Source organism: Telmatherina bonti (genome assembly GCF_933228915.1).
Source record: "Telmatherina bonti genome assembly, chromosome: 14".
Taxonomy (NCBI): domain Eukaryota; kingdom Metazoa; phylum Chordata; class Actinopteri; order Atheriniformes; family Telmatherinidae; genus Telmatherina; species Telmatherina bonti.
The window spans coordinates 21179313-21320721 of record NC_136612.1 but is presented as its reverse complement, the minus strand read 5'-3'; the positions used below and the strand labels follow the sequence as shown (position 1 = coordinate 21320721).

General features: G+C 40.1%; 14 protein-coding genes across 22 annotated transcripts; 5 read left to right on the top strand and 9 right to left on the bottom strand.

The window, feature by feature from the left end:
- Nucleotides 1–3486: 3486 nt before the first annotated feature.
- On the bottom strand, nt 3487–4406 carry LOC306765497 (methionine-R-sulfoxide reductase B1-A-like). 2 transcript variants are annotated; one of them, XM_079252975.1, is made up of 4 exons: nt 4216–4406; nt 3988–4130; nt 3781–3895; nt 3487–3697 (listed from the first exon to the last, which is right to left on the bottom strand). In XM_079252975.1, the coding sequence occupies exons 1-4, from the start codon at nt 4292–4294 to the stop codon at nt 3666–3668; spliced, it is 369 nt and encodes a 122-aa protein (XP_079109101.1). In that variant the 5' UTR covers nt 4295–4406; the 3' UTR covers nt 3487–3665. The 2 variants fall into 2 exon arrangements, with proteins under 2 accessions (XP_079109101.1, XP_079109102.1); XM_079252976.1 differs by having other exon boundaries at nt 3487–3694.
- Nucleotides 4407–5258: 852 nt separating this feature from the next.
- Nucleotides 5259–7236, bottom strand: LOC306765498 (methionine-R-sulfoxide reductase B1-A-like). The gene is made up of 4 exons (XM_079252977.1): nt 7132–7236; nt 6464–6606; nt 6025–6139; nt 5259–5796 (listed from the first exon to the last, which is right to left on the bottom strand). The coding sequence occupies exons 1-4, from the start codon at nt 7184–7186 to the stop codon at nt 5777–5779; spliced, it is 333 nt and encodes a 110-aa protein (XP_079109103.1). The 5' UTR covers nt 7187–7236; the 3' UTR covers nt 5259–5776.
- Nucleotides 7237–24893: 17657 nt separating this feature from the next.
- On the top strand, nt 24894–31645 carry LOC306766003 (testis-expressed protein 2-like; the record flags this gene model as incomplete). The annotated part of the gene is made up of 11 exons (XM_079253577.1): nt 24894–26093; nt 27091–27291; nt 27653–27932; nt 28042–28223; nt 28739–28939; nt 29393–29492; nt 29866–29998; nt 30115–30252; nt 30733–30942; nt 31062–31182; nt 31278–31645. 11 exons carry the CDS (start codon nt 24894–24896, stop codon nt 31422–31424), a joined length of 2913 nt encoding a protein of 970 aa, XP_079109703.1. The 3' UTR covers nt 31425–31645.
- Nucleotides 31646–32010: 365 nt separating this feature from the next.
- On the bottom strand, nt 32011–35853 carry LOC306764937 (large ribosomal subunit protein uL3-like). Its single transcript, XM_079252241.1, has 10 exons — nt 35713–35853; nt 34963–35155; nt 34543–34711; nt 34313–34448; nt 33560–33746; nt 33269–33429; nt 33060–33161; nt 32515–32610; nt 32261–32380; nt 32011–32121 (listed from the first exon to the last, which is right to left on the bottom strand). The coding sequence occupies exons 1-10, from the start codon at nt 35713–35715 to the stop codon at nt 32062–32064; spliced, it is 1227 nt and encodes a 408-aa protein (XP_079108367.1). The 5' UTR covers nt 35716–35853; the 3' UTR covers nt 32011–32061.
- A 1146-nt stretch (nt 35854–36999) lies between these two features.
- ndufb10 (NADH:ubiquinone oxidoreductase subunit B10) lies at nt 37000–38967 on the top strand. Its single transcript, XM_079252404.1, has 4 exons — nt 37000–37217; nt 37512–37650; nt 38559–38698; nt 38807–38967. Exons 1-4 carry the CDS (start codon nt 37070–37072, stop codon nt 38893–38895), a joined length of 516 nt encoding a protein of 171 aa, XP_079108530.1. The 5' UTR covers nt 37000–37069; the 3' UTR covers nt 38896–38967.
- A 1001-nt stretch (nt 38968–39968) lies between these two features.
- rps2 (ribosomal protein S2) lies at nt 39969–42336 on the bottom strand. The gene is made up of 7 exons (XM_079253514.1): nt 42302–42336; nt 41894–42031; nt 41704–41793; nt 40940–41047; nt 40527–40860; nt 40176–40267; nt 39969–40093 (listed from the first exon to the last, which is right to left on the bottom strand). Exons 2-7 carry the CDS (start codon nt 42026–42028, stop codon nt 40010–40012), a joined length of 843 nt encoding a protein of 280 aa, XP_079109640.1. The 5' UTR covers nt 42029–42031; nt 42302–42336; the 3' UTR covers nt 39969–40009.
- Nucleotides 42337–42984: 648 nt separating this feature from the next.
- On the bottom strand, nt 42985–44951 carry rnf151 (ring finger protein 151; the record flags this gene model as incomplete). Its single annotated transcript, XM_079253055.1, has 4 exons — nt 42985–43452; nt 44301–44397; nt 44524–44693; nt 44925–44951. The coding sequence occupies 4 exons, from the start codon at nt 44949–44951 to the stop codon at nt 42985–42987; spliced, it is 762 nt and encodes a 253-aa protein (XP_079109181.1).
- Nucleotides 44952–45827: 876 nt separating this feature from the next.
- On the top strand, nt 45828–60461 carry tbl3 (transducin beta like 3). Its single transcript, XM_079252870.1, has 23 exons — nt 45828–45981; nt 46092–46143; nt 46379–46474; nt 46936–46983; nt 47114–47255; nt 47346–47430; nt 47587–47757; nt 47912–47987; nt 48080–48176; nt 48288–48508; nt 49445–49586; nt 52650–52708; nt 52905–53011; nt 53145–53280; nt 54499–54738; nt 54866–54936; nt 55307–55463; nt 55862–55920; nt 57070–57173; nt 57796–57867; nt 58381–58539; nt 59150–59243; nt 59709–60461. The coding sequence occupies exons 1-23, from the start codon at nt 45950–45952 to the stop codon at nt 60082–60084; spliced, it is 2796 nt and encodes a 931-aa protein (XP_079108996.1). The 5' UTR covers nt 45828–45949; the 3' UTR covers nt 60085–60461.
- A 436-nt stretch (nt 60462–60897) lies between these two features.
- On the bottom strand, nt 60898–68300 carry noxo1a (NADPH oxidase organizer 1a). The gene is made up of 7 exons (XM_079252276.1): nt 64928–68300; nt 64766–64838; nt 64498–64681; nt 62747–62937; nt 62547–62660; nt 62287–62404; nt 60898–62013 (listed from the first exon to the last, which is right to left on the bottom strand). Exons 1-7 carry the CDS (start codon nt 65006–65008, stop codon nt 61296–61298), a joined length of 1479 nt encoding a protein of 492 aa, XP_079108402.1. The 5' UTR covers nt 65009–68300; the 3' UTR covers nt 60898–61295.
- A 342-nt stretch (nt 68301–68642) lies between these two features.
- Nucleotides 68643–74263, bottom strand: gid4 (GID complex subunit 4 homolog). The gene is made up of 6 exons (XM_079252891.1): nt 73916–74263; nt 73345–73404; nt 70027–70134; nt 69786–69887; nt 69569–69699; nt 68643–69464 (listed from the first exon to the last, which is right to left on the bottom strand). The coding sequence occupies exons 1-6, from the start codon at nt 74138–74140 to the stop codon at nt 69401–69403; spliced, it is 690 nt and encodes a 229-aa protein (XP_079109017.1). The 5' UTR covers nt 74141–74263; the 3' UTR covers nt 68643–69400.
- Nucleotides 74264–74634: 371 nt separating this feature from the next.
- Nucleotides 74635–77937, bottom strand: drc3 (dynein regulatory complex subunit 3; the record flags this gene model as incomplete). Its single annotated transcript, XM_079253050.1, has 12 exons — nt 74635–74730; nt 74848–74979; nt 75259–75372; nt 75741–75779; nt 76022–76153; nt 76278–76473; nt 76533–76654; nt 76738–76857; nt 77031–77177; nt 77310–77476; nt 77587–77703; nt 77787–77937. The coding sequence occupies 12 exons, from the start codon at nt 77935–77937 to the stop codon at nt 74635–74637; spliced, it is 1533 nt and encodes a 510-aa protein (XP_079109176.1).
- Nucleotides 77938–78716: 779 nt separating this feature from the next.
- On the top strand, nt 78717–95971 carry tom1l2a (target of myb1 like 2 membrane trafficking protein a). 8 transcript variants are annotated; one of them, XM_079252549.1, is made up of 16 exons: nt 78717–78795; nt 82703–82787; nt 84282–84360; nt 85114–85263; nt 85833–85967; nt 86055–86198; nt 86288–86404; nt 87056–87189; nt 87816–87858; nt 88587–88758; nt 89271–89385; nt 89846–89921; nt 90722–90796; nt 93390–93449; nt 93962–93998; nt 94076–95971. In XM_079252549.1, exons 1-16 carry the CDS (start codon nt 78744–78746, stop codon nt 94210–94212), a joined length of 1611 nt encoding a protein of 536 aa, XP_079108675.1. In that variant the 5' UTR covers nt 78717–78743; the 3' UTR covers nt 94213–95971. The 8 variants fall into 8 exon arrangements, 7 of the variants coding, with proteins under 7 accessions (XP_079108675.1, XP_079108671.1, XP_079108677.1 ...); XM_079252545.1 differs by having other exon boundaries at nt 78727–78795; nt 87056–87219; XM_079252551.1 differs by lacking the exon at nt 90722–90796 and having other exon boundaries at nt 78727–78795.
- A 1838-nt stretch (nt 95972–97809) lies between these two features.
- srebf1 (sterol regulatory element binding transcription factor 1) lies at nt 97810–110673 on the top strand. The gene is made up of 19 exons (XM_079252351.1): nt 97810–98125; nt 100057–100602; nt 102010–102185; nt 102330–102470; nt 102558–102776; nt 102923–103037; nt 103202–103359; nt 103752–103968; nt 104077–104261; nt 104386–104647; nt 104890–105056; nt 105204–105372; nt 105494–105602; nt 105799–105908; nt 106628–106760; nt 106914–107079; nt 108100–108315; nt 108623–108734; nt 109115–110673. Exons 1-19 carry the CDS (start codon nt 98020–98022, stop codon nt 109333–109335), a joined length of 3528 nt encoding a protein of 1175 aa, XP_079108477.1. The 5' UTR covers nt 97810–98019; the 3' UTR covers nt 109336–110673.
- Nucleotides 110674–117518: 6845 nt separating this feature from the next.
- On the bottom strand, nt 117519–125297 carry rai1 (retinoic acid induced 1; the record flags this gene model as incomplete). Its single annotated transcript, XM_079253367.1, has 3 exons — nt 117519–117577; nt 118518–118611; nt 118806–125297. 3 exons carry the CDS (start codon nt 125295–125297, stop codon nt 117519–117521), a joined length of 6645 nt encoding a protein of 2214 aa, XP_079109493.1.
- Nucleotides 125298–141409: the final 16112 nt, after the last annotated feature.

Sequence of the window (141409 nt, the reverse complement as noted above, 5' to 3'; positions counted from 1 at the left end):
TTGTGAAACGTTGAAATGCCTTGTGAAATTTCTTTGCTTTCGGTTTATTGTGTTTTGAAGCTCTTCTCTAAGTATGACCCATGATTATATGCACTTCATGCACCCTCAATGCACCTAAAAACTGCACGAGTTTATGTTGTTGCTTGTCGCTCGGCCTTTTAGAGCTGAGGTCGTTTTCATTTTTCTTCTCATCAGCATCATCTCTTTTAAACATACCACTGTCTTGACTCTTGACAGAGTTACAACAATGCCAAAGCTGGACAGTCTGCAGAGCTTCCAGTGAGCGCTTTTTGATGCAGAGCGGAAATCACATTCCAGTGTCCTGTACAAAAGCTTTGTTTATTCATCCAGTCATTACACAAAGAGAGCCAAGCGTTTGGCCAGCATATGACCAGTGTGTCTGCAACATGTGGAGGGCAGCCCCCCCTCCATGTATAGATGGAGACATCTAATACATGCCGCTAGCTCACACACTGCAGATATTAGTCTGATGAAAGGAAATTTCTGTATTTTTGTAATAGTCACGCATTAAAGAGCTCTATTCCTCTTACAAAATGATCACAGCTTCTGTGGTAAGTGAATTGCTGCACAGCAGATGTTTCTGGAGAATACCACCTTGATTAACTTGGATATAAGATGATGGCGTGTGGACATGCAATGAGACACTATTCTTGTGGGTAAAAACAGAAGCAGGTGCAGTTCCTGTAAACATCCAAATCTAAGCAACAGACTCATATATGTTTCAATTAAAACAAGATGTCCTGTGCATGAGTCACTGGTACACACATGTTTAGTTAAACCTCGAGGCTTTGCCTGTGGGACCATGGAGGACTTTGGAGTAGCAGTGGTTTAACGTAATTAAGGATCCCATTTGCTTATGAGCAGGATGAGCCCCATAGGTCAGAGGAGGAGTGATTCTATCAGAGGATTACCACTTCCTCCTTCATGTTTGCTTCCTCTTGGCCATACAGCTGTGCTTAGATGCCAGCCAGAAAAAGCTGCTCTCGCAGATAGCAAATGCTAATTACAACCCTGTGTTTTGAGCAACTTCCTCTTCCTCTTTCTTCATCCTTCATTCTCACATCTGGTTTATCTTTTTTTAGTTCTCTGACTGTTGTTGAGGATGTCAGTCTTCCACTTTCAAACTGTCCCTCCCACTACCACAGTCGCCAGAGAGGAAAGTTTGGTCTGCATTTCAACTGGCTTCATTGCACAGAATACATTATAGCTCAGATTTCCAATCAGACACATGGAACTTATCACGTAATTATTAGAGGACTTGGGGAGAGGTCAGAGGCAAAATTAGTGATAGACAGTCTGAGGGATTTGACTGAATAAATCTGTGCTTGATAAAAACTAAGAACACAATAAACAAGCATCTTTCATGACTGCATATTTGCTCCAGGTGCTCCCTCTAGACTAAGAGTTTTGATCATTCCTTGCAGACAAAATCATCACATCACACATTACATGTGCAAAAGTACTATTCCCTTTTAATGTTTAAGCATTGCTCTCTATTAATGTTTTCACTTCCTTTCTTAATCCTTTGGCTGACACCAAGGCTTTCATCTCCCCCTCTGATCTCGCAGCCTTTGAAACGTACAGCTACACACCTGCTCATCCCAGGCACTTAAACTGCGTGAAAGCCGCTGAACGTGCCCCCACATCCTCCCTTTGTTTAAAATTCCAGCACTCCACCGACCAAGAGGCACTGCTTATTGAGATGTATAGAAAAGCTCTATGGTGAGGAAAAACACAAGATTCCCTCACATCTCTAACGGGGACTAAAGCAAGTTTAACTTAGAGGGGTTTTCCACAAACATTCCCATCTTCATCTTGAGCCAGGAAATTAAAACACAACTGCACAGCGCAGATATGCAGTCCATGTGGTCTCTCATCATTAGGGGTAATATTGTCAATGATAAACTATCATTATGAAATATAAAGGAAAGAGTAAATACACAGCAACACCCGCATACAGTGAAAATAAAATTAATTTTTTTTTTGTGTTGAGATTTTTTTAACCTGTTGTAAAGATGGATTTCTTTTGAATCAGCCTAAAGGTAATTTAATCAAAAAAGTAAATAAATGGACAGAGGAATACAGATCATGCTTTTGTGGAACTCACTACAAAGATCATGAATTATGTAAATGCATACAGCTCTAATAGAAATGTTTCATTCTGTTTCCTCAAACACAGATACTTTCATTTATAAATTTTGACATGGTGAAAAAAACACCAGCAGGTGGTGCAGTTATTAAATGTTCCCAGCTGTACATACTGGAGAACCCAACATCATGGTGTTAATAAAAGCTGTCTGCCTCAGTGCTCTGTGCCTCCTGAGGCTGCAGATGACTTTTTTTTATGAGTCTGATTGTAGGTTTGGAAATGTTATGGTGCTGCTGAATGAATTTGGAGTGAAGCAGAGGCTTCTCTGATCATACTGAATGACAGATATTCACTGAAAACTTTGAATTGCAAGAAACTTTAGAACAGTACTACATATCTCTAGTTTACAGATAAAGCACAAAGTGTCAATGCAACACTATCAGCTGGTGGAATCATGAAAATGCACTTTTGTGGTGTGGAAGGACACATGGCCTGGTCAAATAGTCAACAGAAACAATCTCCTCACTTGTTCTCAGCTTTTTTTTACTTATCATCATGTTAAACAAACACTATGTATCATATTAGTATATAAATATATAGTAGAAAACATTTAACTAAATATGCAAGAACAATGTTAACAGAGTTACTTTCAAATGCCAAACATTGTGAATTGAGAGTGGCCGTCAGTGGTCAAACGTCTTCCAGCCATAAGAATATTTTTAACTGAGAGTTGGTCCAAAATCCTCAGCTAGCTATGACTGCTCCACAAATAACAACTTCAAAATAGTTTGTATGAGTACTGTCTTCTTTTATGTTCATGGAAGGCATTATTTATCCCAAACAATGCTCCAGCATCTAAAGAAAAACTGATACAGCAGTTTTAAAGCTCAAAGGCCTCTCGCGTCTCACAGAATTGTTTGTCCAATCAGAGACACCCTGGTATTAATAGAAAATTGAAAAATGTTCTTGTTACAGGCTGTGCACACTCGCTTCACATTTCTTAGCCTTATTTATCGATGCCTATGACAGATACTTCAGCTGGAGAAACACTGTCAATCATCACAATGAAAGTTGCATCTTCAATTGTGGGACAGAATTTTCTTTACTTTTTCCCCTCATGAAGGTTGTCCCAGGGTTTTCTTTATTAAAGGAGATAATAAAGGAAGAAATGAAGTTCTTCGTCTTATGGTTTCTGCTTAGATACTTAGGTCATTAAATTTAGTTAAGAACCTTCCTACATAAGTAAAACAGAGAAGCATACAGACCCAAGGTTTACAACTGAACATATTCATTACATTTTTACCAGATATTGGTTCATATAAACTAAATAGCTATTCATCAACTTCTAACTCTGTGCATCAGAGACAAGTTAGACATTACAGGATATAATAGTCTTTATTCTCTGGGTTTTAAAAAAAAGTTTTCTTTTTAAGTTCTCTTTTTAAGCTGTCCTGCATGGCCACCATCCATCAGTGCCTGGGAGATCGATAAGGTTTTGTCCCAGAACACTTCATCCACTGTGGACACCCTGAGCAGCAGGAAACGGTTTTCACTTTCACAGCTCACTTTTCTGCTCTTTAACCTCTTCTGTGGAGAGAAAAAAGCTCAAAATAATGTATTACAAGTGATTTGATTCTGGTCTGAACAATGTAAATCAAAGATGGACTCACGTTTAGGTATAAAAGTAAGTGAGCTGCTGAAAATTCAGAAGCGTGAGAGTCCTTCTTTTGGTCCATCATACAAAAACTCATGACCCAATCCATTGCCACACTTTCCACAGCAAACCTGAGGAATATAAACCAGTCATTGAACAGAAAATAAATTCAAAACATTTGCAGTTTTACAAACTTATTAAGATATTAGCAGAAGTGGTCTACCTTTAAAGGCCCCCATGCCTCAGGGTATTTAGAGACACTATCCTCATGGATTGTCTCTGAGAAGGCAGGCCATGGAGAAGAGTGCTCAAACTTTGAAGTGCTGGAAAATAACTCATGGCCACAATCAGAACACACATATATCCCTGTGAACACAAAAAGCCATGTGGATTTGTAGTTTCTCAACTGTTTTACCCTTACATGTAAGCTACTTGCTATTATAACACTTACCAGGCTGGAAGTGATTTTTATAAACTTCACCGCCAGAAAAAGAGCAATAAGACATTTCCTCCATCCCAGATGTCTCCATTCCTTTGAACCCAAACTAGATTCACTACAAAGAGTTTTAGAAACGTTTGTGTACAAAGAGATATCCAGCTTCAACTGGTAGAAGCTAGCAAGCCCATATCAAGTGTCTACAGCTCGGCTGCACTTGTGCAATACCTGATTTAGTTGTCAGTGCCTCCACCTAGTGGTAGGAGACACACATTATATTTATATATATTATATATATATATTATATATATATATTATATATATATATATACATATATATATACATATACATATATATATATACATATACATATATATATATACATATACATATATATATATACATATATATATATATATACATACATATATATATATACATACATATATATATATATACATACATATATATATATATACATACATATATATATATATACATACATATATATATATATACATACATATATATATATATACATACATATATATATATATACATACATATATATATATATATACATATATATATATATATACATACATATATATATATATATATATATATATATATATATATATATATATATATATATATATATATATATATATATATATATATATATATATATATATATATGTATGTATGTATGTATGTATGTATGTATGTATGTATGTATGTGTGTGTGTGTGTGTGTGTGTGTGTGTGTGTGTGTGTGTGTGTTCATGTGTGTGTGTGTGCGTGTGTGTGTGTGTTGTACCATAGTTTAAATGCTCAGTAATTTTTTTTCTGCTAAAATGTGCAACTGAAAGAGCTGAATAGTTTGAAACGGTTGCTTCATTACATCCATGCAACTCAGAATAGTAATATACTGTTGTCTTAATCACCACATTTGTGATGATCAGTTCATGCAAGGTGAACTGGACTGATAAAGAATAAATTTTAGGAAACAGATTACAATCATCGGCTTATCAACAAAATACATAAAACTGGCAGGTATTATCTTAAATAAATTTATTTAATTTCTTTACAAACCAACTCCGCTATACATGAGCTTTTCAAAACTTGTGTATTGCATCAGTGTTTATTTGATAAAAATAGTTTGTGCAGTCATTCATTCTAGCATTTAGCACAATCAATCCATATTCTGTTAAAAAAAATAAAAAGCCATATTTTGAAATAATTCACCTTGTCTCTCACTGAGAAATGGCTTCAATGTTTTGACATGTCCGACTGCCTAATTAGATAATATGACAAATCACTATTTTGTAGTAAAATTGATGAGACATTAGTGATGTGATTCGTGAGGTAAAATTATTTGCTGGTTCTGCTACGATTGCATAATAAAAAGGTGCTGCCACTATAACTCCATTCTCGCTGTCTGGTGAGGCCACCATTCATCAGAGCCCTGGTAGTCCCAGACTGGGCTTTGTCCCAGAACACTTCATTCGCTGTCCACACCTTCAGCAGCTCAGAAACTTATAGCCCTGCCACACTTCCTTTTGACAGCTCACCTTACTGCCCATCAACCTTATCTGTGGAAAGAAGGACATGTAATTTATATTAAATGGGTCATTCTAAATTATATTCAAAAGTTTTAAACAAGTCTTTCAAAATCAGTTTCAAGTAGTAAAACTTAGAAATAACTAAGAAAAAAATTAAAACAGAACTTCACAGTGCACTGCTACAATCAAGATGCAAGTGTTTACTGGACAGATTTTATCTGCAAATTCCCAAAACTTGTATTTTAAACAGTTATGTACCTTTAGGGATGAACTTCAGTGAGCTGCTGAATATTCAGAAGCGAGACTGCCCTTTGGCTGGACCATCATTCACAAACTCATGGCCCAGTCCATTGCCACAATTCCCACACCGGACCTGGAACAAAGAAACATACATTGAGTACTGAAAAGAACCTTATTACAGGGTTAACTTCAGTATAACTGCTTAACAATTCACATGAACTTGTTTGAACTCCTTTCATCAAATCATAGAAACTGTACAGGCACATATGTGTAGTGTAGGCATTAAATAATATATTTCAAACTTCCTGTGATAATTTTGGAAAGACAAATAAAAGTGAAAAATGCGCGCGCGCGCACGCACACACACACACACACACACACACACACACACACACACACACACACACACACACACACACACACACAAACAAACAAACAAACAAACTCCCGAAGGTACCTTGTATGCCCCGGGTCTCTCTTTATGTTTAGACACACTGTTTTCATGGATGGTCTCTGTGAAAGCTGGCCAGGGAGATGAGTGCTCATACTTGGAGCGACTGGAGAACAGCTGGTGATCACACTTGGAGCATGCATAAATCCCTAAGAAGAAAAGCATTAAAGATGGATGTTAAAAAAAAAAAAAACCTCTTATTGAAGCTGACTATAATTACGTTTAAAACAACAGTAAAGTAATGTAAACAGGTCATTTTCTATTTTATAGTAAAGTTACAGTTTAAACTGTTGACTAGTGTAATTCTTTCAATCATTTACTTGTTTATTTTTTAATTTTGTGCAACTTCTCTATTGTAAAGCTAAAGCAGGTTTTGTAACAAACGTTGTGTAACCTGAACTGGTTACAAAAGTTTAACAGCAGTCAAGTTAAATCATAGTTTTATGTGACTGTGTTATAATGTTAAGTCTCTCTTACTCGGTTGTATACCTGACAGCGATAGCAGCGTACATTTTAATGCAACTGATACACTTTGAAGAAATTATTTTGCGTTTACATCGGATAAATTAGCAAACAGTGGCTAGCTAGCTAGGCATCCTAACTTCGGCCAAACAAACAGTATCAGAATTACTTTCTTTTGAAAGCACATTATTAATTTTTAAGTCTTGAGTTACCTGGTTTAAAGTGGTCTTTAAAGACCTCCCCGCCGAAAAATGAGCAAAACGACATTGTTTTTGGCGTTAAAGCGGACCAGAAACAGTAAACTACGTACTTCCGGTTTGAACTGAACTTTCAAAGGAAAATCACCAAACTTCAGAACATGTGTTGGCTGGGTCTATGGCTATCCAGTCTATGGTCGTTGTGCAATTTAATCGACTGCAACACGTCTGTCTCCCAGGTAACAGTAAAATGAATAAAACGTTTATTTGTAGTTTTATTGCAATCAGAAAAGTTTAGTTTTCCGACATCCAAATCCACACGTGTGCATACTTGATAGTTGTTGTTTTGTTTGTTTTTTAAGTCACTGTGGATTAAAGTAAACAATTTAAATTTATCCTCAACACTTTTAAAATGAATCTATTAAACAACAACAATAAAAAAACATTTCATCTTATGGCATCATTGAACTGACCGGGTCAGTAAACAAAGTTATAAATACAGACATGTCATATAAATAACTACTGTTGATCTGGTGCGAAATGCAAATTAAACTTGAATGATGTTTTGAAGTCCTCTGTGTTTCAATGCTCAGGCAGGAAGTATTCCTAGAATTAAAAGGCATCAAATTAGTTCAATTTTGCTTAAGACTGAAGAATTCAGGCACAGGATTTGCAAGTTTAAAATTCATTAAAATAAATAAGAAATTTATATAGTAAACTTCTTTGCTAACAATCTTTGCTTTATAAAGTGCAGGGGTAGGCAACTCCAGTCCTCGAGTGCCACAGTCCTGCAAATGTTAGGAGTTTCCCTGCTGCAACACAGCTCATTTAAATCAGTGGCTAATTAGCAGACTGGTGCAGAGTTTGATGTCAAAGTCTGCACCAGTCTGCTAATAAGGTCTGATGTATACCAGACCTTATCAGCAGGTCCGGCAAACAAAGGTTATAATATTGTTTTTTATCATTATTTCCTGCAGACTAAATGGACACTGACCAGTCTGTGCTGTTTCCCATTCAGGCTCTGCTCTCCTGTTTGTGATGTTCTCCAAAAATGGCTGGGTAAGCCTCATGTATGACGGCCTGGATGCTGTAGGAGTTGACCAGCAGGCATTTTGTACACTTACTATCTCCAGAGATGAAAGATTTGCCCAGTGTCATCCATGCTGATCTCAGCAGATAAACAGGTGAACAGCATGATGGCATAGCCACGTCACTCTCAGTGGGCCTATAAAAGCCATTCCCTTTCCATTAGAACCACCTTTAGTTTTATGGGGAGTGTAGTGGAGCATGAGTTTGTGGGGGTAGGGTTGTGTGTAAGGGGGAGTGTGTTAGGGCATGTAGGTGTGGGGGTGGAGGTTTTGGGGAGTGTGATAGTACATGATTGTGTGGGGGGTTGGGGTTGTGGATGAGGGAGTGGGTGGTGTGTGTGTGTGTGTGTGTGTGTGTGTGTGTGTGTGTGTGTGTGTGTGTGTGTGTGTGTGTGTGTGTGTGGGAAGGGGTAAGGGCTTGTGTGTGGATAATCTGGTGTTAAATGCATGGGAGATAGGGGTGTGTATATAGAGGAGTATTGAGATGCATGTGTATGGGGGGTAGTGGCCCGTGTGTAGGGGGGAGTGGGGGGGTGCATGTGTATGTAGGTGTATAGGGGGGTGAAGGGTCATGATTATGAAGGGGGTAGGACTTCAGTGAGAGAAGTGGGGAGTTGTGGTGGTTTGTTCTAGGGTAGGTAGAATGAGAAGGGGTGTTTTGTGATGGGCAGGGGGGTGAGTGGGATGTAGGGTTTTGGAGGTTGACTAAACTTTTGGCTGTGTATCTGTTAGAATGGGTGTCTATGTGTATAGATGTATGTGTGGGTCTGTAGGTGTGTCTGTGTGTAGATGTGTGTGTATACCAGGCTAATGGTGAGGGGGTGTGAATGTGTTGGTGTGTAAAGGAGGAGGGAATGCAACGTGTCTCTGGGTGGGGGCGTCTCCTAGGGGTGTGGGGGCGGTGGGCCCTTGGTCTGTCTCTCCTTCTCCCACCCCTCCTCTTCTTTGCCCCCCCAATTTTGCATGTGGTTCGTTGGTGCCTTCTGGGGCCGGTGGCGGCTCCTTTGTTGGTGTTGCTGAGGGCCCTGGTTGTTGGGGCAGCTGCCCTTGGCCTGTCCTGGCCTTCGGGGGCCCCGGGAATGGGGGACGTGCCTCGTGCCGCAGGTGGCTCATCTTCTTGAGGGAGGCGCGCTTCCCTCGGGACCTAAATCCCCGGACCCCCCTCCTTCCCTTCTTCCACCACATACAGGCAGGGCGTTGGGAGGTGGACACGTTGATCTGGATGGTGAGAGAGGCCATCAAGGTGGTCTCGATCGCTGCACCCAGCATCAGTTCACCTCCCAGTTTTAATTACACTTAGTCAACATAACACAAAAAACATTTTTTGGACATATTTTGGGGGGCGGGCCATGCAGTGTGCGGTGGGCGGGGCTGCTTTGGTGGTCCCGCTCCCAACATGATGTGGTTACTTCTTCCCAATTTTAATTGCAAACAACACGCACTTCACAATCATTCATAAGCTGGGAGGGAGGGGGTGACAATGGGGTCCTGCCACGCCCCTATTTCCGGGGCTGTGCCGGAGGAGTTTGGGCGGGGGAGTGGTGCTGTTCAGGGGGCCTGGGTCTGGGCTGGCCTGGCAGGGGTGGGACTGCTGCTGGCCCTGGGTGGTGCTGGATTGGCTGCATGTGTGAAGTGGTGGGGGGGCATTGACAGGGGTGGGGGGTAGTTGTGGGGCCCTGATCGGGGCCCTCCTATCCCCTGCTCCCCCGGGGGTATCTCACAGGGGACATGTTGGGAAAGAAAGGTGAGGGCGTGCATGAGCCAATGGATGAAGTGGTGAATGAATGTTAGGGTAGAGGGGGGGTGGGGGGATCAGGGTGAAAGAATTTAGGAAAGTGGGTGGCCGCTGGGATAGGAGGAAGGGGGGTGTATGCAGATGGGTGGGGGTGTGTATGTGGGGTTATGTTGGTGGTACGGGGAAGTGATGGGGTGGGTGTACAATGAGGACTGTGAATGTGGATAGAGGGGTGTAGGGAGGTATGTGTGTGTGTAGAGTGGGGTATGCGTGTATGGAAGAATGGGTGATTATAGAGGGAGCAGGGATGTGTGTGTGAGGGGGTGTGTGTGTATAAAGAACGGGGGTAGGAGAGTGTGAGTTTGAGCGTGTGTAAGAGAATGGGTGGATAGGGTGTGTTTAAGGAGGAAGTGTGGATGCGTGTGGGTAGGTGGGTGTGTGTGTGTGTGTGTGTGTGCACATGTGTGTGTGTGTGTGTGGGGGGGGGGGGTGCGTGGAGGGTCTTGGTGCTCGGGGAGCGCTGCTGGTGATGCGCTGGGGTGCGGCCTGGCTGCTGCTCGGTGGCGGTCTGGGGATCCCGGCCCTCCGTCGGTGTGGGCTGGGCCCTCTGCCTGCGGGGGTGGGGGGTTGCTTCTGGGCTCTTGGGGCCGTGGGGCCCGCGCTCTGTCTGCCCTGGGTGGCCGGTGCCCGGCGGGGCCGGTCCTCGCTGGTCCGGGCCTGCTGGGGCCTGTTCCTCCTGACTGCGGGGGACTCTGGCTGGGACCCCCCTCTGCCTCCTCCTGGGTCGGTGCATGGCTGGCTCCGGGGTGGGGCGGTTGGGGTCTGCGCCTGGGGATGGCTGCCGATGGCCCTGGTCTCGGGGGTACTCCTGGCGTGCCTCTTGCCTTTGTGTGGGAAGGGTCACACTGGCATGATCACCTTTTCCGGAACACGTTGTGGTGGAAAATACTCTGGTCTTGAGAAGTTGTAATACATCTAAGAGTCAACTGTCTTCTTACAATGAACATTTTATTATAAACTAATACAAGCACACGCTGGAGCTTGGAGAGAGAACTCTCTCCGCAGATGCTGAAGTAACACCCGATTATAAACCATGCTTAACTCCTCCTAGTTGCTGGGCAGACCATATGAAACAATCATTATCTCTTATTTAAGACTAAACTGAACTCACTAAGCATCAATCACTCACTATATTACTTTATTACCTTTAACCTCTAACCTTCAGACAACTGGTCAACCAAGCAGTTGACAAAAACAGATGCCCTGCAGGAAACTCTTCCTGTCTCAGACTTTGTCTGCACATTCCAGACAAGGATCATATAACTTAAAGAAAGCTTTGTGCATAGACACAAAACACAGCAGGATCACAGCAAATCAATGCATATATGTCTAATACTTAATTCAAACCAAACTCATAACAATTTTCCCCAACACTCTCCCTCCTCTTGGTCCTACAGGACCAACAATAAGAAGAGAAATTGTTATCAGAACGCAAAAATACATACAGAAGACAACATTCTCAAAACATCAGGAGCCTCATGCCTGTCAGGTTTTAAAAGAATCTTTCAGAAATTACAATAGTGAGGAGCCATTTGCTTCAGCTTCAAAATCTGAGTCTAACAATAAATGTAAGAAAAATGGAAACAAATCATTCCTCTTAGGGGGTGACAGAGGTGTAGTGAAGACACTGTCGGCGTTCTGGTGGGACTTGGCATATCACAGTTGCAGTGGAGCGCTTTTTTTTTCACCTCTCACTGATCTTGCTTGAGAGCGAAGGCTGGTCTTCAGGCGTGAGAGTAGACTATCTCACTTACCCACGCAACCACAGGGATTATTCTGCCCTTTGTTGGGTGGTGCGTTATTCTTCTGTAATTTCAGACTGAAGAGCTTCAGGAGGTTCAAGCAATCTGTAGTGCCAAGCAGCTCACTCTGCGACCTTTACCACTGTCTGGGTCGTCAGGAAAACCTGAAATGGCCTAAACCATCGATGTTGGTTCCAGCGCTGATGTTTAAAGCTTCTTATCAGGACAAAATCTCCCGGCTGAAGTGAATAGAGCTGCGTAGATGCTGATTCATGAAGGGCAGCTTTCAACTGTGTGCAAATGCCTGAAAAGGGTTCTTATGAGGTTAGGACAGTATGTTAAAACATTACTTTCACACAGAGCTGTGTCTGAACAGGCAGTCTTGGAAGGAACCATGCCCGCTTGGGTGAGGGTCCTGCAAAAAGAATAACAAAAAAGCCCATGTTTCCATGTTACGCATGCGCATGTACATCAGAACCAGAGAAAGTACTTTTGGTCCAAGGAAGACCTGAAAAGAGAGCCAGAAGGAAATTTCCCCGTCTGCAACCTGTGGGAGGAAAACATTCAGGAAAATGGCATCCAGAAAGTCATTCATAAGAGAGCGCCAAAACATGGACTTGTTTTCAGCTAAAGAGTAAGCTCAAGTAATGAGAACTGAGACGGGAGAGCTGCAGCCTCCACCATGTCACAGTCAGAGCAAACAGCATCAAAAGGAAAATCAAGTCAGGGTCAACTAGAGGTCGGTCAGGGGGCCAGGCCTGGGGGGTGCAGAGGATAGTCAGTTTCAGCTAAACAGTCATGGAGTAAAACATGAACAATACAAAGCAACAGTTAGGGCCACTCAGTTATCTGGTAGGTAATCATTCAAAGTAACCAAATTCATTTAATTACTTATTGCAAAGTTCCTATCAGGTAGTCTCATCTTAACCAACAACCAGAAAAAATCCTCTAGCACTGCATAGCAGGACATGTGTCAAACTGGACTCCCAGCAGTCTGACCAACACTTATCCATGCTGGAATTTCCTTTCTGATTTACTGCTCGTGTTGTTTATGTCATGTCTGCTAAATGACAGAAGCAGAACCACACTGAAGAATCTCTGCATATATTAAATAAAGCTCATTCAGAACTGTTGATTTAATCAGTAATGTAGTCTAGTTTAGTCTCATGGTTTACTCTGATTTGTCTCTCTTAGACTCCAACAGACCCATTCAGGAGCAACACACACAAAACTGAGATCATGATAAGACTGGCTTTCTATTCCAAATATATTGTGAACATAAGCATAAGCATAAAGCAACAAGATGTAAACCCATCTTTAACAGCTGGACTTCAGGTACTGAACAGCCAGAGACCTTCAGGTCATAATAAAGCTGTTTGTTTTCTATTTACATTTGAACTAAAGCAGCATTTAGAAACAAACTTCTAATACTGATGGTAAAGCTGTTTTCATCTACAACAACACGACGCACACATGTACGTGCACACACTCACAGCAGCACTTCTTCCTTAATGATTTTAATGCAAACGTGTGTAACAGAAAAGGCCAAGACTAACGGTTTAGCATAGTTAGCTTAACTTTGGAAGTATCAATACTGTTCAAATAATCTGCCTCATATTCATGTTATTTTGAGGACATACAGGGCTTAAATGACTTGTTTGTTATTTTTATTAAGCGTGTTAACTAAGAGACTGGTCTATTTACTGGCAGCCATCGCAAGAGTTGGTTCTACTCTTTAAACAAAAGTCATCTGATGTGTATTTTAACCGCTGAGCATATCTGCTTTAATTCAAAATAATGAATTCAGATTAGGGATAAAACACCAGCTGTCAGCAAATAAAACACGGAGATTGTTGTACTTGTGTTGCATTCACTGAAGTCGGGAAATTACAAACCTACCTTCTTATTTAATGTCATATAGCGGCTTATTTTTTCTCTTTTGACATCTATTCTGTCTCAAACATTAAAAACTTAGTATTCATCACTTTTTTTTTTTTTTTTTTATAAGGCACAGCGTGCCAGAAGTTGACTAGTCTGTATGAACTGTTCAGCTTCCCTGCAGCAGAGCAGAGATGTCTGTGTCATTGTTCAGTTGCAGAAGTCTGCAGGAGTGCAAAATTTTATGCATGCTCATAAATGTGGTATAAAGCTAAGCAGAAACAGTGAGTAAATGTTTGGTTGTAGGGCCTCATTCCTTGGCCTGGTCTTGTGGATAATCATTCAGCTCGTATCACTCGATCTGCTCAGGAGTCAGACGCGCCACAGCCACCATGCTCTCCTCCAATCAGCATACAATCAGAAATTCATGCCAGGAAGTGCCCGACACATGTTCATCAAAGCTTCCTGGTAGATAAATCAGATTCATATGTGTAATTAATTAAGAGTAACATGTAAAGGATCAGAAAGTAGGCAAAAGTTCAAGGAAGGAGATCCAGGTTTTCCACAGAGAACTGAGTGAACCCAACAGTCTTTCTGACAGAATCAGGGTGCAGCTTATTCCAGAAAACATCATCTGACTCTGTAGTCGGGGTGAGATTCGTGCTGCCTGCCGGCCACATTCGTTAGTCTTTTAGTTCCAGAAAATCCCACAACTGAAACACAGTCTGAGGACAAGGAGGATCCATCACCTCCAGAGGTCAAAGGTGAAAATCCAGCTCACATGTCCACCATAGGAGCCATATCCACACTGTTCACAGTCACAACCAACAGGGCTCTGCCAGACCCTCTGGTTCTGGGATCTCCGGGCCCCATCAGCAGCGGCCGGGTCCATGCAGCCACATCTGCATATCAGGTTCTGCTCCAGGACTCAGAGCTGACACAGAAGGGAGGTGGAATGATGCTGTAGGTTGTAGGGACCGTTTCTGCTCCAGTCTCCTGACTGACCACATGTGTGACACCCAGAACTCTGCAGTGACCCGGATCAAGAACTCACTCTCCCCCAGCCCCTCCTCTGAATCCCCTTCAGGCAAGATAGACATTTGAGGTCCCTGTGGACCAAGCTGCATGCTGACAAGGGTTTAGAAGGGAACGCTGCAATGTGTCCAACACCATACAGCAGACGAGCTTTTGAGACTGAACCATTTGGTCATGTGGTGTATTTTCTTCTCCAGTAAGGGGAAAATAAAGATCATAGCCTCATAATTATAATAGTTTTCTTCTGAATCCTGTGGCAAACATATTATGTGGACCATGTTCTGTGCTGTGAACATCCTGTAACTTGAATATTACATTGTAATTGTGTGTGTGAGACTATATTATCAGTGGATTCATAACTCAGTTCTCTCCTGGGAAAGCTGAACATGATCTTGCTAAGAAGATACACTTGTTCTGAGAACTTCTCCTCTCGCCGTTAGCTCACATTTAGCTAAAGTGAACTTATTGCAAGAGAAATTTACTCTAGCAAAGTTACGTTGGTTCACCATTCCTATTTTAAGGTCAAGAATTTTCTCTTTTTTCCCTAACATTATGCTTAGTTTCAGCATCCTTCAGCTGCATTATTTATTTCCAGTCTATCTAAATTTATTTAGACATGCTAGGTGTAAATTTATAATAGCAGTAGTAAAGGAATAAAAATCACCTTATGAATGTCTGAAAGGGAACAGACAGAAACCCAAGCTTATTGCCTACACAATGTACAGTAATTTAACATAGTAAGTTCCTAATACTATAAATCAAATCTCTCACATTTCAGATGTTTTCTTTCTCATTATGTTGTTGCTCTTTAAAATGTTCTCAGGTGATAATAAAGAATGCTTTTCCTTAGGAAAAGGTTCCACATTCATACAGGGAGTGGCTTTTATGCTCTTATAAAAGCTTTAGGAAGAAAAGCACAAGCAGCTATTTTACACAGAATTTATATGTTTGTTTCTGCCTAACATGCTATGACATCATCTCCTTCAGTGAGCAGAAGGCATTTAATGAACACACTCTTTTCCTCACTTCCCTCTCTCATACATTTTTTGTTGTTTGTTTTTTTTCTTTTTTTTTCTTACTGCAGTAAATTAGATTTTACACAAACAATTCACTTCAACAGTTGGATGAATGCATGTGAATGGGTCGTGCCCCCACGTTTGTCTACCCCCACACAAGCTTCTAGGCTCTCCTGCGAGAGTCCGGTGTGGCTTCACAAGACGTGGTTTTAATTCTCCACACAATCAGTCCAATCAAGTTTAACACAGGAAATTTTACACAACCACCCTAGTTTCCCCTCACATGAAGACAGAGATTTCAACTTCTTAATGGTGCTGTACATCAACCTCCTACTGCAAAGGAACTAGTTCTGTTTGCAGCGGATGTACACAGAGGGTCAATCCCACACCTTTGTAGAATTATCAGGCAAAATTCTCAATGTCTCCAGAAACCAGCCCACACAGTTTCTTCTCTGTTCCTCCTCACTCAAGATGGCTTTCCTCTCAATTTTCTAACTCAAGGTTGGCCTGGTCTTGCTTCTCGAGCTCACAGGACTTACTGACTAATTTACTGGTCTCGGTCTTGTAACTCACAAGATTTACTGGTCTGGTCTTGCTACGTCTAGCTCACAGCACTTACGACTTGGTCTTGTTACTCACGATTTTTAACTTAAACTTTAACCTAAACTTAACTTAAACTCACAGGATTTTATTTATGACGTCAACCTGATCTCGTCTTAAGTTATTCTCTTATCCCTTGAGTTATTCTTTCGATGAGGAGGTGAGGAGGAGAATCCCTGTCACAATGAGAATAATGAAGACAATTGACCACAAAACAGAAAAATATTGTGATTATTAATTAAGATATTGATTATTAATTTGTGATAAATTTCTAGTAATGTTTGACTCCAGTTTGAGTCTGAAAATTAATGTAAATTTAGAATAACACTTCTCACCATTGTCTTTTCACACTGGTTCAGAAGGAGTCCTGGCGTAGTCGACCACGGGTAGGAGAAAGACGTCCTGTCCTCTGAAATTCTCTAATTGAGGTTCTTAGGATGAATCTGTGGATTCAGGTGGCCAACCCGTCTAACCCCAACCTGGGCGGACTGACGCAGGATCCCGAGACGAGCCCCCAAAAACTGTGGTGGAAAATACTCTGGTCTTGAGAAGTTGTAATACATCTAAGAGTCAACTGTCTTCTTACAATGAACATTTTATTATAAACTAATACAAGCACACGCTGGAGCTTAGAGAGAGAACTCTCTCCGCAGATGCTGAAGTAACACCCGATTATAAACCATGCTTAACTCCTCCTAGTTGCTGGGCAGACCATATGAAACAATCATTATCTCTTATTTAAGACTAAACTGAACTCACTAAGCATCAATCACTCACTATATTACTTTATTACCTTTAACCTCTAACCTTCAGACAACTGGTCAACCAAGCAGTTGACAAAAACAGATGCCCTGCAGGAAACTCTTCCTGTCTCAGACTTTGTCTGCACATTCCAGACAAGGATCATATAACTTAAAGAAAGCTTTGTGCATAGACACAAAACACAGCAGGATCACAGCAAATCAATGCATATATGTCTAATACTTAATTCAAACCAAACTCATAACAATTTTCCCCAACAACGTTCCACTCTGCATGTTCTGCATGTGACACAGTCACCGAGTTGTCACGCAGTTTTATTCACTAACAGCAGCTAGTTTTCTCATTTCTGTTTGTTTCTAATTTATATTTAACTTTTTAGATTCATAGTTTAGTTACTATGATCTAAAGTTGGCTTGTATGTGTATGTATATGTGTTAATACTGGCAAGTGCGTATATGTTTGTACGTATGTATGTGTGTGCATAGAGGTGTGTGTATATGTATGTATGTGTATTTGTATATGTGTACATATGTATATATATGTGTATATATATATATATATATATATATATATATATATATATATATATGTGTGTATACGTGTGTGTATATGTATGTGTATGTATGCGTGTGTATGTGTGTGTATATGTATGTGTGTGCCTGTATGTGTGTATGTATACATCTGTAGGTTGTTTTCTTTCTTTTTGTTTTTGGGTTATTTTTTAGTTGTTTTTTTTCTCTCCCTTTTCTCTCCCTTTATCTCTTTCACTTTTCTTATGAGGTGTTTTTTCTCCTTTCTCTTTCTGTCTTTTGTCTGTCCTCTCTGGTCCAGCAGTACAAACTCTACAATTCAAACAACAATACAAAATAAATATAGAAATAAAATAAAAATTCAGAAAGTCAAGGGGATCATTATATCTATAAAGCTTCCCTTGGCAGAGAAAATTTGCTCAGCAGAACACAGCATCCAGACCGTCATTCTGCTTGCCTAAATGCTGGACAAGACAAAAAAAAAAAAAAAAAAAAAAAAAAATGAACCACCTTTAGTTCATTTGCTTTGGGATTTGTTTTCACTTGCAGATTTGCTCAGCACTTGGACAAGTGTTTAATATTTTGTAAATTTGTTTCCTAAAATGTACATTTGTTTTCCATTTTGCAAATGTGTTTCATAAAAATATGTTTTCAAAATATATTTTTCTTTAATGTAACTGACACTTTTCTGCCACCGTAGTTTGTCACTAAGTAATAAGAACAAAGCAAGAAAATAAAATTAAAGAGTGCTTGCCGTCAAATTTTAGCTCTCACTTGAGGCTTGTTTGATGTTTGTGATAAATGATGTCATGCTAAGAAGGATGTGTTGTCTGAACCAAACTTCCCATCCTGAACAGGACCCCTTGGTGGAAATGGGGCTCAAGTGGTGGAGCTGATGGGCAACCATGAATTATGCAGCTCATCAATCACACTGTCATTTTCCAATGTCCAATTAAACTTTTTTTTTTTTAAATATGCATTTTGTTAAAACAAAAAAAACAAAAAAAAGGCTAATTTAACACTTGGCTATTATCTCACTATTTAGACCTGAAATTTAGACCTGATATCGATCTGCTATAGATCTGATCAGATAAAAACCCACACTTGGAACAAATGTTTCTGGCTTAGTTTTGGTCTAGAGCAGGGATCTCCAACCCTGGTCCTCATGTACCAGTGTCCTGCAGGTTTTCCAACTGTTTATTTACTGCAGAGCTTTAACATGCTCACAGTTATGCAGACAATACACAACTTTGTTTGTCTTTTGTCACCAGACGACCACAGTCTGATAGACTTACTGTGTCAGTGTCTTGAGCAAATAAACACCTGGATGAGAGGGAATTCTCTACAATGAAAACAATACTGAAACTATTTTATTGGGAGCAAAGAGAAGAGGTACACACCTGAAACTTGTTGCTCTTAAAGTCACTGACCAATGAGAGACCAATGTTCAGAAAATATAAACCACAATCTGCATTCAACACAGGAATGAAATTAAACAGTCACCATACCCAACCTGTGACTCTCTGAAACTATTTTGCACATTATTAATAAAGCTTATAATAAAGGTGACCTCAAACTGTTAAGAAGCTAAAATCCAATAGACAGAAAGAAAGAGAAAATATCTTCTTCCAAAACTGCTGTCAGCAGCTCCCTCAAGGAGTTAATTGAAGAATTAATTTAAAAAGAAGAATCAGTTTTTCAGCATAGTAATAAACTATCTTTTCAACTTAAACAAGTCCCCAAAACCAAGTTCCTTAAATTGAAGCAATGGTCATTTTTTAAGGAAAACCTGAATGTGATATTGGAGGTTTTGAATAACTGAGATTAAACGCAATTATCAACAGATTGTTGTTTTCTTTGACAGGATGAAAAACATTTATCTCCATAAAATCTTTTTCTTCTGTTGAATTTCCCTATGGGGATTAATAAAGTATTTTTTATTCATTTCATTTAATCTTGCACAAATGATTTGGCTTTTTCAAACGCACAAGTGAAGAGAACAGTGTTTTTCTGAGGTTTTCCAACAGGAGGCAGCAGACACGTGTCAGTGATGACAGGCTGCTAGAAATGCTACATTTCCCATTAAAACCCACCTGTAAGACTGCAAGATATATTCCCTTTACAATTCACAATTAACTCAATTTTTAATTTAAATTTAAACCATAATAGATAAGTCACAATACAAAGAAATCAGTTCATTCCTCTGGAGCTGGATTACCTGGATAACTAAACTGGTATCAACTTAATTATTCTTAAAGTGTATTCCTTGTTATAGTACACCTAGCTCAGTGAAAGCCTTACTATTCAATACAGCTTAACACTGGTGAATAAAAACATGCTGAACTCAAACACAGCAAACAGATCTACTAACCTTTTGGATATTTAATTAAAAAAAAATAAATAAAAAAAGAAGCATTTTGAGGCTTCTTGGAATCTTATAAATATGTCACATTTTCAACATTTGTAAATATGCAGCCATTAGTGCAAATTCTCTGGTCAAAACATTTGCTGTCTTTTGCAATGACTTTGAAGCAAATGGAAACAGACTTGCGGGCTTCTGGTACCAGAATGCTAATAAAAATGTTAATATGGTTCCCAGTAAGTTGTATATATGTGCTTTTATCTTGAATCACTTGTCCATCCACAAGACAGAACATCTTTTGACTTTATTTCATTTTAATGAGGACATATCGGTCCTGCAGCATCAGAAAGTGTTCAAGTGGCATGATATTCTTTATTGTCTGAATAAACTATTGTTTAACCACTGTATGTATTAACATTAAACGTTTTTACAACATCGTGCTGCCTGTTAAGCACTTTTTTTTTTATTAGATGCCCAACACGAATTACTTTCATATTTAAATACATAAATCATATAATTTTATTTGTTTGTTGCATTAGACTATTGCACTGTGAAGCCTTTACAGATACTCTTTTACCTTATAAAATGTGTGGACTGTAAGTGCAATCAATCGTTAAGTTTAATTTAAAAAATTGAAATAAATAAATACATTAAAAAAAGAAAGAACAAAGGAGTGCAGCCAGTCATATCAGGTAACAACGTGAAGGAAAGCGTTCTTCTGGTGCTGTCATGTAGAAATTAAGCTTTTTCTTTCTTTTCATAGCCTCAGATAAACTAAATTTCACACATCAGGCAAGATTTTTAAAAGATTAAAACCACTAGAAAGAAGAAATATAAAGCCTTAAGAGGAAGTGCCTCAGTGCAATTGTTCATGTTGTCTGCAGAGTTGTTTTGTTTCCTCACTGTTTATTAAAATGTTGTTACTATGAACAAAAATGCCTCAACACAGTAACTGGCCTGGATTTCCCAGGTCGTGCCATTACATAAGTGTGCGTCCAGGACTGCGGTGTCGGAGAGTTGAAGCCAGTCGGTGTTTTGACGCTGAGTTTGGAGCAGAGAGGAGGAGTCGCTCCGTCAACTGTTGGTCTGTCGCATCTAATCTGGATTAAAGTAGCTCTACCGTCCTCTCTGTTGCCAGAACTCCCGTAATGGCATTATGCTGAAGTGAGCTGACGCCTGCTGAAACAAGGGGCGTTTAGTGGTGACACGTTGCTGGTTGCGTTAAGGAAAACGGTGAAATGCGTATTATCTGGGTTTTTTTTTTTGTTGTTTGTTTGTTTTTTTTATGTGCTTATTTTTTTAGCCGAGGACCAGCTATAGTGATGGTAAAGTTGGGTGAATGCTGCCATTGGTCGGCGGATTCATCCTGGTGTGCAGCACACCGCGCTCTGCAGCATTCCGCCTGAAAACTGCAGCACGCGCTTTAAATGCAATTCTGCAGAAAAAAAACCATGTCTACTTCGCTTTGGACCCTCTCTATCAATGCTACTGACACCACAGGGGCATCTTTCCAAACACACCAGGTTCGGGTGAGTCGTCTTGTTTTAATGACTGCGGCAAATACCAGATCAAAGTGTTAAAGTGTGTGCAGACTTAGGGGATGTTCAGGGAAAAACAGACACAGCTCACACAGGCAAGTGTTGCTTTGGTATTATGAAATAGCACTTTCTCTTGCAGATATGGGGCGTTTTTAAGAGCAGGAATTAACTCTGCTCAGCTCGAGAGATTTTATCTAAATGACATAGGCCTACTTAGAAGCAGTTCAACTGCAATAACACTGACCATGTAATATGTCAAACCAACTCTGTGCCAAATGTGTCAGACATTAGGGTCAAATGGCAATTTGACTGCAAGATTAGACACAAGGATCATTTAAATACATGCCCTGCAGCCCTCTGTTGTCTATGTGTTACCAAGCTGCAGCTTCTGCTCACACAGAGCGAATCCCAACTATTTCTTTATAGCTCATTTTCTCACCTATAGAAAGAAACAAAGTGGCCCTCTTTTTAATTCCATTGTTCCTATTAATCTAGGATTTAAAGACCAAGAAGGGCCACAAATAAAAAAAAAAATCAATCAAAACGACTTTATTAATCCCTAGAGGGAAATTAATTTATTATGAAGTTTCTTGGGTTTTGTTTGTTTGTTTTTTAATCAAAGCAGGAATGACTTATTTTTGGCACAATTCAAAACTCTTCTCCATTTTAATCCATTTAATGTGATCTACTACACTGATTCAGTAATTAGGTAGCCAGCCGAGTTGAGGCTGTGTCAGGTCGCACGGTTGGGTTCTGGCAGTAGGTCACCAAAAGTAAGCCTGGTCCTGATATACTTACGAGACTTAACCATTTTGTTCATAAGGTGTTTTGGTTTGGTCATACAATTGAGTTCATACACACGTTCAGTTACAAAATCTGGATGTGGACTAGAACTTAGCCATGTTTATCATTCAAAAAGTTTGCATATCTGACAGCTCCTCGCAGGCTTTTGTTTGTTTCTTGTGTGTTTTTTGTTTTTTGCTTTTGCTTTTGCTTTTCATTCAATTCCTTCTCATTCAAAGTGTCTCCATCTATATCACTTACCCTGTTCCCGCGTTGTAAGTTGTCTTGACTGTTTTGGGGACTCTTAACTAGAGTCTTTCCAACTTTCTAATCAAAGTATTATTATTACAAATTTATTTGAATTATATCAAATAAAGATGTACTTGGGCAGATTAATTACTTTTTTGATCAAAGATAATTATTGTGAATGAGATAATTGTTGAAGATAACTTGATTTACATAATGTTTATTTAAAGTTATCATATTTTATTATTTATGGATTAAAGTGAGACACTTTGAATTTCAATCATTAATTTTCTATGCTGCTTCATCCAGTTTACAGTCATGGGTAAACTGGGGACTATCCCAGGAAATTGCAGGTGAGAGGCAACGTACATCTCACACAGGTGGCCAGTTCATAGCAAGGATGACAAAGAGAGATGCACTGAGAATTTGATTGAATAAATTTAAGGAAAAATTAATGCTTCACTTTCCACTCCCAGGGGAAAAATCCTGAACAAGGGGTCCAGGCTTGTTCAGGACTTTTGTTAGTCATCTAATGTTTACACTTTGTTTTTCTTTTTCACCTGTACAGAAAAGAAGTTATAGTCCTGCCTGGAAAGCTTCCAAATCTCTGCTGACTCTATGTTCCACCGAGCAGCAATGCCTTTTCTCTCCCTGTCAGCATGACCTGATTCCAAATTGATTCCTGGGTAGACATTGATCACAAAGTTTTAGAGCTTTTTTGCAGGAGCTTACACACTGTTGGAGCAGCACTTTTGGTTAATTAGGTCTGACAAACAGCCCAGCGGCTGGGTGCTGAAATTAATTGCTGCTGATGAGCAAAGTGCGGAAAGCTGGAGATATAAACTGGACCCAAAAGTAAATGAAAAACTGCGAGACAAATTTCAAACTGTTCTCAACATGCAATATACAGGGCCATTCTCTGTTAAACCTTTTTTTTTTTTTTTTTTTAATTATCCTTTCCAAAACTCCTTCAATGCATAGGACCTATAAACCTATAGACCTATAGACCTATAAACACCGTCAGTACAAGTGAATGACTACATAAGAGACACTTTCTTGAAAAAATAGAAAAATGCACTGATTCATCAGATGTAACTTGTATCTCAAGTGTTTTCAATTATTGTCATAAAACCCTCATTAGAATGGAGGATTATATTTAATCCACTCTTTGGCAGGATTGTGTAGCTTGGTTGACTCTGTGTATTAGACTGTCCACTCTGCATGGCATCACACAAATCTGTGATTGTCTCTTGAAAATAAGAGGGGCTGGTAATAGATTTTCACGCTTTCAAAGGTCATGTCTAATTGCTGAACTTTCAATGACATAATGGACAGATGGGTAAAACAGAAACTGCTGTTTACACCTCACCTACATTTATACTCTGTATCTCCAATGAATTATCTTAGAAACAATCCATTTCTTTTTTGTCATGGCGTCAATCACATATTTCTTGTGTAAAGGTCCAAATGAAATAAATTAAGAAAACAAAGAAGACGACTGAGGAGTTTGCGTTGTTTTTAACACCAGTTGCTCAAAACGCACGAAAATGACAGCATGTCTTCTTTATAGACAAGCAAAATGCTTGTCAATGTCTTGTGTTTTATTCATTTTTAAAGACTGAAGAACTTTTTTTTTTTCCCTATTCTTGAACAAATTGGGAAAATGTATGAAACAGTCCACACTGCAAATGACAGTATCTAAGAGAAGACTGTTGCTGCATTGTAAAATCTTTTAGGTTCCCTAAATGATCACTAATCTGTCAAATAGACTCAGTTTAATGGATCATAGCTAATGGACGGGATTATTGCATCTAATTGTAGGACTCCTTTTCCAGAAGCAAAGCACTCATCCACTCTTACCCATCTTAGAGTCACTGTGTAAACTGACAGCACAAAGTGAAACATAACTTCCTGTCAGGCTACAGGCTACAGAGAAAGAAGATAGTTCAAAAGAGATTAGAAAGAAAAGACACTTATAATATATATATATATATATATATATATATATATATATATATATATATATATATATATATATATATATATATATATATATATATATATATATATATATATTTATAATAGATATATCTATAATAGATACATATTACTGCGATGGACTGGCGAGCTGTCCAGGGTGTACCCTGCCTTTCACTTAAAGACTGCTGGGATAGGCTCCAGCTTCCCCGTGACCCTTCATTGAACTGAGCGGTTAGGATGAATGAGACACATATTAATGATTTTTACATTTCTGATTACATTTTTAGGATAACAAGATGGACTGCACAATGCCAGAAAAGTCTGCATCCAATTACAAACACTCTCTGCTTATGCCATGCTTAACTTAGCAGACAGCATTTGTTTGACCAGCATCTAACTTTAGTTCCTGTTTTGCTGTCATCATGGAGGAGAGCAAGCTCATATTCAGCCTGGACCACCAGGACGAGGGTCCCTCTGTGGCATTTACTAAAGAGAACTCACAAACTAAGGAGTGTCGGCCTGACCTCAGTCTAGGGATTAATCTGGATCTGAACCAGAGTCAGCATTCCCAGCCTTTCTTCCTTCCTCACTCCCCCTCATCCCCAGGCTCTTTATCCGACTTGTCAGCATCCTCATCAGGCCTGCTTGTCACCAGCGGCCTTGTCAAATCTTCCTCGACAGACTTGAAGCCAAGAGAGAGTAGCACAGTCAGAGGTAAACCTCTCCTCAGCCTGGTTAAGTCCCTCAGCACAGAAATCTCACGACGGGTTGAGCCTGAAGTCAATCTCTCCAAGTCAGACTCCAAGCTGCATATGCATCCTTGGAAGCAGATAACGCATCCAAAGATCCAGGAGTCCAGTCCTGAAGCAGAAGGAGTGAAAGGTAGTGATGATATGGTATCACTTCCATCCACAGGTAACATGTCCCCAACCGAACCTCGGGGGAGCTCACTGATAGCGGAGCTCGAGGACACAAGGAGGAAGTTCTCAGAAGCTATGCAGGATCCACTGAGCATGCTGAGTAAGATCATGGGGGAAGAGAGCTCTGGAAGCCCCAAGCAAGGGAGGGTGCCCGGCACCGGGGACTCACCAGCCTCTCAAGGCAGCTGTGGAAGAGATGAGAGCTATGAAGATTCAGACCTTAGATACAGAAGGAGAACAGAGAGTGAACACAGAAGTGATAGTCCTCTTAAAAGACTCCAAAAAGACTCGTCGTCAGCGAAATCCACCTCCTCTCCAGAGCACTACACCCACAGCAAAGACAGCAATTTAGAAATCTGCACCTACGGGGATGTGATTCAAGTGATGGAGCTCCAAAATGGATCGAGACAGGCACACGCAAGAACTTACTCGCAGTCTAGAGTCACTGGTTCATCGTTGCCGTTTCATTGGCTTTTCCCTGTGGGCCTCCTTGCTTATGGGTTCTTCCTGCTGCCCCTACCTCCATATGTGACAGGTCTGTCTGTGGGGATTGCGTGTGGCTTCATATTGGGCTTGGTGATGGTATACATGTTTGCCCCACGACAAACAGCTGCCAGAAGTGCAAAGAAGTCTCAGAGCAAATTCAGTCCCATGAGCATGGATCCGCTGGATGGGCAGCTCACAGGTTCAGAAATCCTCGAGGTAATGACAGTAAAAATCAAATTATCAAGAATGAAAGTGTCAATGCTCACAGTGACGTGATTTTTTTTTTTTTTTATTGTAATTTAATCTATAGTGCTATGTGTATATGTGTTGTTTTCCTACAGTAATGTAAATGCAGCTTAGTGATCTTTTGCTGAAATATTTCAACTGATTTCCTTATTCTTGAATAAAAAGATAGTAATTGATATTAGCTCTCGTACCAATACAAGCCACTCCTGCAGTGCCTGGTGCACTTTTTCTGTATGGTTAAATAACTGCAAAATTAAAATAACACCATGATCATGGTGGACATTGTTGCTGTTTTACTTGCTGTTATTAGCATTAAAGTCAGGTACAGCATCAGGCTATTGGCATAGCTGCATTCTATTTTACTCTCCATGAAGAAAAGCCTCTGCAGCTTCTTTCATTTTCCTGTAATGATTTGGATACATGAAAATGAGCTTCATCCTTTAGCACTGGCTTTGCAGGATGACAGATCTAAACATCAACAGCAGCCATATCAGGCACTGAATAGTAACATAAAAGTAGTCCCATCAGTGGATCTCAGTAGATTTATATAAAGGAAACTGCTGCATAAAAACTCCCTTCTGGCTATATTATGTGGGTCATTTTGATAATAGCTCTTTCAAAGCATTTCTTGACAGCTCTGTCAAGAGAGTCTGGCTGTCAAAATAAATGCTGATATGTAGATAAACAGGGTGAAATTTATGAGCATGGTGGAGCTACTAACTGGACTGCGGGCTTTTTAGACACAACTGCTGTTAAATGAGACAGTTGTGCTCTGCTGTGGCTCAGGTTTCCTCTCCTGCTAAGCTGTATTGTCACAGTTTGCAGCACTTGCTTAGATATTAAAACCCACAGAACCCTTCCCAGTTGCTTGTTTCTGTAGATAAATTCAAACTGGGAAAAGATGCAATCACAAGTAGATAACTGTATCATTTTGGGTTAAACAGATGTATGTTGGGTTTTTTTTCAGGGCTGGATGAATGAAACTCACAACTATGACCCAGAGACTTTCCACCCCTCTGTCACACATTCAGTCTATGTGACTCTGGATGGCAGCCGGCTGCGCCTGGCATACCCACGTGCCAACATCCCCCGGTGGGCAGCATTTGATGAGATGCCCTTTGAGGCTGTGTTTTTGCATTCCCACACTTACCAGCTGACTAACAGTAAGGTCAGTGTCTTCTGAAAAAATTAAATAAACTCATAAAGGCATAATGTCTCTCAGAAGGGAATTTAAGAGAAAAACCAAGGTGACCTCTCACCTGAGGTCTTTTCTCATCTTTCTGCACCCACTTTGTCATATAACACGGAAGAGACAGACCTGAAGGGACTGTGTGATGGCCTACTGAATAAGCTTGACCCCTTTATTTGCATGTATACACAGAGGAAAGCTACAGTGACTTCAAATGATGACTAAATTAACCTCACACAGTCTGATCAACTTAGCTGCCTGAGAGCATTTAGTAGAATATGAACACAGAAACATTTTTTATATGTATATATCTAAATCTGTTATTGCTCTTTTTTCCTAGGTAACTCTTGTGCCTCCGGGTTTGGCTCGTAAAAGAGTGTGGAACAAGAAGTACCCGATCTGTATCACTCTGGCTGACGGGGAGCTGGGAGAGGAGGCCATTCTCGAGGGGCAGGAGGAGGAAGAGACAGCAGAGAAACAAATGATGGAGAGTCACCAGCTTCCTTTGACCCTTTACCTGTTTGGTCGAACAGGCAGAGAGAAGGAAGAATGGTTCCAGCACTTTCTTTTGGCCTCCAGGGCCGGAGCTGAGAGCTGCACGAGCGGTGAGGAGAGCATAGGTAAGAAGATGTCCTGGCTTATGGGTTTCCAGCTGGTGAAACATTACTGTCTTGTGTTTTACATGCATGCATGGGGAACATGAGAAGTAATCATTTCCCCATCTCTCAGAAACAGTTAGTGCTGGAGAAGCTGTTAAGGAAAGCACAGAGGAGCTTCCTGACTTTCCTTCTAAGACAAGGACGCTGCTGGACTACAACACCTACATGACTCACCTGACTGGCTCAGAAAGGTGCAGTCGAAGTCCCAGCCCCTGTCAAAATGACAAGGAATGTCCCACCACTTGCAAAAAGGTTAGTTAGTTAATATGTTAGTTTTTAATTTACTAGTTTTAAACTAATCAGTGTTGAGAACCCCTTCTCATTATATTACATATGCAGTATTTCTGTCAGTACCATATCATGTTTATTCTCTATACAACGTCTTATTACAAGAGCTGTTCAGTATCTGCCACTGTATCAGTATTTTAATCTGTGTTCAGATTAGCCTTATAAAGAACCATGACTCAGCTAAACATGTCCTTGCTGGTTTAGACCAAATGTCAGTGTTCAGAAATATCATATATCACTTAGGGAAGAATAATAATAGTAACGGACTTGTGCATCTGCAGAACAGGCAGGTTGAGCAGCTGATTCCTGCTGGGGTAATTCGGGATTGGCACCCCACATAGAGACAGTCTGTCTCATGTTTTGTCTAGAAAGTGCAGCATCAGCATGCTTCTCAGTCCTATCAGGTCATATTATCTGCTTATGCAATCGCATATGCCTCCCAATGACTTTTCCCCCTTTTTTTTTTATATTTCCTGCAGATTCATGGTGAAGAACGTGGTTCTGGAGGTGAAGGTGGAGGTGACCCTGAAGCAGCAGCTGAATCAGGGGGAAGCTCCACAGAAGGCCAGCCCACATGGGTGAACTCTTTGGTGGGCAGAATTTTCTGGGACTTTCTCAGAGAGAAATACTGGTCCGATCAGGTGGCTCACAAGATCCAGAAGAAACTCAGCAAGATCAAGGTGAGAGTGGATGAGAGTGTGAATGGATTTGATGTTTTTGAGATTCTTTGCTGGAATCAGATAAGACCAATGCTATTTTCAAGGATTTCAAGGGCAAACAGCAGTGGTCTGTAAATTATGATCAAAAATCCGCAACAGCAGTGTAATAATGATTAATAGAAATGGTTCTTTTACAGTCGGCAGCTTTGAATACATAGTAGCACTGAGTTTTACATACTGTGTCTGCAGGAAACAACATGAACATCAGCACAAGGTGGTAGACTGCAGCATCCCATTATTCATTTCCTGTCCTTTAATTTGACACACACCATCCTTTTTACCTCCCTCACACTCCCTCATGCACTGCAGGCGTACCTTCCTACTCATTTGTTTGAGGTAATTTGTTACCTCTGGGGGCCACTTTTTCACATCAGCTTCTGTTGTTGCTAATGTAATTCTCTGCTTGTCTCATAGCTGCCATACTTCATGAATGAGCTGACTCTAGCAGATTTGAACATGGGTACCTGCCTTCCTCAGGCCCTAAGTACATCAAAACCTACGCTGGACCGCAGAGGTACAGTACGACTGCATTGTGGGTTTTTTTTTGTTGGTTTTTTTTTGTTTTTAGAAATCACATTACATTTTACTTATGACATCTACTGCATCATGATTTAGCTTTGCATCAAAACCTTCCAGCTAGTTAGGGTCATGATGTAATTAGTCAGAGTTCGTAGTGCCCTCTTTTTTAACTTTCCATTGTGTTTCATGCTGAAGCGATTAGCAATCTTCTTAGTTTGGCTTAACCATCAGTAACATGCCAAAGCCAGTCGCTACTGATCTAATGCCTCCTCTGCTAGACAAGATCAGGCCTCCAAACTGAACTCTGGATTTAGATCACAACTCATTAAGAAATCTGCTCAACTCCCTGCCCCTGCTTTATCTCTAAGGCCTGTGGCTAGAGCTAGAGGTGATGTACACAGGCTGCCTTCAGATGACCCTGGAGACTAAGATGAACTTGTGTAAGCTGGGTAAAGAGGGAGAGGATGACGCTCACAGCATTCTTGAGACCCAACAAATCGGGTGAGGCTCATGTTAGAGTCATGATCATGCACAAATAAAAACAGAAGGTTTTTCACATGATTGCATTTAAGAAGGTACTACTTTTCAGTAATATGAGCAACTGGCGTGTCATGCAGCTCCAAGCCAAGGCTCTGTATATTGGCGGATAGTGATGAAGAGTCATCCAGTGCAGGATCATCTGATGAAGAGGAAGTCCCTCCATCTGAACCACAGGGCTCTTTGGGAGACAAGACCACTGTAATAGGAACTGAAGGGTAAATTAACACCTTTACTGGAATTTTCTACTATAGATAGATACACTACAGATCAGGAATGGACATCGGCCCTCGAAGACAGCAGTATTGCAAGTTTTAGATGTTTTCCTGTTTCAACAAATTGGATTTAGTTAATGGGCCCTTGTGTAGAACTTGACAACGAGCTTTCAGACCCATTTGATTTAAATCGAGTGTGTGGAAGCAGGGAAACATCTAAAATCTGCAGCTCACTGGCTCTCAAGGACCAGAGGTTTCCATTCCTGCCACTGGTCATACAGAAGAGCATTAGTCAAAATCCATTATCTACAGAAACGTTTAATTATTTTAATATAATTTATGATTTTATCGTGATTTTGATATTTGTGTTGTCTTTTATGCTTTTTTACACCATCTGTAATGCTTTTAATGGTTCATGTAAAGCACTTTAAATTTTTTTGTACATGAGAGGTGCTATACAAATAATCTTGCCTTGCCTTAAAGGTACACAGGTGGCAGCACAGGAAGGAAGATCCTGAGATTTGTGGACAAGATAGCAAAATCCAAGTATTTCCAGAAGGCAACAGAAAACGAGTACATCAGGAAGAAGATAGCTGAAGTATCCAACATGCCCCTGTTGCTCAGTGTTGAGGTCCTGGAGCTTTCTGGGACTCTGGCCATCAACATCCCTCCTCCACCCACTGATAGGATATGGTACTTCCTTTCCTTGCTTTGTTATTTAATGTTAAGCTATTTCTACTCAGTTATTCACTATTAGCTGGTCATTTAGTTTTCTTCCACCATCTTCTTCTCTAATTGTCACCGTGTCTCAGGTATAGTTTCAGAGTGCCTCCCAGGTTAGACCTTCATGTACGTCCCATGCTGGGAGAGAGAGAAGTCACTTTCACTCATGTGACTGAGTGGATTGAGAAAAAACTCCAGTGTGAGTTCCAGGTCAGTCCATCAGTGCATCGGTTTATCCAGGGATGATTTACTCATTTCTACACATACTGCTATAACATGCTTTGTTGTCAACTGTCTCCTTACAGAAAGTGTTTGTAATGCCCAATATGGATGATTTATATCTGCCCCTGATGACATCTGGCCTGGACAATCCGCCTGCATCCCACCAGTCCTCGATACATTCATCCTCCCACCAGTCCTCCATGGAGTCTCAGGACTACCTGTCCGAGTAGTGGTCCCCTGCAGAGGGGATGAAGGAAAGTAGCTGTTGTGCAGCTATTACAGTTTATTCGATGGATTCTGAGGCTGCTTCGGTTTGGTGGTTATCCTAACCAGTACAGGACAGAAACCTCCTGAAGTCACTCTGAGTTTGGTCGTGACTTCAAAACCTCGAGGCCGGTGCTACAGTGCCCCCTACTGTGAAATGTATTCACGTCAATACAACTTTCTTGAAGTGCTGAAATAGATAAAAATAAAAAAAACTGAATAACTGGATGTATTAATTGCAAAACAACAAAGTGTTTATGATGACCACTCTTTTTTTTTCTCTTAGAAAATGCTGTTTAAGCAAAGCATCCTCCTGTCCATTCTCACTGTGCAAGATTGTAAGAAACTAAAAACTTGTAGACGAGAATCTGATAAGCACATAAGTTCAGTCAAGCAGCCACGGTGCATGATATGTCATGGGTTTATCTGAGGAGAATAAACTTGATTCAGAAATCTGGATATGTGTAACAGGTAAATTCCAAAACAGCACATCTGATCACAAACATTAAGCTGTTAGTATTCCCAAAAATAATATACATTGTCTGACAAGACTGCATATTTTAAAGTTAGTTTTATTATTTTGCAAGAATGGGATCCTTTGTATCAAGCTTCCTCTGGCAGAGGTTCTGGCATTGTCTTCAGGGCATCTTTCTTCAATGGCCCCTGCGGTTAAACCAGAGGTCTTTGGTTAGAATAGTTCAGAATTACTGCAGACTCCTTAAATTAACATTGGACAAACTCATTCAAATGTTTCTCCTTAGTATTTAAATTTAAGCGTGCATCCATTTTTTTTCACACTCACCATAAATGCCCTCTTCTCTTGGGGAGTTTGGAAGCGTCCATGGCCAAACTTGGAGGTGGTGTCAATGAACTTGAGCTCAATGGCCTCCTTGGCTTTGCGTGATGTGTGTGTGATTAAAGACTGCAGGAAAGGACACACACTTTATATTACCTGCAACTATAGATTTAACTTAACAAGACATTAAATATCTGTTTGAACGGCGTGCCTCTAATGGAAACAACTTGTGAGATACATCATTCAGAATTACACCATACCTTTCTCAGGGTAAGGATGCGTTTCTTAGCCCCAACCACACAGCCTTTCACCATGACAAAATCATTATTCACTTCACCATAGTGGAGAAAACCACCCTACAGGGACACAATCCAGAAAAAATAAATATACATATGCATAGTGATGAATACTCGATAGCAGTGAAGAACCCTGGTCCTTCTTTAGTCCTGCAAGTTTTAGATATTTACTGTACAGAAGATAAGTTGTTGGATCCATTTTGGTTGAATCAGAGATGCTACAGGAAGAAAACATTTAAAACGTTAATGTCTTCAAGGACCACTGTTCCCCACCTTTAATATATAGCATGTCATATCACCAACTGGGAACTATTACTATGTAAAACTGCAACAATGAATTCTAATGCTATATTAGGCTTTATGAATGTATTTTACATCTCCATACACAAAAGCTCTATATTTTACATTTTCATTGAGTCATGACAGCATGAATATGAGCGACACAGAAAGCTTGACCCTTATGTTTCACATGATGGTGAATATTCTATTGTCACATAAAGATGTGGTACCATGGGTGTGATGGTTTTTTGGCTGATGTCGTAGTTGGTGGAAGCATTGTTCCGGATCACCTTTCCATCCTGGATGTGAACACCCCTACCTATACGGTAGATCTGAGAACAGAGGTTATGTCATGAGGACTTCAAACATAACTAGTGGTAAAATGGGAAACCACAATGTTTATCGTGATAATTCTCAGGCGTATTCCTTCATGGCTAACCTTCTTGTTGATCTCAGTACGATGGTGATAGCCTTTCTGCCCTGCACGAGCTACAGTGAAAGCCACTCGGGCAGGATGCCAAGCTCCAATGCAAGCAACCTTCCTCAGACCCTTGTGAGTCTTCCTGGGGAGTTTCTTCACATGCCAGCGGCTTGTCACACCTATCAGCTCAAAACAAAACAAACAAAAAACTCAGCTTGAATTCCCTGAATTAGATTAACTTTTTCTTGTTGTAACTGAAAATCTGAAGTATTTTAGTCCCTGCATTGAGACATGCAGCACATTTCTGACCTTTGAAGCCGTGACCCCTGGTGACACCAATAATGTCAATCATTTCATCTGGGTAAAAGACAGCAGATACAGGGACTGCCTTCTCCAGATGTTCTTTTGCCCAGTCCACTTTGTCTGAGATGCTGCCACCATTCAACTGCACCTCCATAACGTGAGCCTTTTTCTGCTTTATCGGCAGCAGTTGCATCTGGAAACAAGTCAGGAAAAAAATGGGTAAAACGTGCGAAGGAGGCCAGTGAACAAGAAGAGTAATGAGTTCTGATGAGTAGAATGACAATGTCGTTTATCACTGTGATTGAAAAGGAACACTCTTTACACCGACTATACAATAAGTCCTCAGCATGTAATAATGTACAAACTCTCAGGTAAACAAACTCAGATTTATAAATATGTTTTGATCCCATATGTTTTGCTTAAAAAAAAAGTCTGATCTATGCAGCAATGTTTAGAATTGAGACCTTGGCTGAGTTTCCCACAGTCTGGATCAGCAGTCAGGTTATGCCCTAAAAATATTCATATCTGCTATTTGAAACTCCCCAACGGGCTCCCCTCCTCATCTTGACTGCTGTGTCAGAATTATTGGCAGACATAGCGTCAAGGATTTGAAGGTTTTTTTGCCCTGATGCATGCGGTCTGGTGGATTACACCACTGTCCTTTTGCAGGGGAGGAGACAAGTTAAAGAAGTGGGATGAAGCTCATTAGACAAGTAATTGAAATCAGACTGATACCAAACCATAAAAGCTATTGCCTACCTGAGAGTGAATAATAACCCTGATGACTGAGCAATATTTCTTCATCATATTAAAATCCTTGTCCAGCTGTTTCTTTCCAGTCTCATCCTGCCACTTCTTACTATACTTAGTGAAGGCTTTCTTTTTGCTCTTATACCTGAAACACAGAAAACCCAAAATAGATCTAAGAACAAGACTTCCGAGGGTCACTTAGCTGTGCATGAAACAGAGCAATGATTGATTAAACACACCAGTTTTTGTAAAATCTGCGCCTGCATTCATCACTGAGATGCTCAGCAAAGATGGTTTTCAGGGACCGCAAGCCACGGACAGTCTGAACATAACCTACTATCCCCACCACGATGACAGGGGGAGTCTCAATGATGGTAACTGCCTCAACTTCCTCACGCTTTGATATTTCTGTAAAAGAGACAACATAATTTGAGGTAAAAGAGAAAAGGGACATCTGTAGTTCATTAAAACAGAAATGACAAATACTTAAAGATGGTCATCCAGAGGTCAGTTGTAGAACACATTGACTTTATGACCACCATTTGGTTATCACTTTATTCCCTGTCAATGTCATCTTTTGCAAAGACATAAAGCAGAACAAGTCAAATTTTATCTCACTCCTGCATTGCAACCGTGAAATAACATCCAGTAGTACATACTGAGGCCAGCACGGTGCACCTCCCTCAGTGTGTGAGTCATGCCAGCCTTGTATCCCAGGAAGGCAGTGAGATGAACAGGGTGACTGGGGTCATCTTTCGGCCATGTTCGCACCCTCCCCCTATGCTTCTTGCTACGTTTGTGGGGCAAGAACCCCATGTGACCATGGCGAGGTGCATGAAATTTCCGATGAGACTGAGGAAAGCATAAACCACGCAGAATAAGCACATGCTGATGACACCTGGGAAATGCATGGAGTGACATGCAAGTTTCATGCAAGAATATACACAAACATACAGAGAAAATTTGGTCAAGCGTGCTTTAAATAGCTGTTTGAAATAATTTTTCTCTCATTCTCAAATTCCTCAAATGATAAGGGTGTCAATTTGTAATAAAGTCAAACACATGTCGATGAAATTCCTGCCAAAAAGTCTCTTAACCTTCAGATCTGTTGCCTTCCTACCCAAGCCACATGTTTACACCCTTTCACTTTATTTATGTTACATTAAACGAGATTCATAGATCAAGGCCAAATTATCTACAAAACTCCAAATAAAAAAATATAATGTTTTACGAAGATGTCAGGATTTCAAAAGATTCCATGTCTGTCATCAACTTTAATTAATTAAAATGACTCAACGGAGTGCTAAATTGAACACACACATGCTGGCATGTAGACGACATAAACATAAAAAGTAAATGTTGGTGTTCCTTTTATGTCAGATATAACCAAAATCATGAGCAGGACTTACCATGTCAACACAACTGTCCCAGCAAAGGTCAGAAAGAGAGAGGAACCAGGGCTGCTGCAGGAGTCATACATAAGATGATACACAGAGTAAGGGCTCTAATTTGGTGTTTGGCCCAGCTGAGGAGATGTATTCACTTTCAAACAAGGCAAACTCTGCCAAGCCATGCCAGGAAAAAATGGGACGAGGGTAAAGTCAAAGGTCTAAGGAGGTGGGGAGGACCAGCAGACAGGAACCTTCCAACCAAGAAAGGAGAGAGAGAGAATGAGGTTTTCATTGTCATTTAAGCAATGTTCACATAGACTCGGCATTTTTATTTCATGTATATTAGTCTGAACAGTTTAAATATAGCTCAAATTTGGGATATATAGTGTTGGTGTGAATTTTGTCAAACATTTCACACTGACTAAGTGCCAAATAAAGGTACCAAAAGGGGTGCCTAAAGAGGGGTTGAAATAACGTGTTTGAAAATTTCAGAGCTGAATTTGCTTTGGGGTTTTTTTCCCCACATGTAGATGGAATGCGTTTGGGCTGTTGGAGGTGGTCCTGCAGTGGAGTTTAAGAGAACCTTGACATTTTCATTCATTCATTCATTCATTATCCAAACCGCTTAATCCAATTCAGGGTCGCGGGGAAGCCGGAGCCTATCCCAGCTGTCATTTGGCCGAAGGCAGGGTACACCCTGGACAGCTCGCCAGTCCATCGCAGGGCCCCTTGACATTTTCAGTACAGCAACCTTGTGAGATTTTAGATGATCCAACTTGTAAATTACCTTCAAAGTATTCAAAATACATATTAGGAATAAATCAAATTACTTGCTGACAGCCAGTTATTACACGTTATAAAACACTTTTGTTTTACATTTTATTGTTCACAGTAAAACAATTTATTTAATAAGCTCATCGCCCCACCCCCAATAACTTGAAATATATTGTAATTTACAGGATGTCAAGGCAAAAAACAGTGGTCGGTGTTATTTTCTAGACCATGTAATTTTATGAAAGCATAGATGGAAGAATAAAAGTTTATTTTTATGCCTGGCAGATGTTAAAACCAGCTCTCTAGCACCACCTACAGCTCTTAAACAACACAACAGTTCAACCTGTGACCTTTATCCTTTGAACCTTATACTTGCAGATTACTGGATTATTTTTCATTTTATTTGTTGTTAAATATATTTGCGTATAATTTATCATATGTAATAATAACAAAGAGTATGTAAATAATTTTGGTTTTTGTCTTTTCATCTGTTGACCTCTATTTCGCCATGATGTATCTAATACGCATGCGCCACCTCGAAAGGAGCTCTGTCGAGGTCGAATTGTAAGATTTCTTCAGTCTTGGTTAAAAACAAAGCAAAATGCCTAACGATTACGACAAAGGAGCGTATCCTGAACCTCCGCGACAGACTCCGGTTATAGATAAACAAACAGCATTGCCAAATCCGGCTCTGATTCTGTCTCAAGTCTTCTATTACACGGTGGACCTGCCTGTCACCACATTTAGAGGTAACGGGAGCTAACCGGCTAACAGCATAGCTAAAACAACACCGCAGCTAAGGGTGCTGTTTAGACATACGGATAATTTACAAATTAGCATTTGTCTTCGTAGAAGATCCTACATATAATGAGTTGCAAAGATCTTTTTAGTTTTTTGAGGGGTCTCAGCTTTGTAGCTTCGCGCTGTAGTGCTAGCTATGTCTGCACATAGACGCAACAAATCACAGTGCATGCATGCTACATTGGCTTTTCAATGTTTGTTTGTTTGAAGTGTTTTTCTTCTTTGTCGTCTGATTTATCCAGATGCTGTTGACAGCATTCGGTCTAAAAACAAGCAGGTTTACTATCACCAGAAGTTCCGCCGTGTTCCCGACCTGACTGAGTGCCAGGAGGGAGATTATGTCTGCTACTACGAGGCAGAGATGCAGTGGAGGAGAGACTAGTGAGTTTAACACACACAACCAGGATAACTTATACTTTGTCTGACATGCAGTTCGTTTTAGGTAAACGAGTGAGTCTGCTAATTCATTTTAACCTGTCATAATGCAAACTTAAAGCAAACGTGGGCTTAGCAGTGTAAAATATGTAAAGCAACATGTCACGTTTAAAAGCAGTGAGCAGAGATATGACGTATTCTACTGGCTTACGTCAGTCTGAAGACTCTTGACGTCAGTCTGCTTCTTGAACAACAAAAAAAAGTCTACTTCTTGGACACGCTTCACTAAACAGACACCTGTGAATGAATTGAATATGGCATTTTCTTTGTTTTATTTTAGTGTAAGTGTCATTATTGTTACTGTATTCCAAGAAGCTTTAAATAATGAGTAGATGGCATAGAGAAAAAACATTAACAATTATTTTTTAAAGTAAATGTTCTTGTCTGAGTTAGCTGAGATTTTGCATTGCTGTGTAATAAATGCCAGTAATGAATCTTTTAGTCAAGGGTTTCTTTAATTTTTTCTGCTTCCCAAAGGGCAGCAAGTGTCCTCCTGCATCATGATAGTAGAGGCTCTGCTGAGTTTGGGTGTTGACAAATCAAAAAACTCATTAGAAAATCTTTGAGTGCTTCAGTTAGCTCAGTAACCTTGTGTGGTGAAACATGGTAAGAGGACCTGTTCTTGAGTGGAAATCTAGCTGAAGTCCACTTCTAAACAAAACAGACCATTGGGCTATATAAAAATGGTGTGGTAAACACCTTGTGAAGAAGTATTGACTATTACACTTGTAATATCTTGTGTTTGGCGATAATAGGGTTTGGGTAATAATGTGATAATAAACATTTCTATTTAAAGGGAATTTCTCTTTCTGAAAAATCATTGATGCTGACAACATATTGTTTTCCCATTCCAGCAAGGTGGATCAAGAGATTGTGAAGGTGATCCAGGAGCGTATGAGGGCCTGTCACCAAAGAGAAGGAGCCAGCTACGAGCAGAACTGTGCCAAGGAGATACAGCAGTTCAACGAGGTGACCAAGAACTTCATGTCCCGCTGTAAGTATTTTGCTGTTTGGAGCTTATATATGCATATAGACCCAATAATTAGTCATTTTTGGCTGATTCTTACTGAATGTGCTTCATTTATGGCCTGCTCTTTCTCAGATGGGGACCTAGGAGCCTACGCCAGTGGGAGGAAATGTCTAATGAAGCAGAAAGAACGAATGCTGGCAGCTCAAGCCCAGAGTGCTTAAGAAGTTTTATTTCAGTCCTATGTAATAAATGTAAAATAAAGTTTGTGATTAACTCATTTTTTTTATTTGTAAGGAAATGTTCCACTGAATGAAAATTGTGCACAAGTTACATGAAGCTAGGTGCATACGTTTTATTTTGTCTATAAGGTTAACCATCTTTCCAACTGTAAACAGGGTTTGCTGGCTTCTCCTTTGCAGGAACAGAGATAGGACAAGGCAAGAGGTTAAAAATTGTGCAAATACCATTTTTCCTCGTGCTAACTCACACCCTTTGGTATTACAAGACTTTTTTTTTTTTTTTTTTAAAAAAAGCATTTTACAGCTTGAGTTCACTTTAAATTTACTATTATTTAAGTCATAAGCTTTGGATTAATCTGGTTTTGAGTTGTTTCAGATTTTTTTTTTTTATCCCTTTATCAAAATTGATTTACAATTAAGAATTGGGGATTGACATTTCTTGGCTCAGTATGGGGGAAAAGTTTTACATAAGACTCAATTGTCTGGCATTTCTGAGATCACCACACAATTTGTGCCGTTCATCTTTTGCAGGGATGTCCAAATCCAGTTGATACTGTCCTGGAACTTTTAGATGCAACACATGACTGAAATGAATGACTCATTTCTGGGCCTCTGCAGTGCTGACATGCAAATGAGGGAATTCAGGTGTGCGATAAGAGGTATGCATCTAAAAGTTACAGAATGGATCTCCAGGACTGGACTTGGGCAATCCTGATTTATTTCCATCAAGTCAACCTTCTTTGACATGTTCAAAGTGTATAAGCAGACTGCAGTAAGTGTAGATACTTTCTACAGTTCTTGAACCCATGATATTCCAAATGTTTTAGTATGTTCTATCAAACAGGGCTCTTAAATTTACATATTAACTCAACCCATGAGTAAGTTCTTCTGACATTTAGGTGACCAGCAACAAAAACTGATGTAATATTGAGCACGTCTTTGAAACAAACCTAATGTAGGTCCTGCATAAGATTTGAGCAGTCCATTGACAGCTTTGTTATTAACTTAATTCAAATTAATTGCATCAAACTATAAAGTAAAAACAAGACACCAACTGGTGTTTCAGTACGTTTATTCAACGATTCTTTGTACAAAATTACGAGGAGGCAGCAGCCTGCACAGCCTGGCCTCTCTGCACAGACACCCTGGTGTGAGTCTTGGCCAGATGGTCAGTAAACTCCTGGAATGAGAACAACCAGAAAACCTGGTTACAAACTAAAGTTAACAAGAAAAAAATGTGACAATTTTGAACGCGTACAGACCTGGTATGGAGACTTTGTGAAGACAGTCTCCTTCCATAAATCAGGGGTCAGGTAGCTGTAAGTCTTGGAGATGGCATCAAAGGTGGCCTTGGCTGTAGAAAAACACAGAACAATGAGCAGATGAAAATAAAATTTAACAACAGAAGCCATGCCTTGTTATTGTGAAAAATGTAGGGTATGGAAATGGGGGAACAGAAGACCACAGAGGCGTCTTTCTGTCGTGCAATACCCATTTCTTTCTCTCCTGATAACGACAACTTCACCATTGAAGAGGTGAAGCTGAGCAGAGCTAGGAGAAACCCATAATTGCAGCAGGCAGATTTAGCATAAATAAATAAAAAGGGATCTTACCAAAGTTGCCAAGAGTGGCGGTGCAGCCCCTGGCAGAGGTGTAGCAGTCATCAATACCAGCCATCATGAGCAGCTTCTTGGGCACAGGGGCGGACACAATACCAGTACCACGAGGGGCTGGGATGAGACGCACCAGGACAGAACCACAGCGACCGGTCACTTTGCAGGGTACGGTGTGGGGCTTGCCGATTTTGTTTCCCCAGTAACCTCTCCGGACGGGGACGATGGACAGCTTGGCCAGGATGATTGCACCACGGATGGCAGTGGCCACCTCCTTGGAGCACTTCACCCCCAAACCCACGTGGCCATTGTAGTCACCAATGGCAACAAAGGCCTGTAAACACATCGAGGCAGGCCATGTTAACATGTTGACAACCAGGGGTGCAAGACATTAATTAAAAGTTTGTGCTTACCTTGAACCTTGTGCGCTGACCAGCCCTGGTCTGCTTCTGGACTGGCATAATCTTCAACACCTCATCTTTCAGACCAGAACCCAGGAAGAAGTCAATAATTTCAGACTCCTACAGTGGAAAACACCATACAGTATTTAGTCATTTCATTGCACATGTGCCAGGCTCAGTCTTTACAGTAATTCGGAAATATAAACAGCAGTTCTGAAATGTTGTACAAATATTAACCAATAAGTGCCACATGCAATATGTCAGACAGGAATTTGCATCATCAGCTCCACAAAGGGAACAGGGGATTATGTCCAATTAAATTTGTGTAAACAACAAAACAGACAAAATCAATCAAATATTTTCTTCTTGCCTAAAGTCTTGCTGAAATTGCAGAAATTTCACAAAGCAAAAACCAAATACTGATGAGAAAGTTCCACCTTCAAAGTTAGTTTTTGGAGCAACACAAACTAAACACTTATTTTCCAATTATTAAATCCAACAAAATTAATTATCTTTATGGAGTTGCAATTTTAATTAAAATATTGGGCTGCATTTTAAAAATATTTTTGTTCAGATGCTATGCAAAGTTACCACTGTATTTATATGGGAAAATAACAGGGAACAGTTTTTATCTTTATTATTTACTATGTAGCAGGAACAATGAATACACATCTGGAACAGAATAATAAGCGTTGGACAGGAAAGACAACTTATACAAAACCTCACCGTGCCCAATACGTCTTTTCTTCATATCAATAATTTACTGTGCTGCTTACCTTGATGGGCAGAGAGTACAAATAGATCTCCTCCAGGGACTTGATCTTCATGTCCTTTACCAAGCGGCCCAGCTTTGTGACTGGCACCCACTTAAAAAAAGCGGGGAAACATCAGTGTTAGCGCTTAAAGCCAAGGACGATTAAATTTAACAAAATAGTTTAAAAAGGCTTGGGAGATATAAAACCTTACCTCTTTGTCTTCGGACTTGCCTCCGCGGGCTCCACGGCCCCTACCACGGCCTCTGCCGCGGCCACGGCCCCGACCGCGGCCCCCTGCGCCAAAACCTCCGCGAAAACCTCCTCTACCACCGGCGTCGTCCGCCATTTGCTGTGAAAGATAACGACAAGTTTATCATGAATTTACACAGAGAAGCTTTTATGTACATTTCATATTTCTAGCATGAGAATTGCCGCCATGTTCGCCGTGTAAATCTGTCTAAATAATTAGTTATCTACAGATCTGTTGCAAAATACATGTAGGATTATACGCTTTAGTGTGAACTTATTTATTTTATTTCCAAAACAAGTATAGATAGCTGATCGATGTATGAGATTATAAGGGATTTTGATCAGAGTGATGCAGCGACATTCAACTTACGTGATCGATTAAACAGGAAGAAGAACCATGAGAAGTTCCGCCGAGTTTTGTATGAAGTGTTATCGCGATATTTCCGTCACAGGAACCTGGAAACCATGCTGGAAACACAGGAAACTTACTGCCCTCTACTGGCAGACACAGTCTATAGAATGACTGCATTTATCACCAAACTTTGTAGTTTGGTACAAAACTTCCTAAATAAGTGATGATGAGCATTGTCTTTACGACTGCTACTACTGATAATTAGATAACTAAAAACTTAACACCAATCCAGAAGCTTAATCTAAAAACGTTCTTCCTGTAAAAAAGATATGGCTATTCAGTTGGAGACATCATTGAGTGATTAGCTCACTGATAAATCTCAATTGTAAGTTAAAGATTTTCATTTCTATTGGTTTCTTTATTATCATCATCTTCTTCATTGTCTATCATTTGCCAGGGAAGATTTATTGTCTCCACTTTTCTAAAAATTAAGGACAGGTGAATATAATATTAAATACTTTATTTACAAAATATATTAAACCACAGCACAAAACTGCCCCCAATTCCAATATAATAATAAAAATAAAACAAGAACTTTATTTTAAATACATACCTATCTAAATATTAAATACACACACCTTCAGAAAATGTACACATCCAGAAACACACAATGCTGCCAACCAGGAAAGCAACAACCTCCCTCAACAGTTGCTGTTACAATTTGGAGTCCCACTGGAGCTGCCACTGGTCTCCCCTAGGTCCTCTTCTTCCACCTCATGTAGGTCATCCATCACCTCCAAACTCTCACAGATCAGCCCTATCTGCCTCTTCATGTGGGCCATGGTGCTTTGCATCCTCCTCATTTTCCTCTGTAGAGCGATGGCAATGGCCCTGTGGTTTCTCTGCCTAGCCTCATACTCCTGCCTCAGCTGCTTGTAGCAGTTGTGCTGAGCTTGGGTGCGGTGGGATAGTATCATCCCACACCCCATGCGGCAGGGCTGGCGCCAGTGCTCACAGTGACGTGCATGGGTCTCCAGGTCCCTACGGAGAAGCTGCGCCCGGCAGCCCTGGTAGGGACAGGGGATGAGTTCATACAAACAGCTCATACTGTGGCAGTACTGCTCTGAGAGGGGGAAGGTATCTGCACATCCACGGATTTCGTTTTTGCACTGTGAGAAATACACATGCAGACATTGAAATTATTCAAAAAAATTAAATGACATTGCTCACATTATCTGAAAAGGGAGTTGCTGAGTTATATGAAAAACATTCATCATCACTGGCTTTCAAAGTTTAATGACAAACATTTAAACTTACAGTTAATTTTACAGATTTTATGTCAATTCAGTCAATTTGTAAAACTTTTCCCATAAAATATAGCCCTGTTTACATATTATTATTATTCATTCATTTTCTGAACTGCTTATTCCAATTCAGGGTCGCGGGGAAGCTGGAGCCTATCCCAGCTGGCTTTGGGCGACAGGCAGGGTACACCCTGGACAGCTTGCCAGTCCATCGCAGGGCCACACAGAGAGATGAACAACCACACTCACACTCACTCCTAGGGGCAATTTTAGAGTGACCAATTAACCTATCATACATGTCTTTGGATGGTGGGAGGAAGCCAGAGTACCTGGAGAGAACCCACGCATACACGGGGAGAACATGCAAACTCCACACAGAAAGGCCACTGACCAAACCAGCCAAGGATTGAACCAGTGACCTTCTTGCTGTGAGGCCACAGTGCTAACCACTGCACCACCGTGCAGCCCATTATTATTATTATTATTATTATTATTATTATTATTATTATTATTATTATTATTATTATTATTATTATTATTATTATAATAAGAGCTAAAGTGATATGATGATAAATAAGTATCACAGTTCATTAAATAAACAGACAAAAAAATACACCTTCAGTGAAAAACAAATTTATAATGAACTGCTCCATTAGTATACCTGCATGTTTGCAAAGACCTTTATACTTTGTAGCAGGCTAAAAATATCCTACCTTGATTTTCATGCGTCCAATGGATTTGCTCAGCTTGAACATGACAAAGATCAGGCTCGGGTTCACCGATTTTCTGCAGCAAGGACATGTCTCCTGTCTACATAGGATAAACATCATGAACTCTATTTACCCACACTGTAGATACATTAGCTAATTCTTATACAAACTCAGTTAAAAATCATTGATGATTTATCTATTGAAACTCATAAGATGCATTTAAGACCTTTTCAGCCATTGTAAGATGCATTTTTTGCAGAAAATGTGATGACATGCAGCTCTCACTGGACATCTGAGGACTCCTTGGCAAATGGTGCAGATCACATCATAATCTGGAGGGTCCACAAAAAGCTCAACATCATAGCCCCCGCTGTGCGTTGACGACTCTGAATCTGCCTAGATGTGGCCAAAATAAGTCCAACTTTATACTTAGTTAACACCAAATTACAATAATATATTTAACAGAGACACTGAGGGTGAATTTGTGGCAGCTAAAGAAGATATATTATGATGCTGTACAACAAGTGAGTGTTCTCTCTACAACAGGCTACAATCCCATAACAGTGTTTCCAGCATGAAGAAAAGAGACAACAATACAGAATTGTTCTGGAATGTCATATGACTGACCACATGACTCCAAAAATCAAATACCATCTTTCTGCTAAAATTTTCTTAATACATTTTTCTTACTTTTCCCCCCCTACAATTATTATAGAATACTTAGATATTTTTACAATCACTATCCTAACTGAGTATTTAATTAATTCAAATACCTAAATTATTGGGGGAATTACTCATTTATAAGTTAAAATAATTGTAAAGACGTTCAAAGTTATTGTAGCTTTTTCATAATATAGATGAATAATTTACACTAATTGCAGCCAACGTCCATAAAATCTAGGCTAAGGGACCGATTTAAGTGAATGCATGAATAAATAACAATAAATCAAACAAACAAACGTAAACTGCTGTCTACTCACCATAACAATTTCCTTTCATCACCGTGTTTCCATCCCCGGCGCTGGCTCACTCCATATCGATCCTCTCACACGTCGAACACATAACACACGCCCGCCTTATCAATTCACCGCACACATGAACATTCCTGACAAAACATGAAGGAGGCCACGCGACTATGCGCGTGCCCGGGCGATCGGAAAAGCAAAATTATATGACCGAAGGTGCGTGACAGCAGTCATTGTGGAAAGCATCTTTTCCCTGTTGTTCTAGCACCAAACTGAAGCGCCCCATGTCACACACGAGCCTCCACACATGAATAGCCCTGCGTTGTTGTTGTTTTGTTTTTGTTTTTTCGTAAACCCTCAGGGGCATTATTTAAAAAGTTAATAAGCATGATTTAACATTGTTATTTATTTGAAATACGTTTTATTAGTAAGCTTCTGATGAACCAAACTTCAGATGATATGTTTTATTTGATTGTTTTCCACTGAAACACAGTTAACGTGTAAACATCTAACCAATCACAGCTATGTGCGCTTAGATGACGTTTAATATGTGCGACTTGGACACCAACATGCGGGATAGTGTCTGTGGGAAATGTTGACGTAGTCAACGTGTAAAATGAGAAACAAGTGATTTACATCGCATAAAGGTGTCAGAATATTCAAGTTTTCCTAGTTCCATTCACCATCATGGCGAACACAAATCTTCAGTTTAAAACGAAGTAAGTTTTGAGCATCACACGTGCAGTTTTTGCTAGCCAGTTAGCATCAACAAGGCTAAAGTGTCATCTAAAGTGCAACATTTGTCAAACTTTTTTTTCTTTCATTGCAGCTACGCGGTTTCTAGCAAGATTGAGCCGTTTTACAAAGGAGGAAAAGTACAAGTGAGTTTCTGACATGATACTTGTGTGAAATGTATGATCAGATAAGGTATAATGAGACAAATGTTAAAAGCCTTTTCATTCTTGTTCCAGACGCCAAAAATGTATCCAGCCCTCGTTGCATAACCTTTCATTCTTAGAGTCATCATTAAATCTGTCAAAGCCTGAGTGGCACAAACCAACGCGTAAAATCGTCTGACCCACACTTAAACCTCCAATGTCTGTCTATGTTTTTCAGATCAGCAACGATGAGAAGTACATTTTTTGTACGTGTGGATCCTGTGTTAATGTTTTGGAGATCAGCACAGGCAAGATTGTTCACCGTGTTGAGCACGTGAGTTCATACCAAATGCAGATGCCAACATCATAAACAATGTCTTTCAGATTTCCCTATTTGAATCGCTTTAGATATACTTTTTTAAGGTGAATACTCACAGCTGAACTGGCATGGTTCTCCAAGTTAGAATATTTCTGTACAGCCTCAAAAATGTGAAAACTATATTTAAATTCTAGTTTGATGTAAACTTAAGAATTAGTAACTTGTTCTTATTTACTTTTTTGTTTCATTTTGGCCTGTTATTGATGACTATTTAGATATTTTGCTTTTTAATATTTTTTGTCAATATGTCTTGATCAAGACCATATGACTTATGCATGTTTACTGAATAAGACCATAAAAAGAGTAATTGTGACACTTTGTTTAGCATGACAAATATTTTCACACTTTTCAGAATCTTAATAAACCACAGATATTTTTTTGCCATCAGAAACATTTTTAATGTTTTCCCCTTACAGGATGACCAAGAAGACATAACATCATTTGCTTTGAGCTGTGATGATGAGGTAAACACCTGAACTTGCGATTGCTTCACTCAAATGTCATTGTGTAGCCACAAATATAGTTTTATTATTATTAACTGTTCAGCTTAAAAAAATAGTATTTGTTGTGTTTTTGTTCTGTGTTCGACCACAGCTGCTGGTAACAGCCAGCCGGGCCCTTCTGCTGAAGCAGTGGGACTGGAAACAAGCTATCTGCACTCGCTCCTGGAAAGCCATTCACACAATTCCTGTTGCCAGTATGACTTTTGACTCCACCTCCACACTTTTGGCTACAGGTCAGCTATTACACGATGTGCAAGAGTCCTCCGATATCTGCTATTCAGAAATAATAAAGCTATACTTTCTTCCTTTGCTTTGTCTTCCAGGTGGCTGTGACGGCACTATAAAGCTTTGGGATGTTGTGAGACAGTATTGCACTCATAACCTAAAGGGATCATCTGGTGTTGTTCAGTAAGTCCCAGTTTCTGACAGAGAAACAATGTGGAGCATAAACAGTTAACTAGAGGGTAACATATAAGTGTACAAACACTATGCTAGATGACGATATGGAAGGAAGTATGAAAAGAAATAAAAAAACATTTTAATGTCCTGTGTTTGTTTGTGCAGCTTGGTTCAGTTTCACCCTGACATTAAAAAGCTGCAGCTCTTCTCCTCCTCCATCGACTGTGGGATTCGACTGTGGGACCTGCGCTCCAGCCAGTGTGTGTGTGTGCTGCAAAGCCACTACAGTGTTGTCACCTCCCTCAGCTTCAGCTGTGACGGTGGCACCGTGGTCAGGTACATTGCACACAAACGCTCATTGGGCTTTATGTCAAACTGCTGTGAAAGCATTGAGGTTGATTTGGAGTTGCAGTGCTGTGTAAAAGCTGTACAGTCTCTTGCTGCAATTTTTTCCTGATTTTTTTCTTTTTGTTTGTTTTCTACGTTTTAGCTCTGGGAGAGACAAAATCTGTATAGTATGGGACCTTAATACTCGCAAAGCCAAGAAAACTGTTCCAGTTTATGAGGTAAGTTTTTGAAAACTGGAATAAACATAGATTGTGTTTCCACGTTTCATTTGGGGAAAAATAGTAAAGCTTAATGTGTGTTTCATCTCCAGGCTGTAGAGGGTGTGGTACTGCTGCCGAAAGATGCAGATCTGTCTCAGATTGGTGTGAAGAGCAAAGGCTTGCATTTTATCACAGCTGGCAGCAAAGGTTGACTTTTCTAACAAAACTCCATTTAGTTACATGTGCAAGCATTTACATGATGTGAACAGATTTTTTTAAAGGTCTTAGTGAATTAACTACTTTACCTTATGTCTGTAGGTGTACTCAGGGTGTGGGACGCCAAGACTGCTCAATGTGTTTACACCCAACCCTTTGTTGCCACCACCACCTCTGTCTCTGAGGAGGATGAAGACAGTGGCGACAATCCCTGCAGTCTGACTTATCTTTTTCACCTGCCCACCTCCTCTAGACTGGCCACAGTCACTGCGGAACATAACATACTCCTCTACCAGCTGCCTGGGCTCACCACACAGCAGCAGGTAGGCACTGGGACCACACATTTGCATGGGGTTAATAGCTTTGAGGTATTAACTTAGACTCACCTTTCTGATAGTGTCTGCTGGTGTCAGCTATCTCACGAATGCTGCATCAAAAACATAAACATGGTTATCTGATAACATGATCCACATTATTTCTGCTGCCTGCATGCTCAGGATGGGGGATTGGATTAAAGTAAAAAGTAAATGCAATCTGGTGGTTTTCCTTAATTGGCTGTTTATTATGAATTGGCTTGAGGTCTGTAAAGTGCCCTGAGATTACTTTGTTTTGAAATGTCACTATACAAATAAAGTTTAATTGAATTATATATCATTAAAAAGTTGTGAAACAGATTGAAGGAACTGCTTAACTGGTTGTTTTCATTACTTTCTTCTAACATTGTACATATATTATCCATTATTGTATATGTTCTTGTGTATTTTTGCATATCAAATAAGAGACAAATGCACCATCACTGAGTGAATTAGGAGGAAGAGATATTTCTGGCATTGTAAGCACATGTATTTCTTTGTCAGAGGAAATTATTTTTTGCGTCTGATTGTTTCTGATTCATGTAAATAACCACAGAAAATCTGATTCATTGCTGTGCATTAACACTTAGACAACAGTTCTAATGCATATTTATATAATTTCAAGTGGGTTGGCGATCTACAAACTCTTGATCTGATTTTCTGAGCAGCAACCTTAAAGCATCCACTGTTACCACTTTGCTTTTTTTATGAATCAACACTATTAGAGAAGCATTGATTTTGCTTACAGTAACAGAAGTCAATGTGTAAAGTCTGAGCGGAATGAAAGGAGTGCATGTAAACAAAAGAATCGAGGAAATATTAGTTTTATGTCATTTTAAATTGCCTTCTTACAGTGTTGAGTGTATCAGAGTTTATGGACACTGTCCTTTATTTTGGTTTTCACAGTTTGTGGGTTATAATGATGAGGTGCTGGACGTGAAGTTCCTGGGCAAAGGTGACAGTCACATTGTGGTGGCAACCAACAGCTGCCAGCTGAAGATGTTTGAACTGCTCACCAACAGCTGCCAGATCCTCTACGGACACACAGGTCAGTCACCAGCAGAGGTCAGCGTGTACACAGTTGTATGTAAAACGATCCATTCATTCAGAGGTCACACAAGGTCACAAAGATCCTGTGCTACAAATTAAATCTGGGGTAGGTAATGTTGGGGAGCTAGCAAGATCTGAAAGTAGCACCCTGTCTTGGCTCCTCCCCTCTGGTTTTGCTCCTTGTACCAAGGCTTTTTTCTTACCTCCGCCAAGGAGGTTATGTTTTTTTTTTTTTTTTACCAGCATTTATCTGTTTGTGTTCAAGATGACTCTAAAAGTTGTGGACGGATTTTAATTACATTTTCAGGAGTTATTGAAAATGTGAAAAGAAAGAACAGATTTAATTTTGGTGGTGATCAGGATCACCGTTTGGATCCAGGAATTTTTTCAAGGCTGTCGTGGAGATTTGCACTCTCTGAGTAGTTTTCTAGTTCGCAGCTTTTTCCACCAACAATTTTCTTTTTCTCGGCTGTTCAGTGGGAAGAGGCAAATAAACCGAGTCGGTTCTGCGAAATCCTTCCTGCATTTTTCCAGCCATAAGAAGCCTATGAAATATATGAAATGAGCAACTTCAATTAGGCCCAAACGTTTTGATTGGTCAGAGTTTTTACAGATTTACAGTAAACTGAGGGGTCTAACTATATTTCAATTCAATTCAACTTTATTTATATAGCGTCAAATCACGGCAATGCCATCTCAAGACGCTTTACAGACAGAGGGGAAAACATAATGAAGGCCAATTCATAATAGCCTATATAAGGAAACCAACAGATTGAGTTGAGTCCAACTCAATCTCCCATCCTGAGCAAACACACTGGCAACAGTGGGAAGGAAAAAACTCCCTTTTAACAGGAAGGAAACCTCCGGCAGAACCCGACTCAGGACAGGCAGCCATCTGCCTCTGCTGTGTGGGGGGAAGAGGACAGAAAGACAACAGACAACAGGAACTGCTACTCCCGGCCAGGGAGACCTGCTGAGACAGGAGACATACATGTTAATGATGCAACACAGTTATGGGGGGGGGGGGTAAAAGAAAGAGATAAAGAGAAAAAGAAAGAAGCTCAGTGTATCAGGAAATGTCCCTCAGCAGTCTAAACCTATAGCAACATAACTAAGGGATGCTAACCATCCCTAGCTATAGGACTTATCAAAAAGATAAGTCTTTAGCCTAGTCTTAAAGGTGGGGAGGGTGTCTGCTTCCCTAACACTAACTGGGAGCTTATTCCATAAGAGAGGGGCCTGATAACCAAAGGCTCTGCCTCCTGCTCGGCTCTTTGAGACTCTAGGAACCACAAGTAAGCCTGCAGTCTGCGAACGAAGTACTCTGCTTGGTATATAAGGAACAATGAGGTCTTTGATATATAGTGGTGCCTGGTTGTGGAGGGCTTTATATGTAAGGAGAAGGATTTTAAATTCTATTCTAGATTCAACAGGCAGCCAATGAAGAGAGGCTAAAACTGGAGAAATATGATCTCTCATGCTGGTTCTGGTCAGGACTCTGGCTGCAGAATTCTGGATCAGCTGAAGGCTTTTCAGGGCATATTTAGGACAGCCCAGTAATAGAGAGTTACAGTAATCTAGTCTCGAAGTAACAAAAGCGTGAACCAGTTTTTCTGCATCACTCTGAGACAGAATGTCCCTAATTTTGGCTATATTACGTAAATGAAAGAAGGCTGTTTTAGTAACCTGCTTAATATGTGGGCCAAAGGACAGGTCAGGGTCAAATATTACTCCAAGGTTTCTCACTGTAGCACTGGAAGCTAAAGTAATGCCATCCAGGTTCATTACAAAACTGGAAAATTTAGCTCTGAGTTTTTCAGATCCAACGAGAATTACTTCAGTCTTATTTGCGTTTAAGAGGAGAAAATTTCTAGACATCCAAGTCTTTATGTCTATTGGACAATTTTGTAGCCTATTGGGCTGATTTGTTTCATCTGGTTTAAAGGATAAGTATAGTTGAGTATCATCTGCATAACAATGAAAGTTTATTCCATGCTGTCTAATAATTTTGTCTAAAGGGAGCATATATAGCGTGAAGAGTATTGGTCCAAGTACAGAACCTTGAGGAACTCCATGACTTACTGTAGTTTGGGAGGAGGACTTGTCATTTACATGAACGAACTGAAGTCTATCAGATAAATATGATTTAAACCAGCTTAACGCTGTACCTGTAATTCCAATCACCTGTTCTAGTCTTTGTAACAGAATGTTATATCGACTGTATCAAATGCAGCACTAAGATCAAGCAAGATAAGTACGGACACAAGTCCTTTGTCTGAGGCCATAAGAAGGTCATTAGTAACTTTCACCAATGCTGTCTCAGTGCTATGATGAGCTCTAAATCCTGACTGAAACTCCTCGCATAAATTATTTCTGCTCAGGTGGGCATGTAGCTGAGCTGAAACTATTTTCTCCAGAATTTTGGACATAAACGGGAGGTTAGATATAGGTCTATAATTTGCTATCACCTCTGGATCCAGAGATTGCTTTTTAAGTAAAGGCTTGATTACAGCAGTTTTAAATGATTGTGGTACATATCCTGTCACTAAAGACATATTGATAAGATTTAGTAGTGATGTATTAATTAAAGGGAAAATGTCCTTAAAGAGGCTCGTTGGGAGAGGGTCTAAGATTTCTTATCGTTCATATATAAAATGTATAGACAAGGAACCTCTTCACCCAGAGTAAAAAATATGTCTCTGAGCAAGATTACCTACCCCAGCTTTAAAGATGGTGTGTGTTGCTCTTCAGAGCTGATGTGTCAGGTTGCATTTGCCTGAATATATTCACATTTTAATTTTACAATAATTTATGTATTAAATGGTGATTTGTAGTGAGCTGAACTTTCATTTACCAAATTAATTCTTTTAATTTGAGGAGAATACATTCAAATAAATGTAAAAAATGACAGATATATAAGTAAAATAGTTCTGTATAGTAAGAACTGTGGATAATCAGGGAGAGTAGACTCAGAGTCTAAAGTATTTCTGACTTGCTGAGCAGGTTGGTGACATGCTTATCTCTGCTGTTCTTAATCTTCATGTCTGTTTCCCTTTCTCAGATACTGTTCTCACACTGGATGTGTTCAAAAATGGCTCCGTCTTTGCAAGCTGCGCAAAGGTTGGTGTACATCTGTTGGAAAAAACAAACAAAAGCACATAGAAATATACAAAGAATATGCAAATGTAGCTTAGCTGTGTTTCGTTGTGTAGGGCATGTCAGTTTCAGCACATCTAAAATCTGCAGATTTTCTATTAAAGGAGCATAAATGTAAAGCACGGTTTAAGCCATCAGACATTCATGCCTCTGTCTTCAGGACAGATCAGTGTGTGTGTGGCAGCTGGACAGTGACAGCGGTCAGGTGCGATGTGTGGCTCAAGGATCCAGTCACACCAATGCTGTAGGCTCCATCAGCTGCTCCAGGTAACACTCAACCTTCTCACATTTTATATTTAACTACATACATCCTAATGAAGAATTTCCGTGTCCAAACTGTGGGTGGAACCTGTTGATTCACAAATGTTGGAAGGTTTATCTGATATCTTTGTGTTTCCAGGATGAAAGCATCTTTTGTGGTGACCGGTAGTCAGGACTGTACAGTGAAGGTGTGGGATCTTCCAGCAGAGTTTTCTATAGCAGGGGAGGAAATTCATCAGCTGACACCCCGCAGCACAGAGAAGGCACACGATAAGGTACACAAGAAGGACAAAAAAGTCCTTTCTGGAGTTTCACCCTTACACAGGCCTGAAATATAAATAGTTAGTTATAAATAGTTAAAGCATTAAAATTCTAGGAAATTGTGGGGGAAAAATGTTGAAATGTTACATTTCTGGAAATTTTATTTTCCATAAAGTACCAATCAAAAGTTTGGACACTCTTTTTCTTTTAGTCTAATGAGAAAGTGTGGCCAAATAACAGTAGTGGGTACACAAAAGCATAAATATATTAATCACTCAACAATTTCTCATGTGTTGGGCTTGACATCAACATGTAAACAGTGTAATGAGGAAGACTGTTTAACTCTAGGTTGACAATGAGCCAGAGCATTACTTGTTCAATTCATCGTAAGCAGACATACTGGTTCTTAAAGCAATGGGGATTTTTGAGTAAAGATATGTTTTTATTTCAGATTCTTTCAGATAGATTTATGTTTAACCTTAGAAAAATAAGTAAATGCAAAGAAAATTGATTTGATGGTGTTTAAAAAAAATAGGTTTAAACAGGTAAGTGTTTGTGATAGTTTGAGATTTGCTGTTCTTTTGCCACGATACACTCATTGTCTAAAACCTGTTGCACAGTCGATGCTATATTGAAGACAACATTTTCTTAATTCAAAGTTCTTCTTTTCAACTGTTTTTAATAATTTCAGGAATCTACAAGTGTTTCATGTACTGTGCCATTGTGTAATAAAGCTAATCAATATAAAATATCGTGTCACACACGAGCGTGACTAAACTTCTGGCCTTGTAAACACAAGCATGTAAGATGAGTCATAAGGAAACAAAAGAAAACTATGCACATTCCCTTAATGGTTGAATGTTTCCCTGCATCACTTTTTCCTTGTGCCAGTTCTGGGACAAATCGAACAATCAGTCTATCAGCATTACCAGGTTGCTTCACCTTCTTCTTGTGCCTCCGTAACTTTCCTTTGGAAATGTCTGAGTTAAACACAATGTAAAATGTCACTCACAACCACGAGGTGATGCTGCTGTTGTTGTTCTAAGACTTATGTTTAGAACCTGCTTCTCCTACAAAAACCTTCCAAATGCTCCATTTTCCTGTTTGAACAGTTTTAGTCTTTAGGCTTTTGTTTGTCTTGACTTTGTGAAAAGGTGTGATGAATAAATTCTTTCTACCTTTATGATAAGTAATTCCTCTTTTCCATATTCCTCTGCATGCAATTCCTCCAGGATGTAAACAGTGTTGCAGTATCTCCTAATGACAAGCTGCTAGCCACAGGCTCCCAGGATCGCACAGCCAAGCTGTGGTCCTTAACAGGAGAGGGCAACATTGGCCTCCTGGGGGTGTTTCGCGGCCACCGTCGTGGGATTTGGACAGTTTGCTTCTCTCCTGTCGACCAGGTGTTGGCCACCTCTTCTGCAGATGGCACTACGAAACTTTGGAGCCTGCAGGACTTCAGCTGCCTGAAGGTGGGACACTGATTTGAGAGACTGTTTTCAGGGTTTTTTGTATGTTTATTTTATGCAATTAAGCACATGGATAACAGTAGCAGTGTTTTATGTATCTTTTTTTACTTCTACTTTATTCATCTTTAAGACATTCGAAGGACACGATGCATCAGTTCTTAAGGTCATCTTTGTGAGCCGCGGCACGCAGCTGCTGACCAGGTAACCACACTCACTTCTCCTTGTTATACTTCAGGAAGTCCAATGTTTTCCCTATCATTTATGAGACTCTGCTCCCCCAGCAACCTTCGCCCTTCCATGAAGGTCAAGTTGATTTTATCCTCTCCTATTTATATCCCGCATCACAACCCCCCCTCTCCTTCCCTTTGTTAGCCAGGCAATCTTTTCCATTCTTTTTATTTTACAGGAAAAGATGAGAATGTTTTTGATTTCACATTTGTATCACTGTAATTGCCGCCACATCTTGTGTGATAACAGTAAAAACGAGCTTTAAATTGTCCAAATCTGGTTGGATTGTCAAAAACTAACTTGTTTTTTAATTAATTAATTTTTTTTTATAAATTTCTAACAGTGGCTCTGATGGTTTAGTGAAGCTGTGGACTATAAAGACAAATGAGTGTGTGAAGACACTGGATGCCCATCAGGACAAAGTGTGGGGTCTCCATGGCAGTCGCAAAGATGACAAAATGGTGACTGGCTCAGCTGACTCCAACATCACAGTGTGGATGGTAAGTAGCCTTTTGCTGATTGATGCCATTTTTGGAGAAAAAAAAACCGGATAGGAATTTAAAAAAAAAAACAAAAAAAAAACAGACTTCTAAATAACATCACATTTTAATTTCCTCTTATAAATATTTGGGTTTTTTTTTTTTTGGTTTTTTTTTTTAACTCTGATTTTCTATAAATGACTTTTTGTTCTTCAGCATGTTTGAAGCCTTTAGAGTTGGACCAAAAGTAATAGTTTTAAATAACAGACCTGTTTTAAAAGAAAGTTACACCAAGTAATGGCAATATTTAGATTTACTTTTGATTCAATACGTTATTTTCACTCTAGTCTGTTTCTTTAGAAGTAAAAACAATGTCAGTAGAGTAATGAAAGTGATAAATGTTTGTTGTTCACCACTAGGATGTGACTGAAGTGGAATTGGCAGAGAAACAGGCCAATCAGGAAGATCAGATACTTAAGTAAGTAATGTTTTGGTTTCAAGGTTGAATCTATTGTTAGAGCAGCCTGTTGTCATTTTATTGTTGTCAAAACTGTGGACAAATACTTTTCTAATTTGTTGGATGTGCAAAAACAGCAACATTTCATGTACCAGCGACAGGCAATTATTGTTATAATAATAATAATAATAATAATCAATAAAAAATTATAGATTAGATTTATATTGTGCTTTATTGCAGACAGCACTCAATGTGCGTAGATTTGATCCATAATTCATAAACTCCACATCATGCTTAGTGATGGTGAGCGACATGTGTCGCCACAGCTGCCCTGGGGCAGACTGTAGACAACGTGGAAGCCAGTGTGTTCCAACAACCTCTCCGGCCATCACCGAAACATTCATACTCATTCATACACTATTGAAGTCAATACTGCAGGCAAGGAGCATGAAGGTCGATGTATTTGTCAATCTTTGCTAAACATACTAATTTCTTCACAAAGTGTATTTGTACGACATTTGACATTTTTCCAAGTGGACTCCAGTTTCCAAAACATCCTCATCCTGCAGCAAACAGATGCAGGGCCCTGCATCAACTGCTCAGGATGCTTGTAGGGGTCATTGTTGAAAGTGAGCAAGTGTGTGTATGTTATGTGCCATGTTAATAAGATATAATTTGGCCAGCAGTGTTTGATGAGCTTCATTCTCATACAGACTTTAATAATCCAGGAGTGATAGTTTTTTTTTTTTCTCTGTGCAAATCTGAGTTTGACAACATCTGTGCAAAAACCTGCACACTCTCAACTTGAAAGCTGCTCGGTTACATAAAATTAATTTTCCAAATGCATTTTTTTATTTTAAATGACAGCCACTTGACATTTTTCAACTCATATTCACATATTTTGAAGATGTTCTTTTGAGGATTAAGACTACTGCATGATGGTAAACTGAGACACTGTCTACATGTGTTATGTGTGGGTTTCTTTGTCTGCTTGTATAATAGTGGAAGTATGCAACAGGTGAACTCAACTAGAAGTACTCACAATCTGAAGATCTTGTGTGTTTGTTGGTAATGACTTTGAAGTCCTGAAAGAACTCCATTTATTCACTCAACAGTGATTTCCTGTGTGTTAGTGTGTGTAAACATTACACCTGTGTGTTATGTCTGAAGGCAGCAGGAGTTGTCCAACCTGCTCCATGAGAAGAAGTACCTGAAGGCCCTGGGCCTTGCCATCTCACTGGACCAGCCTCACACTGTGCTCACTGTTATCAAAGGTACTTCATTTTACAATCCCATTTCACATTTTTAAGTTAACTACAGTTTGTTTTCATGGTATTTCCTGTCACTATCTTGACTTTTGTCATCATGCCAATCCGTCATCATCCATTCAGGATGGCTGTTCCGTGAAGTTACTTAACTATCGATGCATAAACAGCATTATGTCTGTCAGATAATGAATGTTCAAACACACATATATGTTCCACATGTTTTGTACCTTCATTCTCTTTTGTTCAGTGGCACAGAATAAAATGACATGGCCCTCTTTGAACAATGGCTGCTGTTTCACATAAACACCAGACCTCCATAGCTGCTTTCTTACTTAACAAGTAAAATGCCTGAGCTGAATGCAGAGGAGGTATCAAGAGTATCCAGAGTCAAAATTTCATGTTATAATAGGTGCATTCAGAGCTTTTGGCACTGAATTACACTTTATTTTTATCTTCAACCTTTTAAGGGAAGTTTACATATTTATACCTGTATGTTTCTATGACAACACATGGGGATAAAAGATCAATGACAGGGAAAATAACTTTCTGAGTCATTTTCTCAGCTTGGCCTAAACAAATGTATTTCAGCTACTGACTCTGTTGCCTTGTTGCCCCATATTGCCTCCAGCGATACGCAAGGGAGAGAACGGCCATGAAGTGCTGGAAAAGATGGTGCTGAAGCTGCGAATAGATCAGAAAGGTAACATGTTATTAGCTGTCTACTCTTACCATTTATGAAACAACTAGAAGAGGAAGTAGAATATAAAATGTTGCCTGAATATGTTTAACAATGAAAACTTGTTTTCTAAAGACAGAGATTTACTGTATGTATATATGCTGTATATCAGAGGTGCCCAGCTCCGGTTCTCGAGGGCCACAATCTTGCAGGTTTTCCATGTGTCCCTGTTCCAACACACCTGACTTAAACTAATCGGTCATTGTGCAGAACTTCTTTGGATGTTGGATCCATTTAAGGACAGTCAGATGTGTTGGAACAGGAATACATTGGAAACCTGCAGGACAGCGGCCCTCGAGGACCAACTTTGGGCACCCCTGTTGTGTATAGATGTTGTCTTTCAGAATCTCAATTCCAAACACCAGCATCCTCCCTTACAATGTCATTAAAAGATCACTTGTTACTTAGTGAAGTCTAAACATTTTTCTTCAACCTTTCCTTTCTGTTGCCTGGTGTTGTGGGTGCTGTCCTGCTCAGAGTCGATCCTACGCTTCTGCGTTGTGTGGAACACCAATGCTAGGAACTGTATGGATGCCCAAGCCGTCCTCAAGGTGCTCCTTACACACCTGCCACCCGAAGAGCTGCTGCAGTACCAGGGTGCCCGGGCACACCTGGAGGGTCTCATCCCATATACAGGTGAGCAGAGGGTACCCTTATGAGGCAAATATTATATCCATATCCAGATTATATACCAGCATTAAAAAATCTACAGTGTGTTGCACTGAAAATTTTGTACTGAATACTTAGCAACACTTGCAAACACATAACCTGGAGAAGTGCTAAAAAAGCACTTTTCTTTTGTTTTTCTTTAAATTTTCTTGCCACTTGCCTGGGGTCAGGTTGCGGGGCAACTCACATAGCAGAGAAGCCTCAACTTCTTTTTCCCCAGTCACATTTTCCTGCTCCTCTGTGGGATGTTTTACAAGCCAACTGTGGCAAAGCTGGTTTTTCAGCAGTCTAATTTGAACATACAGGGAGATACTCAGTTCCATTTCCCTCCTGTAATGATGAAGGGACTTTCCCATAAATAAAAAGTAAAGGCCACAAGGTTTCCTTGTAGCCATTATTGATTGTTTCCTGATAAAACTGACTGGATTTATCATAGACTGTGATGAAGACGGAAAACAAGACATTCTGAGACACCTGGAAGAAAATGTTTTTTATTCTTTTAGCTTTTTTTTTTCCTGTGATTACTGTTTGGAAACGGTGGTAAACAGATAAACCTATCATTTCCTTCCTCTTGCAGAGCGGCACATGCAGAGGATAGGCCGGCTGCTGCAGGCGTCCATGTTTCTTAACTACATGTGGCAGAAAATGAGAGTAGTGGGAGCAGAATCCAGGTGAGAGAGCCTCTTATTAATTCCTGTTTTGTTTTAATTTAAAAAGTACATCTTTCTATTTGGTTCAACTCTTTTGTGTTTAACTCACCGTTTGTTTTTAATTTGAATGGAAAGCATTGACAATTAATGTGCTGCATTTAGATATATGTGTGAAGGGCTGTGAAACTATTTCCAGCTGTGTGCTGGCATTGTCCTGTTGTTTTCTGGCTCAAATACGACTCAAACACTGGGAATAATTAGAATTCTGGGAGTGATCTAGTCAAAGCCTTTAGGTAACAAACTCTGTACTTGTGTTTCTGCTTCATGGAAACAGATTAAAGCAAAAATTGTAACATTATTAGCTGCATTTTTGTAATTTTCTCGTAAAGCTATTGCTAAGAGTAGAAAGTGAAACTATGCAAGACTGGAAATGAAAATAAAGATCAAACTGAATTAACCAGTTTTTTAAAAATATATTTTATCCAGTTGGGGGCAAGATGAAGAGATGGACACAACTTCTCGGACACAGACCCAGCCATTGTTTTTCATTGACAAAGATGAAGGAAAGGGCAGCAGCGATGACAGACAGAGCCATGGTGATGATGGTGACAGCGGGCAAGGTGAAGATCCACACTGCCACATAGAAGATGAAGATGAAGAGGAGCTTGAGGATGTCAGTGCCACCCAGAAAACCTCCAACAACAAGGAGCGTATAGAAAACAGGAAGATCACAAAAACCAATGGCAACCAACGTGAGAGTCAAGAAAGCTCAGAAGATGAAGATCCAGAAGATGAAAATGATCAAACAGTGATGAGCAATCTGCCGGCTTCATCAGCTTTACGAAGTCAGACTTTAAGTTGACACGAGTCAACAAGCTGAACATGGATGCTACACCTCTGAGAGGATTTGCTCTGCAGCTGGAGTACCTGACTTGTTTGGTGAGGCAGCAAGATGGAGAGTAGGAACGCAGATAAAATAATTTCTCTGTGCATACTAAAGACTTTTTATCATTCTGCTTCAAATGTGAATCACTTCTTCCATATAGATTTTAAATAGCAAATACAGACTTTCCCATTCGGAGGTTTTTCCCATCAAATGGTGGCAGATGGGATGTGGCAACGTCTGTAGAAACATCCAGACTGTGTGTCAGGAATGGTTTCACTCATAGCAGCTCACAGACCACTGTCTCCTCATGTGACCCACACAGAAAAGTTTTTATACATGACCACGTGTTTTGTTCTGACTCTAAATGTTTATTAATAAAAAGTGACGTAAGAAGAGTCTGAAGTTATTGCTGATTTGCCGCCTTAAATTGTAAATTTGTGGAAGACAGTTTGGTCTCTTTATTAACTGTTTTTAAATATTTTGGAGAAGTTCAAGACTGCATAAAGCAGGTTTTTCTTTGCGGAAAGACCATAAGCATCCCAAGGCAAAATCTTGCTGCCATTTCCTTTTTAAATCAGGATGAATATTTTTAGGGTTTACTTATTTATTTATTTTACAGTAATTTTTAATGTGTGATGGACTGGCAACCTGTCCAGGATGTACCCTGCTGTTAGTTGGACTAAACAGATAAGAAAATGTATGTTAACCTTTTAATTTTATGGATTTTAAAAAATTCCAAATAATTACAAACAGTATTGGCTACCAAAAATGATTTTATTCTTGGCTTCATCGTTTCAATAACACAGTGTATGCAGAATCTGATTCTGGGGTGTACATTAGTCTTCTGTTTTTTTTAAGCTGCTTCCATTTGCTGTAGATGTGCTTCACCAGACAGTTGCCTTTCACATATTTACTTTGTTCTGTAGGAAAAGATGACCCTCTCTACACATATGGCACAGTACAAGGTTTCCATTATGGAAAATTTATCCAGTTATTTACATGATTTTTTGTTTAAAGATTAATCAACAGCAAAACAATTTATCAAATGAGTGGGAACACGTATGTTCATCTCATAGCATACAGAAGTTCTGATCAACTTTCCAGGTCCACAATAAAACAAAAAATATCTTTAACACCATCAGTTAAGACCCATTCATAAGTAACGAAGCTATATTTTTACTGTAACATCACAGGATTATTTCCGGTTGTGGTGACCCTAGGCGACCTTTGCTCACATTTTTGCGGGTGACTGTGCTACAACGGGTGAGGATCTCCTTTGCCTGCGGTCTGGGTGGCACCTTGGGTAAGACGGGGCCCTTGTAGATGTTGGGGTCAGAAACACTAGGAAGTAATCTTCCCTCCATGTTACTTGTTGGACTGAGGTGAGTGACCACTGTGGGTGGGGGTGTGCGGCTCAGACGTTCATCACCAGCGCTGTAGCTCAGGTTGAGAGATGAGCTGCCAGAGGAAAAACTGAAGTCATCACTAAAGCTGTCGTTCTCAGAGTTTCCCTCGAAGTCTGCTGTTGGACTTCTGTTACTTTGTTGCTCATTTTCATCCGTCTGCACCATGATGACGGGAAGAGCTTGCATTGCAGGTAGAGTTGTGGTGGCATGGTATACCATAGAGGGAGGGCTGTTTCCTGCAGGTCGTCCATGAGGTTCCTCAGACGTCATGATCAGAGACTGAGACCTTTGGAAGTGTCCCACTTGGGGGGAGATGGGGGAAGAGGACCTGAGGGGGGGAATTTGCAGCAGGTTTCCTGGGGAGAGGCTCAGGTGGGACTGCTGTTGAAAGCTTCCAGAGGGGGATAGTAAGGAGGGGGTGATGGATGTCATGCGCATGTGAGGAGGGTTGTGGGGCTGGAGATACATGGAAGGGATATAGCCTACTTTTCCTTTGTATCTGCAGAAAATAAGGAAATTAAACAAATTTCAAACAGAAGGTAACAAAAATGGATTATTTACACACCCACCCTCTGAAGGCTATTTTAATTATGTTTAACCATTTTGACACCAACTGTATTCCTGAGGCTTAACTACATTAAAGCACTTTAGACCGGGTTGTCTATAGAAGGAATATCAGTCTGCTCTGCTTTTTTAGCTTGTTTTCTTAGTAAGCAAGTCAGTATAAAGTAGCCTGGGGTGAATTTAACCCCAGGTTAAATGTTTTTAATACCTGATGAGCCACCAGCCATTGTCAGACTTCTGCATGACCTCCACCATAGAACCAATGTTTACGGTTATCTCATCATCTTTAGTGGAGTTGTAGCTCTTGACTGCAGTGTAAAAGATCCCTGTGAGTCGTGTAATAAATGTTAATAACATTGTAGTGGATCGTATTTACAAGAATTCACAAAAAAAAGGTAAGTCAGGTGGGACAGCAACATTAAAGACCTGCAAAACTCTGTTGTTTTGAAATTGTTTTTGTATGGGTACCTCTTCCCAGGGCTCCATCTATATCATCTTCATCCTCATCCTCATCTACCCTCTCCAGATAAGGTGCAGGGAACCATGCCATCCGCTTGTCTTCGTTCTCTACAAGCCACCATCCTGAATTGACACAGTCATGCATTAACCTGACTCCTGAGTACATTCTGGACATCCACTAAGAAAACACTGGACATGTGGTTGCTCACCTGCTTTGTCTTTGATGAGCACATCCACTTTTTCATCAGTGGCCACTTTAAAAGGTTTGTTCTTTGTGTCTTTGGTCTCGTATGCAGCAATGCATCTGTATGTCTCTGTGACAAATGGCGGGGTGACATGACCGACATCACCATGTCCTCCACTGCCCTTTATCTTATCTTCTGAGGGCATGATCGTAATGCTGAGAATATAGATAAATATAGATCAAAAGCAATCATCAAAAACCAGACTTGTGATTTTACGTTTATTTTCTGTTAATCTCTTATTCGTTGTGCAGTCACAAGGCTGCAGCTTTAACTGGTTTTGCTGAGGTTTTATCTGTCTGCTTTCCTCTCTGTCTACATACTCAGAAATAGAGGTACCAGCTTGTACCTAAAAAGGTACAAATGCTTGTCGCTGGGGGTGTACTCTTTTGAGAGACATTTCTGTACCCTTCAGTTCTGGTCTATTTTTGTACCTTATCAAGTTCAACCTTACCTTATCAAGTTATGTTTTTTATGTTTTTCCCAGCATTACGCCTGGTCCATGCCACTTAGCAATATTATCTTTAATCTAGAAATAATCTTCAAAAACTCAAAATACTGACATTGTGGACTACAGCAAGTGTTGTGCGTCTAAACCGGTCGTACCAATACATTTCTTTTGAGGCGACTTTATAATATGTGGTGAAGTCGTAGGGGGGTATACTGATTGCTGAAGAAAAGCTGGTAAAAGTCCCAGTATGCACTATATGCTGTAAAATATAGTCCCGGTATGCAAAAGGTTATTATTTAAAAGTGCCGGTACTGCGTACCGCTGCATACTGGCCCACTTAAAGCACTGCTGCTAACAATAGTTTTTGTCACGACAAACATTTTTCAATGCTGCAGGTACCCTTATGGTTAAAATGGTACAAATTTGTACTTTATGTCACTTTGAACCCTTTTTCATACTCTGAAGGTGTGCTTCTGATCTCTTAAAGACCAGTAATGTACTTTTGAGAGAACATTTTTTTTTAAATGTACCTATAAGTACAGAAATGTCCCTATCTTGTACCTCTATTTTTGAGAGTGTATGCAAATGATTTTACTGCTGTTTGATCATTAATCTTTTGCATGAATCATTGCATTAATACAGAATAATTAAAATCTGCATTTAACTGTTACTTCTGCAGGTGCTTTTTTTCTATTGTTACTTATGGATCATTTTCTCACTCACTCCTAGTGATGTTGAGAAGATTAAAATCTAGTCTCGAAGCTTAATGTAACTCAGGACTGTCTACTAATTGAACAGTTTTGAGCACATAACAACAAAATCAGGTCCTTATCATGTGTTCGAATTGGATAAATACAACCACGCAAAACCATTAACACATGATATTCTACAATGTGTGAATCCTATAGAAGCAATTGTTGCTGCACACCAATTTATGAGGGGTTATAAGGAAAAACATATATATATATATGTATATATATGTTGTTGTTTTTTTTTAAATAAAAAATATATACATGATAAATATTTATATGCACAATGGCCTCTCTGTGTGGAGTGCACATATATATATATTTTTGTATAATGTCATAAATATATAAACATACATACATACATATATATATATATATATATATATATATATATATATATATATATATATTTATGTGACATCCTGAAGCATTTGCTCACTTCATTGCAGGACTTAGAGCTGCTATTTCTGCAGTTTTCTTTTCATGTCTAAATTATCAGAAAGAAACGCTCACCTTACCTGTTCTTGGTAAACTCTGGGTTAAGGTCCTGATGTTTAGGTTTGAGGAACTGGATGAGGTGTGCAGACTGAATGACTTGTTGATCGCAGCTCAGCAGCTCATTACAATATTTCTGCAAATACTTGAGGTGCTCCAGTGACTTCATAGATCCCTTCTTTTGACTTTTTTGGTTCATCTTAGTAGCTGAAAGCCCACAGAAAATCTTTAATGAAAACATTGTGGAACAGTGTATTGAGACTTACACTAGGTATCCTGACACACACTTACCTTGAAATTTAGGGAGGATTCTTTCAGACTTTTTCACTTTACTTCCAGATGGGAAAACTTTCTTCATTTCTGCCTGTCATAAATAACACAAATAATTTTTTTAAAATCATGAATAAGTGTCATTTGCACGAGTGCGCAACATATATCAGTTGTTATACTCACATGCATTTGCTTGAAATCCTTAAAACTTCTGTAAACTACAATATCATTCTGGTCTGACCAGAGCACAGAGGTTATGTACATCTAGAAGAGAAAATATATTTTAAAATCACTTTGTTCTCTTAGAGTAAAATAAAAAGAAAAGAAGTAAAGTCTTCATCTGTCCTTACTTTGCTTTTTTCCTTTTTCAGGACTCCAATTATACGGACACTGATAGGATAACGCTCCATGGCTCCCAGAAAAGGAATCCCAAGTGCAAGCTGCGAAACAAACCTTTCAGTTTTGGTCCTGCTTCTGCGACTGCGGCTGGAGGAAGTTAGGGATGTGAATTTAAATTTCCTCCACTGGGGACTGGTGTGGCCTTAGTCACGTGGGCACTTACAGGTGGAAATCTGTGTGTGGCTGCCCTGTGGACATTCCTGCTTTACATCAAAACCAGCAATGTAATATGACATAATCTAATGTCACATACAGCTGTACCAAAATGTCATGGCATGAAAAAGAACATATTTGGCTTTTCCACAAAAAGATGAGAAGTGCTGCAGCTGGCCCTGCTTCTGAAAGCAGACGGCGACCAGCATTGTGAAAGCTAGACAAGTTGTTGCACACAGCCTTCTTTTTTTCAGCTACTTATAATAACAATCACACATTCTGAACATGCACGTCTGGATCATTTCTTTCTTTTTCCTTTCTTTGTGTGGAGCTATAATAAGGCTATAATTAGTACACATACAACTGAGCTTAAGTAACTAAATATCAATATTAAAGCAATGCAAATTTTAGTTTTAAAAATTTTTTCAACTGAATGGTAAATTAAATGTTTTAAGGATATGAGCATTTTTAATGAGGTCATTTGCTCCACAGATTAAATCTACATATACATACGTAGATGACTTCCCTAATAAATTAAAAGTTAAACCCCATGAAACTGAGTTTAGTTGGACTCTTAGGTTTGTTTTCTACTGCTAAAAAGCAGCACTGCTACAAGGCCTGGACCTGACATATGATTAGAAGTGAAAAGGACTGATTTGGTGGACTAATACTGACATCTAGTGAAAGACATGACACATACATTTTTAATACCAGAGGGAAATTACATTGTAGTAGGGCTGTTTTTAAATTGTTTAAACATCCTCAGAGATAAATACAAATTCAATAAATAGAATTTTAATAGCAGTATTTGAATATGTATCCAAGATGTGACAGCCAACCAAAACAATGCTATCATAACGTGAGGAAAAGAAAGATGGCACCCTTTTCATCCATCCATCCATTTTCTTCCAATCCCAGCAATTACCAGTGGCAGGGTACACTGTGGACAGGTTTTCAATCTATCACAGGGCCCTCTATTGATTGAATTCTATTTTCATTTATGAAAACTGCAGTTTAAATAGTTGAAAATGCATATTAGTTTTCAAGTCATGACACCATAGATGGTGACATGTTCAGTTGCCACCTGATCGATAGAAAGATGTGCATTTGAAAATCTCGATATGCTCTAGGAGAAGTCTGAAATTTGGTGCACATTGAGGACATAACTGTCACTGAAGAACTTGTAAAACTAGAACTAGTGCAGCAGAAGACTTTGCACAGAATTTGGGGGTTAAAATCAACCAAATATTATTAAGAAGTGCTATATTGTTATTTTCTTATATTAAAAAAAATATTTCTGCCAGAGCTCAACAACTCTGGACATATTTGAGTAAAATAGCAGAGTTAGTTCATTTAAATTCATTTAAAAAATATTCTGACGCTGAAAGAGGAGTTTCCTGAATTAACTTTGAAGAATACAAGTGAGAAAATTGGAAAGAACACACACACACACACACACACACACACACACACACACACACACACACACACACACACACACACACACACACACACACACACACACACACACACACACACACAAATAGTCGTCTTTATTCTTCCTCAAACATTGTCCTCATAGTAGAAACATATTACGTCTTCTTTAAATTAGAATCACTTGATCAAGACTTTAAATGGTACACTCCTAAATAAACATCTGCCTGTTACATTGCACATTTTCCTTTTTTCTAAAATGAGAAAAAAAAAGTTATTTAAAAAAAATTAAGATAGTAATTTGTTTGAGTTTTAAAAAACAAACAAACAACAACAAAAAAAAACCCCACAAAAACAAACAAAAAGAAATTAGCGTCAACATTTCCCACATTAAATCCATGTGACACTTTCAGGGGCAGGTGTAGAAACATTTTGACGAAGAGGCAAACAGGGGCTGGACTGGGGAACAGTTTGCAACTACAAACCTGGATTTTAGGGAAAATTAACTATTATCTCATGTAAAAAAGAAAAAAAAAAACAACTACATTTGTAAAATCAACCGACAAGTTTTTATCTGCCATTTTTATTTATGATTATCCAATTTTGTATAATTATAGCAGAAAGACTTGAAATACTTCACTGATAATAGGAAAAACAACAGTTCTGAACCCAATCAGAAGATTTATCAGCACTTTTTGTTTCTTGGCCAAAAGACTTCAGCATGGTCACATCTGGATATGGGATTACACCAGTCTCATAAATGTTAACAGTTTGTACAAAAATCATTACAGATGAAAATTATTGGCAAGATAAACCTGCAGAACTGCTGTATTATGATCAAGACTTTGGTGATACTAATATAGAAATAAAAGAGATCAAATTCTTGAGAAAATGCATGTGAAGCTGTTTACACATCTCATCAATGTGTTATGATGCATGATTACCACAAATATGTTTTCAACTCAAGCCTTCTGATGTTAACCAGTCCAGCACTCTTTACAATGTCATGTTTTACTGTCAAAGAGGTCCTTTAAGGCTACTAAAAAAAAAAAAAAAAAGTTACACAAACCAAACTTTTTTTTATTAACTTGTCATACTTTTCACTTTTACGGACAACAATTTCCTGCCTGCCATGTTTAATACAAGTGGAAAAGATGCATAGAGGTCTGTATAAACATGTTTATGTATAATGGAAGGGGTACATGTTCAGCAAGTACATACATTCACTTTCACATCTAAGACTTACCCAGGCACAAACCAATTAATAATAGAAAACTATTAGAATCTGACTGCTTATACTGGAGAGGACAGTCAGGTTTTGCCCTTCACCACCACCATCTTGCCAACCCAACTGGCCCCACAGTTGACCAGCTAAAAGTCTACGGTCAATGGAAAACAAGGAGAAAGCAGATGCACTCTCTTACAAATAACTTTTACATCAACCTGCTTAGAAAAACTTTTAAGACTCCAAACAAGAAGATGAAAAACAATTTCCCTCAAGCCCCAAAAGAGACTAAAATATCAACAAAATGTTTGTCTTAAATAAAAAGAAATCTAAAATTGTAAGGCAACAGGGTTTTCCCATAAAATTATTTATATATATATATATATATATATATATATATATATATATATATATATATATATATATATTATATATATTATATATATATTTATATATATATATATATATATATATATTATATATATTATATATATATTTATATATATATATATATATATATATATATATATATATATATATATATATATATATTATATATATATATATATATATTATATATATTATATATATATATATATATTTATATATATATATATATATATATATATTATATATATATATATATATATAGGCATCACTATTTTTTCTAGTGATATTCTTTGGCTTGTATTAAAAAATATTGACGAGGCCATTTCCAACATTGAATATTTCTGCCTAAGCTGCTGTACAAAAGTCTATCCTTGCCATTAATAACCTCTTCTCAGAGTTAATTCCCACTGGAAGGTTTTCGTAAATAATTGCACATCATTTTAAAATAAATGCATACCATCCCTGATCAACTAATCATACATGTCTCATAGATCCTGCACGAAAAGTAAACTTCTACCCAATCTTTCCTCTATTGCAATCTTTTGGCAATAAACCCCCAAGTAATCACTACAAGGAATCAAAATGATCTTGCAAAGATATTTTGTATTTATCTTCAGACAAATATATTTTTCTGCACTGAACACAAGTTCTTTTCCAATTATCAGACTTGTTTCCTGCAACTCTTAACTGAAAGGCATGAATCTACGGTGACGTCCAATTACATGGATAGAGATTTTGTGAGAGTGCAAGGCGGTCAGAAAGCAAAAATTGAAATAAAAACAGGCCAAAAAAGGTCAAATTAAAATTTCAAACTTAAGCTCTGCACATATAAGCACTGTACATATCTCACACACAATCTGTCTTCCTCACTCTTCACCTGCGGTTTCTTTCCTGCGATCCATCACAAGGATAATCTGACCGCTTGTTAATATCCTCCAGCGAGGAAAAGAGGTTGCCTCCAATGTTCTGGCATTAAAAGGCTCTCCATTATTCCTGACTCAGGTAAGCACAGGGCAGCATGAACTGTCCCTCACTTGAGACAGTGTTTCTTTATGTCACCGAAATTCATAGATGGGCATACTGCGCTCCCGAATATGGTTCAGGCTTAAAGACTGGTACCTGAAAAATTAAATAATGGGAAATGTAATATCCATATGACATATTTTACAAATAAACCAAAAAGATTTTTTTCCATGGAATTTGGCCTGATAATTGATAATTACCACTCTGAGCTCCTGTGATAATAGTATCCCTCGATAGTGGCTGTAGACTTCTGAAAGCAAATGTAGTAGAAGCCTGCGAAGGACGCACCACTAATGTCTTTAATAGTGTGGTCTGGAACTAGAAACTGCTCCTGAAAGCATAACAAGAACTTAAGTTAGTGCTAGATCAATAATCTATGGAGAAAGTTGAACCTCTATAGTTTAATAATATACAAACCTTCCACCTCATGAAGATATAGTCACTGTTTTCCAGTGCATTGTAATTAAAATCATCCGAATTAAAGTTTTTGGCATATTTGTAAAAAGCCTGAAACTTTCCCTGGGAAAAGAATAGAAAATATAATAATAAAAACACTGAAATGACAAATTTCAGTGACAATGACAAATTTGGTTACAAAACAAAACATAAAATGACAAAGTGTGTATATAAATATATCAAATAAATTGGCAAGACATACCCAGTGCTTTCTGTCCACATCCTCATCTGCATCCCACTTCCTAGTTAAAAAAGGCCTCTTGTGGCTGATGATTTCACCAGCAAAGAATGTAGTAAGAGTTGGATACTCCTACCACACAAAGAATAAAAAAAATGAAAAAAGGAAAGTTCAAGTGGAAATGTGTTTCCATACAGTATCAGTTCTGCATAAATCCACAACTGTGCAATGTGAAGAGTACTTAACCTCACAGATTCACTATGGCACAGATTGTGCAGTGGGCTGCAGAAGTTGATGCAACCCTTATAATAATAATAATAATAATTAAAACCGCAAGCGGTGATATAGGCCCTCGCACCATGGCGCCGCTCGGCATAATGCCACCACCTCCCCTGGCAACATCCTTCCCATGCCTCTCTCAACCTAAAGTGCAGCCAGACTGCACCTCAGGCCATTTAGGCCTTATGAAGGGTCACTTCCTGTCACCAAGGGGCGGGGCTAACTTATAATCTAATTATTGACATGCAGAAATGTGAAGGATATGACTGGCATCATCTGTAGCAAATTTGGTGCAGGTTGGTTGTTTTTTGTGGGAGTTATGTCAGTTTTCCTTTTAATTGCATCACAGCTGCTTTGCTGCCCCGCCTCTCCTAAACGATATCCCCTATTAAAGAAAATAGCACAACTTTTAATCACACATGCCTCTTGAGCATCCTGACTCATTTGGGTTAAAGTTGGACAAAATTCTTAGAAGGAACTTCTCAAAATGCATGACAAAGAAAATGACAGAAATTGCCCCAAAAATGACACCTTTTTTCAAAATGGCCGACTTCCTGTTTGATTTAGCCCATATGTCCAAGAGACTTTTTTCAAGGTACTGGAAGGTTCTACAACTGTGCCGAATCATATCAATGTCAGTCAATGCAGTGGGCGGGGCTGATTGATTGAAATATTGTAGGGGGCGCTATGGAGCCGTTTACGATTTTCTCCACTATATTGTAATTTTACTCTATTAAGGACATAACTGTCATGACTCATGACAAGTATGGTGAAGATCAACAATTTCATGGCTTTGTTACAGGTACTTCCTGGTTCACGATATCAGACACTTGTTGTTGCCAAGGGGTGGGGCTAGTTCAGAGTCATATTATTGCATTGTAGATTTTGTTCATCATGGGACTGGCATCAAATGTGGCGATTCCTGTGCTGATATGTTGTTTTATGTGGGAGTTTTAGCAATAAGTCTTTGTTAATGAGACATCAAACTTTGAGGGTCCGCCCCTCCTAAACTAAATCTTCTATTAGAAGAAATAGCACAACTTTAAATCACACATGCCTCCTGAGCATCCTGTGCAAGTTGGGTGTCAGTTGGACAATATCCCTAGGAGGAGTTGTTTAAAATGCATGGCAAAGAAATGACCCCAAAAATGGCACCTTTTTCAAAATGGCCGACTTCCTGTTGAATTTAGCCCATATGTCCAAGAGACTTTTTTGAAGGTACTGGCAGGTTCTCCAACTGTGCTGAATTTTATCCATGTCGGTCCATGTAGTGGGCGGGGCTGATTGATTGAAATTTTGTAGGGGGCGCTATGGAGACATGCTCCATTTATTCCATAATGTTTCAATGGGGCTTAGTTCAGGGCCTTACTGTCATCAGTCATGGCAAGTTTGGTGGCGGTCCAAGGTTCCATGGCTTGGTCACAGGTACTTCCTGTTTCATGGCGTTGGACCGCCATTCGCCATGTCCCGTTTAGCGTAGCGACTTGAGGTTTTTATTGTGGCATCATGAAAGGGTTTGACATGTTTTGGAGGAGTCTCAAGTGTTTGGGACCATTTGCTTAGAAGCATGATCCTCAAACGTGGAAAAAACCAATTCCTGTTGTTAGTGGGCGGGGCTTAGGTCTACACCAGCAATGGTCACATTAATCTGTTCAGGACTGATCCCTTATTAATCCCTATAAGTTTTAGGGTGATCAGATCAAAATTGACAATTTTATAGTGATTTATGATGTCACGCCGCCGCATGGAACTTCGCCATGGCGTCACGGGCACGCCGTGCAGCGTAGAGTAACGTCCTTTACCAGATCTCTTCACCAACATGTTTTGTGATGCCTGAGTGAATTTGGGCCATGTGGTGTCCACCAAGCCAGAGTTATGGGTGTGTGAGCAAAAAACAACACTTTTGACCTCCAGGGGGCGTGGCTATTTCATAATCAAAATATTGACATATAGAACTCTGTAGGAGGGGACTGCCATCATATCTAGCAAATTTGGTGCAGAAATGTTGCTTTATGTGGGAGTTATATCCGTTTAATTTTTCATGGCGAGACATCAAACTTTGAGGCCCCGCCCCTCGTAAACTAAGTCTCCTATTAGAAGAAATAACACAACATTTAATCACACATGCCTCCTGAACATCCTGAGCAATTTGTGGCTCAGTGGGATAAAAGCTGTAGGACGAGTTTGTTAAAATGCGAGGTGCTAAAACGCCAAAATATTGACTTTGACCTAAAATGGCCGCCTTCCTGTCGACATTTCACCATGACATTAAGAGGATTTTTTGTTCGCCCTTGCATGTAGATCATGTGTATGAATTTTCATAAAGCCTAACGACATGCAGTGGCGGGGCACCTAAAATAGGTGGCGCTCTCATTCAGTTTCGCCCAAACATTCTGGAGCACCTCAAAATATCAAATTTTTCGTATTCCCTTGGGGGGGTACGCAAAATTTGGTGAGTTTTCGAGCACGTTCAGGCCTCCAAAAAAGCACGCAAAGTGTCCGAATAAAAATAATAAACACTGCAAATACAATAGGCCTTCGCACCACCAAGGTGCTCGGGCCTAATAATAATAATTTTAAAAAAAAAACAAACTATCATAATCTGTGGATATCAAAATATGCTTGTACAGTACTATACTGTTGACCCTTCAAAATATAGATTGCATGCATCCCTTGTTTGAGCTTTCAAACAAGGACTTATGTATATACATTTCAATGAAAAGCACAGAGACAACCTGTTCTTTTTCACCACTTTTCTTTTAGAATAAATGACTTGTTAGTTAGAGATAGACACAACATGACTGCTCAGCTTTCACTCCACTCTGTCACAGTTAAAATTTACTTCAAGACCTGCTGACCTTTTTCCTTCCCAGTTACATAATGTAATGGGTATACAGCTGACACACTTTCGCCTTAGTGTGGAGGCCGTACATAATGGCCTCAATCTGGTTTACAACAGACAGAACATTTTCTACGTTCAGCTTGCATCAAACAAGCGGAAACCAGTTAGTGCTAAAGATTTTCTTTTTTTTAGTTTAAGGTCAGTTTAGTTGCAAGATTTACCTCAGTCAGGCCTTTGATCTTCAGGTATCCACACAAATATGAGTCCTCCACAGTCACATGCTGTCCAAGACAAACAGATTGCAGTACACGTATGTATCTCATACTTAAAATTAAAATGTAAATACTTTCCCCTTCTTTAGGTTGATAAATATGAAAACAGCACCATGACAGGTTTGGACAAGTCTGTTGACATTCTTGACAAATCAACACTTGAAGCTTGAATAGGTCTTTTCATTTAGGTTGCCTGATGCTAAAAATTCAATCATATTCAGATCATTTTGTGCTGTGAGCTGGGGATGATGACGACAGCATTTCTTATATTTAATCTGAATTAAAAATAATAATAATAATAATAACATAAATAATAATAAAAAGAAACAATTGCCATGCCAGTTTAGCATTGCTGTTAACTTTTAGTCTTTTAGTTTAATCTTCAGGAGGAAAAGCTGAGGTGCGTTGTATTTGGTCATTAGCTTATGTGTAGCTCCTGCAGCAATCAGACTATTTTGCATACAGTTATGATATTAACGACAGTAAACAGTAAGTGTCGTGCCTACTAAAACCATTTTACCTGCAAAACAACCTCGACGTCGTAGGAATTGCCTTTGCTCCTCTGGTAACCTCGAAACTGTGATCCGCTGTACAACAGGGAAGTGGCTACCCCTGGCTGGTAGGTGTTTATCGGTGCAGGGGGGACAAGACAGACCGAGGATGGGCAGGCCGAGCCGGTTGTACAGCAACACTCCGCTCGGACAGGCATGATGAGCGATAGAGCTTCGCCGTCAGCCACCGTCATTAACTTTGACACTGAGCGGACCAATGCGATTAAAAGAAAGGTGCTGACAGAGGACGGTAATCCACCCTTGTGGGAAAAATATGTAAAAGCCCGAAGCTCAAAAGTTTGCTCAAATTTACTACACGTCCACAGTCGTCTGACGCGATACACAGCGTAACTGTATTTGAGATTCCAGCTTCCTTGAATTTCATTGGCTTAAAACTGGGTCCTTTACTCTGATTGGATGAAATACCGAAGTGCAATCTGGAAGTTTTATTTATTTACGCTAAATGAGAGGGGCTGACATAAATGTATGAAAATAAAACAAACATAATGCAATGATATCTTGTTATGTTATGGGCTTCTGGAAATCTATCTATCTATCTATCTATCTAATCAGAACATGGAGACAGAAACTGACAGAGAGGTGTAATATTTATTTTACTTAATGTGACACAAATATAGAGATTGCAAACTATCTTATTTTACTTGCAAACACATTTGCTTTACTGATGCTACTGCAACTTTTCCAGCTGCTTCCTCAAATGATCTACATATCTGAGAATATCTGAGACATGCATGTGGTTCTTCTGAAGTTCTTCTTCTCGGATCTGTGGTAACCCATAGAGAGAAAAAATAAAAATTAACAAGACCGAATGGGTGATTACAGGTTTGACATATGTAATTGAATATAAACTTGTTTTGTGTCAGTGATTTAATTTCTCTACCCCTTTACTGAGGGTCACTCTCCAGGCACTGGCACGTGTAACCAGTTGAGTTTCTCGGTCATTGATAACGCGCAGGTGGTTATCATGGCCAGTTGTCAGTGCATCCATCACGGTGCTTTTGTCTGTGAATAGCTAAAATTAAAAACAGAATGATAAAGCCTGAAAATACCCCATCAACTTCATACTCAACTATTTCTGAAACAGAAAAATGCTAAATTAATAAAATCTTTTACAGTTTGTTTATATAGATGTGTTCTCATTTAATCTTATTAGAAATGCCATTTCGATTGCCTTGTCACTGTAAAAGACACTAAAAATAAATCTTTCTCTTCTTCTAAAGTCACAAAAGCGTAAGAAAAAAAATGCTTAAAGCTCACATAAACAATTTGGTCTGAAATAAACAGTACTGACCATTATTACATCCTCTGACATCTCCTCTTCTAAGTTTTCCTTGGCTACATTTTCCAGAATTGAAACAGCAATTTCTCGCACCTTGTGAAAATAATTATCCTCCAGATCTCGACACTGAGCAAATGTATGATTGTGTCAAAGAAGTCATCCATGTAAGACAACATAACTAACAAAGCAAAACAGGCAAACTCCTGGCTGTATTTACATGTTATTGAGTTAACATTCTACTGAGTTAAAGTGAGGAATTAGAAATGTATGGCATAAGGTTTTTTTTTTTGTGTGTGTGTATTCTAATTCCCTTTGTCATGACTGTTTCATTAGTTGAACTAGTATTGTATCATACACTCATAAATATGTAAAGGAAATCATGTATTGAAATTAGTAACAAATTGTGACTGGAGAGAAATTATAACAGTTTTGTTTGTTAACACAATATGAAAAAAAGGATATATTCCCAGTGCAGTTTCACTGAAATTGCCCACCATGTCTGAGAGGCTGGCATCAAGCTTTTTGATTTCATCCTGAAAGGAACAGAAAGCATCATTGTAGGTAAATGTGAAAGCAAAGTATAACAATGCAATAAATTGTTTCATCTACATGTACAGAATCTAGACATCTTTAAAGCTGCTCAGTGATACAGTTTTTTTTTTTAAAGTATACTCTGTTCTGATTTTTTTTCTTTTGTTAATCCAAATATTTACTTTTTTTTTCTTTTTGAATCGATCTAAGATAAAAAAAATTAAAAAAAATTAATTTAATTTACATCAAGCTTATTGTTCAGCTCAAATTCCAGTGTCATGAGGCTCTCACAGAACTGGCTGATTTCATCATTACAGTTGTTGATCTTGAGCTGAAGTGCTTCTTGGTCTGCTAACCGCTGTAACTCTGCTATTCTCTAGAAAGGCAAAAATACGGAAGATTAGTTTGTATATCTACTGAGTCACTATAGTTACAGTATTTATGTAAAGAAAATAAATTAAACAGAACCATTTGGAAAAACATGGATCCTGTCCACTTACCTCACTATGCTGCAAATCAAATTGTGCCAGCACCTGTGATACCATATTCTTGTAGTGTGTTTCTGTCTCATTTCGACAACTGAGAAAAGAGCTTAGCTCTGTCTCCCGACGTGTGTACTCAGCCAAGCCAATGTTGAACAGCTGTGTACACTGCTCCACCATTTGGTCCTCAAATGTAAATCCAAAGTCAAAGAATTGTTCCAGCGTGTACAGCATGTCAGAGTATTGCATAAATGTGGCGAAAACTAAGTTAACAAAGGATATGTCTGAAGCAAAGGAGCCACTCCTGGAGCACAGCGTAGTATCTCTGCCTCTGGATCATCTTTAAACATGCTGTTAAACAGACATGAGCCGTTAAGAAACTCCACATAGGCATCCTGTCAGAGAGAAAAACGTTAGTGTGTCATACTGTAGCGTGTCCATTTCAGCAACTTTATAACAAACACAAAGTTTGTCACACCTTGTGCAATTTTAGCTCAGCTTCTTGGCTTTGCTGAGCCTCATCGGCCTCTTGTTTCTGCTGTTCCTCAAGCTTAATTTTCTCAAGAGCATATCGGTATTTGACTAAGGCCTTTTCTCTCTGTGGATAAGTAAACATACATGGTTGAGTGACTTAATTCAGAAACAAAATGGTTTCACAAACATGAATGGAATTGTATTAAAAACTAACAAAATGCTTCTTTAACAGAAAGATACATATAAAAGTTACAAGACTACTAGTATGCAGAATGGATTTGTGTGGATGATACTTACTACTTTCTTGCAAATCAATATGTCATCCAGCCACATCAAGTTTGGAAAGTAGGCAGCAATGAACAATGTGTAATCGGCCTCTTTGGTGACAGGATTTCCAATCATGTAGATTTGGAGCAACTTCTTAAATCTCTTGAGGTAGTACACCTTTGAATTGTATCAGAATTGCATTATTTTATGTTCTTATTCAGCAATACTATATCTTTAAATGTTGGTCGAATAATGCTTGCAACATAGAAACATTATTTTATATTAATTTCATATAAGAAAAATTCTAACATTGTCCAACTGACTGATGAGGTTGTTTGCAATGAAGAAAAGACTGAGGTTCTCAAGTGTATCCATGTTCTCAATTAGAGAGATTTTGTTGTTGGACAAATTCAACAATTCAAGCTTCCGCAGGGACTCCAGACCCCCAATCTTTTTTATCCTGTTGAATGACAAATCTGACATCCATGTTGAAATGACAGTCATTGTCACATCTTATAAGTTGTGATGTATAGCACTGACAGAATATTGATAAGTAAACCTGATAAGTTTGTAAAGGTGATCTTACCAAGGCTCTTCAGGTTAATCAGAGAGTCCAGGCCTTGGATCTTTTTTATTAGGTTGTTCTTCAAATCAAGCTTGACCAGAGATGTGAAATCTTTTAATAGGTCAATCTCCAGGATGTCTGGAAACAAATGATATCTTGCTTATCTAAAGTGTAAACTCATTAATGCTCCAGTTAATGGCAGATTTTAAGGTCTCTCTCACATTTGGTATCCAGATGTAAATCCAGGACTTCCCTGTAGTGGATTTTTTCTGTCTTTGGAAAATCCCGAGCCTCTTCTTCTGTGAGCTGCTTCTTTATGCTTACAGCATCTTGCAGGATCTTCTCATTAATGCTAGTAGGCAGTAATTCCATGTTGCTTTTTAAAGTGCACTGAATTACAACTCACTCTGTTCAAATCAGCAAGATAAGTCATAGTTTAATCAATTCAATATACCTTATGACACATCAATTAATGCAACTGAACGCAATAAAAAAAAAAATCTATTACCCACAATGGAATAATGTGAAACACTAAAGCAACAAACGTTAATACTTACCAACGACAGTGTTTATTATTTTAGTCAATGCCAGAGAGAAAACAGGCAATCAACACAAAGTGTGTCAACGAGTAACGTCTTTCTTGTTTACACACCGTTACATAGCAACAGGTGAAGACGCGTTCAAGTACGTTCCGGCGACTGTTAAAATCATTAATTGAAGAAAATCTATCTTGCAGCTGCAGAATTCTATCTTTCAGTCCTGACTAAAGAAAACAACAATATTAACCTAAACTGTCGTCAGTGTGGACTTGTTGATTTTAGCAGATACTTTTCTTTGGTTAATATCTTGAAAAGAAAAAGAAATACCTGCAGCATTGGATATAACATTTTGTGAATGCTTAAATTTTCCCAATTAAAGTGTGTTACTGTTATTAGTGACATTATTATAATATATTGATATATTATAGTTTTTTAATACGTTGCCCAAATATAACTCGTATAAACCAGATCCGTTTGAACACAGCCTCTGTTGCTAAATATAACTGCTGTCAATTCTAGCCAATCATATTGAAGGGTTAATTCTTTTTATCCAATAGAACTAAACGGTGGGCGGGACTTAACAGTACCGCCTCTGGGCCTCAGCCCTTGTCATTCTCAAGCGGATCATTTGTTGTCAAAATGGAGTTCTTGCTTGGAAATCCTTACAGCACTCCCGTGGGGCAGTGTGTAGGTACGTCAGGCTTTGCGATTATTTACAAGTTATGTGGTGTCTCCGTCATTATTTTGGTTTCAAGAATTTATTACTTGTATAGACGATTGCCTTTGGGGGAAAAACTAGCTAGCTGGCATCTCCCTAGCAAACGTCATCTGCTTGGAATGAGCTTTCAGCTAAACATTAGCCAGCTAACCCATCAAACTTTGTGCGTTACAATCACAAGTGCATTATGTTAAATGTACTTGTGTGGAAATGTGTGTTTAAAACATTAAATCACTGTGATTTTAATGGCAATGTGGTAAGTTGGCTGTCAGAGTACAAGTTGACTTGGATATTTCTCTCAGTCACAGAACAACATTTGAGAAATTTCCATGGTCAGCGGCGTTGTTTTCTTAAATGTACAATCTCCAGACCTTATTGCAGGGCTTACAGAAAGGGAAAATGTTATGTGTCCTGCCACATCATTTTGGTAGGGTTGCATGTAATTACAGTCTATTTCTAAAACTACCTCAAAGAAATTTAGATTCAGACCAATTTTACCTTGTGCTACATGATAATGCAAACAATGACATTGACAGGGTATACATTTAGCATTGTGTCATCCTGTGTCTTCTACACGTAGTAACATGCTTGCCATCTGCGAAACCTTCCTTAAATTTGAATTATATTCACTCATAGTGGCAACAAAGTATACCCTCTAAACTGTTAACAAAACCATAACTGCTCTTTTCCTGTTTATAGAGAGACCACCATCTTCAGAATCACTCTTCATTATTCATAAACAGTTTTATTCGGACTTCTCTTACTAGTGTTTATGAACTGTGCAAAAAAAACAAACAAACAAACAAAAAAAAAAAACTAAAATATTTATGGAACCTTTTCCAGGTCAATTGATGTTTAGTTTAAATCCTGGAAAACACATCTGGGCGAGACACTAATCTCTCAGTGTGCATGTATATTTATCCATAAGTCCCAAAAAGCATTCGGTGATTGCATTTTTTTGACTGTCACTGTAAAGTTAGTTTATAAATATCAGAATTAAACATGCTCAGAATCAGCTGATATTTACACATTATGTGTACAAATATTCTAAATGGAAAGACAGACTTATTTATCACCTTTTTGTTGTTTACTCTAAAGACATAATCTAGATTGTCCAGAAAGATGCTTGCAGAACAGTTTTTTTTTTTATTTTATTTTATTTTTTTTTAACCATTTTACAGAGCTGCTAGTATCCCCAGCAAGATCTCTAGGTTGAGTTGCTGCACTGAGTGGGCCTTTAACCCGCTTTCTGTTGCAGTGATAGTGATCTGTATATCTCTGTAGATGGGTGATGGATCATCTTACCAGGCACAAAAAGAGGAGAGAGGATGTGTAAAATATGCAAATAAATATGTCCCATTGAGTAAAATGTTCCATAGTTAGGTGACTGGCTTTTGGCATATAGTTGGTGTAAAAGCGTTAGTATAACTAAGGTATTTTAAAGACGTAAGTAAAGTAAAGCCAAATGAGTTGGATAATTAAAACATAGAGAAATGGCCAGAGAGGGACTTTGTGGCTTTGTTGGCAAGTGCATGGCACAGCTTGGCTCTGTTAAAGCCACGTGATGGACTGGCTTCACTTGTGTGATGTCACTTCCCAGGTCCTGTGGGTGGGTGGGGGTTAATACAATGCCATAATGTTTCATGCGCCTAATTCTATTATGAGTTTTACAAATGATCAGTTTCAATCTATCAAATTTAACTTTCTCATAATTTCTCTCGGCTGCCGCTTATGCTCTGTCCTGCCACGACATGTCAATCCCTTTGAGAAGATTACATGGGATATGGAAGAGGAAGAAGCTTATGGTTAATTCTTCCAAACTCATGCTCTATATGTTCCACAATCTAATACCCAGAAGTCAGATACAGCTTTAAGTGTTGTAGTTTTTTTGTGGATAAATGTTTTGGTTGATGAGAGGACAAACAAAAGAAGACAAATGTTTCTTCATTGTGCAGCTTGCTGACAGGTTAGTTAGTAAGTGAAACAGCATGAAAAAGTTGAGAGTTACAAAATTAGGCAGCATGGCTCAGCAAGAGGCCTTTGGTCTGTGTGACAGTCTGCTCAGGGCCTCACACTGGCTCACACAGGGAGAGGAGCTCTTCCTGTACCAGCTCAAAAACTCAAAAGATGGGAATCTATTCACAAGTCACAGCTTATCATTCTTTGCTCGCATCAGTGGGGAAGTTTCTTGTTATATTGCAGGAGTCTCTCCCAGAGAAAGCAGCTTCCACACACATGATGGATGGACTTGAAGGAGAGAAAAGAAAGAAAGACATAGTGTGAGGAACAGTGAAGGCTTACATTTCTGCTCACCACTGTGGTCATGATCCAGATCCATTTATTTACTGCCTGTGGCCAAAATAATATTAGATGATAGAGTTGACTGTGAAGGGGACATCGTCCCTGTGGTTCCAGCTTTTGGCTGCTACAACAGTTGTGACTGGATACATGGCTGCATCACATCCAGTTAGTGTCACGTTCCTCTGCGATGTTGGCTTTTTCTTTCCATCTGACTATTTTTTTTTCTGCTGATTAATCAGAAATATCAGAGGAGAGGGTGGCGGGTGACATTTTAATAAAAATGACATTTTCTTGCAAGATCTGATAAAAGCAGTGTTAAAGTGACAAGACTTGAACAATTATAGTCATCTCACCTGTCTCCTGATCCCAGACTTAGGCATTACCACAATCCTTATGACAGAGATTAGTGTCCAGTCAGGCTATTATTAAAACATGTTATGTGTGGACAGACTATTAATATCTTAAATGGGAAACTTTAGAATAAAAACAAACCAAAGAAAAGGCTTATTCATCTGAATTTAATTTAATTGCAATAATGAACCACAGAAAGAAGTTTTTTATTTCTTGGAAAGCCCCTGTTGGGTTAAAATGGCTTAAAAATGATTAGGTTACCATTCATTCTGTTATCAATATTTTGGATTACTCTCTGCTAAAGTTAGGTCCATGGACTGTATATAGATTTTATATACGGTCTATGGTTAGGACACAGAAATGTATGAAAGATCAGGCATGACTCAGCATGTCTTAAAACTGTATTCATCAGCTTCTTTCACCTAATGGGATCCTACATGAGCACAGTATTTTATACAATCACAACCTTTTGGTTAATTCATGCATTTTGACATCCATCCATCCATCCATCCATCCATCCATCCATAAATAAATAGATAAATAAATAGGTTTCTACTTAATAATGGACCAGCTCATATTTATTTGTTTTTACTACATACCCACCAGAGACCCTGTTTTATGTTTAATTTAAAAATAAAGCATTTTATTCAGTCTTATAGAATTGGTTTACATTTATTAATATTCATGAAACACATTATAAAGCTTATAATGTTTGCATGTCAGCTGCCTTGATGCGCTATGCACACCATGAAGTTTAAGTTGATGCACACTTAAATTAGTATGCCACAACCAAGCAGTCTGCAAATGGAGCAACTGTGCTTTTTCTTGAGACAGTTGACAGATTGCTGTGCAAACAGCAGATGAGATTTCAAAGCTGAAAACTGATTGAATATCAGCCACGGTGTCAGATTGCATTGCTGAAGTACCAGTGACTAATTCTCACATACTGTGTTTTCTATGGCAGAACTAAATTGTGCGTTTATAGGAAGTCATATATTTCTCTCCACAAGTGGTATTAGTTGATTACAAGTGACACTTTAGTATATAGTGAACAATATTGATCTGTGCAAAAAACACACCAGCAACATGCATCAGAGGACTTGTATTGTAGCAAAATAAAACCAGTGTTCTTTACTTGTGCTTTTGAAACCCTTTCAATGTGTAGAAGAATCAATGAGGCACAATGTAATTAATGTTTTGACTGAACTCTTTTTGTATTTTTCTCCAGAGAGAGCCACAGATGGAGGCCTCCAGAATGAGGACTGGACACTCAACATGGAGATCTGCGATATCATAAATGAAACAGATGAGGGGTGAGCAGAAAATTAGTTATCTCAATGTTTCATTTGTCTTATCATCATTCTGTTGGATTAGTGAGAACATTTGGGGCTAAAATACTTCTGGCCTCACAGCAGTTTGTAATAGAACTTTTATTGTCTTTTTTTTTTTTCCCTCTACCAGATAATACACTGACTGCTGTTATTTGTCAGTAGACACAAAGTCTTCTGTTTTCATTAGGTGACAGTGACTCACTGACTGGTTGAATGAATGAAAACCTTGAATCAGCTTCCTACAATGAAAAATGCCTGGCCTACAATGCTTAAAACTACTACACTATAAAACTACTAAATATCTTTATAGCTCTTGTAAATTTGAATGTTGTTTTGTTGAATTAAAGATTGTATTGGATTTTGTTTCTTTTTATACAAGTTTGTATTTTTTATTTAACATGAACTTATATTTTGTTTCAGCCCAAATTGGTAATTCGAATATTACGTACAATAAAACACCCAAACAAGCAAAATATAAATGAATTTGATCAGCAATGTCAATGGGATTAATTTATGATTAAGGTATGAAATAAAAACAGGCTGATTGAATGTATTTATTTGGAAACTCAGCAGATATCACAATTATAGAAAAAAAATTTTTTGACGAAGATATTGTATCTAAAAGGATCGTCTGAAATCTGTTGTTTTCCGTTTTCTCGGTCTTCGCATTCTACATGTCCACACTCACTCATTGTCTTGATATGCAACACAGCCTTGCCTGCCACCTCCAAACACAGATGCATATATACATAATAAACATAGAAGATGTGAAAACTTCTTGTCTGCAAGATGTTCAGTAAGATAAACAAAGTTTGGGGAACCACTGAGTCAGAAATTCAGGAGCTGTTTTACATCTGCCTCAAGCCACTCTTGAGATGTTGCCTTAACAGATACTTTGATGTGCTTTCAAATGACCTGCCTCTTATTACTTTTCTGTTTAAGTTGTGATAAAGGATGGTGTGAAATAAAACAAGATAAAAACAAAACAGTTGCAGCACTCGAACAAAAGGCAACTTTAACAACCAATCAAAAGCATTCATATCTAGGACATATGTACATTATGTTTTAATGCTTTGGAGCGACTTTTTATTCTCTGTCTCCGTCCATCTCTGTCTATTTCAGCAGCGTCACTAAGTATTGGTACTGCAGCTCATGAAGGAGCTCATAAAAGCTTATTATGTCTCATCTGCAGTGAAGAAATGGGGATTATTAGGCAGACTGCCAGTCTGAACTCTTCATGCTTGGATGGCTTTGATCTTGCTGTAGGAGAGGCATGCTGTTGTCATGCAGAAAGAAAAGAGAAATCCAGATGGTGTGACAGCACTTCTCTGTCTCTGTCAAGCAGTTACGCTGACAGACAGACTAGCATCTGTTGTCGCGGCACAGAAAAGAGTTTATTTGAATAAAGTCAGTGATGTTACGCTTGTTCTCAGCAGCGGAACTGAATGCAGCAACTTTTCTGCTGTTTCTTTCCAGGCCAAAAGATGCCATGCGGGCACTGAAGAAGAGACTGAGTGGCAACAGGAACTACAGAGAGGTTATGCTGGCACTAACGGTAAAAAGCTAAAAATTTGATGAATTTGCCTGTCATACCAGCAGGCATTGCAAAGCAGAAATAGCTTAAAGCCTCATCATAAAGGAAGTGTTGTCACTTGTCTTATTTTGTTTATAGCAGATGTTGTTTTTTCCCTTTTAGCTGTGTTTTCCTTCTCTTACATCTTTGATATCTCTACTAGTGACGTCCCTTATGTTTGGCAAAGAAAAGCTTTTAAAGAGTGACGTCTGTTACATGTGAGCCTAAATGAAAAACAGGAGATCATTTGGTCACTGTACAATTTTTATTGAGAAAAAAAAGTCATGAATTTCTCAGAGGGAAAGAAAGTCAAAACAATCAAAACTAGATGTAAAGATGTAAAGGTAATCAATAACAAAATTTTAGCAAAACATATTTAGAAACCTTTCACTACATTCTTTGAAAACATTACAAAAATGGGGGAAAAAAAGGCTGTATTAAACTGAAATTATAGAGGGATGTACTGCAAAGTTCCCATAATAGCTCCATGATGGGCATTGACTGGCTGCTGGGATCCAGAAATAAACCAGTAATAGAGACAGTGTAAAACCAGGAATTGATTTACAGGAAAGAAAGGAGCTTCTCAGCAAATACTTAATTTGTCTTCAGTGACATATTTTTAAAATGCTGGACAGACTTCCTTCCCCCCTCCCCCCTCCCCCCTATTGTTTTTATTTTATTTTTTTATTAATTTGTCAGACGTCAAACTCTGTGTAACACTCTTTCTTTCTGCAGGTCTTGGAGACATGTGTGAAGAACTGTGGACACAGGTTTCATGTGCAGGTGGCGAACAGAGATTTCATTGATGGCGTTCTTGTCAAAATCATCTCCCCTAAAGCCAATCCTCCTACAATTGTGCAGGACAAAGTGCTGTCTCTCATACAGGTAAGTTTTTTTTTAAATCTGTTTTTATTGAGAAATTCTTATATTACATTTCTCCCTGTCTAATAATCACAAAGTACTCGTGAAGGAGGGAGTCGAAATCTACTAGAGAATTGTGTATTATGTTGCTACACAGGTCAGACTGATGCGTCATGCTCCACTTCCCAGATCTTGCTACCTGGTTACATGAGGTGACTTCAGGCAGCAGATAGTGTCTATGAGCCACCTCCTGCTGCGCTTTAAATATTTATTACCAGTTGTGGAACAACATTTCAGGAAGTTTAGTAGAACTAGCTGCATATCAAAGAAGGATGCAGGTCCTTTTCTTGTTGAGAACTTTCACAGAGTCTAGAAAAACAAGTACTTGTTTTATTTATTTTTTGTTTTTATTTTTTACCGTTTTATTTTCAGTGGTAATGAACATTTATATATAAAAAAAACAAACAAACAAACAAACTGGTTTCTTGTGTGTGTGTGTGTGTGTGTGTGTGTGTGTGTGTGTGTGTGTGTGTGTGTGTGTGTGTGTGTGTGTGTGTGTGTGTGTGTGTGTGTGTGTGTGTGTGTTCTGCCAGTCTTGGGCTGATGCCTTCAGGAGTAGTCCTGATTTAACTGGAGTGGTTCATATTTATGAAGAATTGAAGAGGAAAGGCATTGAGTTTCCAATGGCAGACCTGGATGCATTGTCTCCCATTCACACACCGCAGAGAGTAAGTGGGAAAACTGCAAACAAAGACGCAGACTATGATATGTACATGCACACAGAACCATCCTAAACCAATTTTTTTTTATCATAGGGTACACCAGAGGTGGACCCAGCGATGATCAAGTACCTTGCCCCAGTCTCACCTGCTGCCGGGACCCCAAAGCCCACCTCACCTGCTCCTGCCCCCACACAGGCCTCTAACATGCCCGGTCCCATCACAGCCACACCTGAGCAGGTAATGGCAACATCAGTAGAAAATGGAGTCTAAAGTAGTCCTGACTATAAGTTTGTGGCGCAGTTTACATCAAGCTTGTGTGCTTTCAGATTGCCCGGCTGCGGAGCGAGCTGGACGTTGTGAGGGGAAATATTAAAGTCATGTCAGAGATGCTAACTGAGATGGTGCCAGGTCAAGAAGATGCCTCTGACCTGGAACTACTTCAGGTTAGACTTGTACACTTTAAGCAGTTTAACTAGTCGGGGTCATATATGTCGTGAAGTTATTTTAAATTATAGCTACCAATATCAGAATATAGTTTAATACACATTTAAATACTGAATACAAGCAAATGAAAAATACTGTATGTGTATGACCCCCACACTAAAAAAGGCTGATTAAGAAAGCAAAAATAGCAGTGTGGTGTTGTACCTCTGTTTATCCACCAGGTGGAGTAATTTTATTTTTAACCACACCTTAATAGCTGCGAGACTCTTTGACTGTGAGGAAACGCTTTGAACTGGCAATCAACCAGTGTTACAGAAACTCATGCAGAGTTTAGTCTCCCCTGGCCAAATCCACTCAGGTATTTGTGTCAAACCCAAGGATTTGGCCTTGTACTGAGGAACTTGTGCCAGTAGTAATTATGTGGTACCTTTTACGAGTCACTGCTTTTTCCAGCAACTACATCATATTTTTTTAAACAAGTTTTTGTTTTTTTTTAAACATACTCAGCTCTGATGCCCTTCTAAAATACACAGTGTGCCTTTGTTGCAGTTTTTGTGTGTATAGACAGTGCTTTCCCCACATTTATATACCACTGCTTGACCACATCCTTGCGTTTCACTTTTTAATGTACAAATTATTGTATACCAAAGGAGCTGAACAGAACATGCCGGGCGATGCAGCAGAGAGTGGTTGAGCTGATTTCTCGTGTCTCTAATGAGGAAGTAACTGAGGAGCTGCTGCATGTCAACGATGACCTCAACAATATTTTCCTTCGATATGAGAGGTACGTTAAGTCAGTTGATCATACCAAGAGGTGAGAAATCATGCCAGTCTTTGTCATGGTGCTAACAAAAGGTTGCAGATGAAATCCTCCGTAAATTTTGTCATGCATACTATAAGAAGATCAGAACAACACATTTTGAGTGAATAGGCTCTGCATGGATTATATAGATTCCATTTGAGCAAATCCAAAGATTGGAAAGTGAAGCATACACTGTACATGTCAGGGGGCCGGGTCGTGTTAAAACAAAATTAAAAAAGTCCTCCGGCCCATGATGGTCCTTTTGAAAATCAGGGGGAGCAGAATCAGCCACGCCAAACCTTAAAATAGTAAAAACTGATTTATTAAAAAAGGATAGATAAAAGATTAAAATCCCATCCTCCAACTATGCAGGTTAGTAGCACAGCAATCACAGGTTAAAACAATGACATGCAATAAAAACACTGACAAATAACATCCATGCATTTTGACCCCCGTCACATACATAATTCCTTGTTTTTATGCATTCAGGGGCATCCAGTGACTAAAATATCTCTTTCATCTGAAATATAAAAAATAAAGGATTTGCATGCATTTGAATCTCAAAAAGCATTAGTTGAAACATTCACAGGAGTTTATGTTGCTTGCAGGTATGAGAGGTACAGGTCGGGTAGGGCTGCACGAAATAATGGGGTAAGTAACCTCAGCAGATGCTCTGAATGAAATAACACAAATCAACTGGCCTAGATGTATTAATACATCTTAGTGTGCTGCAATGTGGTTACCATTAAAGATGCTGTGAGAGATGTTTGAAATATGAATTAGTTTAACTTAATATCTGAATTGCAAATAATGCTTTTATTCATAAATATGCCTTTTATTAGTGCTTTAAACCCAGAAGTGAAAAGGAGTCTCAGATTTGTACTGGAGCAACCTGCATAGCTGTTTGTGTTAGCATTTTTTTGATCTGTCTATGTGCTCTGTCTGTTTATATTGTGTCTAGCTGACCGAGGCAAGTATTACACCAGTACAACCATGTTTTCAGACTGAACAGAGGGCTGAATGTTAACATGTCTGATATATGGAGTTAGACCTAAATGACGTGTCAGCATCAGTACCACTGAGTGACACTCATTGTGTGTCTTTTCTTCCCTTCTGTGTATATCTTTGGCACATCTGTCACTTTGTTTGTCTAGCTCCCAGTACAGTTCTTTTGCATAGCCTCCAGTCCTTAAATGGTGACCCGTAGTTTGTCTGAAGTTGTGTAGTTAATCCTGTAGAATATCTGCAGCTACAACATGTTTGTTCTGTAAACAGACATGGTTAGCTAAATTGACTTTTCAAACTGCATTTGTAGGAAATGTTATGTCATTCACTTCTCAAACAAAACCTTTATACTTTTCCCTCTCCATTGTTCTCAGATGTTAAGTGAAGCCACAGAGGACAACTTAATAGATCTGGGCCCAGGTTCTCCTGCTGTTGTCACGCCCAAGGTCACGACCAGCCCTCCGCTCCGCTCTGCTGCTGGGGCAACAGCTTCCACGGCCCACAATCCCCCTGCAGCTTCTTTATCCTCTGCACTAGCTAGTTTAGGTAGGAACAAAAAAAAACCCCAACTGTTTTTGTTTAGGTTTCACTGTCACATCAGATAAAATATGAAAACTTTGGTAACATCAGATATTTTTTTTTGACAACTAAACTTACTCATTCATATCCCTAACAGTCGTACCAGTCCTGTAGTAGCTCATTTCTCCTTTCTCTGCACCCCTGATGTAGAGGAGCAGCAGAATATAAAACCGAAAAGCATAATACGATGAACCGCAGAAACATAACTCATCCTAGAGAAGCCTTTCCTTCTACAACTAGCTCCCTTGTGTATCTTTAGGAAGTGACTTCACTCTCACGTGTTCTGGTTCAAATTTAGATTGATCGCTGCTCCTCTTACATGCAGCACAGTACAGTGCTGTAGAAAAAACACTAGTTGATATAAAAGATGAGCACTGACTGAATTCATGTTTAAATTTTTTCATTATTTACCATTTTTCCTTTTTCCCCTTTTTGGTTGTCTCTGTTGTCTGCTCTTCTCTGTCGCCGTCTTGCTCCAGATGTGGGTCCAGACAGTGTGAGCGGCGCCCTGTCGTCTCTCTCTACCCACAACAAAGATGACTTTGACATGTTTGCTCAGACCAGGAGCAGCTCTCTGGCAGAACAGCGTAAAAAGTAGGTTTAAAAAAAAAAAAAAAAAAAAAAAAAAATCAAAGTCAAATAACTATCAATAACCTATATTAGTATTTAAACTGAAATCCACCCTCGGGCACTTTTACATTTTGTTACACAAATTAATGTTTTGATATTATGATATTTATATACTTTCTTTTATGCCATTTAACTTATATGTTTTAAAATGTTCAGTTCTCAGGTGATATGGAAGCTTCTGTATGTGCAAACTGGAAAATGAAGGGTGTATTTTAATGTCTTTTAGCACTGAAACCTGTTCTTCATGCAATAAAGCTACAAAAGCTTGGGACGTCACGTTGCCAGTTGGCCAAATAATCATGACAATTGTCATTTTTAGTTTGAAAAATTTGAATGTTTTCTACGTTTGTGTTGTTTTCTATGTTTTCTATGTTAAAAAGTTCTTGTTTATTTTTACTGTTATACATTTTGGTTTTGTGCACAGTGTAAAATATGAAGACCCTCAGGCTCTGGGTGGCCTGGCTTCTGCTTTGGATGTTAGACAACAAAATGCAGGAGGGGTGAGTATAATGATGCATACAGTCTAAAGCAGCTTTTTGCCATGTATCCAGTGTGAGGTCTGTGTTATTTGCGTGGGTGACAAGTCTGTTTAAAACTTGTGGCTAGTCTTAGCAGTATTTTCTCCCATGACCTTTGGTCTGTGTGCACTGATTCCTTAATCAAACAGGAGGGAATACTCTTGTAACGCCTTTTATTTTTAGCAGTAAAAAGTTCAAACATGATGGTCTGATAAATCTGACCAAGGAAAATGAAAAAGAATTTAAACAAAGTACTAATAAGTAAATTCTTAGGTTTCTTTTGTTTGGTTTGTTTTTGGTTTATTAGTTTGTTTCTTTTGGCAAAGTGATTTATCATAGTTCTTTTAGTAATAGAAAAATGTGATTTTAGGTTGAAAAGCAGATTTCTCATCCATGACATAATAGCTCAGAGACAGAGCTTTTCCCCTTGCACACTGCGATATGTTTGTGTGGTTATTGCGAGGTACACAAATGATTCTGAAGCTGACGTCCACATACACACTCGAATGGTTGCACATTGCACTTTTACTTTGTCAGGAGACATTTCTTCTTCAGTATTTTTACATTTATTAAATACAGTCTCCTCTTTTTCTTTTTTTTTTTTCCCCTCATCTTCATCTTTATGGAATGATCTTTTTCCATTTTCTTATGTTCTCTTCTTTCAATGACAGTCGTGTCTTGCACATTTGACTTCTCCTCTGTCTTCTTTCTCTGCACTGTGTGCTATGCTGTGGTGGGGCCTTTCTTCTCTTGTGTAAGGTGTTATTCTGTTGTTGATTCAGCTGAGGGTAAAGGGGGATGATAACCCAGCAGATCAGGAGCTGCCCATAGACAGCTGGCTTATTACCCAAGGAATGGTGAGGACTTTATCTACAGTGTGTCCTCCTACCCCTCCCTCATGTCCCACATCATCTCCTTTGGACTTGTCCATCATAACTGCTGCTTTTATTTGTTGCCTCATCTCACTGCTCTGTCTTTAAATTCTCAAACAATCTCAGTAACAAAGACATTTTTCCCCTCCTTTGAACTTACACCTTGGTGCTTAGTATAGATGTTTCACTTTAGTTTTGGGCAATATGATAAAGAGATGCATGATTTTGAGATCAAGTGGATTTTAAAAAATTGGATTTATTCTTTTTTTTTTTTTTTTGTTTTTGTTTTTGTTTTTGTTTTTTTGTTTTTTACAATTGAAGAGCAGGCAAATACATATCTTATGCTTTATAGGAGTATTGATATGGAATATATTTCCTCCAAGGATTGATGTTATATCTTGGCATTATGTCTGTCAGATTAGATAAAGACAACTAATCCTTTCATGGTTTAGCAATTAAATATATATGAGAATTAAAACACCAATTCTAGCTTAAGTTTTTATTCATATTGCCCATCTCATCTTTTGCTATTACTGAATGAGCATTAAACGCCATACTGCGGGTAGTACAGTGTATCATACTCATGATCACCTTAATACCACTAACTTCTGGTTCACATTATAAGTCTAACTGGTCACAAAAAAGTTTAATCTGCTTCACTGTCTCTTATCAATCCTACACTTAAACGACAAAGGAGTGCAGATACTTCTGCAATACAACAAAATGGTACAAGGACAACTTATACATTTTACACAGATCATTTATAAACGAATAATTTTAAGTACAGAGAAAAGACTGAATCCCAAAAAAATGGAGAAAATCCAGGTCCAGGCACTCAAAGTGGATTGAATAAAAAAAAGCCTTTATTAAAAAGGGCAAGAATCATAAAAATACACCAATGTGTACTGGCTTATGCCTGAGGAAGGCATAAGCCGATAAGTACGTTTTGGAAATCATGGATGCAGCATCCATCAAGGATGAAGAAAAGAACTTGTTCTCTTGTTTAGGGAACACAGTTCATAGGGCAGCATTCATAATTGTAAGGGGGTGCAGAAATGTACATGGAATGGGTAGCTTGCGCAGTTAAAAAGGCATCATTAGTTCTGAACCATTTCTGCTGGTCTCGGGGGAACTCATTCATCAAGGCAAAACCAACCCACATTCTGCACATCTCACAGCAGCTTGTATTGACGGCAAAAGGGTCAGGGTGCCAAACTGACCGGTGTGTAATCCGGGCTTGTCACTCATTAGAGCTTTAAGAAACTAAAAATATAACAAAGAAGACATTTGATGTGTTGTATTTGTACCATTCCCATCATTTATGTAAATAGACTTGAGCAAAACAATGGATAAAGCGTTGGTGGTTTGCTGCGTTTTGGTGAGTTTGTCAGTGATCCACAAACAGTTTGTGGATGTTAATACATTCATAATTAATGTCACATACTAGCCAGAAATAACTTGAGTTAACCTACCAATAACAGATGTAATATTTTCAATTGATGTAATGAACGTTTCCACTTTGTCTGATTACACTTTGGACTTTAAATATATTCCAATGTAATATCATTATGATAATCACAAAACTGTTATTTTGCACTTTTATTCTATATTTTTCTTCTTGCCTTAAAACAACAAGGACTTTTCCCCCTTGTTCTTATGAATGGCTTGATCTGCCTCACTGCTTTTTCTCCTGATATCCTCCTTCAGAGCATTAACTGATCTCAAAAGGAAATGCCACCAGTGTTATTGTAGTATAAAACAAAGGCCTCAGAAAAAGGCACTGTTCTCCAGAATGAACTGATATCAGGCAGACATCCAGTGTTGACTCTTAGCTTCCTCGCATAATAAAAGAATATAGTTAAGGGCTGTTTGTCTGCCTAAATTTTACTAATCTAAATAGAAAGCATGAAATTAATGTCTGCTCTTCTGCTCTTCAGAAATGTTTGATAAACAGTAGAAGTTTCTTGGTTTCTGTGACACTGCAACACACGTGTCATTCCCTGTGATTGTTTGGTTACACATACATGAACAAGACCACGCCATCCAGTCTGATATGGCTTCCAATATCACAGCCACCACACACCATGCAGCCATGCTCATGCTTTGTACGTCCTGGTGTGTGTGTGTGTGTGTGTGTGTTCCAGGTATGCCTTGGGATTGCCCTGCTTCACTACAGTCCCTGTACTGTCAGTTTTTACCATCCAGTCAATTTCTTAATTGCGTTTAAGCGATTTGCTAATTAGGGAATGATGTGGAATAATTATCACTACTGTGTGGTAACTGGTGGGCCACGTCTGCAGTGCAGAAGTAATGGGAATGATATACAAACTGGGAACTTCTGTTCCTTCATTGCTGATGGCTGAGTAGCAGATCGTTGAGTTGGCATTTTGTCATTTAAGCAAATGATTTGTATTTGTTTTGATTTATTGTCTATGTCTGTAAGTCCTTTGGTGATTCCGCCACCTGATTTTTTTTTTCTGTGTGTGTTGCATCTTTGTTTATGTTATTGGGGTTGGTTTTCTTTTTCTTGTTTGGCTTTCGTGCAACCCCTTGGTTTGTCCATGGCTTTGCTCCATAGATCCCTGTATCGCAGTCCTCTGTCATGGATGACATAGAGGAGTGGCTCTGTTCTGATGTGGTGAGACTTCTTTATACCTTGATTTAAGTAACTTTGTTCTTCCTTCTCTGTTTCCTCCATCTTCCTTTTTTTATTTTTTCCATTTTATCTGGTAAAACAAATTTTTCATTTTACATTACCGCGCATATGTCACTTTAGATTTCTTTAACTTCACATACCTTTTCTTCTGTGTATATGAACCTAATCCACCAATCTACTGACCTACCTGATTGTTTTGTGTTCTGACTTACAAATGCTAACACAGTGCTATAAGTGAATGACTGAAAACAGGGACAGTGATGTTTTCCCTTGTGCATGTGAAAGTTATGGAGGTTATAAAGGTTACTTATGGGAGGATGCATGACTGTTGGATCTTTTGTGAACTACTTTGTGTGGGTTTGTCTCACTGTGAAATTTACATGCAAATAACTTGAATGACCAGCTACTGTATTGGTTGATTGTGTTGCTGTGTTTTGAGAACATTAACTATATGTATCTCCATAAAGTAGGATAATCTTTCTTTTTTTTCATAGAAAGGGGATACCTCTGAGGAAGGGGTAACCAGTGAAGGTACAGAACCTGACCACAGTTTAACATGCATTTCCCTTTCTCGACATATTTCTAACAAATCTATCTGTTACTCTCAGAGTTTGATAAGTTCCTGGAGGAGCGAGCCAAGGCAGGAGACCCTTTACCATCTCCGCCTGCAACTAACCCTGCCCGGGCTCCTAGCGGCTCCCATAAGAAGGCAGAACGAACGGAGGATGCCCTCTTTGCCTTGTAGACAGCTCTGAAAGGACCACAGTTATCCATCTGGGCATCTGAAGGTCTTTGCCCCAAGCAATCCCCCTCCAGAACAGTCGTCCTCGTCTTATTTCATCGCTGACTGGAAGTGGTGTAGCAAGTGATCTCCACCTCTGTGTTGTTCTTTTGCTAGTGTTGTTACATTCCATAGAGGTTCGTGTTTACTGCACACTCTACTGTGTTGCATTTTACCGTAAATGGAAAAATTATTATGTCAAAGTGGGATGTACTACTCGCAGCCTTGCAGCTCATTTTTTACAATCCACTAAATGACGACAACTTGACTTGTCTCTGCGGGTTTAAGAATGTGGCATAGTATTGCAAAATGAATGGGGAAATTTCACTGCAGGTCCATGCATTCGGTTAGTATGGAAGCACATAGTAGAAATTATACTGTCATTTTCAATACATTCCGCTAATGCTTATATATGCATTTATTGCTAATGGTTTGATCAGTACCATGTACTAAAGCTGTGGTTATGGTTGTTCCATCTTTTCTTTTTCTTTAAAAACACTCCTTGTAAGAGTTCCAGTTTGACTCTTAATCCTGAGTTGTGTGGAACAGAAACACCTTATATAACAATGTTTGCCAAAAACACTGTAAAAGATGTTTGCAAGCTAATTTTATTAACCAGGAATATTATTGGAAATCATGTGTAACATTTATAAACTATGTATTGCCACCATTCCTCTCACCAAAGGGAATTTTAAAAGAAGTAAAAGAAAAATATTTCAAATCCACTAGTTAGAAACGCCTTTATTCATTTAAAACACCTAAGGGAAAAGAACAAGTCTGAAAAACCTACAATTAATTAACTGAGAAAAATATGAACACAATTTATCCATTCCAAAGAGTTTTAAGGCTTTAATGTCCAGCTAGTATTTCGTTTTACTTCTCAAAGAATAATTACATTTGTGTGCTACAGATATCACTAGATAATGTACATTTTCCTTTCCCTTTTATATTAATGTCTGCACTTTGAAGCAAAAACAAATCTGTATTTTGTCCTTTATGTTTTGAAGACTGTTATTACCGTATTTTTCTAGTGATCTTAAGAATGACTTCACTTTGCACATCATTTTTCTAAATGTGTAACTGCATTGCTTGTTTGCAGTGAAGTGTGTGGAAAGACTACCAAGCTTATGATTGCAAAAATGACTGAAATAATTACACCAAAAAGAGATCTTATCAGTGTAAATGGCACTGCAAAATTGAAAAATGAAACATATACTTTGAAATGGATATGTTCATGGATATATACCGCTGAAGGTTGGGGCCTCACATACTTAATGCTATATGATCCAAATACCTCAAAGTATAGGAATTTCAGTATTTATCTTGTTAATAACATTTTGATGGATTGTGTCTAAATTGGAAGAGAAATTAATTTGTTTCTGTGACTGAGTGATTTCAACAAAGTGACTGCGACCACAGTTTGCCTTTGCTGTACACGTGAGGCACCAAGGAATCCAGCATTCATACCAGCTCCTATAAATTCCTTTTAACATTATTTTGCACTTCCAAGACTTTTACTGTTTTGTTTGATATCTATTACCCTGGTAATCTAAGGGAGATCATTTTAAATTTAAACTTCTTGAATGAACCGTTTTCAGAATGGATCTCCCATCATAGGGAAGTATGTGTGTTATTCTTGTTAAAGTAGATGCAAAGGCAACATCAAAAACTTATTTGTCTGCAAAAAGATTATCAGTAGCAGTATTTTAGTCAGTGTTTTACTGCCAAGCTTTAAATATTTTTCATAAATGCTGCATTGTTACATATGGTTATGTAAATTTAATATGGTTGCCAGGTAACTGCAATATTAATTATAGTAATTTTTGAGAAATTCTTACCATGCAGGTTAAAGAATAACTAAAAATGTAACTAGAGAATCTAAAATGGAACTAAAGCAGTTTTGTGTTTGTATGTTACAAATCTTTGAATCTGTATAAGTGTTGGTTTCTCTGTTTTTGCTTCTTGCTTTCATGGAGTTTGCTAAATTTATGTCTTAAACCCTGGCTGTCTCAAGAGATATTATTGAATGTCTATAATATTGACGATTTGAATTGTCAAAGTTTGTGGCTGACAGAAAACTGTTCTTGGGCGTTCCATGTTTGGTTGTACCATCTGCTGCCAATACTTTTTATGCACGTGTGTAACAGCCCAATTAAACACTAGCAATGTGTGACCTCTACCTCACAACTCTGTGCTGTTATTTTGCAGTCAAGTGTTGTCTTACAATGCTAGGTCCTTTACATGCTGATGCAACTCAGGCTCAACCTTGCACTATTGGGCATTCATTGTAACAGTTTTTTTTTCTTTTTAAAGTGATTCCATCAGTATGGTTATTTGTAGATACATAAAAAGGAATCAGTTTCCAGAACACTCCCTCAAATTGTAAACCAATATTGTTCACCAGTTTTTCTTTATGTGATATTCATTTGCTTCCCCCCTTTTCCTGTTGACATTCACTGGCTGGGTTTCTAAAATTTAGTGGGATAATTTATGTGATATGTATCTAATAATAACACGTCATCACCAGCAAAAGCCTACTGGGTTTTCAATGTTTTTCCAGTCCTCTACTGACAACTTTGCATTGCCACACTAGGTCATTGACTTATTTCCCCAAAGCAATTGTTGGGGTCACAGTTTGTTTTAATTCTAGTTTTAATCAAAACTTGTGTTTAAACGTCATTGATTTTGTTTTTGTTTGCCTGCTGTTTACATTTAAACCATTTTCGGCAATTAAAATAAAGGAAATATAAAGGAAATTAATGAGTCTAATTAAAGATAGAACATTATATCTGGAAAATATTTTCACAAATCTAAATGCCATTTTGCCTTATTTTTTGTTCTTTTTCAATCACAGAGTATCGTCAATTTATTTCACTGTAGCTGCCTCCACTTTTACAAGACAGAAACACATGATGTAATCGCCAGGTTCAGAGCTGTGACGTCAGATCACCCCACTCGGTTTCTGAGCTTCCTATTGGACAATTTTCCTGGTTCTACAGGAGGAGCCGACTCTTTCAGTCATACAAACTTGATTGCCAGTAGCGCACGCCCACGTGGCTCTGATTGGCTTTAAGGGGGCAAACCCATAATATGTATAAAAGCGGCAAGCCCACAACAAACGTTTCCATGCCGTTTACCTGAGATCACATCGAGTCAAAATAAGTAATTTTTTTATTAAGGATGTGTTAGGGCTGATAAAGTAACTATGTTATAAGCAGTAAATATAAAAAAATGTATTTAGTATACCTGTGCTTAAAAGGTGTTTGAAATTAATGTGAAATTGATCAATGCAAGTATTTTTGGGACTCTTAACAGTTTTGTATATTAAATAAATATTGACGTCTCGTCGTGTATTCTGACATAAAATTTTGGAAATGTCTTCGGGCTGTCACATCTTTACTCAGCAATCAAAACAATCCTGCGAAATTAGAACGTGGGAATCTAGTTTAGACTTAGTGATTGGTTGGACCATCTGTCAATCATCCCGAGTTGGACGGTTTCCTCCGATTGCCGCCGTAAGCATGTTTGTGCTGAATGAGCTTCAGTGTTTGGCTTGGTTTGACAAGTTACCCAGGATAATCATGGGGGTTGGAGTGAATAGTTAGTTTACACACCGGGTAAAAAAAAAAAAGTTCTTGCATACAGTTTAGGTAGACTTGGAAACTGATTCGTTGTCCAATGTAGCGACGTGAGAAGTTCTCGATTGTATTTCCCTTCTGTGTGATCCAAGAGCAACCGAAGTCGATTCAGGAAAATCGGACTGAAGTAAAGATGAACCGCCTGTCTTTCGACGATCCTTCGTTGGATAACCTGGATCCAACACTTTCGCTTAATGACCCCAGCGATATCGACACGGCCCTCTTAAATGACATTGATGGTAAGAAGATGCATTTCTTACTGTTCACTAAGCCAGTCATGTTTAAAGAACAGATGCTCCACTCCCTGATAGCATGTGCATTTCACTTTTCAGTTTCTCTTGTGTTCTACAAACCATGCAGGCATATCATACGATAATTACCAAATAAACTTGTTTTATAGCTAAACAGCCATAATTAAACTGGCTGACGTTAGCCATTAGCTAGCGAGTATTTTTAGAGCTTAGCAAAGCTAATGTAAGCAGGTATTGTTAGCCATTTCAACTAATGCTTTTTAAACTTGTACACACACACACACACACATATACATGTGTGTGTGTGTGTGTATATATATATATATATATATATATATATATATATATACACACACACACACACACACACGTATGGTTTGAGAGCATTGTGCGCCCCGCCCCCAACACGCTCTACAGACTAGGGTTACTGCCGTTCATTCCTCCTTGCTGGGTTCAATTGCCTCACTTGACCGCATTTTCAAATTTTGTCTTTCACTCTTAACCAGTGTAATGAAACATATACTGGTACAGCTAAAAACTCCATTTAGACCTAAAATATTTTTATTTGATTTTTTTTCTTTTAATTTTATGTAAACTCGCTGTGATTATTTTATGTAAACTCGCTGTGATTATATCTTGTAGAAAAAACACTAAATGTTTTTGTTATGATTTGACACGATAGCTCCTGTAATTGGAGACCAGTAAGTAAAGCGAGCGTCCTTTTAAGACGTTTATCAGTGGTATAATTTTTTTCTTCAGTTTTCCTGCTATGGCTATTATATGTTTTATCATAATGTCCAGCGTGTAACGTGATAAGTTGGACTGTGTAAACAGTATTTGGCAATGCATATCCCTGCAACCGTGTTCCTAAATTTGACCGATTGTAACCTTCGGTGACGCTGCTCGATGGTAACCTCGAGTAAAGCTAGACATCTCTCTCTCTTTTCCTGTCTTGGGCTGATCAGCATAGCGAGTCTCAAAGGCGCGCTCTGATTGGTCAAGAACGATCACCTCATACACAACACGTTTAAAAATTCAGGTTGCTGTGTTGCACTGCAGACACAATCAGTCCCTGATTTAAACAACCTATTAAGTGAGATCATGCAAGTTACAAGTCAGCAGCTGCAAGAATAACAATGTACAAAAATATATTATTTTATAAACGCCAGTTTTCCATCTTCTATCTTTGGCCCACAGCTCCAGGAATTACTGTATATAGCTGACTACACATGGGCAGCAGAAGAACAATTATTTCTTTGTGGATCCTGTTTAACAATTTTTTTTAATACAAGTTAGTTTTGTATTAAAATTAAAATAGAATATAAAGTAAATGGGATAAATTAAGAGCTTTCAAATTTGAACTTTGGTTCTACTTCATCCCATCTTTTGTTAGAGTATAAAAGAAATATAAAGCTGTTTTTGACAACAGTTTCTGTTTTCAGCAACCACATTATTTAATAGGTTTTAACCACTTGGCAAGCATGCTGTAGAAATAACAGTAAAAACAGAAAGTGTTTTATACTTCACCTATACATCATCTCAGCATTTGCATAGTTTATGCTCATTTATACCTAAACTTGAGTTTGGCATAATCCTGTTACTAGAGAAATATGCAAAACCTTTTCTGGAATGCAATTACATTTTTTCCAGAGGTACTTACTTTACAATACCGTCTTTTTAAAAGGTTTTTGGTTTTTTTTTTTAAATTAATGTACTGATATCTTTTTAAACAAACATTGTGCTTGCAGGTTGGTGTGTGTGTGTGTGTGTGTGTGTGTATGTGTGTGTGTAGCTAGCAATTTAGAATAGCATACACAAGATCCTGTCTATGAATCTTTATTGTTATATTGAGTTGTTTTAGATTTTTTTTCCCCTGCTTAGTCATTGACATTATCCAATTGTTCTTAATTTCACTGCAGACATGCTTCAGCTCATCAACAACCAGGACATGCAGTTTGGGGGACTCTTTGATGTCCATCCTTTTGCAGGGGGCACTCCTACACAAGAGATTCCTGGTTTATCTCCAACCTCAGCTGCCCCTCCAACCACCACTACCACACCCTCATCTTCATCTACTTCTTCCATCCTAAGCAGTAACCCCCACTTAGACGCTCTCCTTGGCCCTCCCATCACCCGTAGCTCGTCCACCCCAGACAAGGCATTTAAGCCTCCCACCTTCCAACAGTCTCCCCTGTCCCAGGTACCCAACTCCACCCCGAGGCAGCAGCCACCCTCTCCACAACAGGCTCCGAGCCTTGGGCAGCCACAAGTGGAACAGCCCCAATCAATCCTCAGCCAGTCTCCCCCTGCCCAGACAGCTTCTCCTCATGGCTCACCAGGACCAAATCCAGCATTCAGCTCAACAACACAGCCGCTCTTTACCATGCATGCACCCCAGACTTCACCTCAACCCCAGCAACAGCCTCAGGCCCAAAGCAACTACAGCAGCCAAAACAGCTTCACAGGTAAGCACATTTTCAGGGTGATTAACTACTTTATAGATGGAAATTCCAGTGCCTTAATGGCTGAAGGATCTAAAAGTGGTTGATGGAAAATCATGAAAATGGCAACAGTTTTGAGCAATAGTTTTCCAATTGCAACATATTTGCTTGGTTAGCAACTATCATTGGATCGATCCAACATGAATGCTGTGTTGTGTCATCTGCTGTGTAAATGTGTGTTAAGACTGAAATATGACAGAAAAATCTGACATATATTTATTTAGCTGTGATTTAGTAAATTATCCTCATGAAATTATCAGTGTGTGTGTCAGCTATAAGGAGCACTCTGAATGTATGTGTGAATAGTTAAATATGACTAATAATGTTAAGTTCTTTCAGTCGGGCTCTACATACAGCAGTTAGTGTATCATTTATCATGTCTGTTAAATATTAATATTCAGTTTAAAGTTTTGATTTTCTTCATGTCCCCTTTTAGCTAAAATTAGCTGTAAATTGATTAGAAAATAGATCTGTGGAGTTTCAAAAACAGGTGTGTGTTACCTGTGTCATTTTGTAACAATTCAAACTGTTTTACCAGTGAGGTGGCACGGCTTGTGTATTGCACATAACAAGCATAGGCACTCAGTTTTTCAGTCTCAGCTGATTGCATATCCTTGTCGTAATCTAATAAACTTTATTCAGCAGTGTTAGAGTCTAGTTAAGTGGAACAGCTTTTCCTGGAAATTGTTTATTGCTTATGTCCTGCAGTTGGAACAGCGTATGTGCATTGTGTAGAATCTGCCATATATGTTTGTTCGTAGCGGTAAGTTACAAAGTAAATATAAAAAAAAAAGAAAGACTCAGAATTGGCTTGAGAGGTTGTAAATTACTCATTTCTTTTTTTCTTAGATGCAATAAAGTTTTATTGCTATATGACAAAACTAACAGACTGTGATAGAGTTAAGTACAATCAACAATTAATCCAGTTGCAGCTGATAAACCAAAGATGACACACTGAGCGTTGTTATCAGGTAACTGGAAGGGCATAACAGGTCATCTAGTTCCTTATAAACCCATTAACAAAAGTTTTTATAACAATACAACCTTTGTGAAAATGCCGTATTAAACATTCGGAAAAACATTTGGCACACAAGTTAGACGTGTGTTTGACTGTTTGGATCAGAACTTGATATTGTTATAGTAAGGTAATTTGGTTGCTTTATTTTTTCATTTTCTATGACTTTTCAAGTTAAAACTTGAGTTGTACTTTTGTTAATTCATGCTGAAATCCAATATTCAGTGTTTTTAGTTAAGATAACGGAAAACAGTGATTTCATAGACTGTAGGATTTTCTGGAGAACCCATTTGTTGAATATCAAAACTTGCGCTTGATTTAAGGCGAAGAAAATCCTCGATGTCATTGTTTTCCAGCTTCCAGTCCCAGCAGTGTGAGCACACCTGCCACCAGCTTGTCATCCTCACCTCCAAGTGTCCAGTCAGTGACCATTCAGACACAGCTTCATGGGCTAACCACTGCCTCTCCTCTACTGGCCACATCAACAAGTCCCCCAGCTCAAACTATTGCACCTCATGTACAGTCAGTACCTGTAAGTGTGTAAACTTCTCATGTCTAAGAGCATCTGAATGGTCTTACAAACTGAATGCACTGCCATTATTGTTTTATGAATATTTGGGCACCTTTACTTGTGTGTGTGTGTGTGTGTGTGTGTGTGTGTGTGTGTGTCTCTCAGGTGCTGTTGCAGCCCCAGTTCATCAAAGCTGAGTCACTGGTGCTCACTACTCTGAAGCCTGATCCCTGTATGGTCACAACTGTGGCTTCCCCCACATCCCTGGCCACCACCACCACCCCAGTGCAGAGCACATCACTGCAGGTAGACACATGAATCCATGCAGTTCACTTAACAGCATTGGTTATACATGAGATGTTTATTTTGTATAAAATTAATATACCTCTCCAGGCCTTTATGGGTGGGGGGACCATCCTGACTACAGTGCCTGTAATAGTTGATGCTGAAAAGCTGCCTATCAATCGAATCGCAATCTCTGGCAAGCCATTGGGCCAGCCACATAAGGGAGAGAAGCGCACCGCTCACAACGCCATTGAGAAACGTTATCGCTCCTCCATCAACGATAAAATTGTTGAACTTAAAGATTTGGTGGCTGGGACCGAAGCCAAGGTAAAAACTAGACTTTCTGATGATCTGGTTTCAACTCCTGTCGATAGATCATTTTTTTGCAGTCTGTTTCAAGAACAATATTTGTTTTCAACTTTACAATTAAACTTTAAGTCTTTCAGTTTTAGTAAATTTTGTCTCTTTCTTAGCTCAACAAGTCTGCAGTGCTGAGGAAAGCAATCGACTACATCCGTTACCTGCAGCAGTCAAACCAGAAACTCAAACAGGAGAACTTGGCTCTGAAAATGGCAACCCAGAAGAACAGTATGTTCTTAAAACTTTCTCTTTCTGTTGATCTTCTTTGATAAGGTCTCTTTTCCTGAACTGATGAGTAAAAGCAGGCTCATGTAGCCTTCAACAAAAGTTCAAGATTTTTTTCTGTTTTTGTGTCATTGCTAACCTTATGAACTGCTGTCTTCTTTATTCAGAGTCTCTCAAGGACCTGGTTGCCATGGAGGTGGATGGTCAGACAGAAGTGAAGAGTGAACTGCCCACCCCACCAGCCTCTGATGTGGGCTCCCCCACCTCTTTCTCACACTGTGGTAGTGACTCAGAGCCTGACAGTCCGATGGGGGAGGACACAAAGGTATGTTGCTCATATTTTACTTACTTCCTTGTAGTCTTAATGTGTGGGCTTCATTTAGGTTTTCTTCCCAGTGTTTTAGGTCATGTGAAGATACAGATGTGTAACTGCTATTGAGAAGCCAACTAAAGAAATACATTGAATCCTTGAAATCCTATTGAATCCTGATTATCTTTAATTATTAAAGATCATGCAATTATTGAGGCACCATAAGATGTATTTACACTTGTATAAATAAAGTTAATTTCTGGTGACAAGAGAGCCAACAAAAAAAATAGTAAGCTGGAGACCTTGACAGAAACACCTGAAAGCTCACATATTATGCAGTTGCTATATTTCTCAATTCGTCAGATTGATCAACGCTAATTTAGTCTCTCTGGACTCTCATGTGGCAGCGAAACATTGGCACGTTGGACCAACCTTCAGCAGGTGGTGGTGCTGGCGGCATGTTGGACCGTTCCCGTATGGCACTGTGTGCCTTCACCTTCCTCTTCCTCTCCCTCAATCCTCTGGCCTCTCTGCTTTGCTCATCTGGTGGCATCTCTGTGGGAAACCCTGCAGAAATGACCCCTCACCACGCAGGCAGGAGCGTCCTGGGTATCGATATTGCAGGTATGGACTGAATTGGAGCTGGGATGATAATTCTACTAAAAGCTGCTACTCGCAATATAAATATACATTTTTTCTTTGATAAATGACTTACTTTTTTGTAATCCGTAGCCGACTCTTGGGGATGGATGGATTGGATGCTCCCAACTATGCTAGTGTGGCTTCTTAACGGGATTCTGGTATCAGGCGTTCTGATCCGCCTGTTGGTGTACGGAGAACCTGTAACCAGACCTCATTCAAGATCATCGGTCCTGTTCTGGAGGCACCGCAAACAGGCTGACCTGGACCTTGCTAGAGTAGGTTTTTTTTTTCCCCTTTCTTCCTTTCAAATTAACAGTATATAAAGATCTTTGCTGAGAGCCTTGCATCATACTCAGCGTCACCATATAACCGTTTTTTCATGCTTTATTACCTTTACAGGGAGATTTTGCTCAGGCCAGTCACAACCTTCGAACTTGTTTGAAGGCTCTTGGTCGTCCTTTGCCCACCTCCCAGTTGGATCTTGCTTGTGCAGCACTCTGGTCTCTTCTAAGATTCTGCCTCCAGCGCCTCTGGGTTGGCCGTTGGCTGGCTGGCAGGGCTGGAGGCTTGCGATCTGATCGCCCCCTGCAGGAGGATGCATGCAAAAGCAGCCGTGATGCCGCCCTAGTTTACCACCGTTTGCACCAGCTTCACATGACAGGTTGGTTGTGGGGAAAAAATATTGTTGTAGATTAAATCATTTAGGTAGATCATTCCAGGATGCCTTATGGAGGTCATCTAAGAGAGATTTAGACAAATGCTGAATCAGTTCCTAATTGTATAATAAAACTGTTTATAACCATTTTCCTTTTTAATAAGCATTTATAAATGCCCTTGTTTTATTGTGGAATGCTGGATTTAATAAGCGATAGTTATTGTCTTGTGCTCTGATCATGCTTACAGGCAAGCTGAATGGCAGCCACCTGTCAGCAGTGCACATGGCTTTAAGTGCGGTGAACCTGGCTGAATGTGCTGGTTCATGTCTGCCTGTAGCCACTTTGGCTGAGGTTTACGTCTCTGCAGCTCTACGAGTCAAAGCCAGCTTGCCAAGGATCCTGCATTTCACCTCTGTGAGTCCCGTGTGTGTGTGTGTGTGTGTGTTTGTGTGTGTGTGTGCTCATTTATGTTGTGTTTTTTACTTAGACTCTGTTAGAGCAAAGATTCTTCACCATAAACTAAACAGCACTGAACCAAAACCTCACCTTTGTCCCTGATAGCGTGTGTTCCTGAGCAGTGCACGTCAGGCATGTCTGTCATCCAGTGGCAGTGTGCCTCCAGCCATGCAGTGGCTTTGTCATCCACTTGGCCACCGCTTCTTTGTGGATGGGGATTGGGCCATTCGCAGCACACCTAAAGAAAGCATCTACAGCCAGGCTGGCAACACTGGTCAGTGAACGCAAAAGTTCATTTGATATGAAACTGTCTGTAAATGTTTAAGCTACTCTGTTGAGCCCTGCTCTCCAGCATTTGTGTTAGTCAAATAAATGGTTTGCTGTTGCTCTTGCAGTGGATCCTTTGGCCCAGGTGACTCAGGCATTCAGAGAACACCTCCTTGAAAAGGCTCTTTACTGTGTTGCCCAACCCAACGGAGAAATAAGTGTTAGCCAGGGCGAAGGGTAAGAACATCAAACATAACAGCAGAGTATTTGATTCTTCTTTCACTTTTTATGTTTCACTATGTTTTATGTTTGAACAGAAATTTAAATGGACCCAAAGAAAACAATGTTCATTATGTTGCTTTTTTTTTTTTAAAGTTCATATTAATTTTGGATATTGTAGCCTGCTGGCCAGTAACTCTGTTTCTGTTACTAGGGAATATTCTGATGCTTTGGAGTATCTCCAGCTGTTGATAAGTGCATCAGATGCAGCTGGTGCCACCTCTCAGTCCTTTGCAATCGGCTCCAACATGGCAACCGTGACTGGTAGGTCACTATGGAAGCTGTTCTGACTGCGTTTTGTCTGTTTGTTTCCCCCACCACAAGAAAGATGCACAAAATTCAAAGATGTGATTTGGATCCCAGTTTGGTAGAGTTAGATTAGTATCACCTGCATTTTACCTTATTTGTTCAATTTGCTCAGTTGCCTCAATGGGCTTGCAAATTAAATAATAGTACATTTTTACCTAATTGAAACAAAGCAGGTGGATTTCCGCTTGACTTTCATCCTACCATCACTTTCTTTTGCTTTCACTGATCACTGATCTGAGCAAAAGGGGGCTGGGTGGAAGGGAGGTATTTGCTAGATTGCTTCATTTATCTTCAGCACTGTCAAATCGGTGATCACCTTGAGAGGAGGGAGGGAAGTGAGCCCGCCTGGGGATATTAATAGGAGACTTTTCTTGGCAGGGCCTCACATTGCTCACTCTGTGTTGAAGGTCTGGATGTGTATATGTTGCCCAGCCTGCAACAGACCAGTTTTTCCTCATGAAGCAGTTGTGAAAATTGGTGCTTTCTCTGATTGCATGCCACAACTATGCCAAAGGGGAGAAATGGATTTATTCAAATGTCAGAAATGGACAGCAGCTGTCTGTGTGCGATGTCTAGTATACACAGTGTGAAAGATGCCAGTGGGGGATACAAGTATTTGCATAATTGTTCGTCTGGTGTCCAGTTCTTAACTATTTTTTTTCTCCAATCATCAGGCTGTGACCCTCACTCTAAGTGGTGGTCCTCAGTTGCTGTGGTCATCATCAACTGGCTCCAAGGAGATGACGCTGCAGCAGAGAGACTTTATCCGACTGTTGAACATTTGCCCCGCAGTCTGCAAAATGCAGAGTAAGTTAGAAATACACATGTTCGAGTGTGTTGTGTAACTTCGGCCTACTAATACCAAGTTCAGTTCCTGCACTTACACACACTTCTTTAACCTGTGTCCTTCATCTGATTTTGTTTTTTTTCTTTTTTTTTTTCTTCCCCTTGTTGTGGCAGGAGTCTTCTGCCGAAAGCATGTCTGAACACATTCAGGGCAGTTAGGGCTCTGCTGTCGAAGCCGGAAAACTGCCAGATGAGTCTCAGCTACATCGACAAGGCCAGCGCTCTGCTCCGAGACAGCCTCAACCTGGGACCACATTGCCACAGCTCCACGTTAGACAAAGTAAGCACACAGAAAGCCACAAGGTCATTCAGATTTGCACACACAAGTCAAACTGATATTTACTGAATCTATGAGGGGAAGTTTCCAATAGGTGACAGCATTTGCATAAGAAATAGAGGAACTATGAACACGTTGACACAGACAGCTGCACGCATGAATAAGTTAGTAAATAGAGGAAATCACCCACACAGGCATATAATCACTAGAGTGTACATCCACACCTTTCCATAATACAAAGCCACATACCTTACCTGGCAAAGTTGCCCCTTTAGCAACTGTATTGTATGATGTCGCAGTGTTCTGCCCTCTGGCATGCAGCAGATGGTTATACTGGTGGATATGTAGCTCACAGTGCAAGCAAATGTGTGTGTGTGTGTGTGTGCTTGTCTACGGCCAGAGCTGCAGTGCATTGTAGTTGCATTGCATGTGTGTCTCATTGGAGTGCAATGTACCTGCAGTGCAACACAGAACTGGGCCACCAACAGCAGAACGTGCACACACAGAGATGACCTTTGTATAAGGATGTTTCCTGTTATAGTTGCACAAACTTTGTGGTTTCTGTTTTATCACATCAAATGTTTTACTGTTTTGAATTGATACATAGTTTTATGGAAAAAAACATCTTATAGAGTGTTGAAATAATTAATTTTAATTCCACTCAGAATTATTTAATACCACATTTCTTACATGTTTTAGTTAGAAATTGTTTTCTTTGCATTTTCTTTTTGTTGTTTTTATGTTGTAAACAATTCATGGATAGGCAGTTTTGGCCATAGAGAGCTGCAGTACTGAAAGCTTCAGATGTTGCTCTGTTTCAACATACCGGATTCAGTTAAATGAGCAGAAGTTGATAAGCTGTTAGATCCATTCAATTTGAATCAATTGTGTTGGAGCAGCAAAAAGATGAAACCCACTGGACTCCCTCTTTCCAGGACCAAACATGCCTACCCTTTGATCTAATCCATGCTACCTTTTATTTTATTTCTAGCAGCTAATGCTAATTCTGTTGGTTTTCCTTAGGTTGTCGAGTTACTGTTGTGTGATCTGTTACTGGTCATGAGGACCAATGTGTGGCGTGTGCAGCAGCAAGGGACAAGTCTCACAGGACCTGGGTCAGTGGGCACTATAGGCCCTGTGGGCCCTCACCAGGCCTCTCCACCAGAGCTCCAAGGCTTTCAGCAAGATCTCAGCTCCCTACGCAAGCTGGCACAAAGCTTCAGACCTGCTATGCGAAGAGTATGTAAAACACTGTTGGCCACTACTTTTTACCTCTACATTCAGTCCTTGAATACAGACAAGCGTATTTGCCGTTTGCGTATTTGCAGTTAGAATAAATTCGTTGTGAGGTGTCACAACACACACACACACACACACACACAAAAACATACACATAGCCCGAGGCAAGCATTTAGCAGCCTTGTTCACGAGGCTTCAAAGTCTTCTCTGAGGTAGAGCTGAACACTGTGTGAGTCATCACTCGCTCTCTCATCCCTGCTCCTCCTGTCCCTCCTCCTCCTCTCTTTTCTCTTCCATCTTTTCACAGTTGTTCCTTCATGAAGCTACAGCCAGGCTGATGGCAGGAGCCAGTCCCACCAGAACTCACCAGCTTCTAGATCGTTCACTAAGGCGTAGAGCTACACCTGGAGCCAAGACAGGTGTTTGTGACACATTGCTGTTCATTTTCCAACTCACTGCTTTTTGGAGAAGCCTTTTAGGATTTTTGTAATGGGTTATTTTTTGTTTGTTTTTAAGCCAAAGTATTGTTAGATTACAATTTAATCTGAGGTTGGATGCTTCTCCTTGCATTATGTTACAGTAAACCTCTAATCAAACAAAAAGCATTCAAATATGACTTTTAAGCTTTATGATCATAAATATGATTTGAAATGATTTTAGATGAAACATAGGTGCAGTGACAGTAGAATTAAAGTGCATGGAGAGTCACTGAATGATGGCAATCAGTTATTTTAATCACTTTTTGTCTGTCTTGGCTGTTGTTACCATGGTAACAGAACGTTTTGTTTTATGTGTGCAGAGGAGTGTGAGACACGGCCAGGCCAGCGGGAGCAAGCAGAGGCTGTGATGCTGGCGTGCCGCTACCTTCCTCCCTCCTTCCTGTCGGCTCCAGGCCAAAGGGTGGGCATGTTGGCTGATGCAGCCCGCACCTTGGAGAAACTGGGAGACAAGAGGACCCTTCATGATTGCCAGCAAATGATCATTAAACTGGGAAGTGGTACCACTGTCACCAACAGCTAGAGCAAATTAAATGGGGAGGGGCTGAGAGACTTGCACATACACTGTATATATAAACATCTATGACATACAAAGTGTACACACACTCACAAAAACATGCTTCCATGGATCAAACTACAATCTCATTTTGGCGTGCAGCTACTGAATACGGTTATTGAACTGTACAAGTTCACATCAAACTGGATCTTTCTGTGTGAGCTGCAACCCCTCCTTTGTATCCTGACCCCACATCAAAGGGCACTTATAAAATTCACCTTTTTCATTTCCTTTCACCGTGGATTGTTTCCAGAAGATAGGAAGAATTCTTCTCCTGCCGAGCCAGAACCTCCTCGTGATCATGACTGCAGTGTCACAGTGTGACCACAGAGGGGAGCCACCACATCTCTGTGGTGGATGGTCAGATATGAGGCGTGTGTGTCAGAAGCATGGACAAGTTTTTGCCCTGCACTCACTCATTGCAGTCCCTCCCCCACCTAATCTGTTTGGCAGAGCTGCACCTTCTACAGGCAGGAGGGCTCAGTGTGTGGGAGCGGCAGGCTGCGTTGGTTGACTGCAAGGTGAGGTGTCTCTTTGTTCGTGGGAGAAAACGACCAAACTATTTGGTCTGACTGCGGGCTCTAACAGTGGGAAGCCACTCCACATATTGTTCAAATACTTTTGAAGTTTATTTGAATCGTGCTTCCTTAGTGATGATCTATATCTAAGGTGATCAACTGCCCGAGCCCCAAGTATCTGCACTAGGCCTCTGAGGCTGCTTTCAATGAGATAGAAACATTTGGCTTTATGAAGTTATTTTCATACATGTTCTATATTTGTTTTGCTATGTATATATTTTAAAATGTATTTATAATATGTAAGATCTTTGATTAAGCTGTATTTTGCATAAGCAGAGTGACAAAATGTATTTTCTTCCCCTAATTCTGTTCCTTGGCTTAGGCTAGGTTCTGTCGTGTCAAAATGGTGACAACGTTATCGAGACCATAGTTGACCTTTTGAGCTGTTGGACATGTTTGGAGCTTTGACATCAGAAACAGTCAGTGGTGTCCTGATACTTGCATATGATATGAACCTTTGTAGATATTTGCCAAATAATTCAGTCCCTTTGCAAACGGTGCCCAAAATAAATTTTCAGTTTTTTTTATCCAAATCCAGTTTTCCTTTTTTTTTTTTTTTTTTTAATTTAAAAAAAAAAAAAAATTTTAGGAACGTTTTAGCATTTGTTTTTGACTCTGGACCAGTATGTTTTGTTTTTTTTTTCATTTTATTATGCAACTAATGTGAAATCATGGGATTGAGGTGGTTGTGAAAGACTGTCTGAAAGTATTGGTCATGTGTCCTGTAACCTACACAGTTTTATCTCTCTCTTGTTGAGTTTCATCCTTTCAATGTAAATATTAAATAATTTTGTAAAGAATACAGCACCGTTTACTGTAATGCTTTCCTGTGGCTAATGTAAGCTGTATAACTGCAGATTTAAAGGCTCTTTGTACTAACCTCAAAATTTACAAGTTGGACATTTTAAAAAGAGCTGGAACTTTTACCAGATGCAAAATATTAGCTATTTTGTGCAAAACCATATTTTTAATATCATTCCTCAGACAAACTCCATATTTTTAAGTTTTGCCAGTGCTGTTTTTGAACCTGCATCATATCCCTAGTGTGTTCATGTCGGTGTGTGTTCAGCAAAGACAAAAAGAGCAGGCATTGGTCATAGCAGCATTGAAAAGTGCTGGTATATTTAACATTGGCGTTACAAAAAACAGTTCAAACAAAGTGATGCTGTGTTATCAAGTCCGAACAAATAGACATGAAAATCAATAAAACGGCATGCTCCCACTTAAGACAAGTGACATTCCCAAAAAGGTTCTTATTTTTCCTCAATGGATTCTTTTAATAACATTTTATAAGCAATAACATATTCCATTTTATAGAAAATAAACATCTCTAGGAAATACTATACACAATTATATTAGTACATCACATCTTACATTTAAACAGCATCAAATACTTATGTACACTGTTAAATAATGACCTTCATAAAAGAGAATGTTTGGTGTGGTGTTTTTGCATTTTTTTCTGCTTTAATACTTAAATAATGTCTTTGTTTGATATGACCAGGATTTAAACTGAAGCTCTGCATGGTGCATTGTTTATACAGCATGGCAGAGTGAAAAGAAGCTACATTTTAGATTCACAAACAGACAGGTGTGTTATGAAATCTGGTTTGAAAGCATGTCTTTCTGCATGGCTGTGGGATGTGCAATAATCATACCTTTTTGACATGTTTAACAGTTAATACTGAACTGTACATAGTTATGAAGTGAGATGGACTGACTCATGTTGGATCCTTGGAGTCTTCATCTGCATCCTGTCAAGATATGACAACGGTGTGTACTGTACATTTTGAATGTGCACATAGTTGAATTCAACTCTTCAACAGAATTAATATGTTTGTTTCATTTTTCAGATATATATATATATATATATATATATATATATATAATTTCTGAAGAACACAATGCCTGACATATACCAGGTGTGATGTTTAGTCATAATGCACATCAAATACATCTCCAAAGGTAAGAGCATTATATTAAAATATCGTGTCCATTTTTTTTCTTTTTTTTTTTCTCAAGTTGTGGATATTGGCATATTTAGAACCTGTGAAACACATCATGATGTACAGTTTCTTTATTCAATTAATTTAGTCTCCTGTTTAAACACAAACTTGCACATTGAGATAGAACACCCAGTGGTTGGCTGCAGTTTCTTTTTTTTTTTTTCTTTTCTATCTTTTTTTTTTTTTTTTCTGATGAATGATGTCAAATGCAAGCTCCTCTTCTTCACTCTCAGACACATATGCACAGTTACATGGTGATAATGTGGTTGTGGAATGACAATGCAATGGCTGTCTCGCACACAAACACACGAACGCACACACATATGCACCTACTGGCCTACAGACAAGGTGGCCAAAAGGATGTTTCTTCCCAAACAATGTCCACCAGTTGTCTGTGGATGATAGCAACCCTATCCCAAGGCAGAACATGCAAATTCCTCGCTTTGCATTTCAATCAGTCCTGATGTGCACTGGACTCCTGACAAACTCAGTCCTCCTGTTAAGCAGCGTAATCTCCATCTGCAATCGCTGTAAGGAACTCTGTTGAGAAAATAATGTTCTTGTTCGGGTTCATGGAGCAGCTGTGCCCTGCTGAGAAGTTTTCCAGAGTTTGTATCGCTCCCGACTTCACCTCAGTGCAGCCTCTGGCCAACATGTCTGTCCATCATCAGTCATCTACAAGTTATTGTTAGGACAGCATTTAGCCTTGCAGAACAGGTGGCGTAATGGTGGTACTGGTGCTGGAAGTGGAACACTGGAATATCTTACAGGTCCTGCAGGAGAAGAGATAAAAAAAAATGGGTTTAAGTCACCAACACAGGAGTAAACTTGTCTTTACAGGAGTGTGCCTAACTGTCTTCACCTCATGACACCTAAAATATGAGCTTTTTTGTGGACTTCGTAATGGTCTGTAGTGATTCTGCATCTCATAAAAATGTGTATGTAATGCAGGTCATGGACCCCTTTAGCGTAGACAGACCACTCTGACTATGAGTGTCAGACTGGGAGAATATTTGTGCTAATCAGCAGAGTAGAAACATTGAAGCATGTTGGCTGCAGGAGTCGGGAGATGTATGCGGCTGACCAGTGAAACTGTCAGGAACAAGCAAGAATAAAGTCTCAGTGCAATGATCTACTGATTGTAGTGCATTTACTTTTTGCTTAGACTCTTGTGCAGCCCCTCCAGTATCTCCCTTTCTCTCTCACAGACTTTCTCTCTGAACTGCCAGCTGCCCTTCCTCATGCCCTGCTGCTTTGCTCTTTGTCCTCTATTCTTCCTTTTTTCTTTCAGTCTTTTTACTTTCTTTCTGTTTCTCTTTGAAGATACTGGCCTCTCACTCTGTTTACCTCCCTGGAGTGACTCTTTCTTTATAGCTTCAGTCTTCACAGTTTTTTTCCCCACCTCACCATCACAGGGTGTCCCTCCCTTTGCTGCTCATCTCTCTCGTTGCCCTTCTTTTTTCTTTCCATTCCTGTCTCTCTCTCTCTCTCTCTGTGTCTGCCAGTCTCTGATGTAACTGCCTGCATTTGGCTTTTGTTTTAACTCGGCAAAGATTTTTTTTGTGCCTGTTTCTCTTGCACTCAGTTACATGTTCCCTCTCTGCTGGTGATCTTGTCTAGTGTTGTCTTGTGTTTTCTCCTCAGATGAACCTGGTCAGGCCTTGTTTGAAATAATCAATAAAAGAGGGGACAGGAATCATAGTACATTTTCTTTCAGTGTTTTCTTGATGTAGTTATACTGTTGTTAGATTTTTTTTTTTCAACAACGGGACCAGACATGCGGTTTTGTGGTAATTTCTGTGGGCTGGTCTGAGCTTGCATCCGTTCCATTTAGCTGATTATGGTCAGCTTATTGATTTTCTGTGGTTTAGTTACATTTTTGTTATGGTTAAATAAACCGATTTTTAAATAAACTCAACCAATCTACTGAAAGAGCTTCACTACTGACTTGATGTTGGGCCTCATCTGTTAGAAGTCTTTAAGACACATAATATGCATAAAAATGAATGAGAACAAATTTAACTACGGAAACATTGCTAATACACTTGATTTCAGGAAAGCGCATTCAGTTAGACTAAAGATTCTCCCAACCATTAACAGGTTAGTGGCAAAATCATATGTACAGATATAAAAAATCTGGAGATTTTATTTCCTTTTTTTAACTAAACATGTAAGTACGTTACAAACTGAACTATTATTTGATAATGTAGCAATCTGTCCATGTCTGAGTACCTTAACTCATAACTTTCTTTATTTAAATATCTTTATTTAACTTCTTTTCCTACTTTAAGTATATTGGTGGTTTTGTTTGCCTTTTTAAATCTGTGCCTCACCACCAATCCAGTGGATCATCATTTTATTACCTCATGTTGTAAAATATCAACAAATAATATTGAATCTTGAATAATGAAACTGGTCATTGATTGCAAATCTGAAGCTTTCAGTACTGATTGATTGTAGCAGAAGAAAAACAGCTCAAAATCTTCCATAACTACCGTAAGAGGCTGTCCACTAGAAACTTTCTTATTCTGTACTCGTAGCTCGTCACTACATGTAATGACATTTTTATACTTAGAAATGGTTTTCAAAGCCAAGATTCTTTTAAAAATCAGATTTAGGGGAACGATAAAGTCTCACTGCATATGTTATTGCTTATGTTATTGCATGTGCTGGAAACCACCACCTTTCCCCACATCTGGTCAGATTTACTTTGAATCAAATTAGTCTCTGTTTCTCCGCTGACTTGTGCAAGAAAGGTTTTGGATACATTACAGAGGAGTAATGGTTAACCGTGTTCACAGGACAAGGCACCGCTGATTTGGTTAGGAGGAAAATCAGCTGACTGGGAAAACTCAGAATGTTCTTCTCTTGTGAATAATGTGTCAACGGCGTAGATGTTATAGTGGTATTCTGGCTTGGCATGATCACATCAGTAGAAACAGATACTTAGGAACATTAAGCTTTTGCAGAATTATATTCTAAACATGCAAAATTTTCAGGGAGAACATTTTTACACAGCAACTTTCCACAAATCACCAGTAGGAGTTTGTGGCGTGTTGTGTAGATGCGACAAAAGAAGGGGCACTTCTGTAGTAGCACATTGCTTTTTGAACCCATGTTTCAGATCTTTTGTCCATCCTGTGACTTGGATCACTTTCAGTAAATCTGGTCAAGCAGAAAAAAAGAAAAAAAAAACCTTTCCCACTCTGGCTTTAGCTGGTTGTGACATAACATGGAGGGCATGTATAAGACAGACTATGCTTGAGTTTTTACAGATAGAACATCCACAGCTGAGAGTCATGTGTGCATGTGTGTGCGTTTGCATTTTTATCAGCCCTCAGGTGAACATAAGCAGAGGAAGAATATCTGAAGGGGATCCATGGGTGGGGTTTTAGTGTATGTGTGCATCTCCACTTCCCTTTGATTAGGCTGCTCAGCTTAAATTGGCTCAGCACAGACCCATGCACACACACACACACACACACACACATAGACCTTCAGATCCCTCAGCTGATGACAGCTCTGCCTCAGCCCGCTAACAACAATCTGTCTCTGACTTGCTCTCTGTTTCTCACACGGTTTCTGCTGCTTAGACGTGGGAGTTGAGGTGAGGGGAGGTGGGGATAGGAGTAGAGAAGATGAGAAAGAAAGAGACAGAATGGGATGAGGACGGATGAAGAGAGGACGCCTGAAAATGGAAAAAGGAACTCACAGGAGATGAGAGGTGAACAGAAAGAGTGAGGGAGCTGGAGCAGCAGGGGAGCAAAGAGGCAAAATGAGGGGAGCAGGGAAAAAAAGAGGAGGAAAGCAAAATAATGAGAGGAAGATGTGGAAAGCAGAGGAGAGTAATGGTGGGGAGAGCGTGCAGGGAGGATAGCTGGCAGTGATGGTGGGTGGGGTGTTTTGATCAGCAGCCAGCTTTTCATCCCTGTCAGTCTGCACAGAGGAGAACAGGAAAGGAAGGGGGAGAGAGAGGGAGGGAAGGAAAGATGGATGCAGAGAGGAGAGGGAGGATGGGAGGCTACTGCCACAGCTGCCTAAATGCACTGCTGCTCTCGCCTGAATGTCAGCGTCTCTAACTCTCCCCACCACCCCCTCGCATTTGACCTTCCTTTCTCGCCTGCAGTGTAAAAACATGGCCACCAGATGGTGTCTATCCTACAGGAAAGCGACATTTCTAATGGTCGTTCATATTCACTCCAAAAACGGTTAGCCATTGCAGCTGCAGAGGTCTGAAGTCAGAAGAGAGGTCGCTGATGACAGTAAAACAGAGATAGCACTAGCAGCAGTCAATGTGGGTTTAGCTAGCTTAAAAAAAGGAATAAACTGTCGACAGTCAGTTTAAGGTGAGTTCCCGGCCCTTACTACATGAACTGACACATCTTTCTTCTACTACTTCTTTTTTTTTTTTACTACATTGAAATGTCTGTCCTGCCAGGATGTTCGCAGAAACGTGTAAATGCACTTTTTTTTGTTCTGTGCTGACAATATGGACGACAGCAGGAGAGAAGTGTGGGGAAAGCTCTACAGGCCATTAGTGTCCAGTCACAACACACACAAATGCATAGTAGAAAGAAACACATCCCTATGTGGTGTCAACTGAAAGTCTAACCATTTACTTGGACAACAGGTATTTTTTTTTATTTCTAAGTGAAGCAATATAATCCAATGTTATTGCACTTAAACATTCTTGCAAATCTCCTGTAGATTTGGGAGTGTCTTTTCAACAGGCTTTTTGGGAGATCTTTCATTTTGTTATATATAATGTTGTCTCCCCTACACTTTTTTTCCAGCTATGTAGTCCCACATCATGATCATCACACTTCTACCAACATGCTTTGTTGTGAGGGTCATGCTTTCACTCTGACATAAAAAAAGATTAACACAAAACATTAAGAATCCATCTAAGCGGAATTAAAAAGGTCTTATCTGGTGTTTATTTTGGAGTGTTGTGCCAAAGAGAAGGCTATATTTTAATTATTTGTATATGTTAATATATGTTAATGCTATCTATGATTTTTTTTCTCAATTGATGTGATATCCTTGACAGTGTGTTCATGTTCTCTGATTTCCATTACTAACATTTTAGCTCTCATATGTCTGTTTTTCAAAGCTGGATTTTAGAAAATGATGCATCAGCAGAGGCACCATTTGAACGAAGTAAAGTTTTTTGTAGTTGTAATTATGTGTACCATTACTCTTCTTTTTATTCTTCTCGTTTACTGTTATTGTGTTTCAATTGATCTTTAGTGACAAAACCTCTTGTATCTATTTTTTATCTTGGGGAAATTTTACATTTTCCACACCAGTCCAAAAAGTAGACATGCACACAGACGCAACCTGTTAGCCTATAACTGAGAAAGTTCTTGTAATGAGGAGTTTATTATGTTTTGATTGGGCCACATGTGAAGCTTTTTTTCATGTAACGCTTCCTTCTGAACTGTGTTTGAATTTAAGTGGGATGCTGTCAGAATTTTGTGAATAATGCAAATTTCAACATTATTTAACTGTAGACAACTGAAGGACTGATATCCATTCAGTCACTTGTTTTGTGAAATCCTTTTTGTTATCTTACCTCATGTTTAGGACATTTGATGGAGAAGTCATCATCATGGAATGTGCAGCCTGTAGGCAGGAAGAGAGAAAGCAAAGAAGAAAATCATAAGCTGCAGAATCACAGAGAAGTAATAACATATCAAACACATAGCGTGATGTGGATATGAACAAAAATTAGCCCCTTCCCATATAAATGGCAAAAGCCAATGTAAATAGTGGGCAAGAGTTAAAAAAGAAGAATGAGCCAGAAAAAGGTAGCAAAAGAGAAAAAAAAAAAAGTGCAACAGAGGACAGAGTGAGTGGATGAGTTGCAGTGCAGGCAGGCAGATATGGCTGGTGCACTCAGCAGGATTAAAAAGAGCCTCACTCTGCTCCCTGTGCTGGCTCGGCAGACGTGGCAGGCCTTCTAATCCTCACACTGTACCTCTTTGGCATGAGGTTACACACAGACACTCACTTGCATTGATAAGAATGAGTAATACACACAAGCACAGCACATATAGGCAACTCAGTAAAACCCACATAGTAAAGCATTTAGAAAGTGTTACGCACAGAATGTGGATGCATGCACACAGACCCACATTAGGTCCCCCGACAGCAGCATGGATGGATGGAGCCACAGGGGTTGTGGTCAATAATGCACACAAACACAGCCTCCTTCCTCTATCGCTTCCCTTTCTCCTTCTTTTACACTCCCACTTTCATCATCTCCTTTATTCAAAGCTCCCTCCCTCTTTTCAGTCTTGCTCTCCCTCAGTGCTCTCAGACATATCATCTCGCACTCAATAATGTTACTACTTGACGCATTTTCCCTCTCATTTTACGCACATCTATTTTCTATCCCCTTCTGTCTTTTAATTTGCCCCCTTTATTCTACTTTCCTTATTGGTTTCCTCCCCATTGCCCTCACAACCAAAGTTCACTTCTGATTTGCTTCCTCATTCCTGCAACCTCTCCTTTCCTTTTTCAATCCTTGTTATTCTGTTCCTCTCTCGCTGTGGTCTCTTACCTATCTCTTTGGCGCAGACATAGTGGTATTTATGAGAGCAGCCTCTCCAACAGCAGCTGAGGGACGCCCCCACAATCTGGCACTTGTAGCAGCTCTGGGGTTAGTCAGACAGATGAACATATGGAACAAGACCATAAAGAAACAAACAAATTGACCAATAGATGGACATTGAGAAAAAAACATGAGAAATGTCATAAGTAAGCAGCAGTTTTAAAGTCACTGTATCTCTTTTTGCTTCCATAAACATTTCAGAATAGTCTGACTCACTGGTCATAATTACTAACGTACCGTTTGGGCTGAGTTGTTGGCAGCCTCCTTCAGTCCATATAGCCTCCCAGCGACCATAATTATTCCCTTGGTCCAGATGGCACAATTTTCATGAGCCCAATGCTCTTTAGCCTCGGCCTCCATTTGCAGCCTTTGGAACATGCTGTCATTGCCCTCTTGGTCTCCTGAGACCCCTGTGCTATTAGTCCGGAGCAGCTTCATTTTCCTGAATCTTTCTCTGAGAGTTAATCTTCGTGGACCACCTTCCCGACACAATCTCTCTGGTCTTTCTGCCCGTCGGTGGCGCCAGTGATGATGCCTGGTGCTGCTGGCCTCTTGAGAGGATGCTTCTGTATTTTCTTCCTTCTCTGTACTCATCTCACCTTCATTATTTGAGGAGGAGGGCCCTGCCTCTTCAGTGGTACCGTTGTTGTCACTGGTCTTGTCTGACTCTTCCCTGAAAGATTCTCTGTGTGTGATAGCCAAAACTTTCCGTGGAACACTATCCTCTGTGTAGTAGGGTCCACACAGATCACCAAGGTCTTTGTAATTTGCTGGCTTCCCACACAGGCAACACGTCAGACACCTACCAGTTAGCTGGCTATTCACCATGGGTCCTTGCAGCATGGCAGCAGTGTGTGGCACTACCTTTGCTACCGTGAAAGGATTCCTCATTCTAAGTATGCCCTTTTTTCTACGCCTTTGAAATACCACTGCGTCTTCAGGCTTGTTGACTATGGCACACCAGGATGAAAAATCTCTAGAGTTGTTAATCCGTACATAGGGACAGAAAGACAATTTAGAGTTTTGATAGACTGTTTTGCATCTAAATCTTTTCACAGAAATGACTTCAGTCTGTTTTTCTGTTACTGCCACTACAGGTCCCACAATACATGTCTCTTGCGTTTCTGTATTCTCTCTTTCCCTTTTCTCTCTCTCTTCTTTTTCTCTCTCCTCTTTTATTGCCTGTTCACATCCAGCAGCCCTTACAACAGCCTCAATTACCTCAATGGCATCTTTCATCCCAGGTTTTGGCCCAGGCTTTTTGTGGATCTTCATTGGCTTGCCAGAAATCTGCTCTGATGAGGCTTTGCTTCTTTTTCTATTGGTTGGGTTTGCTGATGGTTTTCGGCCTCTTCGTGGTTTTTGGATGAGTTCTGTGCTGACAACCTGGGGGGTTTCTGTGATCTCATCCTGAATAATTGGCAGCTGTACTGTGGACTCAGTGGGGGTCACCTTCTCTTCTTCTTTTTCCTGTTGTTCTGTTGCTTCACTGTTTGTCTCCTCAACTGTCTCTGTCTCCTCTAAAGAGGCTGGACCTTTTCTCTTCTTCCTCCTCTGCTTAAGGTGCATTTCATGGTTGTTTTTAATGGCCCTCTGCTTAGCTAGCCTTGGTGTTGTGACTATTAGGCTCCCAGCTTCTAAGGCTACTACTGAAACATTTGTGCTCTCTACCATGGCCCATCTCTTCCTTTTAGTTCTGGTGGACTTTGAGTCAGCAGTTGATAGACTGTTTGATGTTTGCTGTGTCCACTCACCTAGAGCCCCAGCTTCTAATGACATATCATTTGACCTTGATACTTTTTCATCTGCAAAATCCTGCTGTTTACCTGGTTTAATGTTTTCCTTTTTTATCCCATTCTTATTAACAGTCTCATCTTCGACTCCTTGTCTCTCCCCCTCTGGTGTTGAGTCCTCTTTTCTTACATTGGGATTTTCCTTTTCTTCTATTATTTCATCTTTTCTGATAACCTCTTCTTGATATTTCACTATGTCCTTCCCAGGGTCTATCATCTCAGCGTTATTTGTCTGAGTAGATGTTTCACCTTCCTGTGAGACATGCTCAGACAGAGCCTTGGTTGTCACATCGTCAGATAGATTACTGTCTTGCTGGGGAGTTGGTAGGTGTTTCTTTGAGCTGGGAGATGTAATTTTCTGTACCATGGCTTCATATTTCTGCCCTCTGCCTTTCCGTGGTGGAAGAACTTTTGTTTTAGTGGGACATTGAGGAGGCATCACAGGCACATCACTGATGATCTCAGGCCCATTGACAGGTTTGTCTTTGGTAACTGGAGTGATCTCAGAAGCTTTTTTGGGTGGTCCACGTCTTCTTCTGGGGCCACACACACTTTTCTCTTCAGATGTACAGACAACCTGTTCTAGCAAGGTTGGTTTAGGTGGGGAAGGTTTTGGTTTGGGTTTTGGGCCCCTCTTTTTCTTTGCAGGTGTTGTACAAGGTTCAGGGCTAACTTTTCTCTTTTGTGGAGGGAGGGACTTATCCTCAGACTGTTCAGGTGCAACTGGTGGTGCAAGTAAGTCTACAGACACATCTGTTTCTTGGACTGCATCAGCACCAGTATTTAGGGTTTGCTCTACTACTATGGGCTCTTCTACTTTTGGAGAAATATCAGTCACTTTCATTTCTGTAATTGTCTGGTGTTGAATGTCCTCCTTTATAATTTTCTCTTTTTCTTTTAGCATTTTTTCCTGTGAGGGCTTTCTTGATCTCAAGACCATGTTCTTACTCTCTTTCTCTGGAGCTTTTACCTCGTGGTGTGCTTGTTTAGTTTCTTGTAATGGTTTTACATCCTGGTTCACTGGGGGAAGGAGAGTTTTTAGGTTCTTTCTGCCTCTGCTTTGCATTCCTGTGAATGTCTGACTTGTGTCCTCTTGTTGCACTAATTTTGTTTTAGAGATTGAGCCTTTTGGGCGACCCACTGGGGCCCTAGTGTTAACAGAATCTATAGGGGGCAAGACATCTGCAGGTTTGGCTCCTGACTTAGGTCCTGGTTTTGAACCTGGCTTTTGACCTGGTTTTGGACCAGGTTTTGATCCAGGTTTGACCCCAGGTTTTGGTCCAGGTTTTAAACCTGGTTTTGGTCCTGGTTTTTGTTTGACATTAATCTCAACTTTTGGCGACAGCTCTGTTTCATTTGACACTGGTTTTGGTCCTGGTTTTGGCCCAGGTTTTGAACCAGGTTTTGGGCCAGGCTTTATAGCAGGTTTAGGCCCTGCTTTTGGTCCTGGTTTGGCTACTGGCTTTGGCCCAGGTTTTGGCCCTGGTTTTGGTCCAGGCTTTGGACCAGGCTTGGGGCCGGGTTTTCTCTTCACATGAGGTTCAACTTTAGGAGGCAAATCCGATGCATTAAATGAGCGAGTACACATTCTTGATCGAAAGCCATCTGACAGCATTTTGGAAGTCTGACTCACAATAGATTCCTGATGGACTAGGTCAGTTTGATCTGATAACAGCACAGTTTTGCTTGGAGTCATGTTTTGTTTTTGTGTAGTTAAGATGTCACCTTCCTCCTCCTTCTCTACCCCCCTCTCCAAGTTTAGCTGTCGCCTGATTGCCGCACCTGAATGCATAATTCTCCTTCTGCCCCTGGCGTGCTTACGTCCATATGCCCTCGGCTGAGCAGATGGGGCCACAGGCTCTGGTTTAGCCAATGGGGTCACAGCACTAGCACAGCTGATGCCAGGTTCTAAATCTTCATCACCTTTTTTGGGGGATGGTGGAGTGTCTGCCCAGGAAGGGGCTGAGGGGAGTATCGACTTCCCTGGCAGCTGTGGAGAGTCAGGCTCCAGGACTTTAGCATCACTGTGATCAATATGATCTCTAGTCTGAGCTGGAGGTGCTGCCTTGTCGTTGAGAGCAGAGAAGACTGGCATAGCAGAATGAGGATGAGGAGCAGTGTCCCCAATGGCAGATTCCCTTGTCGAGGCATCTACTGCTGTTGTTGGATGGGCAGGTGCCCCTGCAAAGTCATTTTCAATATTTAACTCAGAACTCTGAATCTCTGTTCTGTTGTAGAGCTCTCCAGAAATATTTTCTTGGTTATCTCTGTTATTCATGTGCTCCTCAGTTGATGACTGGATCACATTCTTCCTCTCATTTAGTTCCTCAATAACCTCTCCAGACAAAAGAGGGGACAGAGAACTTTTTTGCTTTTTCTTTATTCCTTTTAGCTCTTCCTCATTTGTTTCATCTTCCTCTCCCCCTTCATTGTCCTGCTCTCTGCTCTCTCTATTGTCTGAATTGCAGTCCTCCAAGACGTCAACTTGAGGGGTCGGAGAGGTGTTCTCTGAACTGTCCTCTTTTTCTGTGGAATATTGATCCTGCTCAAGGTCACTCCTTGAGATGAAAGGCAATGTTTTCACAGAGCTCTCAGATACAGTTGGAGATTCCGATTTGAATGTTTCTGATTTCATCTCTTGACCAAAGTGATCTTTGTTGCTGGAGTCGGAGAGAGCTGCTGGGGACTGTTCAACTGAATCTCTTGCATCAGGGTCATATTTGCTCTGAACCTCTTGGTACACTGTCTCATCATAGAGATAGCTTTTTTCTGTCATCCCCACGTTCACTTTGCTGTAAATAGGTGAGCACTTTTCTTCATTAGACCATTTCTCTATTTTCTCTGTAAAATTATTTGTGTCTGAATTTTGGTGACAGTCAAGAGTGTTTTCTGTTATTGCCTCCTCTTTCTCAGCAGGTTTGTCAGTCCAGGCTGACTCTTCAAAATTCTCTTTTACTGGCTCATTGATATGATGTATATCTGATGGAGAATCTCTTTCTTGCTTCATAGGACTGGGGATTGTTATGCTTGCTGGAGACCTCTCATCACCAATGCTCTTTACTGGTGTACTCATGCCATCTCCTCCATGCCCTGTCTGACATCTGGTTGGATCAGGGGTAAGGTTGTGCAGACCTGAGTCACCAGATCTGGTAGACATATCATCTGGAGATGCCATTGAGCAAGAGGAGGCTGTATCCAGGGTGAGCTGTGTGTTGTTATGGGCCTGGGCTGGACTTCTGCCCCGGCCAAAGTAGTAGTAACCCCTTTCTGGTGGTTCATCACTACTGCTAGAGTAGCCAGCCTCATGGAGTTCCATGGGCAATGGCTGGTGCTGTGGAGTGGAGTAAGGGTCCTGCATGGGCCCTCCACCCACACTAACAAAACTGTCTTGATATGGAGGACTTTTGTACTCTTCTCCCTTTTTGGACGATGCTCCACTGCCTGCACTGCTGTTGCTCCCACCACTGCTGCGCTTGCCACTCTTCTTGTTAGCAACCAGTGCCTCTGAAAGCAGTAGTTGTTGGACATTATTGGAGATGTTCTCTACTTGAGAAGTGAGGGCATTTAGACTCCACAAGCTGGGATTTGATAGTAACTTCTCTGAGAAACGTTCTTTCATGGTGGGGAGTTGAGGTGTGGTTGTGTAGCTATGGGGAACTGCATGGGATACATTGGGTGAGGGGTGTGACCGTGGAGGCATCAACAGAGGGTTGGTATTGGCTTGCTCCTGCAAACCAGTTGAGGAAGATGATGAAGAGGATGCTGCTCCAGGGGTCATTGGTGGTTGACCATACTGGAAAGACTCTGGATTGGTCATTAGTGGTGAGGGTGTGGAGCTATATGAGGGTGAGCGTCCTACAGAGCGTGCAGGGGAGTGACTTGAGGAGGGGCTACAAGTCTGATAGTACTGTTCAGGCGATCTGACAGGCAGCTCTGAAAGACAGTAGTTTTGTTGGGTTTGGCTGTAGTGTTGGTATTTAGGGTGAGGTTCCTGTGGGTTAGCCATTGTCTGTAAAGAGGGCTGCTGTTCATAACCTCTGGATGGTTGCTGCTGGTAACCATAACTGTTTTGCGTTGACCTGAATCCTCCCTGCTTCAGATTGCTGTGGCTGCTCATTTGTCTGGCATACTGGGAATTAGGAGGCATATTGTAGCCTTTATAACAATGGGGCATAGGACTGCACTTCTCCATGTATGGCGATGGAGAGGGGGAATGCTGCGGGTAGTGCAGATGACTCTGGGGATACATTAGAGGTGAAGGGGCAGGATTAGGAGGCTGGGGTTGATGGTGAGGGCTTGTATAGGTAGGGGTTGATGGCTGGTGGCACTGGGTTTGTGAGTGCCCTAACACGTTTGGGTCCATGTACTGGGAGGAGCCAGGTGTAGGGGCACCACTAGCTTCCAAACGCCCCACTATCTCCTGGTCATACTGTGCTAATTGCGCTGGGTCTTCCCACTTCTGCTGCAAGTGTCCCTCATTCATATACTGGGCTGAATAATTCCCCATGTGGTTACTAAAGCCCCCAGGACCTTGTAGGTGCTGACTTGGGCTTGGTGGGGGAACTTTGCCTCCTCTAAAGGATTTCTTTGTGTGAGAAACTGCCGAGCCTCCATTTCCATTCCCATTTCCTCCACCATTTCCAGGGTATCCAGCATAGGGTGGCTGGCTGTAACAGTCCTTGGGTCCTCCTCCAATTCCTGCTCCTCCAGTTGGAGGCATGCTAGCTGTGTTTGCTAAGGAATGGGCCTCATAGCCTGACCTACTGTGCCCTGGCCCTGGACCTGGATGAGGACCTGGGCCTGGATGTGGGTGCTGGGGGTGGGGATGGTGTGGGTGTTGTCGGTAGGTCTCCAGGCGGGATAATTCATGGGGCTCCTGCTGATAGCAGGGTTGGTTGCTGTGGTAACCACCGCTGCGCTCACGGAAGGACTGCATAACTCACTGCGTCTGTAGCCAGAGCAGGGAGGGGGAGGTGAGGTGAGGCGGGAAGGGGGGAAGGGGGGTTGGGGGGTTCTGAAGGTAAGGACAGAGGGAAAAGAGAGAAACACAAGGAAAAGAGAGGGTTAGTGTTGTTGAGGCAGGGGTTTAAACATTCAGCATTTTCTGCTTTGATATTCAACCCCCACTCATTAAGAAAAACTAAAAATGAACTCTTGTTTTTTTTTTTTTTTTGTTGTCTAGTTTTTCACTCACTCACACTCTCACACACTGTTTTGGTTCCCTTTGTCTTTTTTTTTTAATCTAAGCCCTCCTCTACACTTTGTCTCTTCCTAAACCGATGCAGACCCGATTTCCTTTAAAGGAAAGCAAGAAGTGTTATTGTGTGTGATTGTGTACATGCTGTCAGAAATGGGTGTCAGGTCTGTATTGTGTGTTGCATGTCCTTTGCATTATGAGTCCATGTGAGGACAGTAATCTTTTTGCCCATCTGTGAATTGTGAGTGCATTCATACCAAAAAAAAAATAATAATAAAAAAGGAAGAAAGTAGGTTTGGAGAGTCTTCCTTCTCTATAAAAAGAAAACAGTCACCTGGAGCCAGAGCACGGAGCATCTGTGTGTGTGTGTGTGTGTGTGTGTGTGTGTGTGTGTGTGTGTGTGTGTGTGTGTGTCAGCCAGTTTTAACACAATATCCCAGCATTCAACCCACCCAAGGGACAGTGGTGCATCCCACCAGATGCACGGCAGTATTATTCATCTCCGAAACACACAGTGTGTGTGTGTGTGTGTGTGTATATGTGTGTCATAAAGGAAATCAATGTGTGAGTGAAACAAGGATTCATTCCTGGGTGCATAAGCTTTCATGTAATTTTGGGAGTGTGTGTTGGTTTGTGTTTTACAGTGCAGGTCCACAACTTTTGGCAGTTGACACACACAAACAGACTCTCATCTATGTAGACACACGTCTAAATTTCAGTGGATATCTTCACTCTGGCCTCCTACCATCCTCTCTTTCTTTACCTCCCGCTCATTTCTTCTTCACCTACAGTGATGTATGTATGTGTCTAAATAAGACACATGTTGAGCACAAGGAGCAGGATTCTCCCAAACTAAGCTTGCAGAGGATGACTGATAGTATGGATGTAACACACAAGGCTTTTTAAATCCAGCTATGAGGTCAAACATCTCTATAAATATGTATTAATTTGTGTCATATCTGTTGTCTTTGCAATAGCTCATTCTGAGGAACAGTTAATTGGATTTTTCTCTGATTGCTTTTTACCTGAAACAGTGCAAACACACAAACTAGACCTTCTCCCAAATCAATTTACTCTGACTGTGCTTTTGTCTTTCATCTTTAACTCAAACACGTGTGTACAGTGGTGTCTACATTCATGTCACGTCTTCTTTCCACCTCCACGCTGCACCTCCTTCCACTGTTATCTTCCACAGAGAAGCCTCACATTGTAGAGTCGTCCCACTGCTGTATTTGTGGATGCACTACATCTCTGCTTCAGCAGGGGTCAGAGAGGAGAGCGGATGAAGAATACATGCTGAGATCCCCGAATCTTCCCTGTTGATTTTTCTGTCTATCTGTTTGTCTGTCTATTAGGTAGTGTTTGCATTGATTTTGCTGGCGCTTGACCACAGAGATGGATGAAAAAGAAACAAGCACACATATGGACTGCTGTCTGTCTTTCGTTTACACATACACATCTACACAACCACCACACACTCAACAAGACACCCACATCTGGTGGTTTTCTTTTATGTTAGTTTTTATGCTGTCCTCATTTTTTCTTTTTATTTTGTCTTCTTTTCTTCTGAACTGACTATCTTTTTGCTTCTCTCAACATACAGCATTATGCACCTAAGAAGGTCCATTGTCTCCTTTACTTCAACATCTTCTCACTCCAATCTTTCTCTTTCATGATAAAGAGGAAAATAGCAACGAGAGGGAAAGACAACAAAGCGTTGGGGGTCTAATGGAAAGAGAGGAAAATATACAAACCAGTGGAGGGAGGGTGAGAGATGGATTATGGGGGGATGCAACAGCAGGGAAGGAGTGATAGAATGATAGGTTTGATGAGGAGTAGGAGGAAAAGTGGGTGCAGAGGATAGAAGAGGACATGTAATTTACTGAGTGGGCTTTACAACCTATGCTCCTGGGAAATATGAGTTGCAGCAAATGCCACATACATGTTTATGCTCCTTACACACACAAGAGGCACATGTATGCACAAATGTAGCGTACATGCAAATTTCCTGGGGTTCTTATTTAGGAAAAGGTTTCAGTTCTGCAAAAATAATATGAACAGCTTGAAGAGTGACTGACTACCACGGATGCATCCCAGCCCTGATCCAAGCAGCTGCCCTTATATTTATTGTTAATGTTGTAGTTTGGATGCTTGTGTACTTCTTTATATCCAGGAGGACCTTTTCATCTCAAGCGTTAGGATGCAAGTAAGACGTTGCTACGGAAGGACAGAAGGAAAAGACAGAAGGGAAGAGAAGGGTGAATCTGATTGTTCCACTTGATGGTTCATAATGCGTAGAGCTGTGACTGGTTGCAGTTCCCCTTTCATTCTTTTTTTATCCTCTCTTCCTCACTTTCATCACATCATCTTCAGAGGCAGCTTGAGATGGGATTTATCTCTTTTCTCAACACACATGCAATGACATGTATGCACACATGCATGCACACGCACACAAATATACAAAGGCAGAGAGACACCTCGCTCATTCCGTCAACTCTGGCTCTGAAGCACTTTCGCTTCAAATCTTTTTCCTGCTCTCTGTCTGTCTGATGCCAACAAACACACACACACACATGCACAAACTCACACAAGTTGAGGAACACAGAACGGAGGGATGGAACGTCTCCCTGTGTGTTTACCTCTCCAGTCATCCTGGTTAATTATGCATGCAGAGGCAGTTTGCTGGAGAGGGGGGTGGCCTAGGAGGGAACGCACACATGCACTCACACATCCCATCACACATTTGCAAAAAAGTCGCACTTCACCACCACCACCAAAATCGTTCGAATACAACCCAGCATAGCTCACGCACCAACCAGGCTCACATGCGCCTCGACAACCTGACAACGCACTTAAATAAGCCCAACATGCCACGCTTCCTGCTTTCCTTTCAGAGCGCACACACTCATGTCTAACACATCTGGCTTTAACACACTGCTTAACACAGCACGCTCCAAAATAACACAGCCACCTACCCCACTGCTGCTCTCAATCAGCACACTGCAATCCCTTTCCTAATTGTACACACTTCACATTTGCATGCTTTCAACTCGCAATCTTCATCATCAGTGGAAATCTTCATCATCAGATTTACTGTGTGCATGTACGCCTCTCTGAGGGTACTCTGCTCTTTCACTTAATAAACCAAGGTTCAACACGATGGACAGGCTGGCAGACCGATGGAAAGACAAAGACACCACATCCCTCTGTATCTCCTCTCCTCTGCAGTGTCAGACCAGACTGCGTGGGTGGCTTCCTACCCAAGAGAACGGTTGACGGGATTGAGGAAGCCATATCTGCTCCAACATTTATCAGTGTCAATTGTCATGACACTCAGATGGAGGTCATGAGGTCACTGGTAGCCAGTCACATAGATTATTGGAAGACACATAAAGTGGGCGGGGATGTGTCATTGATGGGCACACTGGAGAGGTAGCAAATAAAATTAATTGGACGGCTGACAATGTAGGAGTGGTGCATACATAAGCAAATAAAGAAGATTCAATGGATAAGAAAAATGAAAGAACTCTGTCAGTACTTCATGCAAAATAAATCTATTGGACAGTTTTGCTTTATCAGTGTAGCATCATGTGATTTATGTGTCCTTTTAACTGAAACCACCAAAAAGTCAGGAAATGGGACTTGCCAGGGTTGTTGTTGGAGATAATTTTGGTTCAGTGAAGGCTGCCAGATAATGTGAGATCTGTGTTTGAGAGTGTGTTTCTGTGTGAGATGTCTTATCTCAGGGGCCTGGGAATGACTCATCAGCATTCACAGACATGACTGGCTATTCCTTCGCAGATGAAGATGATACCCTTGACACAAATGTGTGCAAGCGCACACAATGCCATGAACACTATTTTCACTCTCCATGCACACATTACTTAAACATGTAAAGCTAGTAGATGAAAAGGACCGACAGACTCACCACTGCAGCTTTAGCATGAAAGATTGAATACAAGCCTTATGCCTTTCTTGGTCATGTCAGTAATATCAAGCGACCTTTAGAAAGTTGCAACTTCACAGTGGGATATGCTGCAGACTAGAAAAATACAGGAACAGCTGGGTCTTTGGTCACCATGGTAACCACAGAGGCCGTGCCACTCAATGAGGTTTAAAACTGTGAGGATGCACATACCATGGAGAAAGCGGATGTAAGGATTGTATATTGTGAAAGGGTATATTTTTGGCAAAGCGAGTTCACACATGCAGAACACTTATTTGTACTCTGGCTATGTGAAGGAAATGATAAATTCTTCACCGACATGTATGCATGTTTATGCAATTATGAGAAAATAATTTATTATTTATGTCACATAAACATAAAGCTGTACCTGGTGTGTAGTTCTTTCCTTGATTTGACACACCCATTTCAAATGAAGCAGATCTCCTCAACAGCCCGTTTTGAGGTTCTGCACAAATCTGTTTATGACTTATTAATTTGGACCTGGTGTGTTAAAGCAGGAAATCAGCTAAAAAATGCAGGGAACTGGCTGCGAAATGGAGTTAAAGAACCTTGTTATACATAACATAATATCTTGCCATTGGTTGGTTAGACCTATTTACCCCAGCAAATGAGAGAGCAGTTGCCTCATGCTGTCATGCAAATAAACCCACAACAAAACAAAAGCAAACAATGTTAAGGCCTTGAGGAGATAGGTGATCAAACTGAGCATCTCAAACCCAACTTGTCTGACTGCTCGGCAACATTGCACAGAATAAGAAATATTGTTTTTCTTTATCATAGCACGTAAAGCTGCACGAGTGAACCCCTCAATAATGCTCATAAATGGACTGTCTGTCCACCAGTTACCTTCTGTATGTTTTTTAAAATGATCCAAAGGATGTCCTGTTCCTTACTGCATCACATATAGATAGATAAATTGGTTTAATCTTGACAGAATAGAGAGAAAAAGAGCCCTGTTTTTTCAAATCTTCTCCGTCCAGACCCAAATCAGCAGCATGACTCAAGTATTGTGGTCTCTTTTAAGAAAAAAAAACAAGCATAAGTTTTAGTTCTCAGCACAATGATCACCTCATACTCCTGCAAGGATGTCGCACAGAATCACTAGTTTGATACTGAACAATGAGCTCAAGATGAGCATGTGGGCTGTAAAAGGACAAATGCTGAACACCTATTTCTTTATAGCCTTGACCCAAAATCACTCAGTCCTTCCTTCTGTCATTTATCTCTTTTTTCAATCTATCTTTTCTTCCTGTCTCTCGTTCCGTCTTTCAGCACGGTCACCTCCAGCCGGCAGCTGCCGAGCATTGCCATTTGAAGGTCTAAACCTGGCTTTGTTGACATGGTAACGGAGTGATGGGACGGGTGGGGATGGATAGAGGGTGAGGAATATGTGAGAGAAAAGGCACACACACACAATCAAGCGCACACACTTCACATTGCAAGGTTCTGTTTTATTTTATTTCCTTTTATTTTTCTTGCAAAGGTTGTCATAGACATACCTGGGTGTGTGACGAGAATCAGAAGAAAGAAAACTGATTGCCCATTTCCTGTGTGTGTCGCTGTGCTTGTGTGCAAGAGAATGTGTGTCTGTGTAAAATGCAAGTGACAACAAACTTAAATCAATATCAACTTGTGCAAGGGTTTGCTAATGTCTGCTCATGTGTACAAGCATTCGCCATGAACGTGTTTGTGGAAGTGGACTTGAGGAGAGCACTAATGATCAATCTTGACTGCCAACAACACCCCTGCAGTGTGTGTATGTGAGTGTGTTACGGCATTGGTGGACTCTGCTTAACCTCCCCTGGTGCAGATAGAGTGAGACATACAGCCACACAACAAGAGCAACAAAGAGAAAGAGGTGGTCTGTGGATTAATGTTCCCATAGTGGAGATAACCTCACCGATGCCCACATACTTTCTAGTTCTATTTTCTCTCTCATGTACACACACACACACACACACACACACAAACATGTGCACACATGGGAGTTGGGGTCTTGTAAAGTGGGCCGCAGAGCTACTTGGTATTCCATCAGAATCCTCTAGTGAAGGAGACTGTACAGCAGAGGAAAGAAACGATGCAGGAGGAAGATTGGAAGATGAGAAGAGAAGACAAAAGCAAAGCAATCAGAGCCAAGAGCGTCTGGTAAGTTTTCATCTACGCTGGGGGGCTGACACACAGGTCGGCTTACCTAAAACTTATTTCACATGCAGAAGCTGTGAGGTAGAGTACCTGCTTCTTTTCAACAAATGTGCAGCCTTTTACGTTGGGAAACAGATGTGGAAATGGCTCATACTTTGCAGTGACCCATTTTGGTTTACTCATTTCAAGCGCACATTACTCACACACATACACACGCATACACATAAACACATACACCACTCATCTTCTCCTGGTTTTGCAGTGGAGTGTTGCACCACAGCAGAGGGAGATGAGATGAGGAAGGTCTGGTGCAACAACCCTACTGGGGTTCAGGATGTGTTCCATTCCCATGTTTTCCATCCCTGCTCTCATTTACACGTACACACCATCACACATGTGCAAGTGTTCACGGATTCACTCGCACATGCAGCACGCGCACACTGATTTGCACCTGCTCCCTCTTTGTGCCACTTCAGTTCATCTAATTGATGATGCTGTGCAAGTCCTGCTGCCTCTCTCACACACATTGAAAAAAAAACACACATCTCACCCTTTTCCTGTGTGTTCTCCTTGTCTTTTTACCCTCCAAACTGTACCGCGTCCTATCTTTGTCCTCCTCTTCGGCATGCTTTCCTTGCCCTCAAGCCACCGTGCAGCTGCTGGCGGTGCTGTGTGTTTCCCTTGTGTTTGTTTGCCTGTGTGTGACTGTATGACCTTGTCGAGGAGGGGAGGATGCTCTTTGATTTGGTGTGCTGAGCTCATGTTGGTGGTCAAATTTGAGAGAAAAAGGGAATAATATGCCAAAGCCTTCGCATTTTTTTTAGCAAAATAAATTGACAGTGAACAAAGCACACTTGATTATGACTGGTTGTATTGGAATCCAGTGACAGGAAAGGTGTCATTCCCAGCTGCAGAAATCTTTTGGGGGGGGTCAACAGAGACCACCATATTTAGGCCAAATTGAGCTGAACCCTGTGGCTACGTGCATCTGTATCTGCTCTGCCAAGGTTTAAGATTTTTTTCAGTAGGGGGGAGCTCATAGACGTGTAGGGTCAAAAGGAAGAAATGGTATTGGCCAATTTTTGACAGCAACTGTGAGTGCATAGGTGAAATTTGTAGGGCATAAGAGTGTGTTACAGCTATGCTGCAGCTTCAAAATAGATTGAATGCATTGGTTAGCAGGAAAATCCAACAACCAAACTGCATTTTCTTTCCCTGCAATTTCTCAAGAAAGCATTACATCCCAATCCTTGTGTTTTGTAGTTGTGACTTGGTGTTTATAAATGTATTTTTGTCTTCTCTGTTCCCAGAATGGACCCTAGATGGTCAGCTCCTCTTCTCTGTTATTCTGTTCAATATTCTCTGTTACCTGACAAGGGAATACTCTACCCATGCAGCAACACACAGACTGACACCATACCAAGCAAGCCACCGATACACTGATGCCAGATTAATGAAATGAGAGAAATTTGAAGGAAAAAGGACAAGAGTGTGATGTAACAGGTCTAAAAAGACTCTAAAAAGGCTCTAAAAAGAGCAGGAATAGTAGGGAAGAGGAGAAGGGCGATGGTGTGAGAAGAACCATGAGGGAGGCATTAGAGTGGAAATATAGAGGAGAGGAAAAGAACAAATAAGTGTAGATTAGGAAGAAATGGAAGACCAGAGGGGGGGGATAGGTGAGAAATAGTGCGATGACTGGAAAAGAGGGAGGGAAATATAATATGAGTCAAGGCGAGAGTGAAGAAAAAAAAGAAACGATGGAAGCGACTGGGATATAAGTGGCGAGATATGAAGCAGGGTGTAGAGTAGAAGGCAGGCAATGAAGGGCAAAAGTGACAGAGTGATGCTGCAAGATCAAGGAAGGAGGGAGAGAAAAAGATGCATAGCAAGAAGGAGAAGAGGAAAAGGAGGGGGAAGAGGATGTGAGATTGAGGGCACACAGACAGGAGAGAAGAAGAGTGGGAGGGTTAGGGAGAGATAGATTGAAGCTGCAAGATCAAGGCAGATGTGAGGGAGGATGGGAGGCAACAGAGGGGGGAGGAGTGGAAGGGTAAGGCGGTGAGGGGGAATGGAGTGATGCAGGGAGGAGAGGAGAAAACGCAGATCGTTATCGTGGGGCCGTGCTGCCTATTGATTTGCGTTAGTGTCTCAAGCCGGTGAAATAACAGCGGTGCTGAGATGCAGACTCCCTCGTCATTAGCAAACACAGCTCTCAAGACACCTGGGTGTGCTGCAAGAACTTGCTTCCATGTTAGTGTGCGGCCATATGGCACGCTTGATGTCCTCATGACCACGAATGGTGGAGAAGAACATAGAGAGACAGATGAAGAAGTCTGAGCACTTTGCGAGAGAGAAAGCAGATTGGAGGAAGAGAAAGCAGATTGAAGGAGCAACCAAGAGACAGTGGCAGGGTGAATGACGGACAGAGGAAGATGCTCCAAAAATGAGAAGCGATCAGGTGATCTGCCTTTCACTTCAGAAGACAGATATATCGGCTACTTCTCACACATGGATGAAAAGAGAGAACGTTAGCTCTGTCTTTCTCCCCCCCCTTCTCTCTCTCTTCTTTTCTACATGTGGTGCAGTCTGATGGTGGCAGTAGAGGTGATGTGTGTGTGTGTGCGTGTGCGTGTGTGTGTGTGTGTATAAATGTGTGTCTCACCAGGGACGGTGGAAGTGTGAATATGACTGTGGAACTCTGCCAACTGAGCTTGGAGTGGGGAGGAGCAGAAAGAAGAGGAGAGGAATGGAGAAAGGGAGAACAGAAGAGGAGAAGATGAAGAGGAAGGGGGGGGGGGGGGGGGGGGGGGGGGATTCCATCCTTTGTTCTTTGTTGATGAAAGGAAGAATCGGATCCTCTACTCCCACTCTCGCTTTCTCTGATGAGCCTTGATGTGTTAGGGTGAGCAAGTGAGCAGGAGGGACACACATATATACACACACACACACACACACACATGCTTACAGCTGCCTTATTCCATTCAAGTAAGACCCAAATGACTCCCCGCTCACTAATTAAACCTTAATCTCCAATAGCGCACAAATTACCTGCCACGCAACCGAGCACCAAATTACTGGAATACATGAAGAGAGAGAGAGAGAGAGATGGACAGATGAGGGAAAGAAGAGGTGGAGTGAAGGTCACACTACCTGTAGGAGAAAATAAATCCTCCTCCTCCTCTTTCTGTCTCCTACATTGTCACTATCATCTGTTTGGGTATTTATTTGAGCATATGCCTGCATCTTTACACATGCTGTTTATGGGCAATGCATATATCTGTGAGTCTGTATCCTATAGCTGTAAATGGAGCAGGTGGCTGGGACCTCACTCTCTGAGCCAGTGAATGTTCCCTCTCACACCTGAATGTTATCACACACACACACACACACACACACACACACACACACACACACACACACACACACACACACACACACACACATATACAAAGTTGTTGTCGGCCAAATCCTCACATCCTTTTCTGCCTGGCCTTGTTCCCATCTCTTTCTTACAGGCACAGCCTCTGCTAGGACACACACTCCGCCATTTTGTGCCACACTGCAAAGGCCAGCACAGCGGTGTGTGTGTGTATGCAGGTGTGCATGTGTCACTTGGTTAATCACAGAGAACTAATGATAATGACCACCATTTTCCATTTTCCTACCTGCCTCTTTTCCAAACCTTCCTCTCAGGTAGTGTGTATTAATGTTTGTGGGTCTGTGGTTGGTGCGTGCGTGGCCTCAGTAAAGCATTGACCAACAAAATTACTGACATGGAACCTTAAAACATTCCCTACATGCAATATTAGTATCTGCACAGTTCATAGAGCAGAGTCGACAGTTAGATCCTAACTTTGGTCGAAAGTTAGGATCGATGGTAGCAGAAATTGAAGACTCACCAATGGTGAATGATCTGCTGTTTCAAACTTTGGTAATTTAGAAAGTCTGCTCTGAATTTGTGATAACATTTGTTAATTTACCACAAACACGCCCAACCATACAGCATCCACCCTGTCTGCTTTGGATAAAATATACCAGTAAACCTGTGGCATTTTTAAATGTAGAGGAGTTAAGAAGATCAATATTTTCTTCAGGTTTTATTGTATTTCACCTCTACTGTGGCTGAATGTTGGATAAATTGTTTGGAAGGAGAAACTTTCTTTTCTGATTTGGATGATGTGAGATCCGAGACTGATTAGACCAACGTTACTCAATTCTGTGATCAGAGATAGTGGTTAGCACTGTGGCCTCACAGTAAGAAGGTTGCTGGTTAAATCCTTAGCTGCTCAGTGGTCTTGGAGTTTGCATGTTCTCCCCGTGTGTGCGTGGGTACTCCAGCTTCCTCCCACCGTCCAAGGCCATGCATGTTAGGTTGATTGGGTACTTTAAATTGCCCCTAGGAGTGAGTGTGAGCGTGAGTGGTTCTTTGTCTCTGTGTATCCCTACAATGGACTGGCAACCTGTCCAGGGTGTACCCTGCCTTTTGCCCAAAGACTGCTGGGATAGGCTCCAGCTTCCCCACAACCCTGATTTGGATTAAGCGGTTAGGAAAATGATTGAATGAGTCCTGCTGCCTTTTCCAGCGATCATCAGGTCAGAGGCAGGGTACATCCTGGACAGGTTAAAACAGCAGCATTTCACAAAGAAAAAGCAAGATACCTAATAAAAAAGACTTTAAGGGGGGCAACATTAAAGACATGATTACTAGACCAAACACATGAAAATAATTGTGCTTTCTAAAAACGGATTGCATTTTCTGCTTCTGCGTGTACTGAAATGTCATGTATTTTTAAAAGCTGTTGCATTTTGCACCTTGGGGCCAACGTAACTCGGAGTTATGTTATTATGGCATGTCTGGAAGCAGTGAAGAATGTCAGCTGTATCAGCTGTCATTAACCACTGCTGCTGCTGCTTCAAAATCCCAAGATGATATTGAGTAAAGGCTGCAGTGCTATGGCAGAAACAGCAAATTGAGAATATATTACGTGGTGAAGACTTTATTTTATCTTAACCAGGATGCAATACAAACCAGTGCACAGATTCTAAGTCTGTCTGGTGCCAGCTAGATTTAAAACCTCTAAACTCTGAGGATGGCACTGCTACAGTCCAGTCTCTGTTCAGTTAAATCACAGTATAGAGCAGTGAGAGTTGCTCCAACCTGAATTATATGTACGATTGCAGTGCCTTTTGCACACAGCTGGTGGTGAGGTTTGCAGTGGGGACAATCAAGGATATGCCCGTCATGCAAGGATGGCTTCGGGGGCTTATAAGAGTAGGTGCGTCTGTTCCATCTCTTGGTGTGTGTGCACTGCCCGCCATGCGTGACTAGACAGAGTCAGGTGTTCTGGGAGGGGCATTGGCACAACAGTGCGCCCATATGCTGCAGACTGAGTGGCAGGCACGGGGAGGGCGAAGCAAGCAGGGAGGGAGCTGCACTACACCTGTGGTGCATGACTTCATCCCTCCTGCAGGCAGAGAGGGCACTGGGACTCTAAGTGAAGCTGACTGACTTAGAGGGTGTGAAAGAATGCTGCTTTAAGGAAAGATGAACACACGGAGAGTGAGACTGAAGGTGTCAAGCAACAAACACAAAGAACAGAACTATATAAAATTATCTCTGATATAAGCTTATTCTATTCTTTTCCTAATGTTTTCCCTACGGGAACTTTACCCTACGTCCTTACCCAGAACCCATGCTTGGCTTGTGGACAGCAGAAATAAACTTTCCTGATTACCCATGAAATGCATGTGCTTGGTTAAGTAGCTTAAATCGTTGCCATTAAGCTCATGAGACTCTAGTATGAGTGTGTGTTTGTATTGTGAGTGTTTGTGAGCTGAGATGACACTGTGCTAAACCCAGACTTGGCCAGAGCTTGGAGTTGCAGCTTCTTAGAACTCCTGCTTTGGTCTCATCTGAACTTTATGAGTCTCTTAAATATATTTTTAATAATCTGTAGAGAGATTTATTGGGATTATGGTACATGCTTAATATATGCTTGCTGTTATATATTATATTGCACCCACATACGCATATCACTCAGAAATATGAGTTGAGGAACTCATGTCTTTGTTTTCTCCCTCTGATGATAATAATAATAATAATAATAATAATAATAATAATAATAAATTTTGTTTGCATAGCATTTTGATTTGGACACATATGCAGCCAGGCTATCAGGAAGCTGGTTTTACAACCTCTGGTTATATGTAAGCATGAAAAATATTAACCACGAAGCCAGTCATGCTAACTTTCCATCTATCTGTCATTTATAGTACGCCTGGCTATTTTCTCTTTGCTTCCACTTAGCAACCAACCTACAGCCAATTATTACCAAGCCTTTCTTGTATCCTTGGCAACACACCATTGGCCTTCCAATATATATCCATGTAGGCCCCTACAGTGTTTTTGTCGCTTAGTACTGGCGTGCTTGACAACCAGGTGCTCCCTTTATTGCAGCAATTTCACTCCAATTAATCATTTTAAGGCATTTGTTTATTGATATAAATAAGCTCTTCAGAAGGTATTAGACATGACTGAATTTCAGAGAAATGCTGCCCCTCTTCTTGCTAAATGTGAAGCTGAACTGTTCAAAGCCTCTTGCACAGGCAGATGGTGGAAGGAGAAAAGAACTGATGGAAAACTGCCTTCCAAGATGTTTATCCTTTCAGTAAAACAGAAGAGAAAACAAATGCATATGGAGGAGGAGGAGGGATGAGTAACCACATCATCACTGTCTGTCAGTAGAAGAAGGGTGTGCTTTTGGAAAACATGAAAATCATTCTTAAAATATAGAGACAAATGTTTAGATTAAATGTTTTATGTTAAATAATAGCAACGGTGGTATGTTAATACCTGAAATGCACTTCAAGCTGTCAGGAAGTTTCTATTTTTAATTTTTAACTACATGTGAGCTTAAGTGTTTGGCCTATATGTTAAATGGGGGCCGAAAATCTTGGTGACTTCCTGGAACCTAGAAAAACCATCATTTCCTCTTTCACCCCTCCATATCCCACATTGCCCCTTCCTTCCTTTCATCCCATGCCCATTTCTTCTCCCTCTCTGCTGCCTGTCCGTACCTGTCTCATTTGCATAGCATGCCTTATTTGCATACATATGAGCTAAAGAGAAAGGGGATTTTTGCGCTGGAGAAAAAAAGGAGGGGGGGGGGGGGGGGGGGGGATGCTGATGAGAAGACATGAAAAAGGGCCCTTTCAGGAGGAAAATGCATCCAGAACCCTTCTCTCTCTTTTTTCTCTCCTCCTCTCACACTTTTTTTTCTTCATCCTTTCTCTTTCAATTTTGTTCTTGCCCTTTAGGTCACACCTTAGAGAGTGCCTGCGAAGGCCCCATTAATGTGAAGTATCAGGCTGAGAGACAGGGGGAGTCCAGACAGAAAAAGGAAACAAACAACTGGTAAAAGAGCAGAAGCAACATGGACCAAGTAAGAGGAAAAAAAGAAAACAAACGAAAAAAAAAAACAAAGAGAAGAAACTGATAAATATGGCAAGGGCACTTGTACACATCAGCCACCTATTTCCTGCTGTGGCCTGGCTTGGTGTTGCCACGGTGTTGTGTTGCTGTGGTGGCGATGGATGGTTGCCTCGGCAGAGCAACATTGATAGGCTATGAAGCTAAGCTCCCCCCACCCTGCGTTTTGCGCACCCTACGGGGCCAGCTCTTTCCTTCCAGGAAGGACGCAAGATGACAGGCCCCTCCCCATTCAACCACACATGAGCATGTGCACATACACACATAAACACACACATTAATAGGTACACTAAGGATATTACAAAACATGTTGATGAATCTTCCAAACTTGAAGACTTAAATCTGAACTGACGTGGGTGCACAGACCACACACAGGGAAAGGAATAGATAACAAATATATTTATGCGAAGTACTCAAAACTATATAGACCCTGTGGAAAATGTAAACACCCTGAGACATGCAGCTGCCTCTATAAAACACTAAAACCCTTGTGACTGTCTCCACATCAGGCCAACCCAGATGCATCCCATATAATCTGTCCCTGATTGCACATAAATACACCAGCTCCCACAGACGCACACACACTGACAGCCATATTTATCCTGCTCACGCTTGCTAATTGTGTGCATCTAATAACCTGGTGCAGATAGAAAACAGAGCAGTGCTCTCTCTTGTCTCTCATCTCCCGATGGACAGAGTCCAGACGTGAGGCAACTGCAGAAGCCTGGGATATGAAAAGACAGCTGGAGATAGGAGGAAGGCAGACACAGATGTGTGCATGTTTGCGTGTGTGTGTGTGTGTGTGTGTGTGTGCGCGCGCTCGTCCTCTGGTTTTTGTTTGATCTTTCCCAACAGCTCTGAGATTGTACGTCGCACAGGGAATAACAACTTTCCTGCAACACACGTGTGTACAAACATAATCCAGTGGAATGCACGTGAACGTACAAATTAAACCCATGAAACTATACGCCGCCTTGCTGACTACAGTCTTTTTACATATATGTTTATAAGCATACTCACATGTGTGCAACCACTCATGCATGAGCCATGCCCTGTGTGTCATCAGCACACGGTGAAGAGGACAAAGTGGGGGGAGAGAAAGTGATGAGAGGTGGCAGGGGGTAAGGAGTGGAGATGAAAGGATGGGGGGGGCTGAGGGTAAAAGGGCAAAGACGGGATGTGAAGGAAGGGGGAAACATGGGGGAGAGGATGTGCTGAACTAGGTTGAGGAAAAGAGGGAAGGACACATGTGCTGACTGCTGATTGGACGGAGAACAAGAGGAAAAACGAGGGAGAGAAGAGAGGAGAGAAAGAAAGAGCCTGTCACCTCTAGTCAGTGGCTATTAGCGGCAGCGGCAGCTCTGAGACTCCATCCCTCATCCTGCTCTGCCAGCGCTGGCACAATTAGACACACATATGCACACACACACACACACACACATGCACACGCTTATGCATCCATCTTTTTTCCTTCATACATGTGTGTGTGTGTGTGTGTGGCTGAGACTAATTGAGTGCATGCGTCAGGCTGTGTCTGAGCTCAGTGTTTTTCTCTCTGTCTTTTTGCATCTGTCTGCAGTGTGTGCGTGTAATGAGGAGGGAAAGAGCGAATGTCCTTGTGTTTGATCTGCTTGTGCGCACACATCTATGTGTGTGTGCTTGTGCCACTGAGGGCCCTGTGCCCAGGCCTGAGAGTGACTGATAGAGCCCCTGCCAACTCGAGCTGCATGCCACAGTCTCCACGCCTGCACCCTCATCCTGCCACTGCCAGCGCCTCCGTCTCTCGTCTTTCTGTATCAGTCGTTTGGCCTCCTCCTCCTCCTCCTCTCTCATCTCTTTTCAGCATTTTATCTATCTGCTCATGCTCTTCACTTGTCCCTTTTTTTTTTTTGTCTTCTGTTTTGGCTGAATTGCTCCATCTTTTGCACCTTCTCACTAGTGTGCTGTCTTGTCTTGTCGTCCCATCCCCCCCCCCCCCCCCTCTCATTTAATGCCCGTGACTTCTCCATCCAGCTCTCTTCATCTCACATCTGTTTAAACAGTCGGAGCACTACCTGCCCTGCTCCTCTAATTTCTCACACCCGTGTTGTCTCTAATGGTCCAAATGTTTTATTAAAAACATATTTCATAACAGTCTGTACCTGCGCATGTCTATTTTCCCTTCCACCTAAGCCGAAACCTCTTTCCCTGTACATTTTACTATCCTCCTTTCATCTCCTCTTCCCCTTTCATTTTTTTTCCCCTACATCAATT

Excerpts from the sequence above, each read along its gene's own strand:
- LOC306764937 (XM_079252241.1), bottom strand. Across the intron at positions 33,747-34,312 it reads GGGTTATTATTCACTCTCAG|ATGCAACTGCTGCCGATAAA; the intron begins GTAGGCAATAGC and ends ACTTGTTTCCAG. Across the intron at positions 33,430-33,559 it reads CAGGGGTCACGGCTTCAAAG|GTGTGACAAGCCGCTGGCAT; the intron begins GTCAGAAATGTG and ends TTGAGCTGATAG.
- ndufb10 (XM_079252404.1), top strand. The coding sequence starts at position 37,070 with ATGCCTAACGATTACGACAAAGGAGCGTATCCTGAACCTCCGCGACAG. Across the intron at positions 37,218-37,511 it reads GCCTGTCACCACATTTAGAG|ATGCTGTTGACAGCATTCGG; the intron begins GTAACGGGAGCT and ends TGATTTATCCAG. Across the intron at positions 38,699-38,806 it reads CAAGAACTTCATGTCCCGCT|ATGGGGACCTAGGAGCCTAC; the intron begins GTAAGTATTTTG and ends GCTCTTTCTCAG.
- rps2 (XM_079253514.1), bottom strand. The coding sequence starts at position 42,028 with ATGGCGGACGACGCCGGTGGTAGAGGAGGTTTTCGCGGAGGTTTTGGC. Across the intron at positions 41,794-41,893 it reads GCAAGTCCGAAGACAAAGAG|TGGGTGCCAGTCACAAAGCT; the intron begins GTAAGGTTTTAT and ends GCTTTTTTTAAG. Across the intron at positions 40,094-40,175 it reads TCACAAAGTCTCCATACCAG|GAGTTTACTGACCATCTGGC; the intron begins GTCTGTACGCGT and ends TTCTCATTCCAG.
- tbl3 (XM_079252870.1), top strand. The coding sequence starts at position 45,950 with ATGGCGAACACAAATCTTCAGTTTAAAACGAA. Across the intron at positions 46,984-47,113 it reads CTTTGAGCTGTGATGATGAG|CTGCTGGTAACAGCCAGCCG; the intron begins GTAAACACCTGA and ends GTTCGACCACAG. Across the intron at positions 55,464-55,861 it reads CCAACATCACAGTGTGGATG|GATGTGACTGAAGTGGAATT; the intron begins GTAAGTAGCCTT and ends GTTCACCACTAG.
- noxo1a (XM_079252276.1), bottom strand. The coding sequence starts at position 65,008 with ATGTACATAACCTCTGTGCTCTGGTCAGACCAGAATGATATTGTAGTT. Across the intron at positions 64,839-64,927 it reads AGGATTTCAAGCAAATGCAT|GCAGAAATGAAGAAAGTTTT; the intron begins GTGAGTATAACA and ends TATTTATGACAG. Across the intron at positions 62,405-62,546 it reads AGATGGAGCCCTGGGAAGAG|GGATCTTTTACACTGCAGTC; the intron begins GTACCCATACAA and ends CACGACTCACAG.
- gid4 (XM_079252891.1), bottom strand. The coding sequence starts at position 74,140 with ATGACGGTGGCTGACGGCGAAGCTCTATCGCTCATCATGCCTGTCCGA. Across the intron at positions 73,405-73,915 it reads ACGTCGAGGTTGTTTTGCAG|CATGTGACTGTGGAGGACTC; the intron begins GTAAAATGGTTT and ends TGTCTTGGACAG. Across the intron at positions 70,135-73,344 it reads AGATCAAAGGCCTGACTGAG|GAGTATCCAACTCTTACTAC; the intron begins GTAAATCTTGCA and ends TTTGTGTGGTAG.
- tom1l2a (XM_079252545.1), top strand. The coding sequence starts at position 78,744 with ATGGAGTTCTTGCTTGGAAATCCTTACAGCACTCCCGTGGGGCAGTGT. Across the intron at positions 89,922-90,721 it reads GACAACAAAATGCAGGAGGG|CTGAGGGTAAAGGGGGATGA; the intron begins GTGAGTATAATG and ends TTGTTGATTCAG. Across the intron at positions 93,999-94,075 it reads GGAAGGGGTAACCAGTGAAG|AGTTTGATAAGTTCCTGGAG; the intron begins GTACAGAACCTG and ends TGTTACTCTCAG.
- srebf1 (XM_079252351.1), top strand. The coding sequence starts at position 98,020 with ATGAACCGCCTGTCTTTCGACGATCCTTCGTTGGATAACCTGGATCCA. Across the intron at positions 105,057-105,203 it reads GGATCCTGCATTTCACCTCT|CGTGTGTTCCTGAGCAGTGC; the intron begins GTGAGTCCCGTG and ends TGTCCCTGATAG. Across the intron at positions 105,909-106,627 it reads CAACATGGCAACCGTGACTG|GCTGTGACCCTCACTCTAAG; the intron begins GTAGGTCACTAT and ends TCCAATCATCAG.